Source organism: Protopterus annectens, chromosome 16.part0, assembly GCF_019279795.1.
Source record: "Protopterus annectens isolate FY-2018-M chromosome 16.part0, PAN1.0, whole genome shotgun sequence".
NCBI classification, from domain to species: Eukaryota; Metazoa; Chordata; order Ceratodontiformes; family Protopteridae; genus Protopterus; species Protopterus annectens.
Window position 1 is genome coordinate 572,756,202 of NC_056750.1, and position 144,179 is coordinate 572,900,380.

Consider the following 144,179-nt stretch of genomic DNA (forward strand, 5'->3'; position numbering starts at 1 on the left):
AGAAGACGATATGCCACAGATTATAGCTGGAGTTTTTTTAGACAGTCAGCATATGGCATCTGCTTTAGGTCTGTGATTCTTTTAGTGAGGTATTTCTGTGGCCTTTCCAGCTGTTGCAGATGTCTTGTGAGGTACATACCAAATGGGGCATTATACTCTATAATGGGTCTAATGAGGGATGAGTACAGTGGGACAATGACCTCCTTTCTTCTGGATGAAAAGCCCTTAGTGATGAGGTGTGCCACATAGAAGGATTTCCTGACTGTTGTGACAATGTGGTTATTGAAAGTGAGACCACTGTCCACCTGTGTCCCTAAGTCTTTTATCACACTTTCAATGTTTAGTGTCCTGCCATCTATGTGGTAATTCATGGGTACATGTTTTTTTCCAAAGGGGATAACTATACATTTCTTGGCATTAAGCTTGAGCCCATGGCTCTGGTTCCAGGCATCTGTTTCTGTAAGGCCCTTTTGTAGAATATCCACATCATTTGGGGATTCAATAATGGCTCCCAGTCTGCAGTCATCTGCAAACTTTGTTAGCCAGAGTCCCTTATTGTTGGCCTGTACTTCAGAGAAGTAGATGCCAAACAAGAGAGGTCCCAGGACTGAACCCTGGGGTACTCCACTTGTCACTTGTCTGGAGCTGGATTTGGAGTCGGCTACTTTTACACTCTGGGTTCTTTCAGTAAGCCAGTTGGCAACCCATCGAGTGATGTAGGGATTTATGCCCAGCTTAGTAAGTTCATCTATGATTCCAGAGTGGGGGGTGGTGTCAAAGGCCTTGGCAAGGTCCAGATAGGCTGTGTGGACCACCTTACCCTCGCCCACAGCTCTGGAGACTGATTCAAAGAAGTCAGTCAGATTCAGGAGACAAGATTGTCCCTTCACAAATCCAAACTGGGTGGGGTCCAGTGTTTGAAGGTTGCCAAAGTCTTTGTTTATAAGTTCCATGATAATGCATTCCATGCCCTTGCAGATCAGGCTTGTCAGACTGATGGGACAGTAGTTTCCGGGATCCAAGGCGGATCCCCCCTTGTGGAGTGGGATAACTGTAGCTGTGTGCCACTCAGTGGGCATGAAGCCTGAGGTGAGGCTATGATTAAACATGACACTTAGGTGAGGTGCTAGTTCATTTTGTAGTTTATATAGTACACAGCCTTGGATGTTATCTAGTCCCATGGATGCTGTATTCTTAGCTTTGGGAGTGCGGTTTCTACCTGTGTGGCCGTGATTACCAGAATTTGGCAATCTTTTGGTATTGAGATGGGCCCTTTAGAGGGTGAGAGGGGGTGAAGTTGGCACTAAATCGATCTGCCAGGATATTGGCAATATCCTTGGGATCACTATATTTAATGCCATTCTGTTGCAGCTCAGAGCAGATCTGAGCATTGCCATTTGGATTCTTGACATAACTATAGAATGTCTTGTGGTTGTCTTTGGAATCTTTGGCAATTTTATTTTCGTAACTAGCTTTTGAGGATTTTATGAGGGATCTCAGCTTCTTACTGAGGCTGGTGAGGGAGTTTTTTGCATCCAGGGATTTTCCTCTTTTCTGCAACAGTTTCTTCCTTCTAATGTATAGTTTGTTTATAGCAGGGGACCACCAGATTGGCTTCCTTTTTTAGGAGAAGAGCATCTTGGTTCTATTTGGGATGGCACGATTCATGCATGAGTGGATGTGCTCATACAGTGCCTTAGTGTAGGATTCTGCAGTCGAACTTTCAGATCCCGTCTGCATGGGTGTCGTGAAGTTTGTCACTTTTGACTTCAGTAGCATGAAGTTGGCTTTGAAGAAGTTTTTTAAGGAGTTTTCCTTACTGGGGGTGGGGGTGGGATGTGGATGTCAAGGGTGACTTGCTTATGGTCAGACCTGACCAATGAGGGGGTGACTACTGGTGTGGAGCATCTATCTCCCATGTTGGTAATGACCAGGTCTAGGAAACTGGAGCCCCTGGTGGGACAATGGATTAGTTGATCCAGGACGTTGGTATTTATGAATTCCAAGAACCGTTGGCAAAAGGAGTTGGTACCCGAGTAGTTTTCCCAGTTAATGGCAGGATAGTTGAAATCACCCAGTATTAGGGTATTTGGTTGTATCTTAATATTTTCCAGTATGTTTAGAAAGGTGTAGTGAGAATCTTGGGGCATGGTGGGGGATCTGTAGCAAGCTACAATTTGGATTGCAGTCTTACCTAGTGTTAGTTGCACCTGGAGAATTTCAGATATATTGTGTTGGGCAACTAGCCTGGAGGTGTGAATATCCTTGGTGAATATGGACACTCCTCCACCTTTAGTGTTTCGGTCTTGGTTTTGTGGCCGAAAAGTGTGGTAAGAGTTGTAGCCTGGTATTGCAGGGGTGCTCTCTGGAGCCTTGAACCAGGTCTCAGTTACTGCACAGATATCGATATTCTCCATTTTTAGGAGTGCCTCAAGAGAGTGCATTTTGAGGTTTAGATTTCTAGCATTGAGTAGCATTACCTTCAGATTTTGCATGCTTGTATCTGTTACGGTGGTGGTTTCATCCTCTGAACTTTGCCTAAAAAAGGCACTATAGGGGTGGCAAGAGCTTTAGCCAGTAATCTGAATCCCAGGGATGACAGGTGCAGACCATCTCTGGCAGACAAATACTGGATCCCCTTTGAATGACACCAGAAGCTTAGCCAATTGTTGAAGTCAATCATTTTGTCCTTATACTGTGTTATCATTCTGGGCGAAGGCAGGATGCTACTCAGGGCTAGGGTCATACCTGCCTGGGCCACATGATCCAGGATCTCTTCCATGTCTCTTTTCATGTAGTCCAGGGAGGTACATCTCAAGTCATTCACTCCAGCATGCAATGACAGAGTCATATTTGTACTTGTTGTGGAGTGATTTGAGTGCATGCATTATGTGGTGGATCCTGGCACCCGACAGGCAGCTGACTGTAATTTTCTCCTTGTTCAGCCTGGTGAGTGGGACATCAGTGTGCCTGTCTATAGAGTCACCTATGACTAAAGTGGTGGGTGCACTGTCTTGCCTTAGGGGCTGTTGTTGGGTGGCACACTGGTGTTGTGAGCTATGTGTCACTTTGGTTGTGACTAGTGTTTATTTGCGTTTCAGCTTCGGAGGTCCTTGTTGCTTGGGCAGGTTAATGTTACGGGCCTCCGCATATGTGGGTTTAGTGTTGTTACGTGTGGGTGTTGATGGTGTGGATTTTGAAGGGCTATGAGTTGCTTGAGGTGTAGTGCAGGTGTTAACCTTATCCTCTTGACTGTCTAGCACAATCTTGGCCGGAGAGAGCTTTGCTTCCAGTTTGGCTATGTAAGTGCATCTCTCGCAGGTTGTAGTGTTGGGTGGTGGGAGGAAAGGATTGTCTGTGTACATGAGGCAGTGGCTGCATTGCCCCAGTATGCCCAGATTCACCAGGTGGACAGGAGAAATCACCAGAAGCTGACCCTTGGACATGCCTGTTTAGATGCTTTTTTTGTAAAGTGTAAGAGCTGTTTTCCCTTATCTTTGCAAGGTACATTGCAATTATAGGCTGTTTAGTGCCTACGATTAATTAGAACAGCAATAGAGAGATGAGTATACATTGGACATAGCTGGAATGGGATTATTAGTCTGGATTAGTACATGGGCATAGCCAGTGAGTTTTAAGGTATACTTTAAGTTGCTTTTTGAAAAGCAATGTTGAAGAAAGAGATGAGAGTTCACTGGGAAGCCAGTTCCAGGTTTTCCCCATCGAGTTGGAGAATAGCGAGTCCCCAGCCTTATTGTTGGATTTATGCATGGCTACTAGTAATTTATCTGCTGAGCATAGGGTTGTAAGATTTTTGTAGGGGGTGATAAGGCTGGTGAGTATTGGAGCATTACTAGGTTGATAAAGTATCTTGTGGGTGATAATAAGTTGGTGAAATTGAAGCTGATTTTGCAGTTCGAGCCATCCTAGCTGTTTTAGATTGTGACAATGGTGGGTTCTAAATGGGAAGCCAGTAGCAAATATGGCAATGTTATTATAGGAGGCTACCAGTTTGTTGAGGTTGTTTTTGGATAAATTGGTATAAATGGGTGAGGCGTAGAGGAGGGTGGAGATAAGATGAGTGTGGGCAATAGTAGTTCAAGCTAAAGGAGTAAGGAAAGGTTTAATCCTGTACAGGGAGCCTAGTTTTCTGTTAACTGATTTAATTGTAGTGTTGATGTGTGTGTCAAAGTTAAGTTTGTGGTCAATTATTACACCTAAGAGTTTGGTGGTTGGGTCGGGAGATATGACAGTGCCATTATTGGATATAACTGTGAAGTCTATTGGGGAGGACTTTTGTGTAGGAGTGAAGAGCAGTAATTTTGTTTTTTTTGGGGTTCTGAAGGAAGCAATGTTGTAAGAACCAGTTTTCTACTATGTTAAACACTTTTTGGGTGAGGGCCTGTTATTCAGCTGAAGAAGTAGTGGAGCATATTAATGTGGAATCATCTGCATATTGAATGCAGGTAGCTTGAGGAAGTTTTACATTAAGATCGTTAATAAAAATTGAGAATATGAGAGGTCCCAAAATAGAGCCTTGAGGGACATCAAGGGTAATAGGAAGATGTGTGGAAAGATTATTATCCCAAAGGACAGCCTGTTGCCTATTTTCTAAGTAGGACTTGAACCATTGTAATGTTTGTGTATCAAGTGAGAGTAATTTTAGTATATTTATAAGTAGCTGATGGTTAACCATATCGAAGGCTTTAGAGAGGTCAATAAAGAGTGCAGAGGATAGCATATTTTTATTATGATTTTTGTTAATGCAGTCAGAAAAGGAAATGAGGGCAGTGGTGGTGCCGTGGACTGGCCTAAAACCATGCTGACAGCTAGTAAATTATTTTCGAGTAGGTGATCTAGTAATTGTCGGTGGATGCATTTTTCCATGATTTTTGCTAAAGGAGACAGTAAGGCTATTGGGCGAAAGTTTTTTTGAGTTCAATTGAGTCACCGCCCTTATGTAGTGGGATAATATGGGAGATTTTCCAGAGCGATGGGATGGTTCCTTCAGTAATGGTTCTATTTATTAGGATGGAAATGGGAAAGGCTAGAATGTTTGCTGCAATTTGTAGATATTCAGCTGGTAGAAGGTCAGCTGACGGTGTACAAGGTTTGAGCTTTTGAAGAAGGGTGCAGATGAGGAATGTTGGAACTGGTTGTAAATGAAATGTAGGAAGTAAGCTAGTTGTGGAGGAAGGCAGGCTTGTGCTAACAGGAGGTAGGGAATTATCTAGAGATTGGATGGCTTCAGTAAAGAAGGTATTAAAGGCATCAGCAATATGCTTGGGATTGTCGTGGGTGGTACCTGATGAGGTTGGTGTTCTGGAGTGCCCTGGATGTAGGAATTTATTAATACCTGTCCAGAACTTTTGTGGTTTATGTTGACGAGTTTGCTGGAGTTGAAAGTAAAAGTTTTTATTTCAAGAAGTATTGATTTTTTACTGGCATTTCTCAGCTGTCTAAAGTTTTGATGATCTCCTGGGTGTTTAGAAGTTCTCCATTTGGCCCAGATTGTATTTCTTAGTCAGATTTTATGCCTGGTCTCATTTCCTAATCTTAAATCGTAAATATCGCATTCACATAGCTTTAAGAATGCCTCAGTCAAAGGAGAGTTGATCGGAACAAACTGGCTAGGCTTCCTAAAGCCAGTGTGCTCATAAGTATTATTACCATAAAGAATCCTAAGTAAGATCTTATGAACAAGCAGTCTTAAGTCAGTGAGGACCTCATGTAAGGATAAGCCTCTAGCAGGAATAAAAGAAAGACCCTTGCTGAGTACCTCATGCTGGTCATTACCCAGAGTCAAGGAAGATATATTAACCACTAAGCTCATGGAATCTTCCTAGTTCCAATTGCCTTGACACCTGTGGTCACTTTCGACCAAACTGGAACTAGGACCAGATGTAAAGAGCAAGATTAAGAATAAGTAGTAGTAGCCAGGTAGTAGCCAACCAGGTGAATCCCCTCTTTTCATCATTCTTGACAAAGATAATTATTTATTTTCAGTAAATGCTGCTTGATTAGCTGCTGTCTAACCTAACTTCAGAAAATCTCTGTAAATACTTCATCCATAAATCATCAGGGTCTACTTTAGTAGTTGCCCTTCATATGTTTGGCAGTGTCTGTGTAGATCCAGGTACCTTGAGCTGACATTTTTCCTGTAAAGGCACCCTTGAAATTTCACCAATATCTAGTTGCACACAGGGTAACTAGTTTTCAATAGCAAGCACTGCCCCCAAAATTGCAAACCAGATACTCCTAGCATCACTTTATATTCTCATTGCAACTGCCTAATTTACAAAAAAGAACCTCTTGCCATGGGTATGACTTTTCTCACTGCCTGTGTTACCAGCTTGGTGGGTATGGATGTCCTGATGCAATGTACAAATTGTCTCATGTTTACTGACAACCAGCCAAAAATTCATAAATGCCTAAATAATCCCCCTTTACAGCCAATTGTGGATGGAAGAGATTCAATGACCTATCCTTTAGCAAAATATGTTGATAGTCTATTGAAAAGATATGTGGCAAAGGAGTCATATATTTGCAAGAACTCATGGTCATTTTTAGATGCAATTAATAAACAAGCCTTTGACTTAAATTACAATTTTGCAACTATTGATGTCAAAGACTTGTATCCTGTAATTCCGCAAGATGTGGGAATTGAATGGCTGGAACTATTACTAGTTAAAAGGGGAGTGACAGCAGCAGAAATAGGCCTAATAGCTGAGCTTATGGACATAATTCTGCCTAATAACTTTTTCTTGTTTAATGGTCAAATTTATTTGTAAAACAGCGGAGTGGCAATGGAATCCCCAGTAGGCGGTAGTTTTGCCAACCTTGTCATGGCCTTTTGGGAGGACCAATTTGTGCACAGCATAAGTAATGCATTTAGGAGTGAGATTGTCTTTTACACTAGGTACTTGGACGATATCTTTTTGATTTTTAAAGGGGATGCACATACATTTAAGGAATCTATGAATTATTGTAACAGCACGACAGATTTTTTGTCATTTACGTATACATTCCACAAGAAGAAAATAGCATTTCTCGATGTTGAGTTAAGGAAAGATGCATCCAACAATAGATACCTAGCTAAAATACATCGTAAGGAGACTTATTGCAACTCCTATCTCCAGTACAGTAGCGCCCACCCCCAACATCAAAAAAGGTCCATAATAAAAGCACAACTAGTTAGAGCCGTCAGAATGTTTACTACTACCACTGATTTTGAAAGCGAATGTAGACTACTAGTTCAAATGTTTACTAATAGGGGATATCCTAAACATATAGTGAAAAACTTATTGAAGGAAGTCCAAAACAAAAGGGCGAATGGTTATTTTAAAGCCATTTTAAACAACATGGGCCAAAGTGTAATTATGAATAACAAGCCACTCAGTGAAAGTGGCGATTGCCCAAGTATGGACTGCAACCATGCCTTTATTACTACATTTAGTTTAGATACAGATAACATCAAACATATTCTGCAAAAAAACTGGTGCATTTTCCAGTTTGACAAAGATCTTATTAAATTGGGACAATGCCCTAGGGTGATATATAGGAGGGGTACTACATTGAAGAACCTGTTAGAATTACCCCCACCTAAGATTACATATACCCCGAGGATGTATAAATGCGAGTCTTGCTCACATTGTAGATACATGCAAACAGGTAGTAAGTTCAACATCCTTGATGTTGACTTTATAAGTAAGGGGAGATTTAATTGCAATTTTGCTATGGTGGTATACTTAGACTCTTGCCAGTCCTGCGTGGCATTGTACATTGGCAAGACCGGGCGCAAACTTAAAGAAAGGGTGTATGAGCACACTTATAACATCAGAAAAGTTAAAACTGAAAATGCTCTGGTGAAACACGTAGCATAAAACCCTGGCCATTCATTTACATTCAGGGTCATTGACCAAGTAGAACTTGATGTTAGGGGTGGGCATTTGGAATACAAGCTTGAACTAAAAGAACTAGCTTAGCAGTTAAAGACAAGGTCTTACGCTCGTCCCGGTCTGAATGAAATATGTTCCCTTGGTTGTGTATTGAAATTGAGAAGCCTTAAATGTTAACAACAAGTAGGGAACATGGTAACCACTACCTACTATTTTTTTATTCTCTGGTTTTTATGAGTTTATAAAAATATATACAATATAATCAATTTTGGTTGAAAGATATTTAATGTTTATGCAAAGTCACTTTGTGTTATTAATGTAATCAACATAACCTATTTTCCGTAACATAATGGAAAATATAGCTTTAAATAATTAATTGGATGTAATTAGTTGATAGGTGGCAAAGGGAGGGAATTAAACAAGTGACATTGTTTTAATATTGTATAAAATGGTTTGTATTATTTTAACCTTTATCTGACGAAGTTGACTGTATGTTACTTGACGAAAGTGCTTATTTTTTCTATATAAACAGTTAAAACTACCATTGCCTGCCTTCTTTTTGTTTGTTTTTTCTGAGTAGTTTGTCTTGTGGAATATTTACATGATGCACATGCTCAGGTCCTTGGACCACAAGTGTCAGTATGACTCAGGCATAGTTCATGTGGGTGTAAATGACCTGAGATGCATCTCCCTAGACTTTATGGAGAGAGACAAAGAGCTCTCAGAATATGTGTCCCAGGCTGGTAGGAGCCTAGCACTGAGCAGTGTTTTACCTTCTCCAAGGATTATGCCACAATATGGACAAAAGATGACTAACTTTAATAATAAGAGTTATTTGTCAGCATGGAAGGAGATGGATACCAGACAATGTTGTTTTGTCATGGATGGTCTTCACCTCTCCTTTCTAGGCTTTAGAATATTGACTAAAACATCCATCGTGCATTTTTAGGAAATGCCAAACTGAAAATATGTCTGACATAGCAAAGCAAAACCAAGAAAATCTAAAGGTCTTACTGCTAACTGCTAAGAGTCTAAATAAAAAGCTTCACTTCTTATAAGCTTTCCTCACCCTAGAAAATGCTGATATTTGTGCAATCACTGAGACGTGGTTTAAAACCATGGAGAGCACAGTGGCACTGTAAGGCTATAATGCATTCCACACATTTAGACCAGCTGCTACACAGACAAGAACTAAAGGTGTAGGTGTCTTGATTTACTTCAGAAATAAATATACCTCAAGGCTGGTCAAACAGGATGTTGCACACAAGCTTCACCACATTCAAAACATCATAGGTAAAATCCTATACCACTTCCTTGCAAGCTACAGGTCCCCCTCTGTGACCCAAGAAACCCATAACATCTATTTAAGCTTAGTGGAAACACTCACCATCCAACCCAATACCATATTCATGGGTGACATTTATCACCCCAATATTAACTGGGAATCATATAGGACACCAAATGTGCAGGCAAACACAAATTCCCTGGACCAGATTTTTCAATACGCAGACCAGGGGGTGGAAACATACTGGATCTGGTCCTTACTAATATGGTAGTATTATCTGGGCTAATGCTGCATAACCTTTAGGGCAATGACCTCTCTGGTAAGGTCAGACCACAAAATGGTCTCCTTTAAAGTAAAAATAAAACCTGGAACACCAGATAACCATGGAATGTTCACAAACTACTCTAAGGCTAACTTCCTACTATTAAGTGATAACCTGGCAAAATTTCAATCCCCAATAAACCTTGAGAACACTGCTGCCTCCACAGGGCCTTTCACAGAAACCATATACAAGTATCTTAATAGCTGCATAGAGGCAGCTGTACCCACCAGGAATAAGTACAGAATTAAAAACAAACCACCCTGATGGAATCACATCAGTAGGCTCAGTAACATAAGGAGGATATTCATGGAAAAAATTAGGAGGTGTAGCACCCAGCAGGATAAAAGCACTCATTACACTAAACAAATACCCCAGAAGAAAAATACCAAAGTCAAATTAGAGGTAAATTTGGCCTCCTAGGCCATGAACAGCCACAAAGCATTCTTTAGCTGTGTCCACAACCTCAAAGGCAATACACAATTATGTGCAGAGCTGATTGTTAATGGAGCCACTTATACTGAGACAGAAGATATACAAACCTACTGACAAATTCAGCTCTAAATTTACCTATCTCCCCCTCAACCTCCCCTCAGGAAATATGATCAAATATAATCCCCCTACTATAGAGAGCAGGTCCTCAATGCTCTCTGTAATGCCAAGAACACTGCATTGATGAGCCCAGACAATATCCCAGGATGCCATCTAAATAGCATTAAACATGACTTATCAGGCCCTCTGGAATTGCTGTTTAACTGTAGCCTCCAAACAGGCTTCGTGCCTAATGAATGGAGAACAGCAATAGTCATCCCTCTGCAAAAAAAAAGTGGGCCATCTGTAGACCCTGGAAACTACAGACTCATAAGACTCACTAGTCACATATGCAAAGCCATGGAAATAATTATCATGGAAATAATCAGTAATGACGTAGGAAACCTCCAGACTGAAAGCAATTTGGTTTTGTTAAGGGCAGGTCATGTCTACTCAACCTGGTGGACTTCTTTGTCAAGGTCACAAAAACAATGGATGAAGAAAAAGTGGTTGACACTGCCTATCTTGACCTGGCCAAGGCACTTACCACAATACCCCACTCATCCATTGTTGACAAACTCAAGAGATTAGGTATAAACCCTTATGTTATTTGGCGGACAGCCAACTGGGTCATAGACAGGACCCAGGGAGTTAGAACTGGGGAATCCACTTTTTCAACGAGGCCAATCACAAGCAGAATCCCTTAGGGACTGGGTCTGGGACTGATTCTGTTTGGCATTTGCATCCTAGAAGTCAAGGCCAATGTCAGGGTCCACTGGCTGGTCAAATATGCAGATGATTGCAAATTAGGAGCCATAATGGAATCCTCCACTGACACTAATGTTCACTAGAAAGAGCTGGCAAGTAACTTCTGACAGTGCCATGGACTAAAACTAAATGCCAAGGAATGCATAACAGTATCCTTTGAGAAGTAATTCACCCCTGATAACTATCATATTGACAACACATATCTAAGAGTCGACCCAGTAGTCAGGGAATTGGTGTCACACAGCCAGTAATCTGGCCTTTGAGCATCGCATGTTAACAGTAGTGAGGAAATTATTTTATTTTGAGCAATTTATAAACAAAGGTATGGAATCTAGAAGTGACCTATCATTGAGTACAGTGCCCCCTTTAATATATACCTAACCAGGCACATCCAACAATTGGAACACCACCGAGGTCCCTCACTAAAAGAATACAGGGCATAAGTAACATGTCCTATGCAAACTGCCTTAAATGCCTATCTCTCAGTTCTGGCTCCTACAGGCTGTTGAGGGGAGACCTATGCCTGGCATGCAAGCCATTTTCAGACCCCACCCTGATGGCCCTTTTGCATATCCACAAAACAAACTGCACAAAGATTACCCATTAAAGACTTAAGCCTTGCCTGTAGTATAAATAGGACCTCCTGCAGAAACAGGTATGTATCCCTGAGACTACCCTTCTCTGGAACAGGCTCCCCATCCATTTCCCTAATGAAATTCAAGTGTAACTTGGACAACTGAATGGAGAACAGGAAATTCATCCCTATCTATGGCTTTAATGGACACAGGCATCCAGTAAATGGTTCATTTCCCAGGCCCCTGCTTGTAAATGATTCATCTCACAAGCCCCTGCTTGCACTAATCAAGGGTACCAGAAATTGTCAGATTTTTGGGAGGCATGGCTAGGCTTAAAAAGGCCATAGTGGTCATTACACAAGTACACACCAATGAACCTAAATCTGACATCTATCTGGAAAAGCAATGTGGTCATCACATACTATAGGGCAGGTGTTGGTTGATGGCTGGCTTCTTAGCAACACTACAGGGAAGGACTGTAGCAGTATCGTATCAGTTTATCACTCGTGTTAACATCACTGCATTCTGTTTTCCTTCCTGAATATAATTATGAGGCCTAGTTAATGACATTTGTTTAATGCATTACGTTTAGGAAGCACATGCATTAATTCAGGAAGCATATTAAATAAAATAAAAATAAATAAATTGAAAGTTTTAGAGCTAATTCACATAAATCATGTCATGTGAGATGCAATTTCTTTGGGGCGTTAAATTAGAAAAGTTAACAGCTTAATAAAAACAAACATGCAACACATCTGAATGTGCAAGGTGTTGTTTAAAGTAACATTCAAAGTAGAAATGAATTTTTGTGTTTGTATGGAAAATGCTTTGCATGGGCATTTGTGTCCGACCTGTACCACCCATACTGCACACAGTGCCATCAGCAATGTGCTTTTATTTTTATTGTATTGCTTCCTGGTAGCTATCCCTATACATATAGGCTGTACCACACATAAAACTTCCATTTTCACAGACTCATGGGCAACAGATATTATGTCATGCCATTAACAGACACATATGGAAAAATCTACCACCAGTGTTTATGCCTCAACAATATGCAGTCATGGTGGTGGAGGTCCCATCACACAAGATCCCGCATGCACTGTGCTTTTCTGTTTTGAAGGAATGCATCCTTAACTGAAGCAGAAATTTACAATAGAAAGGTTCTTTGTCATGGCTGCCAGTCCCAAGTAATGAAATGTTGCACATACAATATGTATACTAAAGAGGAAGGTGGGCGTATGCCCATATGCCTCTGGCAGATGCTGGAATCCTTCCTTCGCAGCTCCACATCTTTGTTAGGCCATTACTGACTGGTACTTCTCTGACAGTATTAATAGAATGATCCCAGACAATGACACAATAATAATAATGTCTGTGACTAGCTATCTTGTAGTAGTTCATTACTCAGAAGATGCCCAGTACACTGCTAAATGTACATGATAGAAATGTGGGTTTCTTAATGTCCCACATGAATGACTGAATGAGGCCTTTTCAGTTTGTCTTCCAGTCACCTTCTTGACATCTACAGCGGTATCATCTTTGAAGGTTAATGACTGGAGCTCACAGCAAAACTGTAGACATAGGAATGATGCAGTGTGCAAATGGTTGTTTACTTACATGGACCATATGAGCTGGTCACTATTTGTATTCATAGATAAGTTTCAATAAATGCCAGCTCAGGGATTTATGTACACTGATATAAATTAGGATGTACTATGAATAATGTACCAAATGAGTTCATGGCATAATATGTGATTAAAGTTATTACAGTGCGACCAAAATAGAGGACACAGTGGGTTGACATTTGAGCCGTGGTATCCATTGAAACCACTGTTTTAGTGCATGTACAATGACCACATGCAGGTTGAATTTATATTGTAAGTTGGAGAGCACGGCAAGCAGTGTTGATGTTACATTACTGATGACCAACTGCCTTTTTTGTACACCACTGCCAAGTCTACAGCTCTGAAATTCAGTACAAACAGAAGCAAAATTGCTCATGCATGAATAATTAATGATTGTTTTGTTTTATCTCTGGCATACCCTCATCTTCAGTCCAACTGTTAATTATGAGACAGCATTACTAAAATTATTGTCCAGCCAGTGGAAGACTGTAAACAACTGTGCACTTGAACTAGCTGCTATGACCACACAACAGCAGTACCATATATAGTACTGGTGAGTGGAAGGTGAAAAGTGAACATCATTGAAGAGGAGAACAATATACTGTTGAATACCTGCAGCTGGAGAAAACACTAACAGGGTATCAGGGAAGCGCTCATTTGGGCAGAATTGGCTGCCGAAGTCAATGCAGTGGATAGTCATGGCCTCTTGACCATGAAGTCCTTTTTGCTCATTACAGACATAAGGGATGTGTCAAGAATAAGACCCCAGAGGATGAAGCTTCAGGCTGTGTAACATGGTGGAATCATCTGATGCCCACTCACTGACAGGGAAAGAACGATTCCTCATTATGTTTCATTTGAACATTGCCATCCATTGTGTGCATAACCCTTAACCTCTTAGCACAAGAAGTTTGGACAAAGCCAAAAATAATGGGGGGGGGGGGGACAAAGGCCCAAAAATAGGGGCAGATTTCAGATATTGCTTTTGAGCTTAGAAATTTGCTGGGATAATGAGTTTTGGATTATCATGCATTTTCAGAACGATATAAAGTCTGAAACTCAAATGTCTGTCATTGCATTATGACATATAAATAATGCAAACCCTAATAAACAACTCTGTATTGCTGCTATCTACATTCTCCCAGGTCAAAACATCCCCATTTGGAAGACTTCCTATGATGGATTAACCAAAAATTTAAATTACTAGTCTCTCACCAGGGCACAAGTACTCTTCAGCAATTGAATTCTGCTTGCTGAGCACACTCAAGCATCTCTGCAGTCTGCAGCTACCACGCCATCCATACAGTATAAGAAGGAATCAGTACTGCAAAACTAAACAAGGATATAAATTTTCAGCCTCAGGGTCAGTCCACCCAGGTATTCTACTTGTATGTTTTATGAGAGTGAAGCTATAACATTAGCAGTATTTCTTAGTAGTTCTCAGCGTGCTAATAAAACTGACTGTTGTAGCCTTGTGTCCCCCCCCCCAGCTAGTGCAGAGATCTCAGTGCTTTCTGCCTTAGCTTGTATCACTTGAGGCCCACCAGTTTATTTGCATCTCTATACATTCCCCTTTATTGCTAATGTATCTCCCTACTCAAATCTGTGCACAAACTGGCTACTAATATGCAAGTCAATGTGAAGACAAACTCCCAACATTAATAAAAGCTTTGCTGTCTCTTCTCTCCTTCACTTTACAGGAAGAGTTTTAATTATTACTTACCTCCTCTAAGGCCTTCACTGATAGATTTCCACTGATTAAAGTTATTACAGTGCGAGCAAAATAGAGGACACAGTGGGTTGACATTTGAGCCGTGGTATCCATTGAATCCACTGTTTTAGTGCATGTACAATGACCACATGCAGGTTGAATTGTTCCATGCCTCTAGTTCTGCTGGTTTCTTTGCATTCCACCTAGTTTACACCCTTTGTGCTATCTCCCTCCCCCATTCCTAAGTCTATATTAGAATCCTGCTGAGCATCTTTAAATTACTAGTCTCCCACCAGGACACAAGTGCTCTTCAGCAATTGAATTCTGCTTGCTGGTAAGCCATTAGACCTCAGGAATTTGTTTAAAATGTTCAGATTTGTAAAGTAACACTTACTTTTTGCTGCCCATTACTGTTGTCTTGGTGGGCTCTGCACCGCTCCATTAGCCCTTGCTAATGCTCATGCTCTCACTGCTCCCCTGTCCCCCATTTCCCTCCCACCCCCCCTGCTATCTCTACATTTATGGTAATCACAGCCACACCGATAGATCAACCTCACATCACCTCCACCAATCACAGCTCCTCAAGTCAGATCACATTACACCACACCACACCAACTTGCTCCACCACAACATACTCCCAACCACTCTCATTCCCACTAGGCATTATTTACATCACCCCACACTACTTACCCATCCACATATAGTGCAACCCTATAATTCCTATCCAGACCTCCACCTAGAATCAACCTAAACTTTATAACCATGACTATCACACAACTAAGTCTAGTCTGTCTTCTCATAATTCTTTATAACTCCACAAGTTATCACTCTTTGACAATATCCATAAACTTAGTAGAACAACACTATATTATGCACTCTCATATACAGACACCACGCATTATAATATTTGCCCACAATTGTCCAAGAACTACATAACAGACCAATTCAGAACTAAACACATATGCTCTCATTCCTACTCCAAAAAAACACAATACTTTCTCACACTCATCACCAAACTCCAACATCTGTATCACCATTTTAACATCAGGCTCATCATAAGTGTGGATATCCACCCCAACCCAGGCCCAAATCCATCCTGTCCAACACAAACTGCTCCAACACAAATGTCAGAACATAACACCGCCACTATCTTCATCCCTGGGCAAATCAATAACAGCAGCAGAACCAACAATATTTAATGCTAAATATTAATATTAGAAGTATCAAAAATAAAATACCTGAACTCCATGCCAAATAGCACACTATTCCCCAGACATAGTTGCTTTAATAGAAACCTGGCTAAATAAAAACATAGGTAACTCAGAAGTTCTCCCTACTGGCTACAATATCATTAGACAAGACACACCACTTTGTAAAGGGGGTGGAACTGCCTTACTGTATAAGTCCAACTTAACTGTACGTCAATTACCCAGCTGCTACCCTACCCCACCCCCAATAATTGGGACATACTTATTTCACAACTTCAACTTCACCCTAAAAACGTCATCACCACAATTGTCATCTATATTCCACCTGGTAATACACCTGCTAGCCTTGAAGTCTTCTTATCCTGGTGTTCTTCCACATACTCACAAGAAACTCTTATTCTGGGGGATTTCAACCTAGATTGGTACACCTGTATATCAGAACCACCATGGCTACCAGCAGCTAGTCCAAATTCCAACTAGATGTAATAAAAAAAACTAAAAGGGAATCCATCCTTGACTGGGTCCTAACTAACAATCCCACATTGTACCCCCACACAGGCAGTCTTCCGGACACCTTAAGTGACCACAACATAATATACCTTATACGCAGTAGAACAAGCATATGCAAAACCACTAACTATAAATCCACTAGAAATACAAAAAAATTCTCTCCTGAGGTCCTCAATACTTTACTCTGTAACTGTGACTGGACCCCCCTAAAAACCCTCCCACTTGTCCAGGCTGTAGCATATTTCGACAAAACATTTCTACAATACCTAGACACTGTTGCTCCATTACGCAAAATCAAGGTTAGAACCTCTACAAACCCCTGGCTCAGTAAAGAAACCAAACAAATCCTCAAGTCCAGAGACACTGTCTGGGTTTACTATCAAAAAAACAAAGCAACACAAAGCCTAACTAAGTACCAAGAACTGCGAAACCGTGCAAAAAATGCATTAGGCTGGACAAAAAATCCTACTACATGACATTACAAACTAAATACCAACACAACCCCCAAAAATTTTGGAAAAATGTAAACCAGCTACTAAAACCTACCCAAAAGGCTACCCTCAAACCAACCACCCCTGACACTAAAGTTCCCGTCGAAACACAATTCAACTCCCACTTTTTGAACTCAATTCTATCCTTAGTATCACAGGACAGTTCCTACTTCATTAGTATCCCCCGAACACAGATAACACTAATACAAGCTTTACTCTCAAAACAGTTTCCACCACTTCAATCAAATGTATGCTATCCAAACTAAAAGCCTCATCAACAGCAGCCGACCTACTCCCCAGCTATTTCTTGAAACTCACAGCAGATGCTATTGCTATCCCAATCTCCACTCTCATAAACAGATCAGTTTGTTGAAAATGATGTGCCCAAACTCTGGAAAATATCCTATGTTACACCCATACATAAAGGTGGGACCTCCACTGAACTTAATAACTACAGACCCATTGCTTTATTCTCCCCCCTGGCCAAATTACTATAAAATTGCATCCATACCCAGGTGCTAAAATATCTCCTAGACATCCTGTCAACATCCTGTCACCTACTCAGCATGGTTTCAGACCTGCCCATATTACCACTACAGCCCTCCTCTGCTTTACAGACACAGTAAACCATCTTAAAAATGAAGGTCTGCAGGTGTCGACTCTTTTCTGGATATGTCCAAAGCATTTGACACAGTCTCGCACCAAATCCTGCTAAACAAACTAAACCAATATCACCTATCAAATTCCACTCTTACCTGGTTCCAAAGCTACTTAACTGACAGGTACCAAGCTGTGAAATGGGAACATTCTCTCTCCTTAGCTGCCCTTAACTATAGGATTCCCACAGGGTTCTGTCTTAGGACCACTACTATTCACAATCTTCACAAATGACCTCCATACAGCATGCATCTGTCATTCAGTATGCAGATGATACTACCTTAATCTGTGCTGCACAAAACATTCCCACCCTCCTGCAAACAACTCATCTAACATTCTCTGACATTGAAAACTACCTTACCAAAGCCCAACTTATCCTCAATTCAAAGAAAACTCAGCTTATGATTATAACTAGTTCTAACAAAAACACTGATAACAGTCAATTCACTATCTACTCCACAAATGCTACTCCAATCGCTCCAGTGGCACAGGCTAAGCTATTGGGAATAACCATAGACTCCTACCTAAAATTTGATAGTCATCTCAACTTAACTATTAAAAAAGTACATGCCAAACTGGGATTACTCTACCATATCAAACCATTTCTTACCAAAAACACAAGATCAACCATTGCTCGCTCCCAACTTCTATCTACCCTACTCTGTGCATCTTCCATTCTAACTAATCTCAACAAAACTGAACTAAGCAAAATGGAAGCCTGCTATAACAGAATTTCCCACTTTGCTGCAAATTGATCATAAAGAACTCATCAGTGTACTGCTTTGAGACAGCTTCAATGGCTTGAACTGCCTAACCTACAATCAGCTCTGCCTCTGTCATTCTATCTATTACCTCCCCAATAAGTGTCCTGCCCTCAGAAACCTAGTACAACATCACTCAGCCAAAAGGCCTCTTAGATCATCAAGCAAACTACTACTAGAAGTCACCAACAGCTACAATAGCTTTGGAGACGCACTATATAGTAGTTCAGTGGCTAAAAATGGAACTGTCTCCCCACTAGCATACAAAACGCATCATCCAAGGCCTCCTTTAAAAACCTCATTAGGCAACATCTCAAGCAAAGTTGGCAGTGCCATGATTGCTCCCCAGGCTAGTGAAAGTGGATAAGGTACACATACTAAACCTAGAGTAATTGATAATAGTTTTCACTCTTACTCACAAACACTGGCTAATCTACAATGTATGTACTGTACTTGTGTACTATGTATGTATTCTACATATGTTCCAAATTTCAGCTGCACACCACTAATTTATTAATTACCTTTATTTTTAAATTAAGGTTTTCTTGTTTGTTCTGTCCACTGTAACTGTTGATGTGCTGCATACCACTGTAAAAACATGTCTATTGTAATTTGTGTGTATACTGATCATGTCTAAATATCTAAATGTATCTGTAATTTCTCTATGTGGAGCTTTTCTCCCTGGGCTTTTGCTGGAAAAGGGCCTTTTCGGCTAAGTCAGACACCCCCAGTTAACAAATGTAAAATAAAATAAAAATAAATAAAATAAATAAAAATGTCTCCCAAGAAACTATTATTTTAGGAGACACTAACATTAATTGGCAAAACCCAAAGCTCCTGCTACCAGCATTAACCTCCATTGTTCCACATAACTTATCACAAAGCCCATACATGCTTTAAATACCCAAGCAGAATCTACATTAGATTGAATTCTATTATCTCACACCCAATACTACTCCAATACCAGCACCCTCCCAAACACTTTGTGACCACCTACTTGCTTACACCCATAGAACCCAAATACAAATCCCCAAACCTCACACACAAAAATCTACCAGGAATCTTGCCCACTTTGATAAAAATATATTTATTAATACCCTAGAAGCTCAAAACTGGACCCCAATAAAAACACTGCCTCACTTGTCCTGTCACCCAAAAAGCTGCCTTCACATGGCAATAACAGACTAAATCTGTGTCTGCTAACTTGGTCGATGAATAGATCGAAGCCAGCCATGGAACAAAGGCATGATAGAAATGTATTGTACAGCACTGGTTTAATCATGGCTGCTTTATTTTCCTTTGCATGTAGGCCACAGCCAGTTATGCACCAAACCTGAATATGTCACCATGTGGATTTACTGATCATTGCCTGTGAAAAGTGACAACTGAAAATCTTGATGCTTTTAAATCCTAGCTACAGTCAGTTCTAGCTGAGCCAGTGGCAGATATGTGAAAGGAACTAACTGCAAGTATGTTGGCCATATGAAAAGTGTTGTATGTGACCATAATGATGTTGCAAGGGGGGGGTCAACAGAGACAGTGTAATGATGAAGGGCAAGATGACAGCAGTCATGCTTAGAGGTCATGATATGTATATTCTCCTGTAGCCACAGTGCTCGATATTGGTAGTGGACAATGACATCAAGACTCTGTAATAGTAGTGTGTTTCCCTGTGGCTGCAATAGATGATCTCAATGCAGGTATGGATAATTATTCATCCGGGCATATGGCCATGACTGTCATATTACCATGGCAGCAGACATTTGCTTCTCTAGTGGTCATGGTTGGGAACATTAATGATGGTGATGGTGATCTCATCAAATATTATAGCACATATTGTACCTTATGGCAGAGTAATATGTCTTCCCTTTCACAAATGGTGGTCTTGCAGGATATTGACTACAATTTGGTCACATTCTAGAGTCCTTTCTTGAAGATTGTGATCTACTGTAGAGATGCCTAATTTAAATTGTTGTTTTCTGCAGAAATGCAAAAGACAGATGATTGCTGCTACACATCCAGGACATAATGTCCATGGCCTCATGGATGTACTATGTGATCTTGGCTAGTAGACTGCAACTATGTCAATAGTTCCACTGCTGTAATGCACATTACAACATGCAGATGCTGCACTTCCATAACTATTGTCTGCCTCATTTACAGCTCTTCCAGTACAGTGTGTACATCACCATCACAGCTTCAAGGCTGTTGAAGTGGTGTGGAGTCATCATTTCTGTATAATTACAGTGCTATGTTTGATGTACAGGTCAGTCCTGCATGAAGCCTGTATGGAAGGTCTCCTATATTCACACCATGTTAGAGACGGCTAGGATCATGCTTTTCTACTGGCACTGGATCTACTGTGACCACTGCCATTACTCATCTGGAAATGTTAAACACAAAGTCTTGGGTTCTCAACCCTGATGTGTCTAAAGTCATATGGCAAAGATACCTGCCTGTATTTAGGCGACTATTTACTGATGATATACTGTGGAAAATACAATTATGACTTGTCAGAACTTTGTCATGCTCTGAAGCTTAATGGATGTTGTTTGCTCTTCTGAACATACATCTGTGCTTATATGTAGGCTATATCCTAGCTCCTTACCTTTATTAAAACGGATGCTGGATGACTTTTCCTAACATCTGCTATGCATATATTAGGCAGTTTATCTGTTCTGGCTGTCATGATGGTATAAAATAAGCTTTATACTATCATAGCAAAAATACAAAAAACCTAACTTCCTACTGAATACAAAGAGCTTCGGAATAGAGTTAAAAAGCAAATTACTTCTGACCGCAAATCCTACTACTCCAAGCTTCAGAACAATCACAAATCCAACCCTAAGAAATTCTGGAGTAGTATCTCTATCCTTGTAACTCCCAGCAGAAAAGAAAACCCTTGTCCTGACCCTAGCTCTCTAGACCATATCATAGCCACCAAATGTAACTCCTTCATAGACTCAATAGCCAAACTCATCACATCCTTCCCTAACAACTCAGTACCCACCTCCATTTCAGCCTCCCACAACTCATCCAGTTCTCCCTCCAATCTAACCCACCCCCCTCTCTTCAACCTTAAACCCATCCCTGTTAACACCATAAAAAACTCCTCCAAAAGTTAAAGCCATGTTCCAATGCACCAGACAATTTATCTTCTAACTTCAAGTTAGCTGCAGACAGCTCTCCCCATCTCTATCCTAATTAATCGATCCATTCAGGAGTCCTATGTCCCCCTTCTCTGGAAAAAATCCTTTATCATTCCCTTACACAAAGGAGGCAACAACACTGACATCTCCAATTTCCATCCCCTAGCCATTTTCTCCCCATCTCTAAAATTCTGGAAAAATGTATTCACCTGCAACTCTTACCCTACCTTTTAGACAACCAACTACTGACCCAAAAACAACATGGCTTCAGACTTGGTCACAGTACCACCACAGCCCTTCTATTCTTCCTTGGCAACATCAACTGTGCTTGTGACTCAGGCAGTCTTGTCTCTACCCTTCTCCTAGACCTATCTAAGGCCTTCAAAACCATTTCCCAGAGTCTTCTCCTGTCCAAACTCTCTCATCTTAATCTTTCCTCCTCTTCCATCAGCTGGTTTTCCAGTTACCTGTCAAATAGACAGGCCGTCAAGTGGAAAAACTGTACCTCCTCCTACCTTGACACCCTGGCTGGCATTCCCCAAGGTTCTATCCTGGGTCCACTTCTTTTTAACATCTTCATTAACAACTTTCATCTTTGTATCCCAAATGCTAAACTTGTTCAATAAGTAGATTACTCAACCATTATCTGCTCTGCCAAATCTCTCCCTGAAGTCTTACATGCAACTCAGGCTGCCTTCTACAACACTGAGACTTGGATGCTAAATAATCATCTAGCCCTCAATGCTTCCAAAACCAAAATCATGATCTTTACCCCTTCCAAAAATAGACAAAAACTCCTTCTCCATAGTAAGCCAAAACTCAACTTCCATTGAAATAGTCCCTCATACTAAACTTCTTGGTGCCCTTATCAATGATCAATTAAAATTTGACATTCACCTTCAAACTACCATCAAGAAAAATCAAGAAAACTCACCAGAAACTCAGAATGCTATATCGTCATCATCATTATCTTACCCCCTCAACAAAGCTTACCGTCTCTACCACCTACCTCCTTCCCTCTCTCATGTATGGGGCCCCCCTCCCCACCAACCTACAAGCAATCCTTAATACCAAACTGGCATCATGCTATAATAAAATCTCTAAGTTTGCCACCATCTCCAACTCCTCATCTCACCACCGTGACGCCCTACACACCTTAAACTGGCTAGAACTCCCTAACTATCTGACTTGCATTCAGCTCTGCATTGCTCAAAAACTCATCTTCAAGCCATTTCAATGCCCTGCCCTCTCCTCCATTTTTACTTTGCATCTTCCTGACTAGTCATTCAGATCCAACAATGAAAATGTCCTAGAAGTGTAAAACCCCTACGTACTCCCAGGCAACTTCTATTGTCATTTTTCACTTGCACAAAAATGGAACTCACCCCCCAATATCTGGACTTCCCAAAACCTTTCCACATTTAAGACCCTGCTCCATTCCCACCTCTCTTCTACCTGGGAGTGCTCCTGCTCTCACCCCTCCTAGCTTCAGCCTACTTACTCCCTCTCCCCTAATCCTTCTTCCACAGCTTCTACTTAACACGAGCCTTCCTATTTCTCCACCACCAATACCTCTTACATACAACTACCCTCTTTTTACATTAGATACTGTAGACATTTTTTACCTCACTATAAATAACCAAAAATATACCGAGGTACCACACAATGGCGTCTTTAATTACACAAAAAATAAGAACAGTGGTGAGCGCTTTGGCAAAACTAATTGCTTCATCAGACAAGAAAATAAAACACTCCATTGCTTATATACAGATGGAACCATTGACTCAATCACTGATGTCATAGGTCAATTAAGGCATTAAAGCTATATAAAACTTATAAATGTAGAAAAGGATACATATAGAGAAAACTGCATATAAAAGACACATATAAAATACTGCATGTAAATGCATATAAAAACTGCATATAAAAAAAGCATACAAAAACTATATACAAAACTGTTGGTAAAAGACCTAAGTAATGTGCATAGATATAAACTCCATAAATACTGTAGCTATGAAAAAATAATAGGATACAAATCTAGATCTAGTCATAAAATCTATCTACAATATGTATGTTTAACTAAAAATAGTCTATGTCTCTAAAATGTGAATAAATATAGATAAAAGTGTAATGGGTGTATGAGGTGCCTAAAATTAAACATGTCTGAGGCGTCTTGATTTCAAGAAAGGAACCAGGGAAGTAGAGCCATTAAGGCCTGGATATTTATCTGCATTCAATTTAATGATCCATCTCTGTTCACAGCTTTCAGTAAAATTTTCTATATTCCCTCCTCTAATGTTTTTGTGTATGCACTGTAGCACAAAAAACTAAAAAGAATGTGAATTATCTGTATTAATAATATGCTGGGCAAGTGCATTAGTGGGTTTCTTATTTTGACATCACGAAGATGTTCTAGAATTCTGTCTTTAAGAAATCTATTCATTTTACCTACATAAAACACCGGACATTTCTGACAAAAAGAATAATAGACAACATCAGTGCTCTTGCAATCAGCATAAGTATTAAGCTGTAACTGAAAATGCTTGGTGGGGTGGACATAGGTATTTGTACTGTAAATATAGGGGCAGGCACTGCATGACCTGCAAGGAAAAGTGCCCTGACGTGAAGAAGGGATGGCTTTCTTAGGCACATCCTTGTTACATAACTGCTTCTTGAGTGACATATTGTTCTTGAAACTGAATAGTGGATCTTTACAGGTAATAACCTGCAACTGTGGTACCTCTTGTAATAGGTGCCAATGTTTCTTAATTACATCAACATATTGGTTGATGCCACTCGCAAACTGTAACACTACTCTAAATTCATTATGTGGCCTAGAGTTTATGTTAGATGGATTATTACATGGAACTACCTCGTTGTTGTTAAAAGAAGGTCTACATTTAGTTGATCTCATATGCCATGCATCAGATATAGTTTTATCAATTTCATCAGGTTGGTATCCTCTAGCTATAAACTCAGATTTTAAATTATTTAATGCTAGTAATGCATCCTCATCATCATCATGTAATCTTAATGTCCTATAAACTTGCCCTCTTAATACATTTCTCGGGATGTGCCTGGGATGCATACTAGTTTTTTGTAGGTATGTGTTCTTTCTGGTTGGTTTGTGGAAGATGCTACTCTTGAAGCAGTTAAATTCAGTTTTAGCTAGATGTACATCAAGAAAATCAATCTCAGCTGCAGATAGCCGGTATGTGAATTTTAAAAAGTCAGTGGTAGTATGCAGATAATCAACAAAGGATGCAAAATCTAAACCATTGCCATTCCATAAAATAAAAACATCATCCACAAAACGTACATACCATAACACTTGATGCAAGAAAGGATTCAAACCGGAGAGTATATGTGTTTCTTCCCAGCAGACTAGCGCAAGGTTGGCGTAGCTATTTGCACAAGGAGTGCCCATAGCCACGCCAACCTGTTGCAGGAAAATTTTCTCTTCAAACATAACAGCATTATTCTCTAATATAATTTCTAAGAGACTGCATATAAGTTGTATCTTACTATTTGGAAAACATCTATTTGTTGACAGGAAATTTCTAACCATTTCAATACCCCAAGTATTAGGGATACTGGTAAATAATGACTCAATGTCCATTGTAACCAATACAAAATCAGTGTCATTGGTAATAGTGTCCATCCTGTTATGTAACCTTTCAAGGAACATTTTAGTATCTCTTAGAATGGTATGACAATTCTCTAACAATCCATGTATTGTACCTTCAACAAAGATGGATAATGGCTCGGTGCACCACCCAGCCCCTGACACTATGGGACGCATTGGTGGTGAGACCAGGTCTTTATGTACCTTAGGTAAACCATAAATTCTAGGTATAGTGGGTTTGAGAACATTAAAATACTTAAATAATGGTTCGTCTATCAATCCAGTAATAAGAAGATCAAACATAAGAAATGACACTTTATCAATAATAGCATTGACCATAATTTTAGAGACTGATTTATAAGTTTCATTGTTAAGTAAAAGTTTATACATTTTGTTGTAGATACAATTGTTTATCTAATAAAACAATGCCTCCTCCTTTATCAGCCTGTTCAATAACTAATGACTGTAAATTCTTTAACTCTTGTAAGGCTCTTTGTTCGTTAGGACTGAGATTATTAAAGTAATAGTCACTAGAATCATGCTCACCTATGTCCCTGAAAGATAGTTCACAGATATCTTGAAACTTTTGAACACCTGGTGGGGTATTCGGGATAAAACTGCTAGGCTGCCTGTATAAATTAGTCTTTGTTCCTGACTCATTAGGAAATATAGATTTCAATGATAAATTTCTGCCTAGTAGCTTTAAGTCTTTAATCATTTCTGTTACATTGGCTTTTTTTGCTGGTATAAAGGACAAACCTTTGTTTAATAAATTAATTTGGTCATTATTAAGTTTAAAAGAAGAAATGTTTATGACCAAACCTGTATCTAAGTTCTTCTCCTTTTGGATGTTTGCTGATTCAGCCTTGCTGGCTGTCCTCTGTATTGCTGGTTCTTTGTAAAAGTCTTGTAGGGCAAAGCTGCTTTCAGAGAGAAATCTCCTTTCTTCAAAGAGTCTAAAAAAATGCCCCTATATTTACAGTATAAATACCTATGTCCACCCCACCAATCATTTTCAGTTAACAGCTTAATACTTATGCTGATTGCAAGAGCACTGATGTTGTCTATTATTGTTTTTGTCAGAAATGTCCGGTGTTTTATGTAGGTAAAATGAATAGATTTCTTAAAGACAGAATTCTAGAACATCTTCGTGATGTCAAAAATAAGAAACCCACTAATGCACTTTCCCAGCATATTATTAATACAGATAATTCACATTCTTTTAAGTTTTTTGTGCTACAGTGCATACACAAAAACATTAGAGGAGGGGATATAGAAAATTTTACTGAAAGCTGTGAACAGAGATGGATCATTAAATTGAATGCAGATAAATATCCAGGCCTTAATGGCTCTACTTCCCTGGTTCCTTTCTTGAAAGCAAGATGCCTCAAACATGTTTAATTTTAGGCACCTCATACACCCATTACACTTTTATCTATATTTATTCACATTTTAGAGACATAGACTATTTTTAGTCATACATACATATTGTAGATAGATTTTATGACTAGATCCAGATTTGTATCCTTTTATTTTTTTCATAGCTACAGTATTTATGGAGTTTATATCTATGCACATTACTTAGGACTTTTACCATCAGTTTTGTATATAGTTTTTGTATGCTTTTTTTATATGCAGTTTTTATATGCATTTACATGCAGTATTTTATATGTGTCTTTTATATGCAGTTTTCTCTATATGTAGCCTTTTCTACATTTATACATTTATAAGTTTTATATAGCTTTAATGCCTTAATTGACCTATGACATCAGTGATTGAGTCAATGGCTCCATCTGTATATAAGCAATGGAGTGTTTTATTTTCTTGTCTGATGAAGCAATTAGTTTTGTGAAAGCGCTCACCACTGTTCTTATTTTTTGTGTAATTAAAGACGCCATTGTGTGGTACCTCGGTGTATTTTTGGTTATTTATAGTTCTGGTTTTGTGCACCTGGGTTTTACCTGAAGCCGTTTCTCTTTTTATACATATTTATTTTCTTTTATTCGGCACAAGGACACACACGTCGATGGAGGATATACCTGCTGAGATACCCCTTCATGGTCATCACCAACGTTTTCTGAGGATCCTGGAAGTACCAATTAATCCACTTTTAAATGTGGACTCACAGGCTTTTCAACAGGATGCAAATGGCACCCAAAATCTACCGGAATTTTTTTCACTTTACAAGAACTTAGAGAAGCTTATGTATAAATACAAGAGATTGCAATGGCAGCGCTTGCACCTGCAAGCCTCCCTGGAATCCAAAATCATCTCCTGAGGCCTGAGAGTGATAAATATGCCTACCTATGGAAATACCTATCCGGTCCTTTTACGTAAATGGCAGGAACTGAACCTACATTTCAGTGCTAAGTACATGGAATTACTGCTTGAAATTTTTTCTCCCTTAGAACTTGAGATTAAGACTGAAATAATTGCTTTGGAATCAAGAATTAATGAAAATTTCTCCAATGATTTTACTTTTCTTAAAATGAATGAACTACAAGAAAACATTCTAATATATGAGAAAAAATTACAAGCAACAAAGTTATCCAAACTGAACAGGGATAAACGGGACTTTGCAGCCAATAATGTATTTTCGTGGCCAAAGGAACAGGTAAATAGACAAACTGCAGTTTCTAATGTGGCTAGAAATATGCACACTGTTTCTATAACTGAACATTCTACTAGTTCAAATGAACACGCCCAACAGGAAACTGCTAAAAACAGCACTTCTGGTTTTTCAGCTATAGAAGTTGCTAATACAATAAGAGTTCACAACGCTGGCACCTTTATGCCTATCTCTCCTACTCTGACTAATAAACCAAATGGTTCTAAGGTTATTTCAACTGAAACTGGGGCTATTCCTAAGAGAAGTTGTTCTACAGCACCCTCGACTACATCGCTAGCCTCATTAAATCCTTCTATAACAGCCAATGCTGAGAGACAAGCAGGAAAAAATACTGACAGCATTTTTTTAGACTCTTTGAAGAAAGGAGATTTCTCTCTGAAAGCAGCTTTGCCCTACAAGACTTTTACAAAGAACCAGCAATACAGAGGACAGCCAGCAAGGCTGAATCAGCAAGAGGGAGCAGGCCAAACACCCAAAAGGAGAAGAACTTAGATACAGGTTTGGTCATAAACATTTCTTCTTTTGAACTTAATAATGACCAAATTAATTTATTAAACAAAGGTTTGTCCTTTATACCAGCAAAAAAAGCCAATGTAACAGAAATGATTAAAGACTTAAAGCTACTAGGCAGAAATTTATCATTGAAATCTAAGTTTCCTAATGAGTCAGGAACAAGGACTAATGTATACAGGCAGCCTAGTAGTTTTATCCCGAATACCCCACCAGGTGTTCAAAAGTTTCTAGATATCTGTGAACTATCTTTCAGGGACATAGGTGAGCATGATTCTAGTGACTATTACTTTAATAATCTCAGTCCTAATGAACAAAGAGCCTTACAAGAGTTAAAGAATTTGCAGTCATTAGTTATTAAACAGGCTGATAAAGGAGGAGGCATTGTTTTATTAGATAAACAATTGTATCTACAACAAATGTATAAACTTTTACTTAACAATGAAACTTATAAATCAGTCTCTAAAATTATGGTCAATGCTATTATTGATAAAGTGTAATTTCTTATGTTTGATCTTCTTATTACTGGATTGATAGACGAACCATTATTTAAGTATTTTAATGTTCTCAAACCCACTATACCTAGAATTTATGGTTTACCTAAGGTACATAAAGACCTGGTTTCACCACCAATGCGTCCCATAGTGTCAGGGGCTGGGTGGTGCACTGAGCCCTTATCCATCTTTGTTGAAGGTACAATACATGGATTATTAGAGAATTGTCATACCATTCTAAGAGATACTAAAATGTTCCTTGAAAGGTTACATAACAGGATGGACACTATTACCAATGACACTGATTTTGTATTGGTTACAATGGACATTGAGTCATTATTTACCAGTATCCCTAATATTTGGGGTATTGAAATGGTTAGAAATTTCCTGTCAACAAATAGATGTTTTCCAAATAGTAAGATACAACTTATATGCAGTCTCTTAGAAATTATATTAGAGAATAATGTTGTTATGTTTGAAGAGAAAATTTTCCTGCAACAGGTTGGCATGGCTATGGGCACTCCTTGTGCAAATATCTACGCCAACCTTGCGCTAGTCTGCTGGAAAGAAACACATATACTCTCCGGTTTGAATCCTTTCTTACATCAAGTGTTATGGTATGTACATTTTGTGGATGATGTTTTTATTTTATGGAATGGCAATGGTTTAGATTTTGCATCTTTTGTTGATTATCTGCATACCACCACTGACTTTTTAAAATTCACATACCGGCTATCTGCAGCTGAGATTGATTTTCTTGATGTACATCTAGCTAAAGCTGAATTTAACTGCTTCAAGAGTAGCATCTTCCACAAACCAACCAGAAAGAACACATACCTACACAAAACTAGTATGCATCCCAGGCACATCCCGAGAAATGTATTAAAAGGGCAAGTTTATAGGACATTAAGATTACATGATGATGATGAGGATGCATTACTAGCATTAAATAATTTAAAATCTGAGTTTATAGCTAGAGGATACCAACCTGATGAAATTGATAAAACTATATCTGATGCATGGCATATGAGATCAACTAAATGTAGACCTTATTTTAACAACAACGAGGTAGTTTCATGTAATAATCCATCTAACATAAACTCTAGGCCACATAATGAATTTAGAGTAGTGTTACAGTTTGCGAGTGAGGTCAACCAATATGTTGACATAATTAAGAAACATTGGCACCTATTACAAGAGGTACAACAGTTGCAGGTTATTACCTGTAAAGATCCACTATTCAGTTTCAAGAACAATATGTCACTCAAGAAGCAGTTATGTAACAAGGATGTGCCTAAGAAAGCCATCCCTTCTTCACGTTAGGGCACTTTTCCTTGCAGGTCATGCAGTGCCTGCCCCTATATTTACAGTATAAATACCTATGTCCACCCCACCAAGCATTTTCAGTTACAGCTTAATACGTATGCTGATTGCAAGAGCACTGATGTTGTCTATTATTGTTTTTGTCAGAAATGTCCGGTGTTTTATGTAGGTAAAACAAATAGATTTCTTAAAGACAGAATTCTAGAACATCTCCGTGATGTCAAAAATAAGAAACCCACTAATGCACTTGCCCAGCATATTATTAATACAGATAATTCACATTCTTTTAAGTTTTTTGTGCTACAGCGCATACACGAAAACATTAGAGGAGGGGATATAGAACATTTTACTGAAAGCTGTGAACAGAGATGGATCATTAAATTGAATGCAGATAAATATCCAGGCCTTAATGGCTCTACTTCCCTGGTTCCTTTCTTGAAAGCAAGATGCCTCAAACATGTTTAATTTTAGGCACCTCATACACCCATTACACTTTTATCTATATTTATTCACATTTTAGAGACATAGACTATTTTTAGTTGTACATACATATTGTAGATAGATTTTATGACTAGATCTAGATTTGTATCCTTTTATTTTTTCATAGCTACAGTATTTATGGAGTTTATATCTATGCACATTACTTAGGTCTTTTACCAACAGTTTTGTATATAGTTTTTGTATGCTTTTTTATATGCAGTTTTTATATGCATTTACATGCAGTATTTTATATGTGTCTTTTATATGCAGTTTTCTCTATATGTAGCCTTTTCTACATTTATACATTTATAAGTTTTATATAGCTTTAATGCCTTAATTGACCTATGACATCAGTGATTGAGTCAATGGTTCCATCTGTATATAAGCAATGGAGTGTTTTATTTTCTTGTCTGATGAAGCAATTAGTTTTGTGAAAGCGCTCACCACTGTTCTTATTTTTTGTGTAATTAAAGATGCCATTGTGTGGTACCTCGGTGTATTTTTGGTTATTTATAGTTCTGGTTTTGTGCACCTGGGTTTTACCTGAAGCCATTTCTCTTTTTATACATTTTTTTACCCCACATTCAGTCAGAATGCTTATCCCCCCCAAATTGGTTCAGAAGCCACTAATATCACTATTTACAGAAATACACATTCTACTGGCATTATTGCACTGATACATCTCTGTTACTTTTAAATTGTGTAACACCTTGTATAAACTGCTGTTGATTTTTGCATTGTTACTTTTTATATTACTTCTGCTTGACTTTGGTATTTAATATTATATTGACTTCTGTTTATTTTCGCTTTGTATCTCTGTACTTGGAGCTTTTCTCCCTGGTCCTCCATTGCAAAAGGGCTCATCTATGCCCAGCGGACTTTCCCAGTTAACAAACTGCAAATAAATAAATAAAAAAAAATAAATAAATATACTGTCCTTCAATGAATGAAAAACTGTAACTACAAAACAACTAAACATAAATACTGTAAAATAAGAGATGGAGTAAAAAGACTCACTGACTAGCATCACAACTTAAAGAACCTCTCTCATTTTGTTTGTTGTTCATGCTGTCATTCATGTTTCATTTGCTATTGTAATAATACATTTGTCATTGTAACTTTAAGAGTCTGCAGGTTCATGCCCTGGATGGTGTAGCCTGTAAGAAATACCTTGCAGGCATTATAGGGTACTATTACAACCGAGTGAAATCTTGAAATGCATATTTAGGAAGGCAAATACTCATTCACTGTATCAGTCGTTCCACTCAAGGCTCTCTTGTATGTCTCCTCAACCTCTTACTTGGTGCGTCTTTACTTGGCTTCAGTGGTTATTGCAGAGCTCTTATGGTTATCCTGTGTGTGTGTGTGTGTGTGTGTGTGTGTGTGTGTGTGTATCACTTACTGTATTTGTTTATTTAAGGATTAAGTAGGTGTCAGTGAACATGAGGCAATTGCTACATTGTCTCAGGATAGCCATGTCCACCAAACTGGCTGCAGATACATTTTGAAAGTATATATCTATGATGTGACATCCTTATTAGGTGAGCTACAAGGGTTTGTGTATGAGGAGTTAATATAGAGCTACCAAATGGTTATCTGGGGATTAGAGAGTAGACTATGCTATATAATACTAACTTTAGGGACAGTGTCCCCCAATTATTTTTGGCTTTGTCCAGAATTCTTTCATGAAGAGGATGTCCAGTATGGCCTAAAATACAGTTTGAAATGTTGTAAACTAAATTATATATATTTAAAAAAATACAAGCCTTATTCTTCAGAAAGGGCAGACCTTAACTTTTCAGTTTAGGATGGGTGCCATTGTGTCATTTCAGTCCATATGACTTAATCTTCTGAGCATGACACTGTGACCTCTACAGCACTACCAGAAATGTTACTAATCTGCTAACTATGGCTACACATTATGAATGCAAAGAGCAATGCCTACATTTAGGAGCAATGAAACATAGAATTTAATGTTGTTATATATTTAAATCGTAAGTGAAACATCCATTTTTTCTCTGTTCTACTATATAATGATATCATAGGTGAAATATCCACATTTTCTGTCTCTTCACTACATATTGACAAATAAAATGTAAAACTGATTCGGGAAGCACCTTTGTATGATTGGGAAGTGACAATTTTATGAAGTATTCTGAGACTGATTATCTCTTCTTAATTCTTGTTAGTTAACAAATGAGTGTGGCATGCAGAAGGAATCTATTAGCAACTGTCACAAAGAAGACAAACAATTATATTAAATTAATTAAAAAACACAACTACTGCAGTATGCAGTATATACAGTATGGCTAATACATGTATGCAACTGAGTGTTGTGGGCATACATGTATTATGGAGAAGTAGGTTGAAAGCATTCTGTTAGCTGTCATCTTTATCTAATGTGCTTACTAGCTAGATAAAAATGAATGTTGTGTATAATGTGGTCAGCTGAAGGAATGCACACAGTAAATACTGAACATAAAACACTTCTTTGCATTGTTATTATGAAAACTTGCAAAGCAGTAAGTCAAAGACCAAATGCATGTAGCACTCTGTATAAAAAATTAACTTGTATATATAGTTCTCACAATTCTTATATACTGAAGCAAAAACAAACAGATGGAAATATAAACGTGAACAGGCTCTAGCATATACAGATGAATGCATTCTGAACTTTTGGTATCCAAATGAAACTGAGCAATAGCTATCAGGTAATATGTTCATTTCTTTGTATGATCTGAATTAAAAAAAAAAAGTCATCTGAATAAATATGTTTATTGCATAAAATTAGCACTGCATCATCTACATTTAAAAATTATAGCTGTTTAAAACCATTTAACTCCATCTCTTTTTGCAATCATTAACAGTCTAAAAGAACCCCTAATTGAAACTGGCTGTATTGTATAAACAATCATAGCTCACATTTAACTTTGTCGTTTAAGGATAGTTTATTTGAACTTGTATACAACTCCCACATGGAATGTGAAACATAAATCTTAGAAGAATGTGATAACATGATAGGTTACTTTATATTTATACCAAACATTGCTTTTGATGGGTTATGTACATTATTATGTATTATACCATGACCCCCCATTAATATTCCAAAACGTGCATGCTGATTGGCCAGCGTGCACATTGTAAATCGACTTATACTAATGGAAAAAGGTCCGGTCGCCCTGACTTTTTCCATTAGTATAAGACTCTTTTAAAACACTGTCTCGCTATGTTAAAAGAGTTTAACATAGCGAGACAGGTTTAAAAAAAGCAACGGAGATCTCCGTTGCTTTTTTTAAAGCTGTCTCGCTATGTTAAACTCCTTTAACATAGCAACACAGTGTGTAAAAAGCAACGGAGATCTTGCTTTCTCCGTTGGTTTTTTTTAAACCTGTCTCGCTATGTTAAATGGGTTTAACATAGCAAGACAGCTTTAAAATAAGCAACGGGCATCTCCGTTGCTTATTTTAAAGCTGTCTCGCTATGTTAAACCCATTTAACATAGCGAAACAGCAAAAAGCAATGGAGATCTTGTTTTCTCCGTTGCTTTTGGCCACAGCTCTGATGTACTGCGTAGGCATGCGCAGTGCATCAGAACTGCCGGGGATACCAGACAGCTGCGGAAGGGCAGCAAAGAGGCATTATACTATGCCATTATTTAAGAAAAGTAATTATTTCTTTTCTTAAATAATGTCGTAGTATAATAGCAATAACCCACTTCTGGGTGTGGGTAATGCGGGATTTACCCACGGTTGTCTTTGGTCCCTCGGGCTTCGCCCTTGGGACCAAACCACACCAACCGTGGGTAAATCCCGCATTACCCACACCCAGGCGTGGGTTATTGCTATAATAGTCTATTAGGTTCAACAGAAAGTAAACCCCTAACTGACTTTACTGGGTAAAACCCATATTCACTCTTTTCAGAATGTTGAATCTTATAGCAATAACCCACGCCTGGGTGTGGGTAATGCTAAATTTACCCACGGTTGGCGTGGTTTAACAAAGCCAACCGTGGGTAAATTTAGCATTACCCACACCCAGAAGTGGGTTATTGCTATTATACCATGACATTATTTAAGAAAAGAAACTATTACTTTTCTTAAATAATGGCATAGTATAATGCCTGTTTACTGCCCTTCCGCAGATGTCTGGCATCCGCGGCAGTTCTGATGTACTGCGTGCCTGCGCAGTACATCAGAGCTGTGGGCAAAAGCAACGGAGAAAGCAAGATCTCCGTTGCTTTTTTTTTAGTGTTTTGCTATGTTAAATGAGTTTAACATAGCGAGACAGTTTTAAAATAAGCAACGGAGATGTCCGTTGCTTATTTTAAAACTGTCTCGCTATGTTAAACCCATTTAACATAGCGAGACAGTGTTTTAAAAAAACGAGTTATACTAATGGAAAAAAGTCCGGGCAACCGGACCTTTTTCCATTAGTATAACTCGATTTACAACGGGCACGCTGGCCAATCAGCGTGCACGTTTTGGGGGGGTCATGGTATAATACATGTTACTTACTACACAGAAAATACAATATTTGAAACTTAACTGATGGAATCATACCTCTTAACTGTCCAGATTTTCGTCTCATAATTTTGGTCTATTACTCATAAAATCTGTGATTTTCTGGCAACTGGCAACTCACTGAGGAGGAAAGTTACTAAATAATGACAACAGTTTGAGTTTCAAACTTCATATCCTTCAGAAAATGCATGCGAACACAAATCCTGTTATTCTAGAAACTTTCTAAGTTTATAAGAAAAGTATTTAAAATCTGTCCCTATGTTTGGGCCTTTGTCCCCCAAATAATTAAAGCTTTGTCCAGATTTTTGGTACTAAGAGGTTGAGAGGTATGGCTGGAATTAAAGGATGGTTTTAAACTGTAACTTTTAGAAACAGACATATATCATCAGTATACACCACATTCACAGTCATACCTCTCAACCGTACCGAATTTCTCATTTTTTATTGGTTTTGAGGTCCAAATAATGGGGTGCCACGATTTGCGAGTGGTACCCCTTAATTTCTGATTTTCCCGGCTCTGTTTTTTAAATTTTTGGCCTTTGGCTGACATCATCATGTGCGAGATGACGTCAGCCCATTAATAGTCTGCCAGCCTGTCGGAAATGGGCATCGCAAACAACTTCAGCAGGCTTCAGCCATTTGCGAGTGAACTGGAAGGAATATTTATTAATGAAGCAGAGAGAATTTTATTTGTGAGCGACGAACCAGAGGATTTTATTTGTAAGCCAGGGTCCAGGAATTAAGGAGGAAGGGAAGTTGAACTCAGTTTAGAACACTGCTGCAACTTCTGTTGCCTTAGAGGAGGAGTAACTGTTGCTGAATTAAAATGGGAGAAGCAGTAAATGAAATTGCACCTGTCTCAGGTAAACATGCAAATGAACAGGAGGACAGTGACACAGGTGAGACCATGCAGAAGGAAAGCAATTACGTGTGAGGGGAATAGGAAGAAGGGACTGTAATTATTACTCATGGCTTAGCAGTATTTTATTCATGTTTGCTACTCACACTGTCTTCACTGAGGTGGGTGGAGTTTGATCATCTCTGCTAAGGCCCATGCTCTTTGCTTGCCTGGTGTTGGTACATCCTTTCTGTTTTTCCACCTGAATCAATGAGACTATGATATATTCCTGCTAATTTAATTGGTTATGATTTTTAAAAGATGTGAGACATGCTGACTAAAAAATTGCAATAGACTTGGCATAGTCTTGAAATCCTTGGTGCATTTGCATTGGATGACAGTACTGGTTAGCAGAGAAAAGATTTGTCATTATTTGCTTTAGGTTTCGTCCAGGAAGTGAATCTGTGTTAAATGAAGGTGTTGATAATTGAGAGATCTCGAACAGCATTTTAATCTCTTCGACTGTGATGTGGTGGTATGTCCACGAGCATCTTTCTTAATGACAATGCACTCGTTATAGGCATATTATATTGTGCTAACGTACATGTTGGTCATCTCCCAGAAATTCTAGTTGTGACTGCACAGACTGAGATTTTAAGGATGTCACAATGTCCTGTTTTAAAAGTACCGTAATCAAATGGGCTTACAATCGCTGTGCTTCTGTATGCTACCAAAATAGCTTCTTACATTTTTTGTGTGAATGTGTGTATTTCTGTCTTTATTGTTTGGTTTGGAAAGCGTAATGCAAAAGTACGGATAGGTAAAAACTGTAGAAGAAATATTAACTGTCACATGCACATTTGACTTGCATGCCTTTTCCATACCTATCAGCTGAATGCTAGCTGATAATTAATGTGGTAGCTGATTCCTAAAGGCGGATCTTAAAAACTGGGTAGTATACTCTGCATCTGAAAAGGTCGCATTTCGTATGATACAGTGGGCAGAGTGTGGCATTAGAAGTTCTTTTTAAGTATGTTGGTGTTTGTATGCCCTTTTACCTAAAACGGTGCACATCTTTCTTCAGGTAACCTGCTTTACTTGTATCTATAACAGCGGTCAACTTATGAGCTAAAAATGTGGTGTTTTCTAATGTACAGGTGCTAATGAATTTTTTGTTAATAAAGATGCACAGTTTACACTTTGTCTGCAGCCTCTTGATCGTGCCATGTATTTCCCACTATAGGCATGATTAAAGAGTTTCTCACGGTTATTCACACCCCCTCCCCCTTCTGCTTTGTTCTTTCTGGCTTATTTCAGGGTGATATTTCTTTTTGAACTACTAAAATGTCTGCCTGTTCTCATATGTAAATCTGCTCTGTTTTTCTTTTCTGTTCTGTTTATGTGTGCATATCTTTTCTGGGAATTTCTGGGAATGTTGAGCTGTTTTTTTATTTTTAATAATTTATTGAAAGATAATGGGATTTGGTGTTTGGCTGTTTTATCTTTCTTCAGAAGTAAGAGAGGGACTGATTTATTCTGTGTGACAACATTTGAATAGATTAACATACAGGTATTTCAGATATGGGCAGTAATGCCATTCTAGTCTGCCAGTATACCAAAGCGGCCAGCCTCTATAACAAAAGACATGTTCTTGTGTATTTAAACTAGTGCTTGCTTTTAATAGAGTTTGGGTTGACTGCTACAGGCATCAGTCTCCTGGAGAACTAGTTAGTACATCTCTCATTTCTCTATAATGTCCTACACAGTTTGTCCAATCCTTCTCTAATTATTTGATAGCCTTAAGCATTCCTAAATGTAGTTGCCTCCAAGTGGGGTCCTATTATGTGATCGAACTTCAACAAGTTCGAACCCTATATGGTCGAAACCATATAGTCGAACTTGAGGAAGTTTGAACACATCAAAAAAAACCCCAAAAAATACAAGTAAAACAAACCCTTGCAAGCAGGAGGACAAGTCCCTATGCACCCCCCCGCTCTTTAAATATACCAACTCCGAGACCGCACTATAGTGCGGAAAGGGAATATTTCCCTTTACTGCACTGTAGTGCGATCTAGCAGTTGGTATATTTAAGGAGCAGGCGGTGTGAGGTGCAGGGTGGCAAGCCCCCTTGCTTGCACCAGTTAGTTTACTGTTGCATGTTGTTTTTTATTTTTTTCCATGTTCGAAGTTTTGAAACTTCAAACAGACAAGTTCGATATTATCCTGTTCGAGGTTTCAAAACTTCGATCACGTAATAGGAACCCCCTCCAAGTACCTTAGAGTCTTGAATACAGCATCCTTTTAAATATCAAAGAGATATTGTGCAAATTCAGATTTAGTAACTTAAACTTTCACATCCACTGATGATCTTCTTCTTTCGGCTGCTCCCATCAGGGGACGCCACAGCAGATCAAATGTTTCCATTTCTTCCTGTCCTCTGCATCTTGCTCTGTCACACCAACCACCTGCATGTCCTCTCTTATCACATCCATAAACCTTATCTTAGGCCTTCCTCTTTTCCTGTTACCTGGCAGCTTCATCCTTAGCATCTTTTTCCCAATATACTCTGCATCCCTCCTCAGCACATGTCCAAACCAACGTAATCTTGCCTCTCTGGCTTTGTCTCCAAACCTTCCAACGTGGGCTGACCCTCTAATATACTTATTCCTAATCCTGTCCATCCTCGTCACACCCAGTGCAAATCTTAACATCTTCAACTCTGCCACATCAAGCTCTGACTCCTCCATTTTTGTCAATGCCACTGTCTCCAACCCATATAACATAGCTGGTCTAACTATCCTCTTGTAGACCTTCCCTTTCACTCTTATTGGTACTCGTCTGTCACAAATCACTCTTGACACTCTTCTCCACCCACTCCATCCTGCCTGTACTCTCTTCTTCACCTCTCTTCCACATTCACCATTACTCTGAACTGTTGATCCCAAGTATTTAAACTCATCTACCTTTGCCACCTCTACTCCCTGCATCCTCACCAGTCCTCTATCCTCCCTCTCATTCACACACATATATTCTGTCTTAGTCCTGCTGACCTTCATTCCTCTTCTCTCTAGAGCATATCTCCACCTCTCCAGGGTCTCCTCCACCTGTTCCCTACTCTCACTACAGATCACAATGTCATCTGCAAACATCATAGTCAACGGGGATTCCTGTCTGATCTCGTCTGTCAACCTGTCCATCACCATTACAAATAAGAAAGGGCTCAGAGCTGAACCTTGATGTAATCCCACCTCTACCTTAAATGCATCCGTCACTCCCACTGCAGACCTCACCACTGTCACACTACCCTCGTACATATCCTGTACCACTCTTACATACTTCTCTGACACTCCCGACTTCCTCATACAATACCACAACTCCTCTCCAGGCACCCTGTCATATGCTTTCTCTAAATCCACAAAGACACAATGCAACTCCTTTTGACATTCTCTGTACTTCTCCATCAACACTCTCAAGGCAAACATCACATCTGTAGTGCTCTTTCCTGGCATGAAACCATACTGCTGATCACTAATCCTCACCTCCCTTCTTAACCTAACTTCCACTACTCTTTCCCATAACTTCATGCTGTGACTGATTAATTTAATTCCTCTGTAGTTACTACAGCTCTGCACATCACCCTTATTCTTACAAATCAGTACCAAAACACTTTTTCTCCATTGCTCAGGCATCCTCTCACTTTCCAAGATTTCATTAAACAATCTAGTTAAAAACTCCACTGCCATTTCACCTAAACACCTCCATGCTTCCACAGGTATGTCATCTGGACCAACAGCCTTTCTGTTCTTCATCCTCTTCATAGCTATCCTTACCTCCTCCTTGCTAATCCACTGCACTTCATGATTCACTATCCACACATCATCCAACCTTCTCTCCCTCTCATTCTCTTCATTCATCAGCCCCTCAAAGTACTCTTTCTATCTGCTCAACACACCCTCCTTGCTTGTGAGTACATTTCCCTCATTATCCTTTATCACCCTTACCTGTTGCACATCTTTACTAGCTCGGTCCCTCTGTCTAGCCAATTGGTACAGGTCCTTTTCTCCCTCCTTAGTGTCCAACCTTTTATACAACTCATCATACGCCTTCACCACCTCTCTCTTTGCCATGCACCTCATCTCCTTATACTCTTGTCTACTTTCTTCATCTCTCTGACAATCCCACTTCTTCTTCACCAACCTCTTTCTCTGTATATTCACCTGTACTTCTTCATTCCACCACCAGGTCTCCTTGTCCTCTTTCCAGATGTCACACCAAGCACCTTTTTAGCCTTCTCTCTTACTAGCTGTGCTGTAGTTACCCAGCTATTCGGTAACTCTTGACTGCCACCCAGTGCCCGTCTTAACTCTTCCCTGGACATCACCTCACAATTACCATTTTTAATTTCCATCATTTGATCCTTGGTGCTGCCCTCACACTCAACCTCCTCTTCTTGATCACCAATGTCATCCTACAAACCACCATCCTATGCTGCCTAACTACACTTTCCCCTGCCACCACTTTACAGTCTCCAATCTCCTTCAGACTGGCCCTTCTACATAAGATATAATCCACCTGTGTGCATCTTCCTCCACTCTTGTATGTCACCCTATGCTCCTCCCTCTTGTTAAAATACGTATTCAACACAGCCATGTCCATCCTTTTCGCAAAATCCGCAACCATCTGACCTTCTGCATTTCTTTGCTTAACACCATACCTACCCATCACTTCCTCATCCCCTCTGTTCCCTTCACCAACATGCCCATTGAAATCTGCTCCAATCACCAGTCTCTCACCCTTGGGTACAGTCATCACCACTTCATCCAACTCACTCCAAAATTTTTCTTGCTCATCCATCGCACACCCAACTTGTGGAGCATATGCACTAACAACATTCATCATTACACCATCAATTTCCAGCTTCATAAACATCACTCTATCTGACACTCTTTTCACCTCCAAAACACTCTTAGCATACTATTACTTCAGGATAATGCCTACGCCATTTCTCCTCCCATCCACACCACGATAAAACAATTTGAACCCGCCTCCGATACACCTAGCCTTGCTCCCCTTCCATCTGGTCTCTTGCAGACACAATATACCAACCTTCCTTTGGTCCATCATATCAGCTAGCTCTCTCCCTATACCAGTCATACTGCCAACATTCAAAGTTCCGACTCTCACTATCACATTCCTAGCCTTTACATGCCTTTGGCCATGCCTTCCGCCTCTTCTTCTCCTTCAGCCAACAGTAGCCCAATTTCCGCCAGCACCCTGTTGGCCAACAGTACTGATGGCTGTCATTGTTAACCCGGGCCTCGACCGATCCGGTATGTATATGTCTACTTTTGTCTGCATGTATGATTTGGCAAAATTTTACACCGGATGCCCTTCCTGATGCAACCCTCCCTATTTATCCAGGCTTGGGACCGGCACAAAGAAATGCACTGGCTTGTGCATCCCCAGTGGCTGGGTTATGCTTACTCATAAGTTGTATGTATTTATTTATTATTGATTTTGATTCAGTTTGGTAACTGGGTTAGAGCACTGATCCCAGTGGACCGATTTTAGTCTTGGTCCAGAATGTAAACAGACAAAAAATGTACCATAATTGAGCCATTGTAAAACCTATAGCTTAATTTAGCAAAATTACACCAGGTTAAACCAGGATTACTGTAGAACTTCACAAGTTGATAACTTCTCTCATTAAGTAAACAGGCGTCAGCTAATAGTTCTTTTGTAAGGTTCCCATAATATTATTCCATAGTCTTGTTTGGGTCATGTAACTTGTTGACAATGATTTCATCATTTCTGGTTCCCTAGGATTTATTTCAAGCTATAATTAATTGTGGTAGAGAAGTAGCACCTAATACCAGATGTTAAGGATGGATAGTATCACTGCCACCCAAGTAGCGCCTGACACCAAATGTTAAGGATGGATAGTATCACTGCCACCCAAGGGGAAGGAGAAGGTGGCACCAGTGTCTCCGCAAAGGGTGGGCTTCTAACAGAATACACACACACACACACACACACACACACACACACACACACACACACACACACACACACACACACCTGTTTCAATAACTAGTTTACAAATTACAGTCTGGCTGTGAAAGCATAGATGAAATATGCACTGCTGTCATGGTTGTGGGTTTCCACCCCCAGACCCCAAATTTAAGGTGTACACTGTTCACTTGCAGCCATACTGCTCTCTATGTGAACTGATGTCTCTTTGTGTGTACTATCCATCATAACTGCCTTTTACACAAAGTATTATTTTCTGACACGCTCAACCTATGGAAAGCTGACAGTTTTCTCCAATTACCCACAGGCACAGCTTTCTTCTTGGCATGGTACATCTGGCAAAAGTCTACACAATATAACTTAAAGTTGATTGCACTAATTCTAACATATAATTCAATGGCATACTGAACCATGAAGACCCAAACAAGCCATGTGTGACAGGACACAAGTAGTTTTAACTGGGAAGTATTTTTGTATCACACTTTGCAGCCTCTTAACTGAGAAGTATTTTTGTATAATTTTTGCAGCCTCTAAAGTGTCTTGGGGACATCCCTTAACTAAATATAGGATTAGAGCTCTCGGTAGCATGCATTATAAACTGTAGGCAATATTAATTAATTTCACTAACCGTTACATGGTGGCTTTGTCTGCTCTGCCTGTTTGTTTGCTTTCATAATAATGCTGTGTACCTTTGGCACTGCTCATGCTGCATCAGTTGCCATAGTTACCTCACTTCCAATTCCCAATGGACAAAGATGTGTACAGCTTTTGGCAGAGAAATTTTAATGTTAAGTCTATTTTCATAGTGAGACAGTATTGCTGTGTTTAGCAGATGTCTATTACTGTTTGTGCATTGTGCTATAAAATGTAAAAATAAAACCCAAATAATCACTGTAGGAGCAAAGCAGTATGCACATTAGTGTTTATGGTAAATGGGGCAAAATAGCCAGGTAATGGAACACTGGAATGGCTGCAGAGAGACATATTTTAGTTGTTTGTTCTTCAGTTTGCGTTTTAAAGTTGGTATCCCACAATTCCATTAGAGTGGGTGGGATTACATAATTGTTTGTCTTTTTGGCTTTTCCCGGTTAGGGTTTGCCACAGTGGAACTCCGGTCCGCTAATGATTGGCAGTAGATTTTTATGGTGCCAAGTTGCCAGCCCGACACCCAACTTTCAGCGAAGGCATGCCCATTCATGCATGTCTTTTGGAGGCCACTCGACCGCGGGGAGGACATGCAGACTCCACAGAGAAGGCACTCCAGCCGAGAATCGAACAGGAGAACCTCTTGCTGTGAGGCAACAATGTTACCGCTGTACCACCGGATTACATAATTATGTATGCAAATTTTATGTTAATCAACATACAGTTTTATACCCATTTTTCATGGGCCTTGTCCAGGTTTTTGATGTTTCCAGTTTGAGAGATATGTTCACAGTATACTGGTAATCAGTGTATAACTATTTCATATCATCATAGAACAATAGGACCTTATACGTATCTCCTGGGAAACCCTTTGAAAACTTTTCCTGATTTTGTGTGATAAAGCTATCTATTGCACCCATGAAAAATGCTAGTGTCTAGCCTACCCTCCATCAAAGAATTGAAACCACCTATATGACTGACTGACCTTTTCCGATGCCCTGATAAGGTACTCTGAGAGCTAAGAAATAAGGCAAGAGTGACAGATATGTGGATGAGATGCTGTAATGAACTCTTATGCTCATAAGTTTCATCATGATGTTCAGGATCAGTGATGAATGACCATGTCTGTAGTCTATCTAGGAATATCAATTCCTTTATTTCAGGGTTATATACCTTATCATCTTAACTCCAAAATGAAACAATTGTGAACAATGACAGCTTTCATGATGCTCTCCATTACTGTCTTGATCCTTCGTTTGTGGTAGATAATGTGCAGTTACAGGAACAACCAAATAGGTTCGTATTGACAGAGGAGTTCTACGAATGTATTACTTATCAACTGCATACAAGTGTCTGCAAACAGGGAGAAAAAAAGTTTATTACAGCCAAGAAAATGAATCTAACACACAGAAAGTCAGTACAGAGAAGGAAGCAGCTATGGACAACATTGAACAAACTAACCGTAAAAAAAATGGAAGTCAGATGACAGTAATTATTTCATCAAAAATGCAAGAAAAACCTCAGTGCTATCAGGCAGTATTACTGTCATGCAAAAAGATATAATTTGATCATATACTAGAAGTTTTTTTCATTTAAAGTGGAGACAATGTCAGAAAATACCACAAACCACACTGGAGTAAAATCTACCAAAGTAAATACAAATCCTCCTAATTACTATCATTACTCTAACGGCACAGACATCAGCTGGTAATCATAGAGATGTTGTGTAGCATGCAGCATGCATTCACCCCAGAATAAGCCACATGCACACTGGCTCTCATGTAGTGCTTATTCCAACATCACATATATACTATAGTAGCTAAAAGTTTCACTACAACTTAAAACTGCCTAGAAATCCTTTAATTTACTCATCCAGGAAGCTAGATATCCAATTGCCATATGTATTTTGCATCCTAGGCTAGTATATTCCCTTCTTGTTGTCACAACAATTTCTCATAAAAAACAACTCTTCACTTCTACTTATGGATAATATGATTCTTTGATTTATTCTTCTGGCTAGTCCTCCTGAGCACAGTTGCTCTACATTGTCTAAACGTAAGTGGATTTCACCCATACCTTCATACTCCTCAAAGACAGATGCTGTCCACCTTTAGCCAGTATGCAAATACTGCATGGATCTACTTATGGCTTACATAGTAGCAATAGTGTGAAACTAAACAGGCCTCATTTCCTTATTGCTGTTGGTAAAAAAATCTTTCCTTAAGCTTGCAACAGTGTTTTGAAATAGTCTTCCAGACACTGTCACTGCCTAGGAAGATAAAATGAATTAAAGGAGCACCTTAAAGCATAAGTATAAATACTCATGCTGTAAGGACACTGGCTGACTCCAGTTACCTACTAATGTATCTCATCTAGCATCTGGTTTTATTAACGAAACTGTGATCAGCTATATCAGATATGATTGTCTATGTATAGTTACAAATGTTATGTTTCTTTTATATATGTCATGCCTTATTGCTCAGATTTAGTCTGAAAACGGTCTTGCTCCAGACCTTTAATCCTGTTAACAGACAAACCAACCAAAAAACAAATGAGTAGACTAGCTGAGATCTTAGCTTAGTAGAAGTGAATAAAGCAAAGATATGATGGCTGAAAATATGATGGAAAAATATGCAGTCAAACAATCTCCTGAGAGAATTGTAGATGTCGTGGAATGCACTAGTCACATAATAAAGTAAGAGACTGCTATAGAAAATAGTACTGTTTCAGCTTACAGAGAGCTGGAAACATTTTCTAATTTAAATCTACCTTTTAATGTAGTCATTGAATGCCTCTTTCTTTACCTTCTCACTTACCCCTTTCCATCTAACCAGTGCTGTGTTGGAGTCATCAGGGGTTACTTTCTTTAGCACCCACTGACGTGTCTGCAGTATTCTATTCCTTTCTAGTGCCTTCATTTCAGTTTTGAGTATATTTTATAATTTCAAGTTTGCTGACTGCAGACTCTCCCTTTTTCCACACTGTTTTACAGCTAATATTGATGCTTCTACATCTCTCCAGCATTATCCTGGGAACCCATATAGTGTTCCATCTCTCTCTTCTGGTACCCCAGGAAAATATCTTAGGGTCTTAGGAACTTACAAGGCAAGTAAGCTGACCTCAGAGAAATTATATTTTTTTTAGATCTAGACGCTATGCCTTTGGATGCCATTTATGCCAGATAAAAGGATTTTCTAACTACTGATGCAACATGGTGGTCAAATAAGAGGGAGCTGTGTGAATTTAGAAGTGGATATTGGTTATAATCTAGAGATGCAGTTGATTGGTTATCATATGTGACAATGTTGTACTTTTCTGCATATAGTAGCACATTTTCTGAATATCATTGGTTTCTAAGGTTTAGTCTTGCCATACTGATACAGTATCTAAAAATAACACCCAGCTTACATTTTTTGTCAAAATAATTAGCAGTAGGCCTGGGTTTATGGTTTGGAGGTCAGGGAAGTAAATTCCAAAATGAGGAGTCCAATCAGTGAGCCCAGGAATACACTGCTAGTTACCATCTTGCTATCAGAAGGGGCATCTCTCATCCTATGTTGGTTGTGTCTTTTAGCTGTTTTGCTGTCTACCTTATCATACAAGGTGATACTTTTTTTTCCCACAAACTCTATTACATATGAAAGATAAAATTAACAATATTAACATTACAAACTGACCATAAACAAAATTGACATGAATTATATGTTTGCATTCCTAGATTAAACTATGTACAAAAATAATAAATGACTATATAAAGGAGCTATGACATTGTAAATATAAACAAGAGATAAGGTGTACATAAACCAATAGCAGCCATTAAAGGGGGTTACTCCTTAAGTCCTCTTATGAATTTAACCTATAACATGCTAGTGGTTATTTATTAACAGATGAGAATGCATTTTCTGATGTGTTATATTTATTTACAGATGGGGATATATTTCCTGATGGAGGGAAATAAAAGAGATCAAAATATAGTTTAGAAAAAAAGATGGCATCTGCCAATACCCATGAGAATAGCTTTTCCACAGAGAAATGGGAAGGGGTCTCCCAATTAGATATATTATCAACTTTAACTTCAGCTGAAAGCTGCAGAATCCAAGACTGGAAGAGAGAATATGCACATGATGAGCCTAGCAGAGTCTCCAAAACCCTGACTGACAGCAAAAGATATTAATGTTTAAAATGCCAGGCAATCCAAAAATGTATGGTAGTATTAAGGGTGGATGTCCCACAACCTGAGCAAGGACTGTGTTCTGCATAACCTTTTATAACACTTGTGTAGCAGTAAAATAGTCTTCATAAAGGCATGAGGAAACTCTTTTAGGGCTTAAGATGAGCTGAGGGTTGAGCTTCCTATATCAGATAGCCAAGAATGGAAAGAAGAGAGTACATAGTTCAGTTGGTGTAAAATTTGCAGATGGTGTGTTTAAGTGGCTTTATATTTCATGCTTGCTCTGTTGGTTGGAGACAGGTCAGAGCTGGGAATTTGTAAGGGACATGGATCATTTTGGATATGAGCAGCAAATGGAGATCTTTTAATCATATAACAGAGCTTTACAAACTACAAAGGATGACCTGGGCAGTTGCCATATGGCAGCAAGGCTGTCAAAACCATGTAGGCAGTTTTGTCCCTTTGCATTGGTGACATAATCTACCAGTGGTCAAAAACTGACTTGATTCCATTCCACACTAAAAAGAGGACTTTATTGTATGTAAAGTTAGAGTTACCCCATCATGTAACATCTGAGCCATAGATTTCTGGCCAGCTGTACATCTTTAAAAGCACTTTAAGTGTTTGATAATTTTGGTATAGTGAATACCATATCTTTAATGTGGTTTAATTTCTGCAAGTCTTTTGGGTTTTTAATAGCATGAAAGGAATGGACCCCATTCTGAAGTCAAAGTATGATTAAAGTTCTTGAAATTAGTATTGTTTTAGTCCTGGATGTTAGCCAAAAGTGCTCTTAACATCATTTACAATGTGTCCAGAATGACTCCTCCTGCAATTCATATGAAGTTGCATGTATATGTAACATATCTAAATATGGCTGTAAATGATTTTTTATAAGACCCATTGCTCCCACTACTATTATAACTGTCTCTGTATCCTTCTTCCATACTGCCCTCATTTTTGCTTGCAAATCTGGTATTCTATGACTTTGTCTTTCTCTGTATGTAAGACACATTAATCACTGGGTAATGCAGTTTCAATGAACAATGCTAATTTTGTCTTCTTTTCATGAATTACTATATCTGGTTTTCTTGCCTCTATGTTTTTTTAACTGTTAGTAATGGGAGATCCCATGTGATATACATTTCATCATTTTCTGTATTGCTTTGTGGCTCATGTTTCCAGTGCTTCTCAGCTACTTCAGTATAATGTTTGCACAATCCCAGTGTAACAGTCTTGCCGTATTATTATGCCTTTTGGTATACTGGCCATCTGCCATTAGTATTTCACACCCAGCAAGATGTGCGACTGTTTCCAATATTGTTTTACAAAACCTGCATTTGTCTGTTTCTCCTATATGTTCAATGGACTATTTAAACTAATATGTATGTAGTCCACTATACAGGACTGCTAATATTAACCTTTCATCTTATTGTTTAAATTCACCATTCCTTAACCATCCCTGTGTTAGATCTTAACTGACATAATATAATTTTGTTCCAGTTTTCTATACTTGCAACTATATTTATACATTTTCTACATTTCTTGCCTTATCATCTGATCATTCACCTTATTTATTCTTTCATTTTTTTGTCAGACTCACTCAATTGCTTTTTGATTTTTACCTACTTCTGCTTTGATTTCCATTCCCGCTTGACACCAATATTCTTCTGCTAAACTAAGCAGTGAAGTCATCTTAGACTTGTTGTCCTCATGTTTTAAAACTTTCACTATGTTTAGATCTTGAGAGGTCAACAGATATGTAGGCAGTCCTACAATCACAGATCTATACATGTAATCAATTTTGAGAAGGTGCATACCTCCTTCAGAATGGGAAATATATCATCTTGGTATACACTGATTTTTATAAAACATTTGATAAGCATGAAGCATTTTTCTTGTTTTCCTGTCCAACTGATTCAATACCTTTTAGGGCCAGTCAATTATCCCAAAACTGTAAGTTAGAATAGGAAGAGCAAATTGGATTATAGCTTTTACTTTGCTCCAAGATATCAGGGCTGTTTTCAGTATTAATTTTAGTCTTCTAAAATGTTCTTTACTAAGTTTTATTTGCATTTGTTCATGTTTTATTATTGATCCTTCATCAATTTCCAAATATTTATGCACTCCTTCCTGCTCAAGTTCTTCTATATCATATTCCTGTCCCAAACTGATATTTTCTTGGTGCTAAAGCTTTCTTGCTTTAAAGGGTGCTTTTGCACATTTATCAAGACCAAATGACATTCTTATATTACCTGAGAATGTTTTGACCACTTACAGTTGTTCTTTCAGTTTCTCATCTGATGAACTATTTCATGGTCACTGTACTCTAATTGATCAATGTAGGGTGTATGTTATATATTTGCAAGCAGTCTTTTACCCTTGACTGTGGTATGCTCTCAAATGCTGTTTTTGCAGTCTATCCATGTCATACTTAGATTCTTCCCCTTTTTACAGTTCTCCATTATGACTTTAACAACAAATGATCCTTTGCTCCATATGACTTTATTTTGTTACCCTTTTGTTCTATTGTCATGACAGAGTTTAGAAGAAAATTGTAAATGACTATAAACTCTGTCAGCATCAATCCCAGTGTATAGTTTAAACATCATTGGAAAGCAAGTTATTGTTTTATAGTTCTTTGGATATCTTGCAGGTTCGCTCTTAAGGATGGGTGTCATTTTTCCTGTTGTTAACCAGGTTGGCATCTGTCCAGGGTGTGCATATAAATAGTTTTTACTCGTAGCTAAATATTCATTTAAATATTTTAATACCTTTAGCCAGAAATTAGGTATTGCATCTAATCTTGGGGGTTTCCTTTTAGGAGCTTTTCTTAATTTTGTTTCACTTTTTCTGGCTGTTACTTCATCCCATTTCATTTCCTTTACATTTGAACTTCTTATTCTTTCTTTTGCTTCTTCTATCCATTTAGCATCTTTTAATTTGTGAGAAATAATAAGCAGAAGCAGCTCAAACCATTGAAGAGATAGAATTCATTACTTTGGCTTTTGTGATCTAAAGAAAGGAACTGTGATAGTTGAAATACTATACCATAATGCACCCCAGTCAGGAATTCCTAGTCATGAAGGAAGAGTTGGGGTGATTCTGACTGCTTGTCCTACCCTCATTCTTTCTTTATTCCATATATAATTATTTAACAACCTACTGTGTTTCTTGAGCTAGGGATGATTATAGGTGGTAGGAATATGTCTAAAGATAGGGAAGAGAAGAGAATTGGGGATATAAACATTGTATCTGTTGATATGTGTCCTAGTAAGGCCAGATACAGCCTTTTCCAGGAATAGACACAAACAAAAGCTTTGTCATCCCTTATATTGACATTTAACATTGTAAAAATATCAGGTTGTAGTTTTATACTGAGGTATCTGTGGCAAGACAGAGACCATTGAAAGAGTCTGACTGTCACAGAAAGACTCCACTTTCTAGCCACCAAATTAACCAAGAAATATTAATTAGAGGAGCAGATATTTAAGCCAGAGATTTCTTCAAACCTATCTAAAATCTCTTTAATGAACTGGCTATCCTGATTCTGGAAGCTAATGAGTACAACACAATCATCAGTGTCTTAGTGACAATATTATGCAGGGACCATCCAGACAGAACATTAGAACAGTTTGATAACAGCTCCACCCCCCACCCTGCCCCCATATTCCACCCGCCCCTATGAGGTGCTAAATTTATAGCCACATTTGCCACTCCCCTAATTACAGAACCAATCAGCAATTGCAAGACCCACCCTAAATACAACACCTCCCTTTTTCTCTACTCTACCCCTATCTACTACCCTCCCACCCCAATTCTTAAACAGTTGTAAGTTACAAAACCTCTTCAATGCATCTACAAGCCTTAACCTCACCTTTCAATTCAAAGCCCTCCTACTACCTTATACCCTTGCTGATAATTATGTATCTTATAACAGTTTATAAACATCTCACCCTCCCAGGCCTGCACTACCTCAGATCACAGACCAATACTCATGCTCTTTCATGTAACTTTAATCAACCACTACTCCCCCCTTCCAACTCCCATACTACTATAACACAACAGCTCATTCGAGCCACCTATGTTAACCCTAGAACTAAACACTACTACAAACTTTTATTCAGACTTCACAAACTAATAATTAATTCTCAAACTAACCTCACAAAGGACAGGGACATCCACCCCAACCCAGGACCAACCCCACTGGCAGCATCCAGCCCAATATATAACATCCCATCTAGCCTGCAAAATGTAAACATCTCCTCTACCTCTCTCCTCATCTGCCACCTAAACATTAGAAGTCTAAATAATAAAATCCACTACCTGCATACACTCTTGGCAGTACACCCCCCAGATATACTATGTCTTACGGCAACCTGGCTTAAGCCATCCACCACTGACAATGAAGTTACTCCTCCAGGTTACAATATAATATGGCTGGACCACACCCAAAGAAGGGAGGGGGTAGCTGTCTTATATAAAACTACACTTAACGTAACTATTTCCAACTCTCCACAAGCTCCTCAAACTGATAAAGCTGAAATACTCATTACAAAACTACAAATTAACCAGCATAAATCTATAAACATTGGCTCATTTCCATCCCACCTGGTAACAACACTGATATCCTTGAAGACATTCTACAGTGGCTGTCCATAAATTCCCCACAAGAAACTATTGTTCTAGGTGACTATAATATAGACTGGAACACCTACTCCTCAGACTTCCCTACTACCCACATAAATCTATATGGTTTCTCCCAAGTCATAACCTCCACCACCAGAACTAGTAAGCCCAATAACAAAGAACGTATACTAGATTGGATTCTCATTAATAACCCTCCCCAAATGTATAAAGCAGGCACCCAACCTGAGCAAATAAGTGACCACTTCTTAATGTATATACTCAGACAAAAAATTATATCCCTCAAATACCTAGCTTCAGAACTATTAGGAACAATAAGAGCTTCAATCAAACTAAATTCCAAATAGAACATCAGTCATGTAACTGGAATAGACTAAAACTACTCCTACTAGACAAGGCAATATCACACTTTAACTCCACATTTCTTACTATCCTTGATAACCATGCACCCACCCAGACCATCAGAACAAAGAACAAAGTAAAAAGTAGCACCGTGGCTGTCCAAAGAAACTAGACAAATAATCATGAATATAAATAAAGCCTGGACCTGTTGGAAAACCAATAAACCCCTAAGGATCACCTTATATATAAACAGCTAAGGAATGATGCTAATAAGCCTCTAATATTAGACAAAAGAAGACTGTTACTGTAACCTGCAACATAAACATCAAAATCAACCACAAAAACGTTGGTCCAGCTTAAACAATCTTCTCCATCCAGGTAGTACCACTACCCCTACCCCCGTGTCTATCCTCCAAAAACCTCCAGAAAATATTGCCAACACCATCAACACCTTCTTTATGGAAACTATACAATCCCTTGCCAACCAACTAGGCCCCAATAACCTAGACCCAATTAACCCCATATCCAATACCCACCCATCCTTTAACTTTCAGCCTGTACCAGCATCACTTATCCGATCCTTAATCAAGAAATTGAAACCCACCACCCTATCAGCAGACCTACTCCCAGTTGAATATCTTCAAAAGCCTGCTGATGCAATAGCATATCCCAGCTCAATATTAATTAACAGAACCATCTCTGAAGCATATATCCCCTCCATCTGGAAAATTTCCCACGTAATTCCTCTCCATAAAGGGGGTATCTCCACTGAACTATCAAATTACTGGTCCATTACCATTTTATCCCCTCTGGCTAAAATTATGGAAGAATGTATCCACAAGCAACTCCTGCATTACCTCAATTTGCACAATATCCTAGCTCCCTCCCAGCATGGATTTAGACACCATCATAGTACCACCTCAGCCCTTCTATCCTTCTCTCAGACAATAAATCAAATCTGAAATAATAATATGCCTTCCCCTGCTCTCTTTCTTGAGCTATCAAAGGCATTTGACATGGTAGACCAACAACTAGTCCTAAGCACACTAAAGACTCTTGCCATAGACAGCCTGGCAATAAACTGGTTTCAGTCCTGTCTAAGTGGCAGACAACAAGCTGTGCTATGGAAGGATAGCCTTTCCTCCCTACTGCCAGGCACCCTTGGAGTTCCTCAAGGGTCTATACTAGGACCTCTCCTATTTTCCATCTTCATTAATGATCTTTATACAGTCATCCCCAAAGCAACCTGCATTCAATATGCAGATGACTCTACCCTAATCTGTACTGCCACCTTCCCATTAGACCTGCAGACCTTAACCCAAAATACTTTCACCTTGGTAGAAAACTGGCTCACTGACAGGCATCTTCTACTGAATCCAAATAAAACAAAATTGCTACTCTTCACCCCACCCAGAAAGTTACATTTCCATCATTTACCATAACATCTAATAATGGCACAATAATTTCCCCAGAAAGTAATACAAAACTATTAGGCGTAATAGTCAACAATAACCTTAAGTTTGATGCTCACATCAACAAAACCATTAAAACAGTCAACAAGAAGCTAGGATCTCTATATAGGATTAAGGCATTTCTAACCCCAACTGCTAGGACAGTGATTGCCCGAACACATTTACTTTTAACCCTTCTTTATGCCTCCCCAATCTATACAAACCTAAGTAAATCTGACCTAATAAACTCAATAGCTGCTATAATAACATAGCCAGATTTACCACAGACACGGCATATAGAACCCACCACTGTCTTAACCTACGATCTCTAGGCTGGCTAGAGTTTCCTTCTCAAATCCAGTATAACCAATTAATAATAGCCCACAAAGTCCTCTATCAGCCCGAAAGCACGCCCATACTCAAAAATATAATTACCACGTACAGTAGCCTAAAAACACACCGCTCTTCTGACAAAATGCTGGCACAAACTGTTAAATCTAAAAACTTAGCAGGTGAGTAATTATTTTGCAGCTCTGTTGGTAAAATCTGGAACCGGCTCCCTGTCGAACTTATAGCAATGCATTCTATAAACCAATTCAAAACATATCTCAAAAAATACCTAAAAAAATCACTGGCTGTGCCCCTGTAGCAATGCTAACTAACCAGCTCACCACTCACTTTACTACTTGGCTATCTGTAGAATAGTCTCAAAAGTCTGAAATATTGACTATCACTCTCAAATGCATGAATGATATGCTACCTTACTCAGCCTTGTACCACTAAAAATGTCTATGTTCTAACAAGAAAATTAATATTGTAAAGTTTTTAAGTATGTATGTATTCCAAGTTTTTAAGTATGCATGTATTCCTATAATTCTGTAACTAGTATCTATATGTAACTGTATAAAACTGCTACTGTTAAGTCTCCTGTAACTATCCACATGTGGAGCTTTTCTCCCCAGGCCTCCACTGAAAATGGACCTGTGTCCAGTTGGACTATCCTGGTTAACAAATGTAAAATAAAATAAATAAAAATAATTAATTCAGGTTCTCAACAGCTAAATGAAATAATGCTGGTGAAAGGAGACAACCTTATTGCGTGTCCCTGTATAGAGAAAACTTGTCTGAGAGGATTCTGTTAGTAAGTACAGAAGCCAAAGGGACTGACAGAGTGCCTTAACCCTAGATATAAACTCAGCTAGGATGCCAAAGTCATTCATTACTACCCAAAGATATCATCATTTAATAGAATTGAAGGCTTTCTCAAAGGTTATAAAAAGGGTAGATATAGGCTTAAGACATCTTTTTAAGCCTTGAAAACATAGCAGCAAGGTTCTCCGATGATCTGTACTGTTTCTTCCTTTAATAAATCCAACTTGAGTAGGCAAATAATATGTGAGAGGATGTCTTTGAATTGCAAGGCTGAAATTTGGATAAAAATGTAATGTCAGCATTAAGAAGAGATATAGCAATAACTAGTGTGAAGGGTCTGGTATGGGAAGCACAATTATAGTAGAGACTTTAGAGTAGGAGTTGATTGTTTCAGTTAACTGGAATCAATTATAAAGTGGAGTTGGCACCAAAAGAGATTGGAGCAAAATGTAAAGATCTGTATTTAAGCTGTTAGGGCTGAGCGATTTCTTCTTTTTGGTGGTAGAAATAACTACTATAGTCTCTCTTACTGTGATAGGGGTGGCTAATATTTCCTTCTGGACATCGGATACTTGGGGGATATCAATCTCTTATAGAAAAGTGGTAATATGTGTTTTATCAAGGGCAGAGTCATTAGTAGCACAACACGTTTTTTTAAAAGAAATCCCTTAAGGCTAAATTAATGCCTTTAGGATCAACAATTAGGAACTCAGAGGAAGTAGGTCTTACTTGAGAGATATAGGCTGACTTCATGTAAAACTTATGTACATCACCATCACCACACAATCCAATATTTTGGACATAGGAGACTTTATTGTGACATACAGAAATGTCCCACTCACCAGTCTAAGTATGGAGAGAGTCGTGGTCTGCTGTCTGTCAGGGGCCAGAATCCGTCAGATCATGCCCACACTTGGATCATTGAACCACAAGTACCAGTATGACTCAGTCAAAGTCCATGTGGGTATAAACCTGAATTATATCTCCCTGGACTATATGAAGAGACATTATGGAGCTCTTGGAGTTTGTGACCCAGGCCATTGTGAACCTAGCACTGAGCAGCATTCTACATTCTCCAAGGATGATATCACAGTATGAAAAGAAAATAATTGACTGTAACAACTGCTTTAGAATGCAATATCAATCAAAGAGGGTACACTTTTTATCACCATGGGAGGATATGTTTAATAGATCATGCTTCTTTGCCAAGGATGGTCTATACCCATCCCCTCTGGGGGTTTGAATATTGGCTAAAACCTTGTCCACCCTTGTATTGCCTTTTTTAGGCATTGCCAACCTGATAAAATAGTTAAACCAACCCAGGAAAACCTGAAGGTGTTACTGCTCAGTGCATGAGTCTAAATAAGAAACTCCACTCAATGCAAGCTCTCCTTCTTCTGGAGAATGCCAACATCTGTGCAGTTACTGAAACATGCTTTAAAGCTTTAGAGAGCATACTGGCAGCGCATGGCTACAATACCTTATACACATTTAGACCAAATACTGCACAAGAAGGGACAAATGGTGTTAGGATCTCTATTTACATTAAAAAACAAGCACACATTAAGGCTGGTCCATCAGTATGACGCACTTGAGCTACTCCACAACCAAATTACTTTTGAGAAAGTCCCATACCATATACTTGCAATCTTTATGACCCAGGGAAAAACCATAATACATACATAAATATACTGAAAACACTCCTCATTCAACTTAAACTTTAACTACACCAGCATAAACTGGGAATCATACATAATATGCAGGCCGAGAGATTCCTAAACTTTGTTAATGCAAACAACTTGGACAAGTTATTCTGTACACCCACTAGGGGTGCAAACATCCCTTCTTTGTTCTACAATAGAAATACACAGGTCTCACCCACGAGCGGTGCAAACATCCCTTCTTTGTTCTACAATAGAAATACACAGGTCTGACTGCTTTCTCCATTTCTTTCCATGCATACTTGGAAACTTTATTACATCACCTTTGTCTGCCCAGATTATATTGGAGAATGATATTAGAATGACATGGAGATGATATTCTTCTTCTTTTGTGTAATCAATATTCTTTCTGTCCAGCTATATCTAATATGATCAGAAATGAAATTAACAAAGTTTTTTGTTCTAAAAGCTTATTTTGTGGATGACTCAGAGCCTACCCTTCAAAAAGAAAAAAAAAAAAAAACCTCTAGACAAATACAAATAAAGCAGTCACGTCAAAGCAGATATTATCAAACTGACAGACAAATGAATTAGTAACTTTTAACAATACAAACTAAGGTTCCTACGGAATGCAGAAAAGAAAACGACAATCCCCTGTAAATGCTTATTACTTTGTTATTATCAAACACACTAAACATCTCAAAACTAGAGCCATTATCTTTAAAATCCATGGGATGTCACTGCATATTTTGTCTGTTGATGTCATTATTTCCATCTCTTTGGATAAACTAAACATTCAAAGTGCCACTTTATTACTATCTGGTACATAATTTAGCAGTTAGGAATTACCCACTTGTTAAGATCATACAAAGCTTTTGTCTTAGAAAACAAAATGTTATGCTTTTTTCATATATGCTAAATTGCAGTGTGGCAATAGCCAGTAGAACTAAAGAGGGAAGAACGTCTGTGAACCACTACGGTTCAGTGTATAATGCTGAACAGGGCAAACACCGTGATGTTTAGTAATACAAGTTAAATAGAAACCAACAGAGAGGGATCATGGCCAAATTGGGCCCAAGAGGGTAATGGACCAAAGTCCAGGGACCCCCTGGATTCATTTTGATGTTCCATTGCTTGTTTTTCTCCCACTAATTACAATAAACACTGTTCAAAACTGTTAGTGTGCATAAGATTTTCGTCTTTAGTTTTGAAATGAAGACAGAGATGTGGATATAATTAACAATGTTTACTTTATTTAATGTATGTACACCAGGTTAGTCCAACTAGGCTAGAAGCCTCTTTTTAGTGGAGACCCTTGTTAATAATTGTACTACTAGGGGAAATATGGCCAGTACATTGAGGAGCTTCTTCTACTCATTATTGTTGTGAATGGGGCTCATTTTACAGGAGGAATTCCAGTTTCTATACCAGGCAGAGAGGCAACCTGGAGAAACATGGGACAGATGGAGAGAGAAGGAGATAATGGAGTAGTGAGAGAAATAGAAGATGAAGTAAGTATTGAGACGAGAGAATGTGTGCAGGATTCTGAGAAGATGTTTTGAAGAAATCCTTTTGATGGAGACTAGTCAGCAAATGATGGATGTATAATTGCTACCCTCTATTTGTTAGGGTCATGGGATTATATACTTAAAGAAATAGTGATGCAGAGTGAGACAGAAAATGAAGGAGACATTTCCTTGGGGACATTATAGAAAAAAATGCAAAAGGATACTGTGGAGACAATACTGAACGATAGTGGTGAAATGGAAAAGAAAACATATGCAGAAAAGGTAAACGAAAGAAAAATGGGAGCAGAAGTAAAGAAGGCAGAAAAAATGAAAAACAGAAGTACAAGGTAAGGATTCAAAGTAAAGAAGACAAAGAAATGGACAGGTATGAAGTGTGTGACAATTTAAAACCTCCTTTGGATGTAAAAGCACATGAGAAAAGAACATTTATTCTTATTAACAAAGGGACATTTTGTGATATAATTGAGGCTGTTTTTACAATGGAAAATTTTCTTTGAGAATATGAAAAAAGACTATAACCCATGAAATGTTTATGTGCTAAAAGCATTTAACATGGAAATAAAAAAGAAAATTAATGTACAATTTCAAGCAAAGATGGAGAGAGAGAGTTTGAAAGGACATTTGAAAGCTTTATGTAAAGAAGTACTGGACATTGCAAAAGTTTATGATAAAGGGAGTTTATAGACAGGTGCTTGGGATTGTAATTATGTGTTAAAAACAGAAAGAGAAAAAAGTATACATATACCAAACATGATAAATGTTAAGGGGAATAGAGATGTTGTAAAATACTGGGGACAACCCAAAACATTTTTTGTGGAAAAGAAGGACATTTGATAAGTAACTGTAATAAACAAAAATGTTATATTTGTGGGGAAGTTGGACATGATGGAAAAAATGTGAATTGAAATATTATAAATATAACCAAACTGGACATTTACAGATGAGTTACAAAAATGAAAATGAGTAAGAAAAAAGAAAAAGAGAAGAAAATTAACAAACAGGATAACTTTTTAAAGTAGGAGAAAAAGAAAAAAACTTGATGAGAAAAATAATAGAGGAAATAGAATAAGGTTCTGAAATAAGTGATGAAGACATAAATTGGAATGTAGTATAAAATATATTGGTACAAGAGTATAATATAGATAAAAAAATTAAAGGGATAAGTACAAAATTAAATAGGAAATGGATGAAAAATAATATATGCAAACAATGATTGAGGGGTTGGAGTACTAGTTTAGGTGTTTGACTCACAGATTCAAAGTACTGTATTTGATTTTCACCTTTGGAGGGAAATTGGCTAGGCTTAGAACTGGCTGTTAAGAAAGCTAGCCTAGTAATTAGCTTTGAACTTATGTAACCATGAATCTAAGGAAAACGAAAAATGAAAATTTTAGAGAGCTTTCTGTAAATGTGAACAGTATTAAGAATATAGTAAAAAGAACAGGGATTTTGGAGTGTTGTAATACATGTGATGCAGATGAAATATTAAAAGACACAAGATTTTTAACAAATGAAAGATTACAAAAACAGAAATTACAGGGTGGACACATAATATGGAATCTGGGAAATGACAGATGTTCTGTACTTGCCACGTTTTGTTGAAATGCAGTAATGATATTGGATGTAACTTTAGCAAACATGGGAATATTAACCATTGTAGATTTGACAAGTATATAGAATTATAACATTATATGCTTATACTCATTGTAAAGAAGGGGAAATCTTATTTCATCAGATTTTAGACTATGTAGTGATAAATATGAATATTACAGCAACAGGAGAATTAAATTGTGCTTTAAGAGGCAAGCATAAAAGGGAAGGAAATGATATAAGAAAAATGTTAGTAATTATATGGCAAGTTAAAACTTTTAGAGAAATATTAATGGACGTAAAATTTGGTATGTATAGAACCAATATAGATTATTATATAATATCAGATGGTTTAGTTACAGGAGAGGGGGAAGAATTTGAAACAGGAATTTCTGATCATCTTGCAATATAGCTAGATATAAAGGAAAACAAGAAATTTATAAAATAGGCAAAGGAATATAAAAATAAAGGATAAAGTATGTAATGAAGAAGGAAATAGATTGGAAATACAGTTATGGAAAGATTATATTATGATGAGAACATTTTATAAAAATTTATCTGAATAATAGATATTTAAGGAAAAAATATAAATTTTTTTTACAGTGACATTATGATGTGAGATAAGTAAAGAGAGAAAAATATAAAATAAAAAATAATAATGATAGAAAGTATTCTGACAAAGAAAAAGAGATTTATGAAAGCAATCAAGAAAAAATACAAGAATTATTATATAAGTAAATATATTTTTACAAGGAAAAAGAGAAATATCATCAAGTTATTTAAGCAGATTAGTAGAGGAAGGTGGTAATGACAGAAATAAAACACATGAGGAGAAATATAATTACTCAGGAAAAGATTATGAATAGTGCAGTAAAATATGTAAAAGAAATGTTTACAGAAAAAAAGAAGGTAGTAAAAAAAACTTGGAAAGTAAACAAGTTAACAGTAAAAAAGAATAATGATTTGGAAAAAAGAGATTTCTTTAAATTAGTTAAAGTACTAGGGCAATTAAATATATATTCAGATGCAGGACCAGATGGAATAGAGTATGAAATGCATAAAAGTTTAAGGAACTGACAAAAAAAATGATTTTGAATGAATGTTTAAATTAAGATTTTATGTATAAAGAATTATGTAGTGGAATACTTAAATTCATGTAGAAGAAGAAAGACAGACTAAAAACTGGAGGCTGATATTATTGAATAATAATGATTATAAGATCTTTATGAAAATAATACAAAAGAGATTTGAAACAAAAATGGTAAATATTGTGGAAGAAAGTATATACAGTATAAAGGGGAAGGGTTGTCAAGAATTATTAATGGTAGTTAATGTGACGCCCCCACTCTGGGCCAGTAAACAAGGAGCCTGAGTCCTCAGTACTGGTACTGTAGAGGGACATTCACTTGGAACAAATATAGATACAACCAGTATTTCCAGATGCAGTTCTCTGTATCAAGCACAATTTCCCTTAAGAGCACACAGGGAACACACTCAGTCTTGGGGCTGCTTTTCCTTCTCTCTCTCCAGATCCCCAGTAAGACTCCAGAGTGACACAGCTATGGAGTTGAGTCCTCAGCCAACTATCCAAGCCAAGTCTTCCACTACTTTCTCTGTTTGTGTCCCTGCTCCAAGTAGCTGACACACACACTCTATGAGATTTGATTTTCAGACACACACACACACACACACACACACACACACACACACACACACACACACACACACACACACACCTGAGAAAGACTGGTACAGATTTACTAACTATGACCCCTTCTGCCCAGACTATAAGGTAGTTACTACCAACAGACACTCCAAAGCCAGCTACTCTAAGGCTGTTGCAAGGGTACCCAATTATACTGAGTGAAATTAATACTAATGCAAATGATCATGTTTGGCCAATGCAGTCAGGATTTCAGGAGTGGCCACAGTGTCACCAAATAGATATGAGTACTCTCAAAGGTTAAAACATTCTGTAAAGGACCAGCCACAATGAAAAGTTTAAATATATTTAATAATAAATAATAACAGAACACAAAAATACAGAATATCTATTTATAATAAACACCAGAGTTTCATTCACAGGGCATATTAACACAGATGAATAGATTCACACAGATGCAGAAAAACAGTACTTAACTAATCTCACTATATTTTCCTGACTGATCTAAATAATTACTATTCCCTGGTCACTTACTAGAGCAAGACAAAATGAAAATGGTAAAGGGTCCTTCTTTGTCAGTTTCCAAAAGCAGAGTGCAATGAGACTTCTGTCTCATTTAGTATTAAACATAATTTTTGTCCTAGATTACAGAATGACATCACATACATCTGATCATCTGACTTCTGGTTCCCATGCTGCCCCCTTGGCTAGAAACTACCAGGATTTAGCACATATGTGTTACAATGCATATCTCGAGCTATGCTAAAGTTTATTGCAGCATCTGGAAGCTGTAAAACTATTTTAACACTTCTGCTCTTCCTTCTGAGACTAACAAATCATACTTCTTGCAGACATTGTGTCACTGGCTTCATTCAAAACTGAGAGAGAACATCTTTCTGGCCTAGGCCCAGTAGTATAACTTCAGAACATATTTCAAAGTTAACTACAGCTGGGCTGTGATTAGCCTCTTCTCCTCCAGTATCCTCTGTTACAATGCATACATTTAATCAGTTACTACATGCAAGTATATTTATTTTCTGTCCAGCAGGACCCACTATTGATACATTTTCAGTACAAGCAAACCTCACAAATACATATAATTCTTTATAAAATTCCAGCTAGCTATTGTGGGATATGTTACACATCCCCTGCCATACTTCTCCTGGCAAAGCTGGCAATACCTCACATCATCACAGTTAGAGAAATTGTGGATGATGATATGAATAGAAAAGAAGAAGCAAAAATCATGATAGGAGACATGAATTCTTATGGATAATAATGAAAGAATATAATATAAATGAGAAAGTTAGGTAATTATGCATGTCAGTGTATAGTAGTAATAGAGTAAAAATACTTGTAAATGCCTGGTTAAGCCAAGTGGTACATATAAAGAGTGGCATAAGATAGGGATGTCCAATGAATTGTATACTTTTTTGCATTAATTATGAATGTGATAGTATGTGAAATAAATTACAAAATGGAGGTGGGGTATATAATACATGAAGGGCTAAGAATTCCAGTTCTGTTAACATATACAGATGACAGTATAATAATGGCAAAACAAACACACACACACTTTAGATAAAAGAAGTAATAATTTGCACAAATGAGTGTCTAGACGTAATAGGGATGGCTTTAAATAAAGAGAAAAGTAAAGGTTTGGGTGATGTGTTAAAGATATAGAGTATATACTTTACAATAATGGTAATTTCTGTATAGGTATACAATTTGGGAATGAAGATGTAAGTAGAGTTCAATGGGAATAAAACATAGAAGAAATTAAACAAACCCATCTTTTCTGGAAAACATATAAATTATCATTCAGAAATAAGGCCTATTTGATAAATTCATTACTGATTGGAAAAATACCATATTTTGCAATTGTACTTATGTTGCCAATAGTATTTGGAAAGGAATTATTGTAGAGATCTTTTTCATTTGCATAGTGTTCTAGACTAAACCTAGTAAAAAAAGGAGCTTTGTATGTAAATAAAGCAGGAGGAGGTTTAGGGTTAATTAACCTAGTGGTATATGCCACTTCATTAAATCTGTACAGTGTTAAAGTGGATAATGAGAAAAGATGCAAAAATAGTAAAATCATATAAATATAAGCATGATGAATATTGGAGTATGGAGAAAATTAGTGTAGAAATGAAGAAATGTTGATAATTAATATTTTTGAAAAAAATAAAAATTGATTATGTAGAAAAAGAAAATATGGTATATGAATGTAATGATATAGCATTACTATGTAATACCATGGGAAATTTAACTGATGAAAAAATTAAAGCTATAAAAATAAGAAGCAAATGGTATAATCAGAAAGTAGAATGTTAAGATTTTTGTGGAGACTGATAAATAGATAAATTACAAGTAAAAGGGAATATGTCATATAAAAAGTAAAGTTACAGAATGTTTTTACATTGTCAAGTAAAAACTACAGAACATGTTTTTTTGAAATGTAAAAGTGTAAAAAAGCTATGGGAAAATGATGTAAAGAAGATTTATCAAAGATATAAAAGAAGTGGAAAAATAAACATGTATATGATCAAATATGGATATTATAAAATGATATGTTAAAAGAATAGATACATTATTTTATGGTATATGGAATGAAAGAATAAATAAAATTGTTTAATGGTAAATGGCTTTTAGCAACAATATTAAGAATATTTAGATGTGGTTAGGGAAAAAGAAGTGGATGGTCTAATAGGGATGAAAATATAGTATGATTTAGTATGATCATAAAGGAAATAATGAATATGTGTAAATATATTTTTCCTGGTCCCCTTCAATAAAGACATCACACCGAATGTTGTTTGACAACCTTTATTAAACTTCCATAAACATAACTTTGTTAACCAATATTTATTAATTACAACTGAAACATAGTATAGTTGATTTTAATCACAGCATAAACATCCATGTAATGTTAATCAGGACATAGTGACCTTGATCATCCTGATGCAGTAAGCAGCATCCAACACCAGAGGGGGAACAGCAGAGGGCAAGCCTGTCCCTCTTCTCCACCCACCAGCCTGACCAGGCTGTTCCCCCTCCCTCCTACCAAAATCCAACAAAGTAACCACACACATGCACAAAAAAAAGGTTAAGCCAAACATCATTCAGTGTACACCATCCTCTCCAAACCAAACTGGATCCCTGTCATCAACCCCCAAATCCCTGTCCTATAAGTACTGCAAGCTGTCAGTTGACTAAATGGTTAAAATAATCCAATAATCCCCCTCCAATACTACAGTAATAAGTATAAGTTTGATTAACATCTGCATATTAACTAAATTCTCACTTATTCTAACTGCCAATATTAACATTGTAAAAAGTCCCAGGACATCACCTGCCAAAGGGAACACCAGAACATTAAATCTAATGCCATGCAAAACCACATAAGGGCAGTTGCCTACCATCATGCCTAACTGCAGCCCTATTTCCCACACAATGTATATAATGGCCAAAATATGATTTCCTTTCCAAAATCAATTTAAGAGCAATCCTGCCATCACACCAACTATCCAGTATAAGCAGAAAACATAATGACCATCCTAGCATTTGGTGACCAACAAACCACCTTCTGAATGACTAAATTACATCCATAACATAAACTGTAACCCCATGAACTTCCATTTCCCAATACCAACCCCCGCAATAAAACCTATTTTAACAATAACCAAAGTCTGTCAGTCTTCACACTATCAACATTCCCCAACCCTTCAAACCAGTGAACCACCAACCAAGATTTAGTAAGTTGACTTAGCCTCATCCCCATGCAGCTAATTACATCCATAACATAAACTGTAACCCCATGAACTTCCATTTCCCAACACCAACCCCCGCAATAAAACCTATTTTAACAATAACCAAAGTCTGTCAATCTGTATCTGTTAAAGAGGTAAACATGTTGTACATCTGCAAGGAATCCCAAACAATACCTACCACAAGTTTTATAACTTCTGCTTCACCAACAAAATATCTAGTTCCACACACTTCGCCCAGAACAGCCACAAATCCACAATGCTCCATCAAATCCTATCTACTCATAAAAGTCATACCTATACCAAACATATCCTACCAGCCCAAAGCAGAAGTCAATGGTATGTATGGTACTCACCATAAAAACCTTAACCTGATATATGACATTAAAACCTGCTTGAAGGACAAATGTGTCTTCCAAGAAATATCCCGTTTGGAGCAAACTCCCACTTCATATCAAACAAAACAAATGGATGGGTAACCGTAAAGCCACCCTGGTGGTTCCACCCATGTCCTTCTTGAAGGACAATCGGAGCAGCATGTGAAAATAAGAATTGAACTTGACTAGCTTGCAAAGGCCCTAGAACCCTTAAACTCATAGCTTCCTATGATTGTTGTGACTCTACCCCACCTGTGGAAACTCCATATTCACCATAATAATCCCCACCCCTGGATTACCCTGCCCCAAGCATACCTCCACCACAACTTGCCCCTACAGTACCTCCAACTTTTCCAACTCTGATGTGCCTTAATGAGCCTGAATAAAAATTACCTGTGACCTCCCTGTGTACCACTCCAGCAATCAAAACATCCACGTAAGCAAAATCCATTGCCTTTCAAATCCATTTCCAACAAGGGCATTGACCATTGCTCATTCTGCACTCCTCCATCTGTGACCCCATTCTGTACCACCCAAGCAACCTGGACATCCATTAAAACAGCCTACATCACCTTTTGAGTCCCCTTCCTTCAGATCACTAACCAATGCCCACACAAAGTCCATACATCTGCGATCTGAAAAAGAAACCAAATTAAGCACCTTGCCTTTAAAAAATTGTACAAAGATGAGCCTCAAGCCCTATATCTTGTGTCTATGTGGCAAACACCTTATCACTATAACCCCTCCTTTAACGTCTATACTAAGTTGTCTGTCAGATATGAGAACCCCAAAGTTTAAAGAAGGGCCTAAATAATAAGATAAAATCTGTCTTGTCTGCCCCTCAGGGTCGCAATGCCCACTTACTGCAAAACAACAGTAAAATAAGTGCCAGTCATCCTGTTTCACAGAGGAAAATGTCTAAGCAAAGCTATAAGTAAAAGTGGGACAATGACCCAATATATGGACAATTTCTAAAATATTGCTCTTTATAAACTTAGAAAGCCGACAGATAACTGGTGTTACATCAGCATAAGTCCATGTCATCACTATGTAACTCCAGGCTGTAAATATTTGCCAGTATTTTTCCAGATAACCACACTTTTATGAAAATGGATCAAATTATAAAGCAACCAAAATATGAGAAAATCTGAAGGGTTGGCCCATACCTCGTAACCTCGCAGAGCAAGAATCCAGATAAGACACAACCCAACAGACTGCTGAGCCGAAGTAAGGACAACATTCAGAATGGCTCAACAAACTTAAAAACTGACAGAACAGGACTGACATTCAAGAACCTTCCAAATTGTGTGAAGACTGAAACCCAAGTGTATGCCACTTCCAAATTTCAAACCTAATTGATTTGCAACTAATACCCCAGAAAACAACATTTATGCAAAGTTTGAAACATAAATGTCTGATTTTCAAACTTGATTGATTTGCCTCTAAAGGGAGCTACCTAATCAAAGACGTTCCTGAACTCAGGGACAGTTGCTAAGTATCCTATACCCTTAATTGGTCACTTTCAATTGTATCATCACCTTTACAATATTTAGTAGTTGCAGTAAGATAACTGCTGGTACCAGTACTGTACCTATACTTATCAACCCTCAACATCAGAATCAGGCACTATCAGTGTAATTAAATGCCCCCCCCACACACACTTCTTCCCCTTTCCCATTACTTCTGAACAAATTAGAAGGGCCAGAATTGTTTGGGAAAGCTAAGAGGTATATCTGCTCCACATGATAGTGTCAATAGAGGTGAGGAAAGGGGTGTAAAAGATTCCACAAACCTTTTGGTGTGGTAAGGAGTGAGCCATGGCAATTCATCCTACCACTCATCATTTAGCTGCTGCTGAAGCCTCCCCCCAGAAAAGCAGTGATACATACCACCAAACAGTAACCATGCATGCGCCACCAATGGCCATTACTGTACAGGCTTCTGACACCTTGTAAACACACAACACTATTTAGTCCAAACATCCAAACCACTCCAAAAAGATAGAACACTTCACAAATACAGAGATCCTGCTCCACACTCCCAAACTGTCACACCACAAACCCACAACACCTCAGACCATAAGCTTTAATCGATACCATTTGAGCTCCAGAAAGAAATAAGAGTTTTTGCCTGCAAGTGTAAATTCTCGAACAGGTATAGAATGAGGTGTTAAACTGAACATTAGGACTAAACCAATCCCCTTTCAAACTATGACCACCATCCATTAAACTATTTCTTTTTTTTTTTTTTTTTTTTTTTGCAAGGAAGCACCTGCATATAACCATAAAAGAGTCCATCTTAGAATGGGGTGAAAGTCATATTAAAGTACTACAATCTGAACATTGTTGCTCATTTACCACACCCTGTACCCTACTACTGACAGACCCAGTATAGCAGAATATATATAAACTAAAACAACAAACTTACAGTACGTGTAGAAACATCCATTAAATAAAGATCCCAAAACAGTGAACTGGCAGCTTACTCCCAAGCTATTTCTTCGATGGCAACACCTCCTAGGAAGACCCCCATTAGTCTTGGCTCTGCCCACATCCCTTGCACCAGGAGGCCAAGAACTATAGTTAGCATGCAGCGAGTAATCACGTGCTACCACTACAAGAATTCTGTTACCCTGCATCAAGTGTTTTATATTTAACTTTTTTAAAAAAGTTTTTTCCTTTTTCTCCCTTTTTAATTCCCCAAATTCCCTTTTAGCAGTTGGAGTTGATATGCACTGATCGCACATGCACCTCATGGCTTGAAAACACCCCTGACACCTCCCACAATGCACACAAATGCCACTAGCACTACTGGGAATCATCCCAGCAACAAATAAAACTCAATAACTCAGACCTTCTCAATGTCAGTGGAGCATGCAGAAATCTGAGAGAAAAACATGTCACTATTTACTGACAACATAGCAAATGAGTAAGAACAGCAAAATAAACACCCGCATTCAGATTATCAGTCACATTCCAGAGGTCTAACTAGTCCCTCCCCTAAAACATTCACAGGAATAATAAGAGATAAAAGTGATGTGTGATGAATGGGGAATGTATCACAGAATCTGGTTATGACAGGCTGAGAGCCTTAATTCTCTGCACTATCTGCCAGCCCCCCCCATATACACTACACATCTGGGTTTACATTACAATGTATGCCACCATTCAGTGACTACACTACTCATATCATCCCAGTGATCCGCCAGACAACAACAAACTATGAAGTATAGACCAAACACCATCTAGATGCTCTGCGAAAACCTGGACAGTTGAGAGGCGTGCTTACCTAGCATCCATGCATGGAAGGGGTGAAGTGATCCTATTATCACTTCCAAAGCATGCCAACCTCTCCATGACCATCATAACCTCACTTGGCATGTAGACAAAACAGTCATTATTCTTGGACAGCTCCTGCTTTCACAACACACGCAGAATAGAGAGTGGTCGAAGCAGCAACTACTCGTCATGCACTCAAACTCTGAAAACAAGAGCCACAAACCTAAAAATCAAATGTATATCATTATGTGCTGACTTACCAACAATGAAAGCCCTTCCTTCTACAAGACTCAAAGCACCCCACAGACAAGAAGAAATGTACAACAACAGAAAGGCTAACTTGAGTCACCTTTACTGTCACTGCTGATCCGTTCCCACATCCAATCCCCCAAACCACACAAGTCAACCAAGAGGGGGGAGAGAGAAAAAAATATTATTAAATAGAACCACCAGCCAATGACTAACCCACCATCTACTATTAATCCAGGCCTACCAGCTCTCATGGAATACCTACAGGTCATCTGGGACATGACCTTGCTTTAGCAAGTTCACACTAAAATGTGGTTCCCTACCCAGTTACACTTGCATAAGTCCTGTAAGCCACTCCCTACCCTTACCTCATTTTCTCCCAGTCATCCCTCATTCCCATTTAAACCTTTCATCCCCTACCTTCCTAACTCTCACTAATATATTCATCTAACCCCCCCCCCCCCAAAAGATATCCCTGGACAAATTTATTTGTTACCAGACCTCATTTGTGTATGTGTATTTATGTATATGTGTGTGTGTGTGCGTACATCTATATATATATATATATGTGTGTGTGTGCGTACATCTATATATATATATATATATATATATATATATATATATATATATATATATATATATATATATATATATATATATGGTTCTACCTGACATAAACGAAACCCCAAAACACCGACAATGCAATCACCGAAACCACATAACCGACAGTACAAAAACACAAAACCCCACATGCCCGTCAACGAAATAACCGACGGTACACAAACACGAAACCTCATACACTGCACACACCACAATCACAACAATCAACAAACAAAACACATTCCCTGTCCAAAAACCACATACACAACACAAGCACACCAAAATCCCTACAAACCCACACTAAACCTCACATACACAACTACCTACAACCCTAACCCAAACCCTAACCCTAAGGTCCGTCACTATCGCACACTTACCTGACCCGCTTCCTAACCCTAACTCACTTATCCCGCCCCTAACCCAAACACAATCACTACCACACACTTACCTGACCCGCTCCCTAACCCTAACTCACTTAACCCACCCCTATCCCCACAGACTGTCAATATCCACACTTACCTTACTCGCACCCTAACGTCCGTCACTACCGCATACTTACACAGCCTTTTCCCATGTCGGCATCCTCGGCATCAGTGCTTTCATCCGTCAGGTCGGTCTTCTGAACTGTCGATCTTCTGGGGCTCGCGATTTCCATGTCGATGTTCTGGCGTGTCGACTAACTGAGGTAGAACCACATATATATATATATATATATATATATATATATATATATATATATATATATATATATATATATATATATATATAGTACATTATAAATAGTTGTAAATATGTTGTAAATAAGAGTTATTTTTGTATATAAATAAAAGACTCCTACTCTTTTTGATAGCTCTGGTGGATATAAAAGATCTCACAGTATCTACCACCGATATAAGGAGATGGGAGCCCAGTTTAACATCTCATTGAAAGTTCAACACATTTAAGAGTACAGCACCCCCCTTATACTGCACTGCAATGTCAGCGATCTGCTTACCTGATGTGAGAGTACAACACACAGTCTTCTGCATCAAAGGTGAGTTTGCTAACTGTTGTACTACTAACACTGCTTTCATATTTTATGGCAGAAACATTAATAACTATTTGCTAAACAAAACAGTTGCATATTGAAAACACATTTGACATGAACAAGATTAAACTTTTCTTCCCTTATAGCTTGCATTTATTGAACATGTACCACTAGTGGATTTAAGTGTACCTTGGTCCCTGGTCTGTTTTCACATCATTGACCCCCTGATAAATTTTTAGGGCCATGGATAAGTGCATGTGGTATTTGGGTTTCCCTTTGAAACCTCAGCCCTTTTAATATCGAGTCTGAATATCTCGCAATGAAAATACTGAAACTATGGAATCCCGACTTGCAGATTTAATACATGGTAAGTAAATGCTTACCTCGGTGTGAATTTCGCTGTAATTTGGCCAAAGGTTTACTTACCATGTGTGAAATCTGCCATTCAGGATTCCATTGTTTCGGTATTTTCATGTCGAGATTTTCAGACTTAATAATAGGGGCATCGAAGTCTCAAAGTGAAACCGGTAGTTGATTCACCTTCATGATTTAATATCTTTCTTGTTAAATAACATCAGCGTGCATTTTGAATTTGTAGTTTTGAAATTTTTTTCCATTAAGCAGCGAACCAAAATGAATGAACTAATAAATGACAGAAGTACCCATTTTAGAACATTGCAAAGAACTGACAGATAGTGCAGAGGATTAAGGCTCTTGTCTCTTGTAGCGAAGGTACAGGGTTTGAACTTAAGCAAGTTAATTAAATAAACTACCTGTTTTCTAACAAGGGCATTTTACACACAGAGATGCATGATGCACACACATACACCCCTCGTTCCTTTTCTGTAAATCCATTTTTGGGGAAATCAAAAGTCTGCTGCTGACAATTGTCCACAAAGTCTGCTTGTTTCTGCACACACAGCTCATAGAAAGGTTCCAGCCACTTTCACATGTGTAGCTTTGAGCTTGTTTCGGAAATTAGGACTCCTGTTATCTGCTGCTGCAGCAAACCTCTGCACACATAGCCTGTACCATACCTCCATTTATTTAATTATTTGTTTTACATTTGTTGACCGGGCTAGTCTAACTGGATATATGTCCATTTTCAGTAGAGGCCCGGGGAGAAAAGCTCCAAGCATTAGCAGTGACAAAGAATACAATATATCGTAATAGTCAAGTGAATTACAGTACATTGGCTACATTGGTCAGCTGCCACTGATAAACACAGAGACCCTCTTCAGCCCCAAAAAAAATGCCTCACACTTTCTTTCAGTTCAGGAACAGGAACAAGCCTGCTGTTGAACTTACTTTTAACTCTCAGAAAAGTGGGAAAAAGAGATTGCTTTTGAACAAAACTGTACTGAGTCGTTTAGTAGGTTGAAGTTAATATCAAAGTTAATATCAAATACACAGAGAAAAACATATTTTTTTCCATAGTATGAAGGAGATTAGAGCAGGGACAAAGCCAGTGAGATTTAAGATGTTCTTTAAGATGTTTTTTAAACAGGGAAGTGGAAGCAAGCGTGGAAAGTTCAGTAGGAAGCTGGTTCCAGTTTTTACCTACTGTGTTAGAGAAAAGTGAGTCCCCAGCTTTGTTTTTTGACTTAATAGTGGAAACAAGGAGCTTATTAGCTGAGCATAGTGTTTCAAGATTTTTGTAGGGTGTAATCAGATTAGTGAGGATAGGGGTATTGTTAGGGTGGTAAAGGATATTTGGGTGCTAACAAGTTGTTGACAAAGTAGTTGGTTTTGCAGTTCTAGCCATCCCAGTTGTTTGAGGTTGAGACAGTGGTGAGTTCTAAATGGGGTGCCAGTGGCAAATCTGGCTATGTTATTATAACTGGTGGAAAGTTTGGTGAGGTTGTTTTTAGATGGATTGGTATATATCGCAGAAGCATAGAATAGTCATTCTGGCTGAAGGGGTAAGGAAGGGTTTGATTCTGTAATGGGTGGCTATTTTTTTGTTGACAGACTTTATTGTAGAATTAATGTGGTCATCATAGCTAAGGTTGTTATCAATTGTTACTCCTAGTAGATGGGTTGTAGTGTCTGGGGATATGTTAGTTGCATTGTTTGAGGTTATTGTGAAGTACAGTTGAGGTGATTTCTGAGTTGGAGCAAAGAGCAATAATTTTGTTTTTTTGGGATTCAGGAGGAGGCAGTGTTGCATGAACCAATTTTCAACACTGTTGAATACAGTTTGGGTGAGGGGCTGGAGAGAGGCTATGGTCTTGGCTGAACAAATTAAAGTAGAGTCATCTGCATATTGTATGCAGGTGGCTTGAAGAATTTTGGTATGTAGATCGTTAATAAACAATGAAAAGAGTAGGGGTCCTAAGACAGAGCCTTGGGGTACTCCAATATTCACTGGGAGGGAAGTAGAAAGATTATTATCCAAAAGTACTGCTTGCTGTCTGTTTTTAAGATAGGACTTAAACCATTGTAATGCTTATGTGCCCAGTGATTGGGATTTTAGTATGTCTATAAGTATGTTATGGTTCACCATATCAAAGGCTTTTGAAAGGTCAATAAATAGTGCAGAGGAAAACGTGTTATTGTTATGATCTTTGTTTATTGAGTCAGAAACAGATAGCAGGGCAGTTGTTGTGCTATGGAATGGCCTGAAGCCATGTTGGCAGTTGGCAAGTAGATTATTTTGGAGAAGGTGGACAAGTAGTTGTCTGTGAATGCATTTTTTTCCATTATCTTAGCTATTGTAGAGAGTAAGGCAATAGGCCAAAAGTTGGAGAGCTCAGTAGATGACCCACCTTTATGTAGAGGGATGATGTGGGATACTTTCCATATGGCAGGGATTTTGCTTTCTAAAATAGTTCTATTTATAAGGATGGAGATGGGATAGGCTATGGCTTTTGCTGCAATTTGCAGGTATTCAGCTGGCAGACAGTCAGCACATGGGGTGCAAGGTTTTAGTTTTTGAAGGAGGTTGCAGATTAGGGATGTAGGTACAAGTTGTATTTAAAAGGCAGGAGAAGAGTTTTAGTGGTATTTAATGGGGAAGTGGTCATAGGTGGTAGAGTATTGGCTGGAGTTTGAATGGCTTCAGTAAAGTAGTTATTAAAGGCTTTGGGAATCTGGTTGGAGTTATTATGGTTGAATCATGCAGGGGCAGGAGTTGTAGAGTGCCCTGGTTGAAGAAGTTTGTTTATGCCTGACCAGAATTTTTGTGGTTTTTGTTGATGGGTTTGTTGGTGATGAAGGTAATATTCTTTTTTGTCTCTAAGAATATAATTCTTGGTGGCATTTCTTAACTGTTTAAAGTAAAGATGATCTGATGGACATTTGGAGGCTCTCCATTTAGCCCAGATTTTATTTCTAAGGAGAATGTTTTGCCTAGTTTGTTTCGTGAGACAGGGGGCAATTTTGGTTCTTATTCGGGAAGAGTGATAGGGGGAGTGGTAGTCTAAGATTTGAAGAAATTTAGTGTTAAAATAGGTCACTGCTTCATCAAGTTGAAGATGAGACATTGGTGACCAGTCACATGCTTTCAGTTGATTTAGGAAGCTCTCGGGACTAAAAAAAATTTTGGAATGAGAGGTTTTAAAATTAGTAGTTGGGATATGAACTCTTTGTTTAATAATGTAGGTTAGCATATAGTCACTGATATCGTCAGGAAGGGTTCCTGGTTTATAAGTATCAAGGTGGCTGTTGATAAGGATCCAGTCTAGGGTGATTTCCTTACTGCTTGGCTTATGGATTCTAGTAGGAGTGGTTATAATTTGTGAGAATCCATAAAGATTTATGTGATTAGTAGGATTTGGGGAACTACAGTTAACCCAGTCTATGTTGAAGTCACCTAATACAATGGTCTCCTGAGTTGTTGGAAAGAAGGCTCTACTTTGAAAGTGAAATCTCGTGCATGTTGCTCTATGTGTATGCTTTGGAAGTGGACACACTCAGATGCAACACAACAAGATGGAAAAAAGGGAAAGCTTTTATTTTAATTACATTTTTTTTAAATTTTAATTAAATTTATGCAATGGCTGAACCCCTCCCCCCTGCCAATGAGCCCTAGGCAACAATTTAGGTCGGCTAGTGCTGGCTTTGAAAACCAACCATCAATAAACAATAAACAGTTGAAAAATACTATTAATTAATAATCTTTTTACAACATCCCTCCTGTTATTTCAAACGTAACACTGATGCAATTTTTTATCCAGTTTTTGTTACTTGTTTGCAGGAAATTCTCTATTAAAGTAGGACCTTTCACTGACCTATTAAAATTCTTCCACCTATCAATAAATCTTAGAACAAAAATGTGTTCACCGTTATCTGTTACATTAGCCTAAGATTAATAATATAGTATCCGGAATATAACATATTTTCAGGTTAGGCCATGGTACTGAGACCACCTTATTTATGTTCATTAATCACCTTAGGCAACAAGTCAGTGAAAATCTCTGCATTGTTGCCATCTTTTTTAACCTGTTAAAAGTATTTGACATGGTCAGACCCTTTATTATCTGCCCCCTTTCCAAACTGCATCTTGTTATTCCTGTTAGTAGCTGTTTCACCAGCTATCTTACCAAGTCTACTCAAGCAGTTAAATGATGAAACAAAATCTTCCTAGTGCAAACATATTCATTAGAGAGAAATTATCAGCCCCCTGTTGTTTAGAATATTTCTAAACAAAAATGCTTGAGAGCTACCATCCCACCACTGTTGTACAATTACACTGGTGACACTACACTATATTACTAATTAGAAACTACCCTGTAGATCAAACTATCACTTAAAAATGCTTTCAGTTCACTACAAATTGGGATAGAAGAATTAGGACTTAAACTGAACTTTAAAGAAAAAAAACTCTAAAGAAACTAAATACATTCTTTTATGTCTAGCTAGGCATAAACACTCAACAAATACAGCATAATTTGTCATAGTGAATAAATACAGCAGAATTTGTCATAGTGAATAAGGGACATATATCACTAGAATTAGCCCAAAAGTTAATGTACACAAATCATATTTGAACTTATTAATAATTAGACCATCGTATCACAAAGGTGGCTTGGAAATGTAGCTGCAAGTCTGACCCTCTCTATCATGCCTGCTATTTCCTGATTCCACAGTCTAGGCCTGCCACTACCTTCCTTCTTCTCTCTTCCTAGTCTTTTCCAGTATTCATCTGTATTCGCAAACACATAAACATCACTAATGAAAAGATCAAAGAAGCCTGGCACTGTATGTCGCTTTTCACCTCTAGTGACTCACTCACTACTAACCACTTCTTATCTCTCATGTTTAATAACTGTCTGGGACTTGAAAACACACTAGACTTCTGCTCACTCTGGACTGCACTACCCATGACCATCTTTTTACCTCCTAGTAAAATGGTACAAAATTTTGCATTTTCTTCAGCCTTCCAACAAATTCCAAACTAAACCCTTAACTCTCAGAGACCAGCATAAATTCTTATTTTCTCTCTAAATATTGGAACAGCTTTCTACTACCTCTTACAAGACCTACCTAACAAATTACCTCAAGCTAGGTAGGACAGGTAATTCTGTCAGTAAGTATTATATGCGTCATTGCATTATCTTTTTTCCTCTGTTATATATATGTATAAGCATTTTGGGGTCTGCTTCTTGTATACAAATATGCAAATAAAATGCATTTAGGTAAATGACAATACAGATTCTGACATATCTGAAACAGCTTCAAGGTACTTAAATCTTTCACTCCAATGGAGCTCAGGAAGTTTGCACTGTAACTTCCAATGGGTGTAACCTAAGCTTTTTGACAGAATCAAATTATGTCCTCACATTTCAAACAAATGTGCATATTTCTGCAACCATAGGGGTTACGAAATAAGTATAAATGGCAAACACTTCAGCACAAAGTATTTTATAATGGTAGTATTCTTGAAGTTCTAGGTCTTAAACCAAAATTTATAAGTCACCATAAAGACAGTTACTATTACATTTGCAATATTTTGTAAACAACTTAATATCTCAGCAACCACTCAACTTACTTATACTGTCTACAGCATTTTATTCATCTAGCTGAAGGCTTTCATATGAGACTAAGGAGTTCTGTGTGTGTTACTTGGTTGTTGAGCTATTTAGAAAAATGCAAACATTATATCTGTATAAATTAATATCACATAAAAACAACAGTTTATATCTAGTTGCCTGCACTAGACTGAGGTCAAATATTAATGCAATTGAGTTTGCCATTATGTAAACTTTAAGATGAAATCTTTTAAAACCTTGTACATAGCATGATTTTGGAATTACTGATGCCAATATGAACAAGCAATATTTGATGCCTAGCAGAATCACTAGGAGTTAACTGCAGACGCACCTGGAGGCGTCACTTAGGTGTAATGTGCATCACCTGCTTATCTGCACAGGCCTTTGGTGAAAATAGGCCCTGCCCTGCCAAACTATCCTGTACAAAAAACAGAATAAATAAATATTTTAATACAGTGGCTGCTGATTGGGGGGCTCTGCTGGTAGTGATATTACATCTGATGTTTGTCTTGCATTCACTAAATGCTATGACAGGAAAAAGACAGCACATTTGTGTAAGTAAACTTACCATAATGGTAGATGTTTGTATGATCACTGCTGCAGTATCCATAGGTATATGGGTTCTATCCTGGGCAATGATCAATAAGATGTACACCTGCAGAGCTCCTGAGTTATACAGAGAAGACAAACAAATTAGACAGAGACTTCCCATAACACCTAACAAGGAGTAAGTGCATACTTGGGGTGGGGAGGTATGATGGCAACTTCCTTTGGAGGAAATCAAACTCCTGACCTACGGGTGGAGAGAAGATGAAGAGGAATCTCAATAGACTTGTGTAAGTGTCCCTGAAATTTGGAGTGTGGAATTTATCCCTGAAGTCTGAAAGGGACAGGGGCTAAAGGAAATTGCCCTACCAGTGTAGCAAAGCCTGTTAAGGATACAACTGACTGTAAGTGATGTTTTACTTTGGAAAATCCCTTTCTGAAGCAATACTACAGCTATGAACTGACTCTGTTGTAAATGGACTACATTTTCTTTCTGTTAGTCCTTATGTTTTTCTGTGGAAAGCATTTTTGCTGTTTTTTGTAAATAAATCTTGCTTAAAACATTGAAAAAATATTTTCATGTACTGGTATTACACAGATAAATGCTATAATGTGTAATACTACATAGACAGGTAGATAGTTAAATAAAAATGATCACAAGTGGATGTCTGATATTTGAATTTGAATGAACTAGACCCACATTTATAGGATATTGAATTATCCAGCATTGCTGAATGGAGAAAAGTGTCGGGAGCAAAAATGAAACCGAGTTCCTCAAAAGTACTTGTTTGATTCATGCTTTCCTGGAGCTATAAGATATTATAACTGATATTATGCAAGACACACACCCACACACAGACATACATACATGCACGAAAACACACACACACTCGGACACATGCCCACACATGCACATATACATACATGCACAGACACAAACACACAGACTCCTAACAAATGCGCACACACACACTTTTTTTTTTCTTTATGAAGGAAGTAGCAATTGCCAAAAGTCCTTCCATGTTTCGTTCTTACTTGTGCTTTTGAAGGAATTTGAAGAATTGCAATATATATGTTTATAATAGTAAAACCAAAGATACATATTTTAGCAAAGCAATAGTGTTAAACTGAGACAACAACAAAAACTGATGAATATGATAAAATAAATAGCATCAAAATGACAGAATCAGTTCAACACATTTTATTCTTCGAGAACTCAGAAGCATTTAATAACTGCTGAGAGTTTTTTGCTCTAAATGCACTTTATGGCTGCTCTCAAGTTAATTTGTGTATAATCTAAAATAGAAATCACAAACTGCTTAAAATCTGAGCAACTGATAGTATGCTTGTTCAAAGTGTTGTGTGTATCTTTGCTTTTATCATATACTTTTGCTCATAAATTTGTTTATTCTGTCAGCGATTTTCCAATTATAGAAATGTTCACATCTTGAACATGTAGTCGGGTATAGAATGTTACTACTACTATTACAGGTAAAATGTTTTGCTTCAGTGATATGGCACAGCCCTCATTGATATAACAGAAATAAGAACAGCATCCACATTTAAACATACCAGTAGACTTCTTATTTACAGAAGCAGTCTTGATGCAACCAGGCCATTAAGTATTTTTTTAAAATAATACTTTAGTGCCTGTCCTTTTATAATTTTTGGTTCAAAGATTCATAGGTGTTTACTAGGCTAATGACCACAAAGGCCTTTTTAAGCCTAGCCATGCATCCTAAATCTCTGACAAGTTCTGGTACCCTTGATAAGTGTAAGCATGGGCCTGGGACCTGTGTACATTAGAAATGTAGGTGCCAAACAAAGGATCAATTTCCAGTTTCCATCCAATTGTCCAAGTTGCGCTTGAATTGGGTTACAGAGGAACTCTGCTTCACATGGATGGGGAGCCTGTGCCATAGACAGAGTAGTCTCTGGAATACATTCCTTTCTCTTCAGCATGTCCTATTTATATCACAGGGAAGGTTTAAGTCTTTAGAATGGATAATTCTGGTGCTGTTTGTTTTGTGGATATGCAGGAGGTCCATCAGAGTGAGATCTGACAATGCCCTGTATGCCAGCCATAGATCTTCCCTCAAAAGGCTGTAGGAGACAGAATACAAGGATAGGGCCTTGAGGTGGTCTGCATAGGACATATTAATTACACCCTGTAGTCTTTTAGTGAGGAATCTCTGTGGACATTCCAATTGTTGGATATGCCTGGTTAGGTGAATACTAAAGAGGGCCTTGTACTCAATGATAGATCTGATGAATGCTGAATACAGTGGAACAATGACTTCCTTGGACTTAGATGCCACACCTTTGCTTATAAGTTGCACAGCATAGAATGATTTCCTCACCACTGCAGACGTGATGATCAAATACTAGATTACTATCTGTGTGTGTTCCTAAGTCCCTGACTACTGGGTCAGCTCTAAGGGGTGTGTTGTCAATATGATATTTACCATTGATGGATGACTTCCCAAAGAATACTATTATGCATTTCTTGGCATTTAGTTTTAGTCCATGGCTCTGACACCAGTTGTTTGTCTGTCTCAGCTCGTCCTGGAGAACATTTGTGTCAGTGTGAGATTCAGTGACAGGTCCTAATTTACAATCATCTGCAAATTTCATCAGCCAGAGGCCACTGATGTTGACCTTGACTTCTGAGAAGTAAATGCCAAAAAGGAGCGGTCCAGAGACTGATCCCTGAGGGACTCCACTTGTTACTAGCCTGCTTGTAGAGGTGGACTCCCCAGTTCTAACTTCCTAGGACCTGTCTGTGAGCTAGTTTGGCTATCCACTGGGTGACATATGGGTTTGTACCTAACCTCTTGAGTTTGTCAACAATGCTTTAGTGGGGTATTGTATCAAATGCCTTGGCCAGGTCAAGGTAGGTAGTGTGAATGATTTTGCCCTCTTCCATTGCTTTGGTGATCTTCTCAAAGAAGTCCACCAGGCTGAATAGGCATGATCTGCCCTTGATGAAACCAGATTGAGTTAGGTCCAGTGTCTGGAGGTTTACTATATCTCTATTGATCATCTCCATGATAATTCTTTCCATGACTTTACATATAAGACTAGTGAGACTTATGGGTCTGTAATTTCCAGGGTCTGTAGAAGGCCTACCTTTGTGCAGAGGGATGACTGTTGCCTTTCTCCATTCATGAGGCATGAAGCCTGTTTGTAGGCTACAGTTAAATAGTAATTCCAGAGGTCCTGATAGGTCAAGTTTCATGATATTTAGAAGGCATCCTGGGATATTGTCTGGACCCATTGATACAGTATTCTTGGTCTTAGAGAGAGCATTAAGGACCTGTTCCCTAGTGATAGTAGGGGGAGTTATATTTGATGGTATTTCCTGAGGGAAGGTTGAGGGGAGAGAGGAATAAAGTTGGAGATAAATTTATCAGCCAGAAGGTTTGATATATTTTCTGGCTCAGTATAGGTGGCTCCATTTACAGTGAGCTTTGCATGCAATTGTGTATTGCCTTTGCGGTTGCGAACATAGCTAAAAAATGTTTTATGGTTGTCCTTGGCCTGGGAGGCCAAACTTAGCTCAAATTTGGCTTTGGTAGACTTTATTTGTCCTCTGAATTTTTTTTTAGTTTGATAAGAGTGGTTTTATCTTGCTGGGTGATACACCTCCTAATTTTTGCCATGATTTGTGATTCCACCAGGGTGGCTTGTTTTTTTTTGAGTTAGTTCTGTACTTCTTCCTGGTAGGTACAGCTGCCTCCTTGCAGTTATTAACATGCTTGTACAGGATTTCTGTGAACAATTTTGCATAGGTGGAAGTGTTCTCAGGGTTTATGGGGGCTTGAAATTTTGACAGGTTCTCACTTAATAGCAGGAGGTTAGCCTTAGTATAGTTCCTGAATATTCCAGGTTTAGCCCGGGGGCCCAGGTTTTATTTTTACTTCAAAAGAGACCATTTTGTGGTCTGACCTTATCATGGAAAGCATTACAGTATGGGGAGTGCAGCACTCTCCCATATTAGTGCGGACCAGATCCAGTATGGTTGCACCCCCTGGTTGCTGTATTGTCTATCTGGCCCAGGGAGTTTGTGTTTACAAAGTCCAGGCATCTCTGTGCATGTACGTTTGGTGTTGTATAAGATTCCCAATTAATAGTGAGGTGATTAAAGTCACCCATGAAAATGGTATTGGATTGGATGGTTAGTGTTTCTAATAAGTTTAAATACATGGGTTTCCTGGGTCATAGAGGGGGACCTATATCTTGCAAGGAAGTGGTATTGGATTTTACCTATGGTGATTTCAACATGGAGCAGTTCAAGTGCATTGTCCTGTTTGACCAGCCTTGAAGTATATTTATTTTTGATGTAAATAGAGACACCTCCACCTTTAGTTCCTGCCTGTACCAACTGCATTGAATATGGTCTCATTTCCACCTCAAAATCTTCTGAAATATTTTTGCAATATTTTTAATGCTCACACTGTGACACACAGTTAAATGGAAGGCATGTTGCTCTATTCTTCTGTCGGAATCAATTACTAACTTCCTAGTATGCAAAACTGGATCATATTTAACCTTCCAATCTCTGAAGACCTCAAATGGTTATAGTGTCAAACAAATGACTACAGTGGTCCCATTTCAAAAATGTTTATTTTAGTTCATTAACTTCTTACTAAAATTATAGCTCAGAGAAGTTCAAACGTGAATATCTGGGATTTTGTAATATTTTTCTTAACACAAATATTTGTTCATATAACTGTTGGTTTTAAATAAATTTGTCATATGAAAACATTTTCAATAGAATCGATTTCTACTATTCTTCTTATTTCGGCTTTTCCCGGTTAGGGGTCGCCACAGCGGAACTCCGGTCCACTAATGATTGGCAGTAGATTTTTACATGCCGGCTTGCCAGGCCTAACGCACAACCTTCAATGAAGGATTGCCCATTCATGCATGTCGACGCACAAAAGACGCTCTAACTGAGAATCGAAAGTACAACGTCTAACTGTGAGGCGACAATGCTACTGCAGCACCACCGCCGCAGTAGAATTGATTTCTACTATAAATTTTAAAAATGGGAGGCTGTATTTACAAAGTTTATGATTAAACTTCAAAACTTGGTGGTATTATTTAAGGCTTGCACAAAACTATTAAAACCCTCACCAATACCTTTAAAAAATCTTTGTAATAATTGCACTTGACTGAAAGAATCAAATTTATATAGAATATTTTTTACTAAGTAAATTAATACCATGTTAGCAAACTCAGGAGCCAAGACAGGCACTATTGCAAGACCTGATGTTTGTTTCCAAAACGTATCACCCAAAAAATAAATAGATAATAAAATGTTCTCTAATGTTACTTTTATCAAGATTTTTTTTACTGATGATATGGGTTATTTGTCAAAAAATGACATGGATAGTCGACACCTTAATCTTGTGTGCTACATGTGTATAATGAAATACTAAATATCAAAAGTGTCCAATAAACAATTTGGTGTGTCACAATCACTGTCCACCTCACACAAGTTTTTAAGAAAGTGCTAGGAACTTCAGCTAAAAGGTTTAGTTCTCAGATACAGATCTTTACAATTTTCATCCATATACATGAATAATGGTCCAATTTTGGAACCAGAATCAGAAACTATTGCTTGAAAAGGTGGACACTATATCTTTATGCAATTTAAGGATTGCAAAAAAAGGACCTCAGTCTTTGAAGATGTTGCCTGCAATAAATTAAACTGAAAGCAATTCAACAAAATAACCATCAATACCCTTTTAAGCTGTGGGAATCTCTGAAGCTAACATTTCTTATAAATAGATTCATCTACCAATATTGTTTTCCTGGCCAATATATAGTTGGCATTAGCCATAACAACCATCCCATTACTGTTTGCTTTCGTAATTCTGTATGAAAAATCCTTAGTGAGCTTTCTAAGTGTTGACATTTCATCAGACAAATGACTATGCCTAAAAAAATGCGTTTGATTAAGACTTGCCTAATGTCAGCAGTAATCACTTGTTCAAACGTTAGTAACTTGTTTGCAAAATGGAGATTAAGTACATTTCCATTTATGGAGAGACCAGCTGGCATAAAACAGTGGTGCAACCAGTACTACTGCACGGAACAGAAGCCCGGGCAGTAAAGGCAGGGAAGATAAGAAAGCTAGAGGTGATGGAGATGAAGTGTCTTAGAAGGGGGGGTAGGATGCACACTGTGAGACAATTGAAGAAATGAGGACATAAGAGCAGAAGACAAAGTAGTGCCAATTGCAGAAAAGATCAAAGAGTATAGATTATGGCAGTTCGGGCAGATGTGCAGAAAAGCATAAAACAATCTGGTGAAGATGATTTGGGACAGACAAGAAGAAGGTAAGAGGAAAAGAAAGTGTCCAGCAGAGAGATGGATGGATTGTGTGAGAGAAGATCTGTGACAGTCAGGCATGGATGTCGAAGAAGGCAGGAGTGTGGCATTGAATGGAGAGAGGTTGGTGACAGTTAACACAACACAAGGAGGTTGATGATGTAGAGAACAGCCCATGCCACTATTAAAGAGTGAAACAATTACAAAATTTATTGCAAGTTAAGTGTTCTGACATATAGTATACAATCAATATGTGCCTAGTTACATTGGCACAACAGGTGGAAACAAGTAAACCCCCTTTACCGAGAAAGAGTGACTCCATATCAGAAAAAAAGTAAATAAATTAAATATTGGCAAAATGCCTGTTTGTTGTTTACCATCATTGTCGTCCCCTTATTCTCAGTCTGCCTTAATTTGCTGTTCATTTCCTGTTGTTGCTGTAAAAGCTTTGTCTATTAGTATGTGCTTGTTCTGTGAGTTCTTGATTCTCTTTGGGTGGTACTAAGTTTGGACCTGCTAAATGGCTTGTTGTCTGTCTGGCAGCCAGATGGGAAGGGACATTCATTCTGTTGGATTCAGTATACTGCTGGTGTTGCCTGAAAAGGATTGAGACTTTTGTTGTAAATTGTCTGAAGTCAGTTATTTAGAAATACTTAATTGGTGGAAGACAGGTGTGAATTTTTGGGCTAATAAGTTGTGCCTTGCTTACAAGAGTGTTTGTCATGATTATGTTTCTTTGGCATTCTATACTTTCTAATTTTATAGTAGTCTCATACCTTTTGACTATCTATAAAACTAAGTAAAAATTCAGACTTTTATATCAAGCTGATGATTCGTTTTAATCTCATTATTTAAGACAAATACATCTAACTGAAGCAAATTGAGTTTATTTTCATAATTTCTTATTAGAATGACTATCAATTCAATACCCATTCTATTGAAAAACTGCACCATGTCTATGAATAAAGGAACATTTTTTTTCTCAATGCTGCTTGGAAATTTGATGAAATGTACACCTGTAGGTCTGTCTTCAATCAGGTACAATCCCACTATCAAAATGTCCTACATAAGAGTCTTATAATTAAATAATTTTCCCTGAAAATCCTGGAGAGAAAATTCAAATTTATTGTTACTGCAATTAAAATAGGCTTTACAAAAAAGGACTACATAATTTAGACAATAATCCTGACATATCATAGCTGCTTTAAAGTCACATGTTTAAAAAGAGAGGTTATCTTATTCCACTCCTACAAGAAATTTGTCAGGAAGTGAAAAATAAAAGAGAAGTGGGCTTTTACAAAGCAATATTATCAAGTAACCAGAGTTTAGAAATAAATAGTTGTACATTACAGGTAGGACACTAAATGAAAATGAAAACAGACTTATTATTACGTATTGTATAGAAGTTATGACTTTATAAATATTTTAAGGAAAAATTGGGACTTGATACACATTTACCAAGAGGCCCTATTGATTTCCCTAAAATAGTTTATAGAAAAGGAAAAAACTTAAAGAATCTAGTGGAAACTCGGTACTCAAACTCTACTACATTTAATCATGCAGGTATGAATAAGTGCTTGTCATGCCCCTATTGTAAATATATGGAGTAGGGAACAAAATTTAGTATAAGAGGTTTTGAATGCAATACTAAGTACAAATTTTATTCCAGCTCCAAGGGAGTGGTATACCTGGCTAAGTGTCATACCTGTCCTGCCTTCTATATTGGAAAAACTGATAGAAGGCTTAGGGACAGGGTTTATGAACACACATATGCTATTAGGTCTAACAAATCAGAGAATGAATTGGCCAGGCACATTATGAAAGCACCCACCCATGGTTTTACTTTTAGGGCTATAGATTGTATTCCCTATGACCCTAGAGGAGGGCCTCTTTCCTTGCTCTTAGAGAAATTAGAATTGAGTTGGCAATTACGTACCTTTGCATGTTACCCTCCGGGCATTAATGAAATGTATTCAATTAAGTGTATATTACAACTTAAATTTGGTTAGGAGTTGACTATTATGCTGTTTTTAAAATGGTCTATGCATACTATTGTCTTAGAGTGTATTTGATTTTCAGCTTCTTAAGTCAGGTTTTGCTGTTTTTTACTTACATGTTTTTATCCACATGCTTTTAAGGTTTATTATACTAGAACATAAAAATAAAAATATAAATATATACATATAATTGTAACTTTAACTGCATTAATATTTCATAATAGATAATTATTGATTTTAGATCTTTTTATACTATTTGTCTATTATTTTAAAACATTGTTTTAAAACAATGTGTAGATGAGAGCTGTTTAAGCTATTTATTGTAGGTAATGAATGAAGGTGGTTGCCACTTTAAGAGCAACTGATTCCTGCTGATTCAGGAACCAGCTGACTTTTCACTTCCTATATAGTTTATGTCCTATGTTGTATAATTATCTGAAGAAGTTGGGCTATGTGGCCTGATGAAAAGCACTTTATGTGATTTTTTTGTTTTTTGTAATAAACAGTACATTATTTCATTGTGCTTGCAGGATTTATTTGGGCAGTTGGATACACTGTGGTGCTTCTTCTTTTGGTAGTACAAGCTGCTTTAAAGTCATCAACTTCAGTAACCACAGAGAAACCTTGATAATAAGCAGTATATTCTAAGCTAACAGAAACCCAAATGATTTATTAATGTTAGGTAGGGGTGTTTTCAATATGGCTGCTGATTTCAAAGCTTGTCCAGGTCTGTGCAGTGTAAATTAAGGTAATCAACTGGATCATCCAGTAAAAGTTGATTCAGCCATAATGTAACAGATCAACTCAAAATTCTATCAGATAAAACCAGACATACAGATGGCTTCCTATTGAAATGATGACACTCTGAGTGCCGATGCTGAAAAGCCAAAAAAAAAAAAAAAAAAACACAGAAAACACAGGAGTACAGCGAATTTCAAAAATCGCTCTTCTCCTTTAAACTTCTTTTTGCATGGGTGGGAGAGGGGCTTGCTCCTCACTCTCCCTGAACTTATATATGACAACTCTGAGATTGCTAAACCTCAGAGAAAAGGGACTATTCTGAGAAATGGCATCTCAGACTTAGTATATATAAGTCAGATCTTTCTGCCAATCAGTTTCAGTATTTCAGGACTCTCTCTAGCCAGTCCCAGCATTTTAAGTGGTTACCATATAGCCATGGATTCTACAGCAAAACAACAGTATTAAATGTAAACAATGAAAAGCAGATGGAACAAGATACATTTTACCAAAATTTTTCTTAGAGGAGACAGTTTTAATATTCTGCATATACTAGCACTTTAATTTAAGCCAGGGGCATGGGTATCATTTATTAAGAATGGCAAGATTATTTGTTTTTGCTGTGAGTGATGTTAGTGGTCATCACCCCCTATAGCTCTCAGCTGTCCCTGATATTGTAGAATATCTTGGATGTTTCTTCATGCTTTTGCACATAATTTTTGATTTTTTTTTAGTAAATCCCTGAGGATTGCATTTAGACCGTAAAGCCAGGAAAGAGTTACACAATTCTTATTTTTCAGAAAATGCATACTGATTCAAAACTTATTCTAGTGTATTATTTTAAGCATTGTTAATTTCCTAAGTAAATTTAATATTTACAATTGTCCCTTATTATTTTTGGCGTTGCCACAATTCATGAACAAATGAATTGAGATCTATTCCTCCCTTTAATTTAATCTGTATATACTTTAAAACAGAAAACATGAATGTCTTTGAAACCAAACAATTAATAGTATTTTGCACAAAGCAATTTATTTGTACCTTTGATTGCTTACCCATTCTCTGAAATTATATTATGGCTTCTGTTTCCTGTTTTTTTTTTTTTTTTTTTTTTTTTGTATTTTTATGATATCCCATCTTTTATTTGAAAATGTATTTTATTATTTTATTTCAAAATGTAAATTATTTCAGAAATGATGTGCAGATATAGTTATTATCAATTATAAAAGACGAATATATTACTTTCTAGGTTTATGAAACACTGAATCTTTATTTTGTTTTCCACTATTTATGTTTTAATAAGTGAAGAGTGTGTTACAGAAGCTTAAACTGCCTTTCATATGGAAATCAAACCTATTATTTTGAGTAAACGTGAGCCTGAAACATTTCCTTTGGATTGCACTGTTACTTAAGAGTTCTGCTGCAATTTTCCTCTGTAGAATAGCAAGCATACAGACTGGTTAAGAATCATAAAATACAGTCTGAACTTTAGGGAAGAAAGGTTGTATAGAAGACAATGTATACATGTTTAGAATTTTTTAGAAATAAATGCACATTATTTAAACTTAGTGAATGAAGTTGCTTTACATGGCCTTCTAATTCTACACTTTGTATAAATGGATGGAATAGGAAAGCAATAAATCATAAAAATAGATATTGCATTTATGCATGGCTATCAAGAGACAACAGTATGATCTGTGAAAAATATGACCTTTCCAATGCAATCCTTTAGGAGCAAGAAAAAAGAAAAGGGAATCTTCCTGCTAACATGACACTCACTTCTGGCTAGAGCTTTGAATAACACAGCTGCAGAAGTTTATAATGACAGTTTTTGGCTCATCCAAGAAAATTAGCAATGTGGAAAGGAAATCATGAAACTGCAAGGAAGATGGTATGTAAATAAAAATAAGATACTAATTAGCTGCCTGCCCATTTCTCACAGCAATAATTTACACAGCAGGGATCAACATGTTATCACGACAGCATAGAATATCAACAGAAACATGTACCATTTTCTCTGCGAATTACATTTCTTTGCTTCCGTTTTGGGTCATACTGATGGCCGGCTGCAGGAGAAAGAAAATGAACACTGTACATTATGAACAGTTTGAAAAGCAGGAGGAAAAACAAGAAGAAATAGTCATTATGAATTTTAAAAACTGGGCTATTCCTTTGTGATGACAAGAAATGGAAACCATAATGATTGCTCCAATGAGTGTGCCAGTTAGGTCAGAACTAGTAAGTCATGTCAAAAAATGAAATATAAGCTATTATCTAAAAGCATAACTTCACACTGCCCAAAATTGTTTGAGAAGGCTAAAACCTTTAAAAAGTCACTTACCCTACATTTATGACTGCAAACTTTCTAAAACTTCAACTGAATGAAGCAAACAAGTCAAAACTTCAGGTCAAAGAAAAAAAATCAGAGTAGCTGCCTCCCCACATACCTTACTTGTATGTTCTAACTGTATGGTCACAAACCATGAAGAAATCCATGAAGAAAAAAAACACTGATATTGAATTCCTGTGACCATGGAATATCTTGGAAATAGAAATTGTACTGTCAGTGATTTCCTACAGGGAAAAATGCTGTGAGTTCAACACTGGGGAGCTGAGCTTGAGTTTAACCTCATTTTCTTTATACTTGACCAAGTGTATGGCAACTAACCAACTTAAAATGGAGGAATTTAAATGCAAGTAGTGGCAGTGTGCTATGCATTTCTATTCCTTTTCTGCCAGTTTTTAGAATTAATTGCTTTCATACAGTATGCAAAAAGTGCATTTCAACTGGCCCACCATTTTCACTTTTCCATAGTTTTTTTTCTTTTTATTTGTTTACAAGAGGAGAGCACACATATCTATGGACCATTTTCAGAATCAGCCTGGGAGTGTTGTCTGGTTAAGTGACTTACTCAGACTTACACAGTTACGCACTAACTAGTTAGTTTCTTACTTTTATTTATTATCTCCATAGCCTGTCTTGACATTAAAATTGAACTTTAGTTAGCTTTATTTGAGAGACTGTGAGATGAGATCACCAGGTTTAAACATATATAGCTGTGCTGATAGCAGAATCATGTTGTACATTTATAGAATTAACAACTGATGACAGCAAAGTTCTGTAGTGTTTTAGTGTTTTTGTTCATGATGGTCTCAGGATTGCCTTCCACTTCAATCATGTTTGCAAATAAATCTTCCATAACTAATGTGTGAAATTTTATCTATCTATATATATATATATATATATATATATATATATATATATATTATTATGTATATATATATATATATATATATATATATATATATATATATATATATGTGTATATATATATATAGAGATATATATATGTATATGTTGATATATATATATATATACTGTGTATATATAGAAATATATATATTATGTGTGTGTGTGTGTATATATATATATATATATATATATATATATATATATATATATATGTATATATATATATATATATATATATAAAATGTATTATGTATGTACTTATTTATTGTCTCCCAAAAGGCTAAGGTCCATATCTAGTAGAAGTCTGGGGAGAGAAGCTCCTAACACAGATATATGACAAAATAAACTTCTTGAAGTTAACTTAGAATAATATTATAGGATTGATATATTTTTAACATAGGAAGAGCATATAAAATTTGAACAAAGTTATTATTAAGGCATTGCTACATACATCATTAACAAATACAAGAGAATCTCTTCATTGTACCTTCAATTTCAAAATAGTTGCAGGACTAGTCAGGCAATTTATTTGTTGAATACACATAGTATGTAAGAAATAAAATGAATGCAAAGCTTATTATTGAATATATGTGTGACAATGTGGTTATTGCCCACCATGCCTGGAGAAGTAGGGCAGTGGATGTGTAACATATGCCAGCATAGCTAGCTGGAATTTTATAAAAAATGATATGTTATTTCTATATTAAATGGATTTTTATAGATGCTTGTGTTGAAAATGTATTTGTAAAGCTGCTTGTGTTAAAGATGTACCAACACTGTGTCCTGCTGGACAGAAAAGAAATATACATTTATATTAGACTGTACTGTTGTAAATAGGATACTAGAAGAGAAGTTAACCTTAGTACAGCTAACTTTGAAAAATAATTAGAAATTAAATTACTTAATTTAGGCCATAAAGATTGTATCTTATATTTCTGACTGCACGCAGGGACAAAATGTCTGTGCCAGAGATGGTTTATTAGCTCATGTAGGAAGAGTGGAAGTGTTTTATTGTTATATAACATGAGGAAGCTGCAACAGATCTTAGCAAAGCTGTATGTGTTTGTATTATTAACACATATGTGCTAAATCCTGGCAGCTTCTAGCCAAGGGGGTAGTATGGAAACCCAAAATCATATGACGAGATGTGTGTGATGTGATTCTGTAAACCAGCTCTGTAATGATATTTTAATACTAGATGAGAATGAAGCCTCATTAAGGCATTCTTTATTTGATACCTGACATAGAATGATCCATCACCTACTTCATCTTGCCTTCCTCCAGTAAGTGAACCAGGGAATAGTAATTCTTTAAATCAGTCAGGAAAATATAGTGAGATTAGTTAAGTACTAGGAAGAGTGGAAGTCTTTTATTGTGGAAGTGTTTTATTGTTATATAACTTGAAGAAGCTGCAACAGATCTTAGCAAAGCTCTATGTGTGTGTATTATTAACACATATATGCTAAATCCTGGCAGCTTCTAGCCAAGGGAGTAGTATCGAAACCCAAAATCGTATGATGAGATGTGTGTGATGTGATTCTATAAACCAGCTCTGTAATGAAATTTTAATACTAGATGAGAATGAAGTCTCATTAAGGCATTCTTTATTTGATACCTGACATAGAATGATCCCTCACCTACTTCATCTTGCCTTCCTCTAGTAAGTGAACCAGGGAATAGTAATTCTTTAAATCAGTCAGGAAAATATAGTGAGATTAGTTAAGTACTGTTTTCTGTATCTGTGTGAATGTATTAATCTGTGTTATTTTACTATTTCCTTTGACGAAAACTCTGGTGTTTATTGTAAATAGATATTTAGTATTTTCATGTTCTTTAATTATTAAATATATTTAAACTTTTCATTGTGGCTGGTCCTTTAGAGAATATTTTAACCTTTGAGAGTACTCATATCTATTTGGTGACTCTGTGGCCACTGCTGAAAGCCTTATAGCATTGGTCAAAACACTACCATTTGTACTAATATTAATTTCACTCTGTATAATTGGGTGCTCTTTTAAAAGCCTTAGATTAGCTGGCCAGGTGGCAGTAACTACTTTATAGTCTGGGCAGAAGGGGGCATAGCTAGTAAATCTGTGCCACCCTTTCCCAGGTGTATTTGTGTGTGTGTGAAAATCAAATCTCAAAGATTTTGTGTGTGTGTGGTGTGTGTGTGTATCAGCTATTTGGAGCAGGGGCATGAAGCACTGGTTTCACACAGACGGTGCTGGAGGACTTTGCTTGGGTACTCAGCTGAGGACTCAACTCTGTAGCTGTGATAGTGGGGAGTCTTACTGGGCACCTGGAGGGAGACATAGAGAGATGTCCAGACCCTGGACTGACTGTGTTCCCTGTGTGCTCTTAAGGGAAACTGTGCTCGATGCAGAGAGCTACATCTGGAAATGCTGTGTGTATCTATTTTTTTTTCCAAGTGAATGTCCCTCTCTAGTGTCAGTGGTGAGGATTCAGGCTACTTGATTACTGGCCCACAGTGGGGATGTCACAGTATGCTTAACAAAAGATGCTAGATTAACATATCTTAAATTCCTCATAAGATTAATACAGACAGTAAGCCCTCCCTTCTTCCTCTACATCCTCTGATGATTATTTATTCCTGTTCCAAGTATATTAAATGCTTTTTTACAATCATTGTGTTTAGATATGAAGAGTGTTAGACAGACACCAAATAATACCCATGCACACACTTGTGTGTGTGTGTGTGTGTGTGTGTGTGTGTGTGTGTGTGTGTGTATATATATACAACCTCAGAAAACCAACATCCTGGAACACCAACTGCTAACTCCATGTAAATAACCATTTGGCCACCATGTTGAACTTTGCCCCTTACCCTCATGCTAGTGCAACCTCAGAGTTGGTATATTTAGTTATGGGGTGTGTGGGGGCACAGCCCCCCACATCGATGGGTTTTATGTGTTTCAGTTTTAATTTTGTTTTTTGTTTTTTTGGCCAAGTGGTTACTTACTTGGAGTTGGCAGTCGGTGTTCTAGGACAATGGTTTTCTGAGGTTATCGGTTTTCATGTCTTGGGATTTTAAAAGTCAGTCTTTTGGTATTCAGTCTTCCAAAGCAGACCCATATAAAGATATATATATATATATATATATATATATATATATATATATATATATATATATATATATATTATACACATATACACCTATACATATACATATACATATACACACAAATGCAGAACAAAGGCAACACAGTGGTAATAGCCAGAATAGCAGTCAGGAACCAAACGTCTTCTATCCTTCAAGTTAGAAATCTTTAATGTTGCTTAGACACTCCATAAAAATGTATATAAAATAGAATTGAGCTCTCAAACCGATAAGCACTTTCAGACCTACTGCTGAACCTTCTTCAGATCATATATTTGAGCCATGTTACACTAACTTATGTAACTCTGTATCCACCAGTAACCATCTAGCTCTTGACCAATGCCTCCTTTAGTCATGATTCCTCATAGACATCTTCTTAGCCTCTGCCCCTTAAGGGCTGGTTTCATTGGATAATTCGTGTTTAGTCCTGGGGATTTATGTGCTCTTAATTCCCCTATCCAATGCATTTCTTTCATTTCTATGACATTGTCCGTATCTCCAACTCTAGAAGTCTTAAATATTACCTGTGGGGCTGTAAAACTAAATCGATGTCCAGTGTTGTGTTTAACATGTCTTGCTAAGGGATTCTTGAGATCTTGCAGCCTGATATCACTTAGGTGTTTAGAAACCCTTTCTTTTAGCTGTCTTGTGGTCTTTCACACATAGAAAGTATTACACAGTTCACATGTAACTAGATATACTACATTCTTGGTGATGCAGTCAGCATAAAAGTTATGGTAATATGTCCTTCCAGTTAGTGGGTGTATACATTTTTCCTCTGTATTAATGTGTTTACATGTAGTGCATCTTCGACATGGGAATGTCCCTTTCCTTCTTGAATTTATTCGTTGCCCATTATTTCTGTCTGTACATAATCTTTGTTTTAGATTTCTCTCATTTCTGAAAGAAAACTTCCGTACTTCTATTTCTTTCAAGCCTTCATTTGATGCCAAAATCTTCCAATTATTTTTTATGATGTTACAGATCTCCTTTGTCTTTCGCGTACTTTAAAATCACTCTGATGTCTCACTTTCTATTCACCCTTTTATCTTCACAAATATCATCTTTCACTTCTTCCATTATGTACGATAGTCCTTCTTCTCTTCTTTTATTCTCTATAATACCTTATATTCTAGATACTTCATTCTCCTTATAGCCTCTTGGTCTAAACTGTTCTTTCATATTCTGTGATGCTTCCTTAAAACCCATCTCTCTTGAGTGTAACCTGGACACCCTTAAGAACTGTCCTTTGAAGATGTTATCATAAGTGTGTCTCAGATGCATGCTTGCTCTTGGTAGTATGTTGTTCTTCCAACATTCTTTCCTAAATAACTTTGTATCTATATTGCCATCACCATCCTGCAACACCCTTATGCCCAGAAAGTCTATACTTGTAGAACTATAAATCATTGTAAAATTCAAGAAGTTTGTTGTACCTTCAAGATATCCATGAAATCCTTCCAATTGTTCAATGTCACCTTCCCAGATGATGCATATATCATCCACAGATCTTGGGTACAGTCTTAGGTGAGCCATGTATGGGTTGTTCTATAAGATCTTTCTTCCTTCCCAATGTGTTAACAACATATTCGCATAGCTGTTAGCACATGGGGTTCCCATTGCTACTCCACATATTTGAATGTAACCTTCTTCTTTAAATAAGAAGACATTGTGTTGTAAGATTGCTTCCATGAGTTTGTATAACAAATCTATCTTCCTTTCTTCATCTTCACTTACTTCTTCAAGGAAAGTCTTAAGCATTATACAAACACACACACACACACACACACACACACACACACACACACACACACACACACACACACACAAGCAAAGAAAAGGTGCACAGTCCCTAAAATATTTATTTATTTATTTTTTTGTTTAACATTTGTTTACCAGGAAAGTCTGACTTGGAACAAAGCCAGTTTTCAGCGGAGGCCCGGGGGAGAAACACACCAGACGGTGTTGGGTGTTTGGATTAAATAAATACAATCCACAAATAAAATCTAGCACCTGGGGAAGTAAATATGGATTTAAGTCACAGTTGTGCAGATGGTAGCATTGTCACCTCACATCAAGAGGTTATCTGGTTTGATTCTCAGCTAGAGTGCCTTCTGTGCGGAGTCTACATGTTCTCCCTGTGTTCGTGTGGGTTTTGTCCAGGTGCTCTGGTTTCCAGTCACATTATAAAGACATATGTCTAGAGTGTTTCTTCACGGGCCTCCACTGAAAATTGGCTTTGTTCCAAGTCAGATTTTCCAGTTAACAAATGTTTAATAAATAAAAATAAAATAAAGTCCATTTAATAAGGTAACTCCTAGGATACAGAACACAAAGTGGTTTCTTATATCATCTTCAGTGTAATCTAAAGAAATATTTGCATCATTGACTGAACAGCATGAATGCTTCTACCATATGCCACCATAGTTAAGTGTGCTAACCATAATCCTAATTCTGATGGTGTAATTAACTCCCACCCTACACAGTACCTTACAAAACCCCTTTCCCTACCAGTACCACTACACAAGCCACTATTCACATAACCAAACATGCAAAAGAGAAAGTCTGTTGCTTTACCTCTCCATTATTCTAATCCTAACCCACTAAAATATGTACACACACCCCGACTCTAAAACCAGAATTTTTGGTACATTCAACAGTTTTAGCATTAGTGCACAATCTCAGTTACCAGCATGCATGCAAACCATACACACCTTACAGCAAGTTGATGTTTTCCGTCATACTTTGGACATTTGAAAGCGTACACCTTCGATAACAAATATGTACATTTAACTTAGTTGATAGCAAGATAAATTGAGCTGCAACCCAAATAATTTACTGTTACAATATAGTAAGAAGAACTGTCTTCATGGCATAGTTGGATAAAGTTCTGGCTTCATTAAACAAGGCAGTGAGGAGCCACTGAGGATGGATGAGAGTGAGTGCCCAATACTGGCTAAACCATCCTAGGAAAGGTACTGGTTTAGCCTGCTCCAGTACTACCACCTCCTGGAGGAAAAGGTGCACAGCATGCAGGATATGGACTAGTGAAATGCACTTGGCTCTGCCAAGCTGCCTTCATGCAGTAGCTTTTCACTGTGCTTCTGTAGGAGCAGTCTTGTGCACATGGGATGGTTCAACAAGATGTCACATCCATGAGCTAAAATATCAGCTGGTCTGTTATAGAGTAGGGCAAGAAAAATATATAATCCCTCATGCATGTCTTAGTGAAAGCCACACCATGACAAACTTTATCTGATAATGGGGAAAGAAGGAGCACCTTAATGTGCAGCTAGATTGTTAGTACGCATAGGATAGATAAAAGAATACAAAAATACAATAATTCAGTAAAAACATTTTAAAATCCATCCTTCAACCCCTTTTTCACATTTTTCACACAGGGTTGTGGTCTCACTTCAATAGTGACAATCATCTCGAGCCAGTGTTTACACCACCTGGTGGCTAGCCCTGCCATGGTAATTCATGCTTACCACTCACTCACACATAGGGCTGATTTAGACTTTCGAGTCCCCTGTTGCATGTCTTCGGAATGTGGGAGGAAACTGGAGCACCCGAGGAAACCCATGTGACCACAAGGGGGACATGCAGACTCTGCTCAGAAGGCTCTCCCAGCCAAGAATTGAACCAGAAAACTTTTTGCTGTAAGGTGACAACCCTAACCGCTGCACCTTCATGGCTGCCCGAGATGTCTTCATTAGATTTGAAAACATGCAGACTCAGGAACCATAATTACATTTTTTACAAACACTGAGTACAACAGGTAATTAGCTCAGGCAAACCATACGGGAAAAATATTTATAAGCACATTAGAGATATTCAGCTAAAAATGATGAAATGCTCCTTCTGTATGAAAGACACTGGTACTAAACATAAATTTAAATGTCCGTAAGTTGAAATGTACATGCCTATAAAATTGTGTACACAGATATGAGAGGATGTTGATGTTTTATTACATTTTATCAAAACTTAATTATTTATTTAATTAATTAATTTATTTGATATTTGTTAACCGGGTTAGTCCAGATGAGCCTCAGTGGAGACCCGAGGAGAAAAGCTCCAGTTTACAGAAAGATAAAAATACTTGCATGAAAGAATATAAACAAAAACATAAACAAAATAATACAAAAGATAATACAAAAATAATACAAAAAAATATGATAACACACCATGTTGAAATAAAATAGCATACATACACACCTGATACACTTGTAATAGGTGACTCTATCATCAGGCACACTGACGTCCCGCTCACCAGGCTGAACAAGGAGAAGGTCACGGTGAGCAGCCTGTCTGGCGCTAGGATCCGCCACATAACACAAGCACTCAGGTCACTCCAAGGCAAGTACAAATATGATTCAGTCATTGTCCATGCTGGTGTGAATGACCTGAGATGTACCTCCCTGGACTACATGAAAAGAGACATAGAGGAGCTCTCTGAGCATGTAGCCCAGGCTGTTATGACCCTGACCTTGAGTAGCATCTTACCCTCACCAAGAATGATGCCACAGTATGAAGACAAGATGATCAATTTCAACAATTGGCTTAAGTATTGGTGTCATTCAAAGGGGATCCAATGCCTATCAGCTTGGGATGATATGCACGACAAGCCACGATGCTTTGCTAGGGACGGCTTGCACCTGTCACTCCTGGGCTTTCGGATATTGGCAAAGGCTCTTGCTACCCCCATAGTGCCTTTTTTAGGCAAGGCTCAAAAGACAAACCCACCTCCATAGGTATCACAAGGGATAAGAAACTAAGAGTAATGCTACTCAACGCTAGAAGTCTAAACCTCAAGATGCACGCACTCGAAACTCTCCTTAGCATGGAGAACATCGATATCTGTGCAGTAACAGAAACCTGGTTCAGGGGTCCCGAGAGCACCCCAGCACTACCAGGTTATACCTCATACCATGCTTTTCGGCCCCAAAATGTGGACCGAACCACAAAAGGAGGGGAGTATCGATATTCATCAAAGATACCCACACCTCCAGGTTGGTGGCAAAGCACGAAGCATCAGAGACTATCCATGTGCAACTAACAGTGGGTAAAACTGCCTTCCAGTTTATAGCCTGCTACAGACCACCCTCCCAAACCCAGGAACCCCACTCGGCCTTCCTGAGAACACTGGAAAATATGAAGGTCTCTCCGAACACCATTATATTGGGCGACTTCAACTACCCAAACATAGATTGGGAGCATTACTCTAGCTCCAACACCCTTGCCCAAAGGTTCCTAGAATTCATAAACTCAAATGCTATGGAACAACTTGTTACCACTCCCACAAGAGGGGAAAACATACTGGACCTGATCATCACCAACATGGGGACTCTATGCTCTAGACCAGAAGTGTATCCCTCACTGGTAAGATCAGACCATAAACTGATCTCACTGGATATTCACATCCCGACCCCACCCCCTGCCCAGAAAACCACAGTGAAAAACTTCTCTAAAGCAAATTTCACACTCCTCAAAACCAGTGGAATCCTTCAAAGCCCCTGGGCCTGTGGAAAATACGGCCCAGACCGCAGAATCCTTTATAAATGCATTCTATGAACACCTTCAGGACTGCATGGATCATGCAATCCCAAATAAAACCAAGACCCAATCCTCCAAAGGCAGACGACCTGTCTGGTGGACCCCAGCCCTAAACAAACTATACAATAGAAGGAGGAAGCTACTACATGATAGAGCAAAATCCCAAAAAGGGAAGGCATCTCTGATCAGTATTAGCAAAAAAACTAAGGGCACTCATAAAATCGTCAAAGGACAGCTTCTAGAGAAAAATTGCATAGGACACTAAGGATAATCACAAGGCTTTCTTTAGTTATGTTAGGAACCTGGGTGGGAATTCTCAGATATGCTCAGAATTAGTCCAAAATGACAAAAAATACACTGATCCCACAGACATTGCCAACATCCTAGCTGACAGGTTCAGTGCAAACTTCTCCCCCCCCCTCCCCACCAAAAGGGCAAATATCTATCCCAGCAGAGTGCTGCCCCCCTGACATCTCAGATGCTCAGGTGGGAGCCGCCCTCTCCAAAGCAAAAAACACAGCATCAATGGGACCAGACGGTGTCCCAGGCTGCATCCTACATGAACTCCAAGAAGAGCTAAACCCAAACATAAAACTACTGTTCAATCTCAGCCTTACTACAGGATATGTACCCAAAGAGTGGCGTGCAGCAACAGTGGTCCCTCTCCACAAAGGTAGTGCCTCAACGGACCCTGGAAACTATCGCCCCATAAGCCTGACTAGCTTGGTCTGCAAAGCTATGGAAAGGATCATCATGGACCTCATAAATAAAGATATTGGGGACCTACAGACACTGGATCCTACCCAGTTTGGCTTTGTTAAGGGCAGATCCTGCCTCTTAAACCTGGTTGACTTCTTTGAAACAGTCACCAAGGCCATTGACGAAGGGAAGGTGGTCCACACAGCCTATCTGGACCTCGCAAAGCCTTCAATACAATACCCCACTCGGGCATTATAGATAAGCTCACCAGCTTAAATATAAACCCCTATGTCACTAGATGGGTTGCAAACTGGCTCAAGGACAGAACCCACATGGTTAGAATTGCTGGAGCCATGTCAGACTCCAAACCAGTTACAAGTGGTGTCCCACAAGGCTCAGTCCTGGGACCTCTCTTGTTTGGTATATATTTCTCGGAGGTACAGGCCAACATGGAAGGACTGTGGCTGACCAAGTTTGCAGATGACTGCAAACTGGGCGCCATAATCGACTCTCCAGCCGACACAAGCATCCTCCAAAAGGGCCTCATAGAAACAGACAACTGGTGCCAGAGCAATGGCCTCAAGCTAAACGCCAAAAAGTGTATAGTCATCCCCTTTGGCAAAAACAAAGTGCCCACAAATTACCACATAGGTGGTAATCCATTAAGTACAGAAGAAGTAATTAGGGACCTGGGGACCCAAGTTGATAGCAATCTCTCATTTGACAACCACGTGGCCAAAGTGGTTAGAAAAACATTTTATATAGCCCACCTAATCATGAAGGGATTCACATCTAGATTAGGGAGGTCATCGTGCCTCTTTACTCATCCCTCATCAGGCCCATAATTGAGTACAATGCCCCTTTTGGGATGTACCTTACCAAACACCTGCAGCAACTGGAAAGACCCCAAAAGTACCTCACCAAGAGGATCAAAGGGCTCAAACAGATGCCATATGCTGCCCGGTTAAAGAAACTCCAGCTCTACTCAGTGGCATACTGCCTGCTCAGAGGTGACCTGTGCCTGACGTATAAGGCCATGTCCAACCCGAATTAAGGGACATGCTGCACCTCAAAAATCCAAATCCCATCGAGCTACACGCTCGAGAGACTTGAACCTCAGCACTGAAATAAATAGGACAAGCTGGAGGGACAGATTCATAACCCAGAGGCTCCCTTCACTCTGGAATAAAATCCCAGTCCAGGTTAGGCAGAGTCCCTCATTGACTCTTTTCAAGAGGAATCTTGATGAGTGGATGGGAGATCGTAGGTTTATCCCGGGTATCACTTCTGTGTCACTGTTAGACAGAGGCACAGTATACTAACCTCGAAAAAGGGCATAGCAAAATGAATTTAAAATGGGTGGCGAAAGCCAAACATACTCTGGCTAGGCTTATAAATGCCCTAGGGCAGATAGCCCAGTATGAACCTATGAACCTATAGATTACCTATCAGTAAAGAAAAGACAGCATATTGCACAATGAGAGAAAGCATAGACAGTAAAAAAAGCAATATCTTTTGCAAAAACTTTAATACATATAAACTTATTTATTTATAACTAACTTGAGGACATACACACTCAGAATGAGAAAGAACACGCACAAATGCAGAGCAAGAGTTTTTGCAATAGGGTTAGCCCTCTTGCACCACCCATGCTGTGGACTTCACCTCCTGAACCCCCTTATATATACCCACTTCAAAGGTCACTCCAGTTTAGATAATAAGTATCACTGAACAAAACAAAGGCTCTCTCGCTTTTACTTTGAGATTCTGTGGACTTAAATGACTGGACTCATACTTCAAGCCTGCACGTGTCTCTGTAATATGTGATGAGCAAAAACTCATCAAGAAAATGGATTCTCACACAGTAGTGCTTGACAAAGAGCAAATGCAAATCAAACAGCTGAAAAAAAAAACTTTAAGCTACCATCAACATTTTTCTATTGCAACATGATACAAAATGGCAAGATTGACTACAAGCATAGTAAGGCAAACATCTGAATAACCACTTTGATTTGACTCTTTTTTTAACTGCAGGATGTAATTGGATGGATTCCTTATTAAATTCCAGTTATTTGTATTGTTTGTGAAGTATATCCACCAAGATGATGACAGCTTAATTTGCAAACTCAGGACTAATTGGAAAGAATCCAGCAATTAATAGCTTCATCTCTTTCTGCAGGTTCCTGTCACCCCCTGCACATAAATAAATCCAGACTGTTGTCAGCATTATTGAGTTCCCACTTCTTAAATAAGCTGAGTTGCACTCCTGCAGAGATCTTCAGGCGGACTACAGGCCATGGACATTCATAGCAGTCAGAGAACCTCTCAGAGGAATCCAGCCAGAATCAATAAAGAGCCCAGTGGATCAAAACCACAGTTCAGAGGAGACACTAATGAGTCACAGCTGCTGTAGCACAAGAAGTTACTCTACTGATGAAAGTTAAGTAAGTAATAATGCCTGACAGGGTGTGTGTTAATGTGAAATTAACGCCCACCAAGGGATGTCATGAGGTCCGATGCCGGAGTTAACACACACCCTGGAAGGCATTATTGCCCTTAGAGAATGGGCTCTCTGTAAAATTGTTGTATTTTACTTATTTATTTTTTGAAGTACTACTTTATACTTTTTAATATATTTGTTTCATACTTGCTGTAGTATATGTTAATGGTGTTGGAGTAAGCACTTTACATCCAAAGTGTAACACTTTTTAAAAATCCATGTATTTACTTTATATTTTTGGTCCCTTACACCTAAAACATTTGTTTTTTGCCAGTCATTGGAGACAGAAGTTAGTAAATAATGACATACATTTGAGTTTCAGAGTTTTATTTCCTTCAGAAAATTCATGCTAACACAAATCCTTTTATTTAAAGTTTGTGACTGTATAAGAGCAATAATTAAAATATCTTATTTTTGAGTTTTTGTGCTCCTTTATTTTAGGATTTATCCAGATTTCTTCACCTGTAGGGCCCAGAAATATACATACCTATTTACATCTACCAGTGGTAGATTTCACACTCAGCTCTGCTTCAGAAAATGCATGCTAAAACAAATTATTTAAAATATGTTCCTATTTTGAGCCTTTGTCCCATTTATTTTAGACTGATCCAGATACCTTGATCTAAGGGCATACCTCTCAACTTTACACATTTTTGCAGAATGTCCACATTTTTGCCTCATATTTTCAGTCTGTTCCTCATAAAAAAATGTGTATTTTGACAAGACTTTGGATGATATAAAGTTTAAAGTCACTAAATAATGACATGCATTTGGGTTTCAGATTTCATATCCTTTAGAAAATACATGCTAACACAAATCCTGTTCTTTTAGCAACTTTCAAATAAGAGCAATATTTAAAATGTGTTCCTATTTCTTAGCATTTCTTCCAACCCCCCCCCCAAAGTTATGCCAGGCTTTGTCCAGATTTCTTGTGCTGAGGTTGACAGGTATGTCTGAGAGGTAGGCACTTAAAGCTGCTCCTGCTGCCAGGGGATCAGTCTCTCTTCACTCTCTCTCTCTCTCTCTCTCACACACACACACACACACACACACACACACACACACACACACACACACACACACACAAACTCTTTCTGCCTTCATGTATGCATTAAATCACACATTCAGACAGAAACATAAACACATACTTTTCTGTTTCGCTCGATGAATCACTCTCTCTCTCTCACTCTCATACATGCATACTCGGTCTCACACACATGCTTTATTTTATTATTTATTTATTTTTTTTATTTTACACTCGCTAAATAGCAAAAACCCTGCTTAGCGAGTATAAAATAATGGCTTGCTCACTCTCACTTTCACTGACATGCACACATGCACTCAAACACTGACAAACACACACACACACCTTTTTTAGTTGTCTTCTTTTATTTATATATATATTTTACACTTGCTAAACAGCGAAAGTGCTGCTCAGTGAGTGTACGATAATGGCGGCCGTTCTGTTTTCTCAGTCTGAGCTCCATGGCAGCTTGATATGCTGCCGTGAAGCAACGGACACGATTTTCAGCATTACTAGTACATTAATACCTTGCTGGAGAACATTTGATCTTCAGTCAGGTTACTAATCTATGCTTTGTCCATTGTCTAAAGCTTGCTAAACCATGATTTTTCATCTGATTGCTTTTAAACAACTATCAATTTGTCATGGTAGCAGCACATCAAGAACTAAGAAATGTTAAATATGAAGCTCAACATTCTGACAGTAACATGTTGTGAAAAGTGTTGATGTGCACAGCACTGCAGAAGGTATGAAAGCAATGACTGCAAGAAACAGAGGTAATTTAAATGGCCTATGTTCTAAACCAGTGTTACTATTATTAGTCATATCACTCAGTACTGGATCAGTACAAAACTTCCCAGCCATTAAGAAGGATAAGCAAATGAAATCACAGCAGTGTAGTCCAAAACGGATAATATGGAGCAGTAATCTGGAAAGAATAATCTAGAGTGAATCATCCTAAATGAAAACAAAAAGATCAGTGACAATGTTGTATTCCATTAGTATACCCTACCTGGGGCTACGAGTACAATACCAACTCCTCTGGTCATATAGAGTGCCCACCCTGCCCACACTCCTAACCCTGTAAACAGCATAAATCCTTGAAAAAAATACTCCTCAAACTGTTACATATTGTTGACAAGATGGAATTATTAGCACTTGTCAAATTTAGTCACCTCTTTTCACTTATCTGTCTTTCAGGTCAGAATATGTACAGTTTTCTCCACTGAACTGTCATCCCACAGGAAACTCTTTTAACCAACGCAAGAATTTCTGCAGAAATGGATTATCATCAGCATTTAAATTAATGGCCATATTACATTCCCCACGGGGTAACTCCTCATTTTTCTTCTTATACCTCGAAGCAATTGTCTTATTATCTATTTTTTTCACTGCCCAGCGCATTGAATTTTGGCCATCATATCTCTGTAATCTCATCAGAATGACTGCAAGCCACCTTGACAGGGGAAGCAGCTCCTTGACTATTGCGCCTTGTATAAACATGTAGCAAATCACTTTTGATACCCATTTTTGTAGGAGGCAACGTTTCCCTGCAGCCCCCCATGTGGAAGATATTGTCCCTTATACCCCCTTCTACTTATATATATATATATATATATATATATATATATATATATATATATATATATATATATATGCAAGTGATGCTGGTGAGACTAATAGGTGTATGGCTGCCAGGATTGAAATGGAGCCTACATTGTGGAGAGAAGGTAATATAGCTGCTCTCCAGGCTTCTGGGACATGGAGTGAAGAGGCTGTGGTTAAATAGCTTAAAATAAGGTCGGATAACAGTTATTTCGTACTAGCCAGGAAATGGCCTGATATGTTATCTGGACTCATAGCACTGTTACGTTTGGTCATTTTGGATGCTTTTATTATTTAGTTATAGAGGTGATTACCCTGTGAGGGGAATATGCACTGGACTCTGTATTGGGAAGCTGGAGATGAACTTATCTCAAGGATGTTAGCTTTAGTCTCAGGTTTGAGTGGGTGCTTCCATTAGAGAAATATGGGTGTATTGCTGGTTATTATTTCTGAGTCTTTTTACATAATTAAAAATGTCTTGTGGTTATCCTTTGCTGATAGAGCAATTGTTAGTTTGTAATGAGCTTTGTAGGATTTGGGCTTGCTCCTGAATTATATTGTTAACTGTTCTCAGGTTAATTACAACACACTGAGTTTTTGTTCCATTCTTCAGAGCTATGAGTTTTTTTCCTTTTATTGTAGTTTGTTTATAGTTTTGTTCCACCAGAAGAGATAGTTTCTAAACTTGACATTGCATTTGTGATGAACAGTAACATGAGCATGTATACAACAGCTGAGTTGGGATTATAAACTATGAGCATATGTGTTGGCATTATTTATAGGGCCATTGAGAGGTGGGGGACTGTTGAACCATTTCTGTCATCATTAATCACAAAGAAAGTAGCCTGAGAGAGGTATCTAAAAACAGTTGGGTTGGTTATTAAGCTGTGCTAGGACCATATGGTCAACAAAACTGTGTGGTGATCTCATCTGACCAGAGAGGGTATGATGGTGGGTGAGGAGCAGAGAGACACTGTCTTTGTCAGAGAACTAGACTGGGTATGATGGTGCTGCCAGCAGGAGAGGGCACTATTTGACGGAAGGCACTTGCAACGATAACGTCAGGGAACCACTGAACATATTTGTTTATAGAGGTGAAGGCATGCAAGTTTATGGACTGTTAAAGTCCTCTAGAAAGATGAAGCATGGGTTAACGGAGAGGCACTCTAGTTTATTAAGATATGTTTTGTGATTTGTGGATGTCATGGACAGGGTTCTGTAGCTGGACAGGTTATGGGATGAAGTCTTTTATACTGTTTTTAAGATATGATGTATTTTGAAGTCATTGTTCTAGATGATTAGTTTACAAATGATGGTGTTTCAGATTCAGTCAACTATATCACCACCAACATTAGTGCTACATCTAAATGAGTGATAAGCAGAAAAGCCAGATAAAAGGGAGCGCTACCATTGCTATGGAACCAGTTTTCAAAGACAACATATGAGTCTCCGCTTTTCCAGAGTTAGGAACCTCTCAAAAGAGGGCATTTTCTTTTTTTTTTTTTTTCAAATAAAAATTAAATTGATTTTCAGTACATATACAACACAAACAAATACAGAATCGTAATGAACATTCAAATACAGGATGACAGATGAATATCACTAATATACAATATATACAACAGTGCTGCTTGGGGATATATCCCAACATTACCGTAAGTGAGAGATATACCTGTAAGCAGGTACACGTATCTGAAATCAAAGTATTCAAGCAGAGGAAAGGAATTACATTGTAAACTGTGAACAGTAAACAGAAAACAGAGCCACACAACAGATATGTAGTGATAAAGGGTAGGGGGAAGAGTTAAAGAAACAAATATAGGAGGTGTCTTTCAATCTGAACTTTCTCAGAAGAGAGGGCATTTTTTTAATCTATACTCCTAGGGTTGAACAGTGCTGCACTGCTATTTAAAAAACAACAGGGGTAAAGCTGTTGCACCCCTGCAATCCTTCTGCAACATTTGTACAGTAGGAAATGACCTGTAAATGACCAGTAGCTTCATGAAGTGTATGCACATCCACATTTGGCAGATGTAAGTTTGTATTTACTAGGTTATTAGGTGTGCAAATGTTTGGAGGGGTTAGTTAACATTCCCTATTATAATGAAGAATGACAGACATAATGGACATGATATACCTGTCTCATTCACGCTTTAGAAGATTAATCTGATTGAAAGGACAATATGAGGTACAGAATGTCTTAGGTAGTCTGTAAAAAAACATAGTGATAGGTGCTGGCCATCTCTTTGTAACAGGTTGGATTGTCTTTCATCGCTCCTTTCAGACTTGACATGCATTTAGTCTCACTCAGAATAGCTCTAATAACTAACCCAGTTGCTGAAGTCAATCAATTTTTGCTTTTATTGTGGAAAAATTTACATGATTCTCAGTGATACTTGGATACCATTTCAGGCTAGTTTCCTTCCAGCCTTAGAGATGTATTCAGACAGCTCCATCATGCCTTTCTTTATAAAGTCATGAATGAATGACCATATCATTCAGAATTGAAAGGACTTGAGTGCCTTTGTGATGTGGCAGATTCTGGCACCTGAGAAAGTATTGACTGTCAGCCTTGTGAGTGGTACATCAGACTGCTCTTGCAGTCTGAAGGGCTTGATGAAATCATTTGGGAGACTCTTGCTTGTGTTGGTGGTTCAAGAAGCTATACGTGGTACAGGATATAGTTAATATGTTGCCAAAGTTTGGCTGCAGTGCACATTTCTACAGTGCTGTACGTAGGCGGCATCTGTGGTTTCAGAAGTGTTTTTTGGAGCACCTCAGCACAGGAAAGATTTATGCAGTGTGCAGGTATGGTGTTAATATGGAGACTGGTCAGCAGTTAGAAAGAGAGGCTTCATTCCATTTGGAATAAGTAATTGTACTTCAAATGTGGACTTACTCTAAGGTAATAGCAAATGGTGGTCAGTAAGTATGTGGCAGTTTATACACGGCCTCAGGGTGCCTATTGATAGAAGGCTGACAACAGATGAAGCAGAGACAGATTAAGGACTCATGGCTCATTTAGAAATGACACATATATTTAACGCTAGATTGTGAAATCTCATAACCACTCATCTCTCTAAAGGGGAGTGGAAGTTATGTGATATATAAAAGGACAGTGAAGTAGTATGAAATGAACAAAAAAAAGCCGCATGATATACAGTGAGACAGAGAAAACAGTTATAAAATAGTGCCAGAAACTGCAACCATGTATAGAACAACATAATGCATTGCGATATGATGCTCCTCTATATAGTATAATACAGTACAGTACAGCTTACAATGCAGGATGCATTGAAAAGCAGATATGTATGTCACAGCAGAATAAACCAAGGGATGCTCAGTCAAGTAATAGTATAAGAGTGCCATTTTATTAGTGTACAGCTGATTAGCAGATGGATGGCATAGAGGAATATTCCAGAAGCCAATACATACAACTGCTTCAAGATTTCACTTGGTGGTTAATAGTATAGGGAACATTTCACTAGATTCTTTGAGATGAAAATATATAAAAGCCAAAGATATACAGGAAACTTTAGTTACAATAGGCACATGTGTCACAATGCAGTACTTAAGGCATCAACACTAGGCTCAGACACATCAGTGATAAATGCAGTGCAGAAAAGTAGAAGTGATACAACAAGGTGTGTGACATTTTCACTACTATGATACAATATAACAGAAAAGTAAACAGTCACAGCTAAATTATATGTCACTAGCAAACAGATGGTGCCACAATTTGCCACCACACACACACACACACACACACACACACACACACACACACACACACACACACACACACACACACACACACACACACACACACACACAGCTAGGTTTTCCAGGTATAGATGCAGGTGAGCCCTAGTATGTGCTGGTCTCGGGAATAGGGGTCAGAGGACTATGACAATTATCAAGGTGAGTAGTTACTACTTACTACTGTCATACATACTACAGCACCATGTTGTGCATTCTGCAGATCTGCAGCTCTGTGCATAGCACTTCACCGATATTATGGAACTGTGTTTGAAGTTAAAGCAGAAGTTACCAGAGTTCAAGGCGCATTTATAGCATTGTTACTGGCTTGCACAAAGAATGACAGTATCCAGGAGCACAAGAAGTTTAAAGTAGACTGCAGTTAAATTTAATGTTTCCACTATGAGTAGATGTAAGCGAATGCACCAAGGACTAGAATCCACAAACAGAATTTGCTGAAAATATCTTGCCAAAAAACACTTTTTATGTGTTTTTGCAGGGGGGGGGCAAGACCCCAGCTCCCCCTTAACTTATATATAGCAACTCCATGGAAGCACCAACTCAAAAAAGGAATCACTTCTGGCACAACTCAACAACAGTGATTTCCTACAGAGGAACTCTGATTGTCAGTAAGTTGAAGCTTGGGTAGGAGAAGCTCAAGAGTTCAAGCTTTGTTCGCCAGTAGGTGACCCAGACATGACTATGCAAATGATAGGGATTCAGGCCAGATGCATCAGCAACAGTTCCTTCTGTGATCAGTGAAGAAAAACAACTAGACCAGTTTCAGAAACAAAGTTACCACAGGACAAAACAGGACTTCTAAATCAGTACTGTTTTGGCAACTGTCATTGGAAGCCATCAGGGAGCCAGGAGTAAATTAAACAATTTCAATAATATCAGTTTTAAAATTGAGATCTGCTAAACTATTATTTTAAGTTTCATTTTCGACATTTCACATTTAATGCCTATGTATGTTTCTTTAAATTTAGGACTGCTGTTAATGTTTGAGTTTTGGAAGTCATTTGTTTCATTAATTAGAGTTATACTATAAATACCACCATGTTTGAAAGTTTATTTAGTTCTGATGAAGTCCTTGATGGTAATAGTATGAAACCGCTCAACGTTTACTGATGGTTTCAAAATAAAGTTGTTATTCTTGTTCAACATATGAATGGTCAAATTTTCACTATCTTTTTGAGGTTATTATATATTACCTATCATAACCATTTTTGGAGTGGTACCTCCTGCGGCAGATTATGTTTACTGGGGTCTGGTTCTTAGTTTTATATTGGATTTGCCACCACATTTTTGTTTTTCGGTCATTTATATATACCCTATGTGCCTCCACTGTAAAGCCTCTAGATTGGCTGGATCTTTTTTTACAGTTTTTACTGAATGCTTTTTCAGTGTGATGTTTTTACCATTTTATTTGGATCATTATTTTAAATGGAAATCCAATAGTTAAAGTGACTTATCCATTGAAACTAACATCCAAGCAGTCATGCTTGCTTGTTTATGTGGTCAGCATTTTGTTTCCATTAGTAAGAGTAATGTAACTAAATACTGCCGATATTTTGGGATTTAAGAAAGGAACAAGTGAAAATATTGTACTCTACAGTAAATGCTATCAGTAGAAGTATGCTTTTTACAATCTGTGTTTGTTTTCATTTGCTTATACAGTCTTGTTTAACTGTTACTGGACATGATAGATCACATCACACAACATTATCTAAACATATAGTACATATATTGTCGTATATTAGCTGAACATATAGTACGTATATTTTCATATATATTTTCAGTCTCTCCAGTATGTTATATCCATTACACTTTCTTCACCCTGTTTTTCTTTTTTTATACTTTATTTAGTGTCTGTTTAACCAAAAAGTGTGTAAAATATAAAACAAATGATTTACTGATCAGCACAATAATGTATTACTAACATTTTTTTATGTTCGATGTTTTATTTTGTTTATGTTCTATTTGTTCTCTTTTTGGTGTAATTTCCTTACTTACAAGATTTTTATAACTTTTTATGCTACTTCTGGCTAAGAGTTAAATTTCATCTCAATTAATTGACTATCCCAGTTAACAAACATAAAATAAATAAATAAATAACTATAATGTGATGTCAGATAATCAATTTAAGCAATGCAGAGTGCAAATACTAACATGAATTGTGCAGTACTGTAATGTATGTACATTCTAGGCAATACTAGATGCAAAATGCCATGGTTGTTATTTATTGAAATTCTGTGCCTTCTAAAGTAATGTCGTGGAAAATGAGCAGAAGCACTGCTGTTAATATGTTATCAGTTTTGTTTGCTAATTTTGACCTGTGCACTTCATTTTTACAGAATATGCACCTTTTTCTGCTTCAGAGTTGAAACGTAGTTTTGAGGAAATCCCCTAACAATTGAAAGTTCCTCTATTTCCCACCCCCATTATATGATGGTTTAATCTTTTTCAGTATCACATGAGAGTCCCATGTGCAAGTGTAGCTTGAACCTTTGATATGTTATCAATTGAGGGTCTTCAATGTGCTTTGTAATTGTTTCAAGATTGCATGGTCTACTTTAAAAAATATGCTTGAACTGCATGGAGTTGATTTTAAAAATCTTAAACAGCATCAAAACTTTCATTGAAACATTTTGAAAACCAAAGTGCTGAAACCTAGCTATGTCATGCCTCCTTTTCCAATATGACTGTATTATATGAGGCAAAATTATGAAGAACTAATGCAATATGTGTTGAGCCTACATGAGAAATACAATCCTTTGCAAGAAGTAAACAAATTTAATGCGAAAGACTAATACCCATGTTTCATAAAGGGTTAGTTTTCAGGATTTTTTCATTGAAGACATGGTAGTTGTCCATGAACTGTGCAACTAAGGTATAAAAGGTTAATTTTGGGTTTCCATTAAAATGGCTCTTGGCATTCAGGTATAAAGCTGTGACTAGGATAGATGACCCATGGTTAGTTACAGTATTTAGTTGCAGTGGCTCAGGCACTGGAAGAACCAGGTGGTAAGGATGGGAGTGAACAGCCTGTTGTATTTATTCATCCTCATTAGAGGGATCTGTGGTTCCAATGGGCAGATCACCACCATGCAAAGGGAGGTTTAACACCAGCAAAATGACCATCACCAGGAGCATGGGCATGTCAGATGTAAACTGGTGATAGTAGCACTTGTAGCATATGATTGAAAGCATTCACAATCATCTCCCACCAGAGGTGTGGTTAAAGCCTTAATACAAATGGCTTTATTTCCAGGATGCCACTGAGTATACAAACCCCTCCATGGCTGCCTTGACAATAGCGGTTGGCTTTTGTCATGTACTGGAGATACCCGGTACAACTGGGATAGATTTGTTGGTCAGCAGGCAGTGAGGCAAAAAGCAAGTAAAAATGTTTTCCTTTTTGTTGCAGCATGTTGTGTGTGTGTGTGTGTGTGTGTGTGTGTGTGTGTGTGTGTGTGTGTGTGTGTGTGTGTGTGTGTGTGTGTGTGTGTGTGTGTGTGTGTGTGTGTGTGTGTGTGTGCACGTGCATGCATGTGTACTCCATCGTGTGATATTATTGACTGAAGATGATCCTATTCTACCATTTCCAATGCTTGTAGAAACAGGAAACGTACAATATGTCAGTGATTCCAGTGCCAACAAATGGAAAATGAGAACTGATTTGCTTTGGAGATTATAAGTGCAAGCTCATAAAAACTGTGTCTTAAATTTGTCTGTCTGTTATGCAGTAAGTCTTTATCCCTCCAAAACCCTGCATTCTTTTTCTTTCAAGAGTACCTCATTATATTTTCAAAAAGGTTCCACTACAGAGACATAGCCCTCTCTGCTTTAGATACAAATTGTCGGACATCTTGTAAATCCACAAGCATACTGCTCTCAGCTTTTCCAATGCTCAGCACTTGACTTAAATGAGTTTTTTACAAATGCATGCTGCACAGTTGATTTCTACAAGTCATTAACATTACTGGTACAGTTCTGCAGTGTATTTGCAAAAGATCTGCGAACACACAGTAGTTACACTGAACCGGATTTTAAATTTTCTTTAAGAACAATGCCTTACAGTATTTAGTTGCTGTTGATCTTGTGTTATTTCTTTATTTTATTTTCCTGTAACCACAGGATGCAACTGAAAATGGTCACTTGGTCCATGTATCTTCTTTGCCAACAAACTGAATAAAAGAATATATAATAATTTCAGCTTAATATTATTTAAAATCAACTTCCCAATAATGATGCCTTAGCTTTATCTGATGTTTTCTCTCACCAGGTGACTAGATTGCTGACACTGCAATGTAGCATTAGTGGTCCTGTACTACTGATTGTGTCTTCTCCGAATGAGATGTTAAAGCAAGGTGCCCTCTGTTTCAGTTGGTGGTAGATAAGTTGCACATAAAAGATCCCAGAGCATGTATTGAAAAGAGGATGGTCCTTTAATGAACATGATGTAAAAACATTATTTTCATATTTACATATTTATATCCTTATATATTTATAAAAAGTATATATTTACAGGTACATGGATATACATATTTGTATTTTATTTATCATTTTTCTTCTATAATCCTCATTGTTATACTTCCATAGTTGACCCTCACTCTTTCTCCACAACCATAATCTAATTTTTCACAATGTATCTGGCAAAATCCATTTTTCGTTAAACAAAATGTCACTCAGTCTTTCAATGCAAATAACCCACATTACATAAAATAAATTCTTGTTTACCATTCTCAAATATTCTTCGTGTTCATATAATATCCATACATAATCATATTTATATCTATATGTTGTCATTAGTATTCTGAAAACATATTCTTTTCACTGTTTCCAATGTTTAACACTCTTTTATGTTAAAAAAGACAAAATAAACATACACTATCACCTTTCTTTTTATATGATATAGTACCCTTTACTGCTAACTTGTTTATTACAAGTTTGCATATGAAATTCTGCCACACTACTATCTGGATACAACAACTTTTCCTTACTTTAATGACTTTAATCACTTCTTCTGGTAAAGTTTCTCATATATTTGCATACTGTTATTGTTTCATCATCTTGTTATACCACACCCTTCTAGCTTCCTCTCTATCATCAAATTTTATTTTTCATTTTAGTATTTTTTTCTTTATAACTTTAATTTCATTTACAAACACATTAATAAACAACTGAATTTAGTAACCCCTATTCCCTTCCATCTTCACTCATATACAACACACTTCTTTTCATAGGTTTAATCTTGAATGCCATATGAAAGAAAACACCAGTTCCACAATTTATTTTTCATATTTTTCTGGAATCATATAGACATTTCACATATATGTTATTTTTCCCATTAATAGATAACTTACCAGCTATAACGTTTTACTGAATGCTCATCAAAAGACATATTTCATTTATTTCTTAAATCAAACACTCCCATTGCATTATAACTATATAATGTTCCACAAATGTTATCACTAGTAAAGGCATTTCATTTATTGAAAAATGCCCCTCTATTTTCACCACATCACCCAAACACTTACTTTTATATTTATTCATGGTCCTTCCCATTTCCTTTAAACATCACTCCAGACAAATTAACTCTTCCCTCACCCATATTTTGTTCTTAGCAACTACAACTATATATTCTGTATAATGCAAAGCTGCTGGAATAACCACATCCTTTTATATCACACATCTAGCTTCCTTCATTTTATAACTTCACTTGCTATTGCATTTGTTGCCAATGAAAACAATATTCCACTCATGGGACATCCATGACACATCATGCATATTTCTTTACTCAGCCACCCATTCACTAACACTCTCACTCTATTATTTTGATATGCTGACATATATACTCTCCTAATTCTATTACCTATTTCATAGTTCTCCATAACATCCAACAAAGCATCATGTCCTCCTGTATCAAACACCTTGCTGATATCATCTTCCATAAGTTTCACATCCTCTGTTTTGCATATATCATCCACAATTTGTATCACAGCCAATAACAATTCTTGACAACCCTTCCCTTTTATACCATATAAACTTTCTTCCATAATATCCCCCATCTTTCTTTCCATTCTCCTTTGTATTATACTCATTCATTTTTATAATCTGTGCTATTTTGTGTGCTGGGTTTCTATTTTCCATTTCATTTTTCTCATCTTTCTTTCATATAAAATGTTTATATGCCACTACATAACCTTCATAAAGAAATCCTTTCTTCAACCATTCATTCAGTGCATTTACAAAATACTCTCTTTGCTAATCCATTCATTTCTTGTACGTTCCATACTCTGTATCATCTGGGCCTGATACTGAATCAACATTTACATTCTTAAGTACTTTATTCAATTCAGTAATAGAAATGTATTTTTCAAATTCTTCCTCAACTAGTTCTGGAAATGTGTTTGCTTTCTAATCTCTCTTATTTGCCTTCTTTTTACTCTTTCACGTATTTTTCACATCCTGACCTACAATACTAATATTTGCTCATGTTCTTTTAACTACTCCTACATTTTTCATTTCCAATATTATACTAATATCCTTCTTTTCAATTTTACCAACATATGCAGGTACATGCTCCCTTCTCACTTGTAAATAATATTTCTGTCTAAACAGCAATGCCTTATCTTTTGCAGATTTCTTTTATATATCATTTATATATCACAACACTCTTGTACTATTCTCTAAATTTTCTAATAAATGTCTGTACATTTTCCATACTCACTTTCTCTTCCTTTCTTGCATCATCTCAACGTTGAAAAATAGATGTTTTATACTTCTCTTTAAATTAAGTCTAGCATTCAGACCAGTTTTTGGAAGTCCGTTCATGGTTATATGATTCTTCCATAACCACAATACTTCCCAGTCTCCAACTTCATCCCATAATTTCTCATTTATTCTTTTTATTCCCTTTGCTATTTTAATATATTCCCTTTTTTCTATCCATATTGCTAAATGGTGTGAAGAACCCATTACAACTATCAATATCTGCTACCCCAAGCCTTCTGATAATATAAAATAATCAATTTCAGATCCAAATGCCTTTCTATAAGTTCACTGACTTTTGTTCCACACAGCTAATTTATCACATTTTATCACTTCCTGTATTTTTACATATTTTCCTTTCTTTTTACATTATCTCTTAAATCACAACTACCACATAGTCAAATATTCAGTGAAACAGATTCTCTCTTTCGTTGATAGTTATATAGACATATAATGCTATAATTCTATAAACATGTTGTCTTCCCCTCACATCCATGACAGTTAACCTTCCCATCCTTACCAGTTTTACATCTAGTATTTTCAGTATTTTTTACACAGCACAGCCACTCAAGAACATTCTCTTCCTAACCTCCATTTCATATTTTTACCCTACATTTTCTCTGTTTGCAGTCTTTATTCACTTGTCAGGAATCCTCTAACAGTATAACTGACTGAGGTTTCTTTTTTGGGGATAAACTCTTGGCTAGGCTTGTGAGGGCCCCAGGGCCATTCACCTAGTAACTTCATATGATCCACATCACATTTGGTATACCATTCAGTAACCCTAGCCTTCTTGCATGTTAATAGTACTTTTCACATTTACTGAAAGTACTCTAAAATTGTTGCTTTTCCTTCTTTTCAAGTTAAGGAAATATTTTGAAATTTTCATTTTCTTATATTTACTTTTTCCCAAATTGAATATTTTCTTCAGTTTATGCACAAATAAACATTGATCCTCAGAAACAGATTTTTCACTGGCTAGAACTTAAAAAAAACATTAGTATCTATCCATTCTCATGACCTCTCTTTCTGCATGCACTCTCTTTTTCTCTCTCTGTATTTGCCCTCCATATTGTTTCTTCTTCTACAGATTCCTTGTCACCTAGTTCACCCTCTCCCCAGCCTCTTGTTGTCACTCATGCATGCTTTCTTCCCTTTCCCCTTCTTTTTCACTATTTACTGTTTGCTGTTGACAGTACATTCAAATATGCATTCAAGCACACATCTTCTTGCTGTATGTCTTTTCTCCCCACACTGGTTATATTGTACCTTGTTACAATCATTAAATCAGAAAAGTTCCTACAAAAAAAACATAATGTAGGCTGGCTAGCATACCTTTAATGTCCCTCTATGACCACCCACAAAAATAACACTTGGCAAGTGTTTCACCAATTTTTTTTCACATTTCAAGCCAGCTTCCAACCTCCACTCTCCATTCCATACATGTCTGTCATCTCTGACTTTAAGAATACTATCAACCATTTTACATAGACCCTGTATGCATTTTCAAACATTTTCAAACATTATCTTCTTCTCCTAGTTCATCAGTAAGATTTGTTTAGCATTTAAGTTACTAACAGAAAACAAATAATTGTTCCATGGATAAATGATCCTTCTTTTCATTACATAGTTCCAGAAATGTCATCATCAGTCGACTAGTTTCAAACATTGTCACAAAACGTCTATATCCCAATATGTATAAAAGATTGAATTTCCTGAGCTTTAAAACCCAGAACATTTACAATATTGTCCCATACTTTACATCTGTCAATTAGTGACATTTTTGTTCTTATTCTAATTCACAGTTGGTATAATTTACTGATTGTGCATACATGGGTATAAATTTACTACTGAAGCTCTTCAGCACTAAGGATATCATCAGGCATATGTGATGAACTGGAGATTTTTAGAGTAACAATGAATAGAAAATGACAGTATTATGAGTACAGGACAATGGCAGAGGGTAGGGCAAGTATGTGTTTTGTGACAAAAGTGATGGCATTCATGGCCTGAATTAATTGTAAGTAATAAACTGCAATTTTATGTAATTATATAGAGATTTCTGAGTGTAATTTTATGGTCCGTGTTAAATAACATTTTTATTTAATGTGGTTGTAGGAGCACTTGGACAGTATTTTGTACTTTGGAAAAGTTGATTACAGCCAAATATTTTTCTCACACTGTCTGAGTGTGGCTTTTGTTTTTCTTTTGCTCATATAGTAATGATAGAAAATAACTAATCAAAGCAGAGAAAGGATGACTTCAACTATGAGTAAAATTGTGCCCTCATGGCAGCACTTAGGACACGTAGGAAACTTTTTTTGACCCAGGCCAGCAGAGAGGAAGAGAGGAAGAATGGGGTGGAATCAAGTAGGAGTTGGAATGATGGCAGCAGGTGGTAGAAGTCAAGCACTGACACATTACAAGAAAAGGGCAAATGACATGTTAACACATGCTATAAGCAAGGCCAGGCAGAATACAATTTCCTGTACCACTACAGGGTGGGGTTGCTCCAAATCATATTCTATTAACACCAGATGAGGAATACTTCTTTCCCTCCAAGAAGATGACTGTGACACAAATGAAATACCTTCTATCCCTCCAAGGAGATGACTATGAGACAGAAGATGATGGAACAGGAATAATTAGGGGATAGGTCTGGCATAATGGTTAAGGTCTTGACCTCACAGACAGAGGTGGTTAGAACACTGGCCCATCTTACCAGTGTCTGCAGCAGCAGCAACACTCATATGCTCATGAAGGTTAGTTTAAAATCAGTAACACACCATTATATATAGACAGAATTGATTGCTGACAAGGAATGATGTAATTAAACATATCACAATTAATTATTATTAGGTGAACCTTGTACATCAGCAAAGAAAGGAAATTAAGGCAGTGTGAATGGTAAGTGTCCCATTCACCCCCTTGTAAACAAAGATTACTGTATGCTATTCCATTGTTGGTATTTTTACAGTTTAATTGCATCAATAAATGTGGATGATATCAGTACAGAATGAATGTTGCTGCTGCTGCTGACATATTTATGAGGTAGCGTGAGAAAAGTGCCGGGCAGTCCCCAAGTTTAATGGCATGATCTCTCACCTCACAACAATATTACTAACTCTGCAGAAAGTAAATGCATCACAGTGAAGCAGAAGCTGATATGCCACTCACACTCGTAGAGGAGGAACACCACTGCATCTCTACACTAGTATTTCCAAATGCAGAGGAACACTTTGAGGATAATAGCAGGCATTCAGAGGTAACAGTGCCCCCAGTGACACCTTTACAAAGGGGAACCATGTACAGGAATTTCTTACAGCTCCCTCAGGAAATACATAAAGCATTGACTGCCCAACAGCAAATGTGTTGTGTCATTGTTAGGGCTCAGAAAATTGCCACAGAGAGTCAGCTGGAAATGGTCAGTGTTCTCCAGGGCATGCATAATGATTTCCAGGAGTACTTGGAAATGGCAGAGGTAAGCATAATGCCATGATCACACTGATGCATAGTATGGTGGCACATCAAACATCAGTGGCTGCCTCTATTCGTACACTAATTAAGACATACCAGGGTCAACCTGGAGTCAATCTTGCAAGGGGCAGAGGATGGCATACTGTCCATACACATAGGGGACATTACTTTTCTGGGAAGCAATGGTATTATTATTATTATGTAATGCAAGTAGTCAAGGTGAAAAAGTACAAAATATTTCAGGCAGTCCATGTCAGAATTCATCTACAACCAGCAGAACCTCACATTCAAGGTCATAATCATGGTCTCTCAGAACTATCAGATTTAGTGACAGCAGGATCATCTGCATGAAGTAGGTCATTACATTGGACCAACTCATCTTACACTTCTCATGGTAGCCCCTCCTCAAAATCACTTGCACCATCACTTAATCTGTCTATAGGAGATGTGTATGACTCATTTGATCTAGAACTACTGTAAATCATCTTCAAAGATACAGCTATCTTTTTAACTGGAATTGGGGTTGGGGGGACCACATTTGCAAATGTATGCATTTCATCCCTGTTAAACTAGTATGCAAACCATCAATGAAAGGTCGACAGAAATCAGTGCTACATGCATCACTATTCCTGCAAGTGGCAGTTACCTATGACATAAAAGTGGTAATGAACAAACATTTTCAGGAGAAATGTATCATAAGTGAATGACACATTAAATGTGTGTACTGCCATGTAAACTAACACTGCTGCCACTTCACCCTCCCCACTGCACAAATTATTTTTTTGTTTCTCTGAAGTCAGAACGTTTTGTGTATGACAGCACAAAAGTAATCTGATGTGCAGCACCACAGAATAGTTAAAGAAGAGATGGCATAATATAAAAAAGCAGTATAATTCATTTTCATTAAATTTGCAATGCATTAACGCATGAAGTATTTCTTTGTTGACAGCAGTCATTGCTTTTGTATAGTGAAGTAATCAGTAAAGCAGAACTTATTCATCAAAGCAGACGAACGTGAAATATTTTTATATGATGCCTTATGATATCACTGAAAAGGAGTCAGTGAGCACTCAGGCATGACTTTAAATGACAATAGTATGACTGGCTTTTCTAAAAGAAAATAAAAAAATATTTTTTGATGAAAGAGAATGTCATATGACAAGTGAAAGCAGACACAGCAGAGCCCACAGATATCACTGCTTGCATCAGTTATACTCCGTGTTTCCTGAATGTCATGGTTCATAGTTTTGGACTAGATGCTGTTTCTTTCCTTGAGCAGTCACATGCCATGCATGAGTCTGCTGCATGATGTCCCTTACTACTGCTGCCTGCTGGTCATTATTAGTCGAAGTGGAATTGGAACTAGGAGGTGCAGTGACAGTATCAGTCACTTCACTAACAGGCCAGTGCATGATCGTGTTATGCCAAATGCAACATGCAGTAAACATCATACATGCAGTAGCTGGGTCATATTGAAGGATACCTCCAGACTCATCCTAGCACCTGAAATGGCTCTTAAGGAGGTTGGAGACCCTTTCAGTGACAGTACAGGTCTGGAACAGGCATGTGCTATACATCTACTCTTCAGCTCCACTTGGATTTCTCACTGGTGTTATGAGCCATGGCTCCAGTAAATATGCAGCTTCACTTGAAAAAAAAATAAAATAAAAAAGTGAGAGAGAAAAAGGGAGAGTTTAGTATCCAGCAACAGATTTAATGTGAATAACTATGTAATACAATATAAAAAATTCACTTACCAACAAGATGACCACTGGGCATCCTACCATGCAAGAAGAGGTGGTAGATTGAGCTAGTGTTCCAGATATGGAAATCATGTGCACTGCCAGGATGCTGGACAGAAACATTCATGATGCACCCCCATCTAACATACACTACCTTACATTTGATGGAATTGCAGCCTTTTCTGTTGCAGTACTGCTCCCCTTGTGGACCATAAGGAGCACTAATTGCATGATGGGTACAATCTATTGCACCGAGTATCTTAGAGAAATGTGCCATCCAATAAAAGTCATGCATAGTCCTGGCAGGGTCCTGAGGTGACACTGGGAAATAGGTATACTGATCCACACGTGCCAAGAGTACATCTAGAAACTGAAGCAGTAGCCTATGACATCCCCAATGTGTCTCCAGTCTGTCTCTGGAAGGTTCCAGTAGCAAGTATAGTGAAGGCTATACATACCTTGGTGCCTACAGGGATAAGAAGTCCAAACATTCCTCCAGTTCCCCTATGGGGATTAAATATACTCACCATGAGTCTTACAATGTCCCCTGTCTATTCTGAACCTATCAAGGATTTCCTGATTGTCAATGTCATAGTGAGTAATCCTTTGCTTATTTTTTTTCATCTTCTTTGCTGACAAGTCCCACTGGCAAGCAGCTCAGAACTGAAAATAGCAAAGCAAGCAGAAAATGAAAGTATTTTCACCAACTTTAACTCTGATAGATTTGGCAAAACTTTTCTTTATATAGCACATCTGCGACAAACATTGAAAAGGGGGAACATTTGACTATGAATCACAAAGGGGGTAAAACATACTTCATTAGCATACAAAGATTTATATCATCCCATCTTATTATTTGCACATTTACACAAGCACATTTGAGGTAATCATGCATTTGTGTAAATGGTCTCTAAGAATCGAAAATCAGGTGTGCTTGTCTATGAACATCATGGATAGCATCAGCACATTTGCATAATTCACTAGGAGTACATGCCTTTGGCAAAAATCAGTATCACTCTGGCCCCACCAAGCAGAACTGTACTTCATGCATTAGCCATGCTTTACAGTTAGCTCTTTTAGGTCTGGAGATCATTTTGCATTAATGGCCATGAGTTACTGTAAGGTTTACTATGAATAATCATGTCTCTTTTAATGGACATTTGATTGATTTTTCAACTCCAAATCATCTAAGACTTTCACATATCACTACTCAAAACAGACACACTCCCAAGGATGCAGGCTGCCAGCCACCATTAGTACTCACCAGTGAATCACACACACACTTGTGCGTGTGTGTGTGTGTGGTGTGTGTGTGTGGTGTGTGTGTGTGTGTGTGTGTGTGTGTGTGTGTGTGTGTGTGTGTGTGTGTGTGTGTGTGTATATATATATATATATATATATATATATATATATATATATATATATATATATAGATATATATATATATATATATATATATATATATACACACACACATACATATACATATAATGTGTATGTGTGTGGATCTACTTTGTTACATTGATTGTCTGTAATGTCAAACTACATATGGGCAAACCTATATAATATTTGTTACAAAATGTCAAAAACTACAAAAATACAATAAACTGTGTTTTTACAGATCACACTACAGTGGGGATCAGGCCAGTTTTCTTGATCCCCACTGTACCTTGATGTCAGTGCAAACTGCAAACCTTCCAATGACAGCATTCTGAAGGTTTATCAGCTGGCTGCCAACTTTTTCCATACCCATATTTTAGGCATTTTTTTCTGCACTTTGGTCAGGTGCTTGCTAAAGTGCTAGAGACATGCATGTATTATGTGGTACGATTTCAACAGAAGAGTGAATTCTGTAATGCTCTTCATCCCTTCACATTTTATGTAAATAATTTATACTGACTGCTTCATGGCATCATTGATTTATAGTGGGTATAAGGAAGACAGAAAAGAAAAAAACTGTGGTGGCAAAGTATAAATGTGAGAAATTTGATGCTGTCTTGCTGCGCTCTATGAGCTTAACACTATTTTCTGTTTTTATTGTACTGTAGGAAGAGGTGAATTGCTACTTTGCTTTATGCATTGGTCCCTTTAACTTCACTGTTAATAACAGAGGGGGAAGTTACAGCACATTGGAGAAATATGCATGAAAAATGTGTAATACTCACTGCTTCCAGCTTTCTGATGAGTCATGAAGAAACTCCTCCAGTCTCGCTCAGTGTGGGTCCTCTATCTCAGAGGCTAGCTGGTTTCCATCTGCTGACATGAAGACTCCCATGTTATGTGAGGCTGTTGCTATGGAAATCATGTGCTGTGGGTCATTAATCACCACATATGGAATGTCTGCACACTGACAAAACTAGGTGCTTTATAGTTGTTTGAATGGCTGGATGACTGGCTTAAGTTTAGTCATTATTCTTCCCGAGTTAACTGGTGTTCTGAGTTTTATGTGAATGATTTTCATATGTGCAACTCTGATATTCTCCAGGGTATGACGTTTACATCCCCATACATTCTGTTGCACTGTTCCTGTTGTCAATTCATTTCTGTCACTTTGTCAGTCTTCAGATAACACTACAGTGGAGAAAGGTTGTCACTGTTGTTTAAAAGAGAGAACAATGCTATCAACAATTTTAAAGTTTTTATTTATTAGGCAGGTAAGTTCACTGGAAACAGATGTCCATTTCAGTGAGGAGGATCAATGATTTGCATAGGCCAAGGGAATCATACCCAAGGCTACATTTTAAAATTCATAGTCTTAATCCCCTGAGAAAAGCTACCAGACAGTTTTAGGATGCTAGGCAAATATTTTATTAGTTGTATCCTTTTTATTTCCATGTGCCAGACCTTCTTGATAAATGTAATGAGCGTGGTTTAAAGATGCACATGTAAGTCCTAATGAAAAGACAGTCCTTACTGACGGGGATGAGGAGTTTGATATGGTGACTCCATTATTGTTTAGTCCTAATATGCAAAAGGCTTAAAAGACATTTTCACTTTGCTGAATGGTTGCAGCTGGATTTCCCTTCCTACATTTCTCCTTGTAATGATATCTCCTCATCCCCTCTCAGCTGCTGTGTTGTCCATTAATATTGGTGAGCTCCTTGTCAGTAACCTCTTAGCATCCATCCTTCCACCCATCCATCCACAACTACTTTTTCCCATTTTTGAGCATGGGTCCAGGGTGTCACTTCAACAGTGGCAATCATCTAGAGCCAAGGTTTACACCACTGCTTGGCAAGTCCTGCTGCGGTATCCTTCCATACCACACATTCGAATATTTACTCACACCTATGGCCAATTGAGTGTGTCCAGTCCACTCACTGCATGTCTTTGGGATGTGGGAGGAAATCAGAGCACCTGGAGGACACCTGGGTGAACACAGGGAGGACCTGCAGACTTCACAGAAAGCACTCCGTCTGGGAATCGAACTAGGGAAACTCTTGCTGTGAGGCTGCAATACTATCCGCTATGCCACTGTGTCACCCCAATCTCTTACCATTTCTGTGTTAGTCAGGGGTTTGGTATAAAACCATGCCTTTGAATTCTGTCCTAGAAAGCAAAATACTGATTTTAAGACAGAAGTTTGGGTCTAAAGAAGACGGCTGCTGCTGCTGCTGTGGAGGAAACACTTAGAGATAACCATTTGCATTTACTGCCTGAACATTTAGCTGTCCAGAACCAAAATTCAATTACAGAAAAAAAGGTTTAGAGCAGAATGAAGACTGTATCTAAATTATGGACATTTTCTAACATTACTGGAAATGTGTGAATAAATGTTCATCAGACATTGTATAAGTTTAATGCTTCAGAATACATCTAGACTTTGTCAATTGCACCATTTTGTTAATTCAAAACAAGGACAAACTATGTCTACACCTATGTCTGTCTTAAGAGCTAGAGTGCAAAAAAAACCCCAGAAACTAGAGATCTTAAAACTTCATTGATGAGCTCAGTCACAATAATTTCCAAAAATCATGAAATCCAGGTAGTGTTTCAAAGCAACAAGCCTTTATTCGTCACAGAAAAGTGATCCTTAGTAACAAAAAAACCCCCAGAAATATTTTAACAATGTTAAACACATCAGCTTTTATATATTTAGAAGTAGATGTGGAAAATATATGTATTGATTAATTTTAACCAAGCCTATTCATGGCAAACAGTATAAACAGGGCTGTAAAGGTGAATTTTAGAACAGCAAGTACCCACCCTCACACACTACCACTGATCAGATCAAACTAAATCCTAGTTAAGGAAAACACTACCTACTTGCAACCTGCATTCCAAAATCAGTTATTAAGATAAGTATAACATACACATAAAAAAGACTTTTAACTTAAATTGTTTTTGGCTAACTAATGCAAAAAAACCTTCATCAGGTCTGTGACAAAAACTAAAATAAAAAAAAACACATAGCTATCTAACCATAAACATAATCACACTAGAACACTATAAATATAAAAATACATCTGTCTAACCTAGTAAATATCCATCCATGTGTATTAATGTGCATAAAAAATAAGTTGTTACGGTGCTTTACAAAAAAAAAAAACTGTCATGCCAGTTTTCATGTTTGCAGACCAAGCTGAGCCCATTTTCAGTGAAGAAATGGAAGAAAATATAAAAAGAGAACAAACAATGTAGAGAGATCTGCATTTACACAAAATGGGTAATGTTAAAACAGCAGGCAGTACTACTGCAATGAGGTGCATAATATTTGCCATGCTAGTGTATGGTAGCGTGAGAGAATTAGGTGAGAGCAAGGTTAGTAAAGAAGACATTGTGGGAGAAATAAGGGAAAGCAAAGCTGGGAGCCTTAAGAATGCAGGCTGGAGATGATGATAGTATGTGATCCAGTCTGTAGAAAGTAATATGATGAGAGGGCACATTTTGTGCAAGATAAAGCAGTACTAAGATGTAATTGGCAAGAGGTTTTTGAAGTGTGCAAAGTTGCTGACATCACACAAGTCTTGAAATGGACAGTTCTTGAATTTAGCCAGGAAAGGGCTTGGAGCAAGGTTTCCTTTTTGGAGAATATTCACTTAACATTTAGAACGTTTTTATTGCCAGACCTTTAGGGTATGTATGTAGTAGTTATAGTAAGGGAGTATGGATGATAGTGAGTGGCATATGCAGTCAGGTAGCAAATTGTGGGTGAAAGTAAGATGGATATAGAGAATTCTGTTTTACAGTGACATCCAACCTACTTAGTTCAGTATTACACTCATGTCATGCATCCAGTAGTTGTGTGGCAAATTTAGCAATTTTAAAGTTACATGGATTCTAATTTGTAGTGAAGTGACTTGTTCATGGTTACGATGCATGGAGTTCCATAAAGCAATTTATGAATATGTTGAGCATTTGCCAGAGTTATCCTACATGAATGGTGTTGGGCAATGATTTACCCAAGACAGAGCTACAAGTTTCTTGTGAATCTCATGCACTGTATTATCTACATGATGTGAAAAAAGATAGCGTATTATCGATTGTTACTTTGAGGTATTTGTAGTGGTGTACTCACTGGATATCACTGTTTTATTTATCATCTGTCACAGCTGACTACAGATAGGCAGGATCAACTAGGGCTTAATCAAGAGATGTTCAGAACTCTCATATGGTTACAAACTGGCATTACACATGCCAACATGGAAATGATTGCTTAGTAGCATAGTCCATGGAAAGGGGTGAGTAGGTACACAGGATGGATACATTTGGAGGCCATCACGGGATACATAACTCTTTTGCTGCAGGTATAGGATTTTCTTAGTTCCTGACATCACATTATGCATGTCAGTGACTTCCAGCTTCTAAGGTCAAGGAAGCACCACAGTGGCATACTTATAGGTCCCATTCCCATGGCAACACAGCTTTCTGGGACAACAGGCCAGCATAGTGGCCCCAGAAAATAGTCACATAGTGGTACCTCATCATGGGAATTCCCCCATAGTGCTATCCCTTTCAAGTCATGATCTTATAGTGTCGGTGTCTCGCTCTCACCAGAAAAAATAGTTTGTGACACAGAGTGCCCCTTTCTGGTTCCTGTCAATTTACAAAAGGCAGTTTTGGTGAACATAAAAAGACTGAAACATGTTCATTGAAACTGCCTTCAGTGAAAATCCTGAGGAAAGTTGCATGGGCAAGATCCCCTGCACCCTCCAAAAACTTATATATATATATATATATATATATATATATATATATATACCATCTCTGGTTTCACACAACAGTGGAGAAATAGGCAAACTCCACTTTTGATGAAGGTAGTTTCAGCAAACTTACTTTGATAATTTTTACATTGACCAAAACTACCCCTTAAAATAACATCCTGGTCTCCACTTACATACCATGACCCCCCCACCCCACCCAACTGAAATGTCAGGCATGTATCATTTTGTCCTTTCTCACCAGTGCAAAAATGGATACTGTGAGCCACTGCACCTCCTGTCTGTTCTTTGTATGTAGAAATGTCTGTTGCACAGAGTGGCTAGGCTAAACATTGCCCTGCACAGACTTTAACTAACACTGTTTTCTCAATGTTTGTTCTTTGTGATAGTGTACTGTCATTGGGTGCTTATCATAGTCATATGCAGCTGACTTTCTTGTTACCACTTTGTCTGAACTGCCATGAACTTTGCCTGTTTTCAACCTGGGGGGTATAAAGTGGGTTCCCCTTCAAAATATCTAAAAGTCATAACATCTAAAATCAAAACATCAAAACCATAACATCTAAAATGTGTAATATGTAATAGCGTATCATCAAATGTGTAAATGTTACAGTTTAATCTGTTAATCTTTTGGTATCACTTCAGAGATGTTGTAGTTTTTATTTCTATAGTTATTATTTATATAGTATAGGAATTTATACTATTTATATAGTGTTTATTTTGACACTCTGTATGTGTTTTTAGGCCATACTGGTAAGTGATATGGACATTATGTGTAGATTCTTTATGGTGATCCTGATATAGTGGGGTTAGGAAATTAACTTTTTCCCACTGTAGTGCGATCTCAGAGTTGATATATTAAATTACGGGGGATGTGGGGGTTGCAGGGGGGCTTGCCCCCCTGCAGAAATGTAGTAAAAAGTGTGTTTGTTAGTTTGGTGTTATTATATGTGGAGGGGATGTTATTTTCATGTGATTTATAGTGTTCAATGTTGTGATGCACATTTTAGATGTTACGAAATTCGATGTTTTGGGTTTTAGATGTTATAAATTTAGATGTTATGGGATTTAGATGTTTTGAAGGGGAACAGTAAAGCGACTGTTTTAATGCTCTCTCTCAGCCTCACTGATGCTGCTGTACGTTGTTTGTGTACTAGCTGTGATATGTCTAGTGGTTCCTTAGGCAAATAAGTCATCTGCATGTTCTGTTAGTTATGGTATGTAGCATTTGACATGCTGTGAACATCTTGTAAATTGTTGCTGAGGATACTGCATGGGCCCCAACATATTCAGGGAGCAGAACTGCACCTTCAGCAGGCTGAACACCTATTCACTGATATTTCTGGTTTGCACATGCGTGGTTTTACACTGCTTTTCGGTGATGCTGATTCCTTATGGGTATCATCAGACAAGGATCTTGTGAGTATTCTGCATAACCTGAAATGTAATGGAATTATATGTGGGGCAAGGTATGTGTACAGTCTGTTTTGCTATGTACAAATCCGCTTCCCACAATGCTAGCACATACTGATTGGCTGATCCTGGAATTTCTGTATTCAGGGAGTGATGATATACATGGAGTGTACATCATATATGGGAATCATGGTAATAAATCAACCTATATACAGTGCATACTACCTTGCAGATGATTGAATAGTTACTCTCCTTAATGGCATACCATTGTCTACAGACATCATCTGGGGCCTTACTATGACTTGTATCCAATCTGTAGTAAGTAGTACTATGGGGAGGTGGGAGTTGTCATGGAAGCCACACGTAGTGATGGCTCTCTCTCCTGTTGTGCTGAAGAAACAAACAACCTCATCCACAAGTGGGATTAGTGTGTTGAGAAACATGATAACTTCTCTGCATGCTGATACCAGTGATATACTCAGTGTGCCCCGTTTCTTTCTAGAAGGTTCCTGAGGCAAGTATGGCAATATTTACACATACCTTTGTGTTCAACAATATGGGAAGTCCACACATTCCTCCAGATCATGTGTGTGTAGGTGATTCAACCAACACCCATATGATATATCTGACTACACCAAAATGTATGGTCACTTTTTTTGTAGATTATTGCATGGTATGTAATCCCTTGACAGTATAATTTTCACTTGTGTCACCTCTCACCATGTTGTGCTACTCAGTGTGATATAGCTGTGCTCAGTCACCAGGTCTTGGTATATAAATGCTGCTGTTACTACTACAAGCATGTTTGCATGCTGCAGTTCTAGATGTTTCTGTGTACTATTGCTCCTATAGTGACACAGCATTCTGGGGCTAATCAATGTTATTGGTATGATTTGCAATCTGCTTTCAGAGGTTCATATTTATTTATTTATTTATTTATTTATTTGCAGTTGGTTTACCAGGATAGTCCATTGGGCCTAAAAGAACCCGTTTTCAATGGAGTCCTGGGGAGAAAAGCTCCAAAAAACAGACACACAAAATAGGTACAAACAATTTAAAAAGCCCTTAAAGCAAACCAGAGGGCAGGAATAAACAATAGATAGCTTAGATACTTATACAAATGTAAAATAGGATACAGTCATTGATTTTGCATTTGAGGTAACATTCATATAATACAGTGTAATAGAAATAGGTAAAATAGATGTGAGTTGTGTATGACTTTAGAGAGGTAGAGTTGTTTTGTTATAAATGAATGTAGTTATGAAGGGAATGATAAGATAAATAGGCTTTGTTGAATAGCTTAAGAATGGATGAAGGATTAAGAGTTCCATATTTTATGATGGATGAGAACAGGAACATTCCCATTGCAACTTTAGATGTGTGTGTAGAGATTTTTTGAATGAATAAAGATTAGAGGTGGTACGAATGGATGGTGGGAGTGAGTTCCAAAGACGGGCTAGGTTAGAGGATAGAAGGTATTTGCCTGGGGGACGTGTTGGTTTATGTACTTCTAGTAGGTTTTGGTTGTTAGACCTTAAGACTCTGTCTGGTAGATGTAACTTAAAAGCAGAAGACAGGGAGGGACAGAGAGAGGGGTTATTTATGAGCTTATGGGCTAGGGTGAGCTGAATGTAGTTGAGCTGATGAGGAAGTTCAAGCCAGTTTAGTTTTTGGAGAGAGGAACAGTAGTGGGTTGATGACCTGTGGCCGCTAGCGAACTTGGCGATCTTATTATAGCAAGAGGAAAGTTGTTTCTTTAGAGAGGACTGAAGATTTGTTAGGAGAGGTGAGCCATAGAGCAGGGAGGGAATAAGAAAGGAAGAGGAGAGAGCGATTTTAGAGGTCTTTGTGAGGTAATGGTTTTGACGGTAGAGCATACCCAGCTTTTGGTGGGTTTTTTTGATATTTAGTTGAAGATGAGAGTTGAAATTAAGCTGGTTGTCAATTTGGACACCAAGTAACTTAGTTTCGGACACTAGTTCTAGAATTGAGTTGTTTTGACTTATAATCAAGAAATTGTTTGTATTGAAGGGAGTAGTTTTAGAGGGGGTAAATACCATGAGTTTGGTTTTAGAGGTTTTAGAGGTACATGTCATTGTAGACTGTACTGCTTCATCTGCATATGCACTTTTTCATCCTTTTTTTCTTTCCTGTTTTTTGGTGCTGCCTGTTATATATTTCAGTCTGCCTGATAATGGCCACACTCTACATAGCTGTTCTTTGTGTACTATGAAAAATTAGCTATGTATCCTACAACTTAATTTTTTGACAGGAAATGCATATATTTCCAATGATGCATTGATAAGAAGAGGCTTGTGATGAACTATGTAAGGATGCTTTGCTGTTTTGCCAGTCTCACTAGTTAAGTCCTCTGTGTATGTGTTCTGTGACTATTTTTCTTTATTTTTTTATATAATTATAAGGAAAGCTGGACTATAAAACTGGAGATGATTTTTGCTCCGAAGCATTTTCCCCCAGGTTTATTTATTCGTGTGTGCTTTCTTATTTTTGGCTGACTAGGCTTTACAACTGTCAAAAATAAAATTGGCTCATCTTTCCCATAAAGTACTTATGGAATGGTAGTGTTGTCTTGGTCAAGTTATCCCAGAGACACACTTTATATATCCGTACTGGTCAAATACATATATGCCACTGCCACAGACTCTAGTCAGATTGTAATATCCTTAATTTATATTACTGGTGTCCTCGTTAGTTCATTTTTATAGGCATCATAATCAACGTTCTAAATGCAGTCATTATTGCCAGACTGGATAGCTCTGTGATAGTGATTTTCTGCCTGACTAAATGTTGGCTAAACTTGCCTTTGGACCGCATAACTCAAAATATGCAGTTCCTTTCACTGTATATAATTTGAATGTATGTTTTGCTTCAGAACACTGAATGTGCATTGTCTATCAAGATGAATTATAGCTATAGATTTTAGAATGAAGCACTATTTACCAAATCTGAATTGCTGTGCTGATCATTGGATGTCAGTGCTGTTGTGAGTGTACAGCTCTGCAGTAGGTGACAGCTGTTAAATTGTCATTCATATTAGTATTGCTTTTACCACCACCATCAAATGAATGCATGGGCACATAAATATATATATATATATATATATATATATATATATATATACACACACACACACACACACAGACACACGTGTGTGCATGTATTTATGCATGGACCAGATACTCTCAGATACACATGGGCAAGCAGCCTGACACACACACACACACACTAACAGACGCAATCAGACATGCATGTATGTCTTCACACACTCATACAAGCATGCACACACAAAAAAACAGGCATTCACAATGCACACCACATGCAAACACATACAACACGCACACACAGGCAGGCAGGCACACACACACACACACACACACACACACACACACACACACACACACACACACACACACACACACACACACTCACAGGCAGGCAGACACACACACACACACACACACACATACACATGCATATCTTTGACTGTATTTTGTAGATGTAGATTTTTTGGTCTTGTTTGGCTTGATTTGCTGGCTTGGGCATACCCCTCACTGTAACTTTTCACCTTGAATTCATTAGTGTACTGTTTCTTGGGCCATACCTCTCGTGAACTTCATTATGAGGAACATTCCTCATTTTGGGTCTCAAAAACTTCATGTTCCTAGAAGTTCCACACTGAAAGGGTCTATTATACATTTGGTGTTCAAAATTTATTTAGTTGATATCCGTGATAAAAAAGAACTGAATCATATTAATTTATCAAAATAACTTTATATAAGTAAATATTAACACATTTCAGCCATCCTGAGAATTTCCTAGTTGAAGTCATTACTTAGCTGTTAATAAGTGTTTCACATTTTTCCCCTTTGCTCCACATTATGAGAGGTAGTGTTTCACATTTTGCACCTTTGCTCCACATTATGAGAGGTAGTGTTTCACATTTTGCCCCTTTGCTCCACATTATGAGAGGTAGTATTTCACATTTTGCCCATTTGTTCCACATTACAAAAGGAAGTGTTCCTCATTTTGCCCATTTGTTCCACATTATGAGAGGTAGTGTTTCACATTTTGCCCATTTGCTCCACATTATGAGAGGTAGTATTTCACATTTTGCCCATTTGTTCCACATTACAAGAGGAAGTGTTCCTCATTTTGCCCATTTGTTCCACATTATGAGAGGTAGTGTTTCACATTTTGCCCATTTGCTCCACATTATGAGAGGTAGTATTTCACATTTTGCCCATTTGTTCCACATTACAAAACGAAGTGTTCCTCATTTTGCCCATTTGTTCCACATTATGAGAGGTGGTGTTTCACATTTTGCCCATTTGCTCCACATTATGAGAGGTAGTATTTCACATTTTGCCCATTTGCTTCACATTACAAGAGGAAGTGTTCCTCATTTGCCCATTTGTTCCACATTATGAGAGGTAGTGTTTCACATTTTGTCCATTTGTTCCACATTATGAGAGGTAGTATTTCACATTTTGCCCATTTGTTCCACATTATGAGAGGTAGTGATTCACATTTTGCCCATTTGCTCCACATTATGAGAGGTAGTATTTCACATTTTGCCCATTTGTTCCACATTATGAGAGGTAGTGTTTCATATTTTGCCCATTTGCTCCACATTATGAGAGGTAGTGTTTCACATTTTGCCCATTTGATCCACATTATGAGAGGTAGTGTTTCACATTTTGCCCATTTGTTCCACATTATGAGAGGTAGTGTTTCACATTTTGCCCATTTGCTCTACATTATGAGAGGTAGTGTTTCACATTTTGCCCATTTGATCCACATTATGAGAGATAGTGTTTCACATTTTAGAGATGGAGAGTGGAGAAGCTATGTCTTAGCCATAGAGCTGCTAAATACCAAATTCAGATAATTTTTCAATTACTTTTGGCATCTTTTTCCTGCACATGACTGTTTCAGAACTAAGTTCTTCAGCTTGCTATGCAACTCAGTTTATATGATGTTTGAATCCAATCTCAAACTGCTGAGTGGAATACTAAAATGTCTGTCACCCAGGATGATTAGCAGCCCATGTACATGTATCTGAGATGCTGGCATGAATGGATGGGTGTTTTCTTTGAGTAAGGAGGGTGTTCATGAAAGACACCCCTAAGGTGTTGAACAAATGTGCTATAAAAAAGGACAGTATTGGGAATTTTATTATTTCAAAATTATAAACACATTATTGCTTACCATGTAGGCAGCCATCACAATTGTGGTGGGTATACATCATATAGCACATAATGCTAGCCATCATATTTTCTATGTGTTGATTTATAGATGCTTTTATTTTTTATCTAATCTTTATTTCTTCATTTGCTTCTTACTCAAATAAAATTCATGGACACTGGGGACAGATAAGACCATGACATGAGATCCAGAAAATGGCAGTGGAATGACCATTAACCATTGATTTATTCTATACACAACAGAAGCTGCAATCCAACTGGGAGACTAAATATACCTTTTAACTACCTTTGGTGAAGTTACTTCATTTCTTTCTCACAGATTTTTAGCATCCTAAAACATCTCTTCTTATCAGTTCCATTTATAATTTAGCTCATGGTTAAATTTTTCCTTATAAAATGCTTGTTGTCATCATTTCTTACTATTTTATACTATGAAAAGAAACTACATTTTTCTGGTGGGTTATCTCATTCAAAGGATTTTGAAATTTCTTTCTGTGTTTTCTTCCATAATATACAGCTAAGACCCACTATAATCTTTCTTTTGGATTGTGTAGCAGCCTTGTTACCACTGCTCTTGTCTTATGAACTTCTTTAACTTTAGATGCTTATGAAATATGGCATCCATGTCTGGAAAGCAGAATAAGTGAGGCCTTATCAGCATGACTTTATTTTCACCGTGATAAATTTCTATATATGTGCAGTTTCTGCTGGACTTTCCCATAACTATGAAACACCGTCTGCCAGCTTTCAATATGTCATCATTTACTACCGCACATCTTTTCCTGACTGTTTGAAAGTTAAATCTCTAAGAATGTATAGGCTTTCACATAGGCTGTACAATCTAAATACAGGATTATGTTCATTTTGCATTCCAATTTGAACTGTTCATTTGCAGGTGATGACGTCAGCATGCAAATACCGGGTCTTAGATTACCAAATGCTAATCTCGCTTTATCATTTGGTAAAAGTTTTCTTTCATCCATTCCACCCTTAACTTCCTCAGGAACCAAGTTCAATATGATGATAATCCTTTCACCAAGTCAGAATGATTTTAGACACTTTCCTGTACTCCTTCCTCTTGTAAGATTCACTGGGCATTTTACATTTTGTAGCTGTGGGTATTTCCTGAGATATAGGTTCTAGCAGTATTTAGGGCAAAGAACAATCAGCTTTACTTCTAATACTCTGTACAGCGTCAGGGAGTGAACAGGACCATTGTGTGTAGTATATGGTATTAAAAGAAAGATGTTAAATCTGACCTTATCCCCTTGAAAACAACATATTTTCGCTGTCCTCTTTACTGATGTCCTGTAGTTCCCTGCTGTTTCATAGCAATCATCTAACTGTGCTGCTGAAATACCTGAATACATAGGTGAACGTCTTTTGTTCCTTGCTTATATGTAAATTGTAAAATTGCCAGATTTAAATATGAATTTCATAATATAAACATTCATTTAATGCAATATTGTTAGTGGCAATGTAGATTTGCAGAAAGGCACAGCAAAACTTCATCATGCTTGTCAAAGCTGATTTAGACAAAAAGCTTATTGTTAGGCAATGGATGTAAAGGTACAAAAGGAACCACTTAGAGAAAATCAGTATAAGTGCTACAGAAAATTGACCATTTTTGAAAATGGTCAGAACAGGCTAGCTCATGGACCATTTTAAGAACTCTAGCCAAGCCTACAGTTCCAGGTTTATTTTATTGTGCACAAAATGGGCTGTTAATAACAACAGTTTGGATGGTGCACTGTAGGAGGAAAATAGATATCTTAGTTGCTTCTCAAGACAAGCATTCATATAATATTCTGGTGGTAGTCTCAAATTCCCAAACCACTAAACTACCAGCAAAAACACCCAGTAAAGGCACACTGTGAGGCTGGTTTGAGGAAGCTAGGCACTTGGTTCCCTTAGTAAATTGTTGCAGTGGTTTTTATTTAAAAATGCAATTGTGTTTTTGCACTAATGTCTAAATTGATTGTATCCTTCATAGTCCTTCCCTAAATAGTATGATTTCCAGGGTTCCTATTACCAGATCACAGATGCAGTTTGTCGAATGCATCTTGATCAAACCAAAAAGAGTGAAAAGGCAAAATAGTGAAGTGGCTTTTCAGTGAATTCTTTCCCTGGGAAAGAATTTGCTTGGCCGCTTTCTCTACTTTGCCATTTTCAGAACTGTAGTGCAATCTCAGAGTTGGTATATTTAAGGGGTGTGTGGGTGGCACAGCCCCCCTCGTCAGGGGATAATGATGGGGGCAAAGCCCCCCTCATTATGTAATGTTTTAAAGTTTTTTTTTAATTTATTTTGGAACAGCGATTTTTTTCCCTTTGAAAAAAATCGCTGTTATGAGGTTTTGATGTTGTAAACTTTCACTTACATGGAGTCGATAATTTAAAGTTTGCTTTTGTAAGCGTGCGATAATATAATATAGAACCGATTTCCAGGGGATCTTTTATTATAGCAATGCTTACTAAACCATATTTCGTTATACTGAAAGAAGTTAGTCAGACAGATGATACATTGTAAAATAAATGTAAATGACAGAAACAGCTGTGAATGAAAACAGAAGTTATTAAAAGTATATATTAGGGGGGGAAATCCTCCCACACTTCCAAGGGCGGCAAACTCATTAATATACAACAGCTCTGAGGTCACAAAAACATGCAATACAGGGAATAGTTTTACATTTCTTTCTCTTTTTTGAGACTGCCAGTGTGACGCCCGTGCTCTGGCCCAACAAACAAGGAGCCTCAGTGCTCACCACTAACACTAGTGAGGGGTGTCTCATATAGGAGGAAAGGATAATGAATATACACAGTTAAGTGCAATTTCCCTTAAGAGCACACAGAGATCACAGTTAGTCTGGGGCCGGTCGCTCCCTTGCTCTCCAGGTCGCCAATAAGACTCCCCACTGGCACAGCTATAGGGTCCAGATCTCAGCCTAGTGGGCAAGGTAAAACCTCCAGCACTGTCTCTGTCCAGCAGGTGCTTTGCGTCCCTGCCCAAGTAGCTGAAACACACACACACACACACACACACACACACACACACACACACACACACACACACACACACACACACACACACACACTTTGAGAAGAGTTTATACAACCACACAGACACGCTTGGAAAAGGCTGGCACAGGTTCTCCAGCTGTGCCCCTTTTTCCCAGACTATATGGTAGTACCAGCTGCCACCACCCACTAATATTTATCAGTTACAAAAAGGCCCTTCAAAAGGGTGTCCAATTATTACTGTGCAATATTATTATCCAATTGGTAGTATAGCCCAGGGCTAAAGCTATTGAAGTGGCTTTGTACAATTTTACCAAAGGCATGCAAGTACTCTAAAGAGCTTAAATTATCTCTACAAAAACAGCTACAGTTGAAAGGGTTTAAAAATATTTACTAACAAATAGTCAAAACACAAGACAATACTTTTTACTACACAGTGCAAGTAAAGAGTTCAGAGATCACAGAGAAATACTTAAAATAATTCAGTAGTACAGTTCTGACATCACAGAAAAACACTTAGTCTAATCTTTCTAGTTTCTAGCTATTTCTAAGAGAAAACACAAGTCTAAGATAAACTTACATATAGAGCAAAACAGTGCTGATGAGTTGGAGAGTCAAGACAAAAATGCTTAATGCTCTTTGATTCTCTCTGTTTTTTAAAATCACATTCCTCGTTCATATTACATCACTCTTCACACTTCCCTGGGTTCCCAGGCTAACAGAAACTACATTTACATTCTTCATCTCTGGGCAGAAACCAGAGCAATAAAGGACATGTATGCATGTAAATTCTGCCAATTGACTCTGGCCTTAAAACAATAGGCAGGATGCTGCAGACCCGCACTCTAGACTCACTGGTTCCGAGTCCTAACATCAAAGGGTCACAACATGCTTTACTTGGTCAATAGAGTGCACTGTTGTTACATTTTTTTTCAGTTCCACATGTAACACTATTTTTACCATTTAAGACAACAAGGCTGTGGTTTACATTAATATTTACAGATGACAGAATTATCTCCAAAATTCTATCTGGCTAGGCTGGCAGCCTTAATCTATCTTTACCCAATCTTCACAGACAGCACCTGGGTATATAAAGCACATGTAAAAATACAGCATTTTTTTTTTAGTACAGCCCCCAAAATACCTGTGAATGAAATACTAGTTGATATTTGAATAACAAAATTCCAACGGAGTACAATTAAATGGACATGACAAAGTCACCTTTGAGATAAATACAATGAAATGTTTTAAGTAGAATTGCCCTCCGACAGTTATTTGGTGATAAAATGCCTGGCTTGCATGCCATATTTCCTGTTAGAAGAAGATTATCATTTAAGGGATTATCATCACTCAGTTGACGAGAATATTCTGGTACTCCAGGAGATGACATTCTTTAAGGATTTAGTGAAGTTATACAGTTATTTCACTGCCATTAAACAAAATGATTACTACATGTGCAAAGTTCAGTGGGAATGTCAGCAACCCAGCTGTTTTAAAAGAAAGGACATTGAAAAAACATTGCATAGGAGAACAGGATACATATTCTTTATAAACTCTTCTGAGACACTTTTGTGACTTTATGAACCATTGGATAACATGTTTACTGAAACTTTTTTTAAACATTAGAGCTTTATTTTTTTTTCTAGTTTTACATGTGAGCCTCGTATGTATGCTGAAGAAATTAATGTTTTTCCTAGTAAATAAATACTGTAGTACGTAGGGGTATACCTGCATTCACCCCTTATTATCCAGATAAAACTGGAAGGTTTGACACTTGTGAGTATAGATGAAGTCTGAAGAAATTAAGGTTCAGACTGAACTGTTCATGTCACTCAGACTCACGGACAGCACACAGCACTAATCATTATGCAATGCAGACATCGTATTCGATGTTTATGTGAATGCTGTTTCAAAAGTCATATTTTGATTATAGCCAGTTCATCTGTTGCAAATCCATCACCTTCATATAGCCTGACATCTTTAACAAAATGACAGTAAATTACTGCTTCTAAAGGGACACAGGTATACCAGTCATCATGTGACCAAGCATTACATTGAAGGTTTGGGTTAGTTATCAAATCGGGTTACATACAATGGGATACAAGTAAGGCTGAGGTAAAGTCTTGCAACTGAATTTGTTAGCTGGGGAACCTGAACTACGTTTTAAACACTGCACCAGTGATAGCTAGGTGAGGGACTTTCTACTCACTGTGTACAATATGGGATATATACAGTCAGCAGAATGATCATAAGGAGCAAATAAATCAAGAAGTTCTTTGAGGGTTTGGGCTTCAAATTCCTTAATATGAAGAGTCATGTTCTAAAGTGTAAACCGGTTCAGGGAAGAATGTCTTACCACTTAAACCCCATCTCCTTGGTGATAGATAACTTAGAGGTAACTGTTCTTTTGTCTGGAAAACATGGCAAGACACATTCCAGACACTGCTCATGTGAGGGGACCTAGGTTCAAGACTGAATGATGGTCACAAGTGGCACAGAAAATTAACCTAAAATATTGTTTCACTCATATCACCTTTGCCATTCAAAAGTTTATGCTTATTTGAAATAATTTTTATATTATAGAAACTGTACTGAAGTGGCCAAATAGAAATAGCAAGTTTACATTACTCTCCCCTGATAATAATGAAATCACAAACCCCCTCCACAAAATACAGTGTAATGTGTGTGGAACTAAACACTCCGTACATTACAATGTTTTACAAATCTTCCTCATTTTATTGGTAGTCATTGAGTAGGTGATCACTCCAGTGGCTCTACTTGATACAGGCACTGGGAGCCAACATCGGACAGCATGATGCCAGGGTACTTCTTTTGGCTAGGATTGTAAAGGATCCAGGGCCATTTGCTAAAGGCATATTGCTAAATGCTTTGGGTCACTGGTCAGTTTGTAAGACAGGATTAAGACTTCATCAGCCCTCTGTTTTAAGTAGTACTATAACATAAAGTTTACAGAAAGATCATATCAGCAGTTTTCAGCATTTTATGAGGGGGTAAAGGAAAGAATGGATGTTTAGTTACTTAAAACATGTCATGCATCTGTTGAGCATTCCTTGCCAAGACTTGTAAGAAAAGGCCAAACATTAAGGCAGCCAACAATAAGTAAAAAAAAAAAAATGCAGAGTACAAAACAAAAATGTTAATAAATGTCATCAGGGAGCACAATTCTTGCAAGGCCATTGCACACTTTCTTTTAAGGTCCTCTATACTGTCCAACAAAGCAAAAGTTTCATTACGTGCTTCATTCTTAAAAAAAATCTTCTGCACTTTCACATTTAACTGACTTCTGAGCTAGGTTTATAGCAATGATACAATATTTTCTTCAGGTTTCTGTCTGCTACAAAGGCATCCTTTGATCTAAATGTTGAAATACTTATTGGAAATAATTTTAATTTTACAAAACATGAAAGGTAATAAGTGGTATGTAACAGCAGGGGTGCAGACAATGGGCTTAGTGATTTCTTTGTTACCACACTGCATTGCAAGAGGTGTATGCCCCGAACAACTGCGCATAGAAACAGCCCTGTTATCTAAGCACTAGTTGAGATTAAATTTCCTTGACTGCAATGTCTGGAATACATTAACATTGTGCTGTTCCATTGTAATTTGCATGCAATTATGTTACTTAACTTCATGGTATGTGTCACATACACATTTCTTTTATGAATTTATGTCAAAAGATCTTAAAACAACAAAGCTGTACTTAGAAAAACCAAGGTTTTGCTTTTCATTCTGCAAGATTTCACAACAAAAGTAGTATTTTTTTACTTATACTTGGTGATTAGAAAGCATGCTTTCAAAGTGGCGAAAAGTGAATAGGATTTTAACAGGCTATCAAACAAGTTAGTGGACCTAAATAAAAAGGCTACATTTTGATTCCTTTTACTTCATGCCTTCAAATTAAATTTACAAGTATAGTTTAAATTAACTGTCTTAGTATTTAGATTATGTTGTTTTGTGATCGTACAGCTAAAGACATTGTTTAATGCTGTACTGTTTTAAGACAGTATTAGCTGTTAAGAAACAATGCATTTTTAAAGCATGTATTTACTAGATAAGTGAATTGACTCATCTTTGACCCCTTTCTGCCATGACGCTGGCCACAAGCTCAAAGATAAATACAATTTAGTGCAAATGACTAACCAACACATTTTTGTAAATGGTACGAAAGCAGAATACTGTGAGAATATTTAAACAAACTTAAGAAGAATAGGCAGAACTCCACACGGATGTTGTCTGGAGATTTGAACTGAAAACCAGAGTATAGGGCTGAGAGACAGAGATCTAACCACTTAACCACCATGCTGCTAGACATTGTCTCAAACCCTGGTTGAAAACTGATATTACAATTAAACCATATATTGCTATAGGAAAAATAAATACAATTCTGTAACTCTGAAATTTTATTCTTATAATAAAGTAAAATCAAGTAGTCTACTCTGAGGGGAATGTGCCCCGCAGGGGAGAGGAATATTTTAAGGAGAAAATTCACACTTGGAGCTTATTAAAAAGCACTAACTCCGTCTTCAACTCTTTTTGGCTCCTGGTTGCCCATATACTTTCAGCTTCCATAGAGATGTTATCCAAACTTGCAGCAGAAATGTAAAAGACTGATCTCTTCTTACTTGTATGCATTCATCATTCTGCTGTCTATATGCAACTGAATTGCAGTGGTCCTACAGTTCTTATTGGCCTCTTACTCTCCACCAGCTCTCTGTTTGAAATGCGATACAAATATACATGAGCCCTATTCGACACCATTCAGTGCATTATGCAAATCCACTTAGTCCAAACAAATTATACTACCATAAGGCTTGCTGTACATTTCAGAAAATTTTACCACACATATATCGGGATTCATTGCACAGTGGCAGTTACTGCATGAAATAGCAATATGTATAGTGTGGGTGATTCTTAGAAGCAAACAGCATAGTTGCACAACAGCTAAAACAGAGCAACAAGCAGTACATGATAATAAGTGCATAGTGACATGAGAATGAAAAATCCTTGCAATGAGCCCTGCTATACATGCAAATGACAACACACAAAATGGTGGATCAGTTCAGGAATGTATAAATTAGTGCACTGCACCCAGGTGTATACTCATTTCTTACACAAGAATCAGTGCACATAAACAAAAAACTGATGTTTTGATTAGCAGCAATGATAGATCAAAACCACATTATTGCTCACCATTAGAGCTGATGTCTGTAATGTTTCATATTGTTGCTATCCATAATAATGAAGGAGGTACAGCCAGGGACTAATATACAATGTACACATCATGGTCATCATGCCCAATGAAAGGAGGTCCAGAAAGTGCCTGTGAAACCACCACCTCACTGTCTAGTGTACTGCAGACTGTTTCTGCACAGGCAAGCAGATGGTAAGAGACCTTGTTGAATGGTGTGTGGTAAGCCCATTCCTGTGGTTACTAAGAAGTTCATTGCTTTAACCATCTTAGCTAGTGGGATCTTGGCTTTAACCATCTTAGCTACAGGGATCTTTCAGTGACATACTGGATACACAGTCAGGATATTGCAGGCAGAGCCTCATGAATTCTGAACCAGTTCATTAACATTATGTTGAAGAATATGAAGACTATCAAAGTAAGAATCAGCCGCATATTGGCATTTTACAAGATCACTCCTTACCTTGAAATCCTGGCAGCCATAGATCACACACACACACACACACACACACACACACACACACACACACACACACACACACACACACACACACACACACACACACACACACACACACACACACACACACACACACACACACACACACACACACCATGATACTACAGCATGAAGTACTTCTACTCCTGTAACTGCCAGCTGGGCTGTAATACTTAGGGTATTATTCATAACGTGTCTCTTTACCACCTGGGTAGTTCCCATGATTTACACATCTGACAAAGCTTATATAGAAAACATTGCAAAAAAAATGCAGAATACTGTCAGGTCCACAAAAGGAACCCATAGATTTAGACTGGACTATGACACAGTCCTCAATCTGATTAACCTATGTTTTAGCTACTAATTTTTCCCAGATGAGTGGCGAACTGCAGTGGTGATGACCCTTCATATGGGTGGCCTTTCAACTGACTTGAGTAATTACAGACCTCATCTGTAAAGGCATGGAATATATTCTAACTGACCTCATAACCTTTGATATCAAGAACCTTGATAGAGTTGACCCACAACAGTTTGGTGTTTTGAAGGATAGGTACTGTCTATTTAAGTTGGTAAACTTCTTAAAAAAGGTTACATAGGCTGTAAATGGTGGCAGTACAGTGCAAGTGCCATATCTTGACCTCCCTATGATGGCAACATACAAAAGCTAATTGCTTTACAAATTAACTCATATGTGGTAATAGCAAACTAGCTGAAAGACAGACTCCATGTACTGTGAGTTGCAGGTGTCTCATCAAAAAGTATGAAGGTGACCAGGTGAGTCCCTCAGGGCTCAGTGTTAGGACCTTAGCTTTTTGGTATTTACTTCTCAGCTCTCCAAGCTAAATGTCAAGACCTTTGTCTAACAACATTTGCAGACAACTACAAAGTGGAATCGTTGTTAAGTCATCCTATCACAACCAAAACTCTCCAGAATGAACTTTCAAAAGAAAACTCTTGATATGCCAAAAAGAGGTTGAAAATAAATGCCAAAAAGTGTAGTACCATCAAGTTTTTGTAGAACCCCCTCCTTGCATCATACTATATAGACAACCTCAGTACAAAATAAAAATGTAATGGACAAGGTACTTGGGCTGATAGCTCCCACTCTTTTGACCATCATATGATAATGTTTTTATTACCTAGCTAATCGTCAAAGGAATGTCATTAAGGTGTAAAGAAGTAATCATTTCCTTATAATCAGCATTGATCAGGCTAGTTATTGAGTACAAGACTGCCTTTGGGATATATCTTAACTAAACATAGCCAACGATTAGAAAGACTCCAAACTCCCTAACCCACAAGATCATGGGCCTAAATTTCATGAACTACCAGGAGAGGCTGGTAGCTCTATTCTTTATTTTGTGTCTTAAATACTTTTGAGTGGAGATCTCTGTCTTGCTTATTACACAATTAGAGATCCAGTTGTCCTGGACCTCCTGTTTCTCTGCATGTCCTGTATCTCTATCGATACTAGAACCAGGGACCTAAGAATTCAACAGATGACTAAAACAAACTGCTTCTCGATCTCCCAGGATAAACTTCCTTTGCATGTTAAGCAGTGTGACTCAGTAGTTTCCATTAAACATAAACTGGATGCTTGGATGAATATCTGCAAAATTGTTCCTGGATGGACTGCTATGGCCCTCTTGGAGAATGGAGATGCAGCCGGATGGAGTGTACTGGCAAACCTTGAATGCTCATAAGACAAACTAGCTTTGGAATATTTATGAATCTATAGTACATGTCTGACCTATACCAATGGTTCCAAAAAGGGGATTTCCCACAAGGATATTTATTTTGTAGGTGTACACACACACACACACACACACACACACACACACACACACACACACACACACACACACACACACACACACACACACAGTTTAGATTGACAGGCCAGTATACACAGGTACCATGTGAGCAAGGAGCAGGCCACATGAAATGTTGCTGCAGGTAATGTTAAAAATGCCACAAAGCCTCAGAAGTTGACCTCTACTCACAGCTTTTAGAAGATGCAAAAAATGTCTTACAACTCAGCACGGATCCCCTTCAAAGTATTGAAATTGCAGAACATTGAACCTCTAGTCATCGAGGACCAGAAGATCAAAATTCTGCAGTATCAAACCCCCCACCCACCTAAAAAAACTAAAATGTGAATACTTCTTCTTTCACATTTTCACAAGGGGCAAGCCCCCCTGCATCCCCCACAACCCCTGCTACATAAATATACCAACTCTGAAATCGAACTACAATGAACAGAAAGGTAAAGTTCTCATTCTGCACTGTACAGCAATCTCCATTCATAGCACTTGATATTGCAGGATTTCGATCCTCTGGTCCTCAATGATCAGAGGTTCAATGCTCTGCAATTTTGATACTTTGAAGGGATCCCCCAACACATTCTGAAAAGTATGGGAGTGGGTATTCTGCATTTCAGAGGAATGTTTCCATTGTTTAGACATGACAGGAGGAAGACATCTGCAACATGATTTTTTTGCTGTGTGCAGTGCTGCACAATATGTCATTGTGAACATGTTGGAAGGACCTATCATACAAGGTGCATCACCTGTGGAAGGATAGAGTTAGAGGAGGTGTATGCAGCAACATTAGCACAACTGATGTAGATACAGGTACAATTCATTGCAGAACTATCCATGAGGTAGTATTTGATCTACAACTATAGGCCATGACACAGAAAACACAGAACCAAATTATATGTGCAGTAGCACACCCAGGCATTACAGTGAAGTGAATTTATAGGTCACTGTGTGCATCACACAGATATGTTCCCTTGCCGAAGTTGAATAAAGAGGGAACTGTTATTCCCCCTTGCTGTTTCTCAAGAGACTAGTGAAAGTTTTTTTACTGAAAATGGTATGGAGGACTCTTCTCTGGTCTCCCAGCATCAGTTATGGAAGCTAATATGCAGAGGTAACTGAATTGCCATCCTTAACAATATGGAATTTCTTCTAATGTAGCTTGTGGGATCACATGACTGGCAGGTTTTCTCCATCAGGCCACTGGGAGGAGACCACCTGGCCCTTTACATCTGCCATCCAGGCAAATGTTACCTAGGTTTGTAATCACTGTGGTGACCTGATACCCAACCTTGCCAAAGTCCTTTCCCTGGTTTATTCTGTCCCTTATGTGTCATTTCCCATTGCTTGCTCATTGTCCAACCCTCCCCATCATCTCATGTCACTCCTCTGTACATCACTGTGCATTCACTGTTTTCTACACCTTTTGTATATGTATCACTCTGTCTAAAGCTATATTTTATGCTTGTTTGCCCTATTACCTATCCTTCTCCATCTTCCCCATTTATAGTCTTCTCTGACTGCCTTCCTCACCACCTTTATTTATTTATTTTTTATATGAAAATTGGTTCTTTCCTTAAAAAAAATTATCATTCCTTCAGCCCAGTTTTTGTACATTATGG